Below are 134,796 nucleotides of genomic sequence, written 5' to 3' on the forward strand. Positions count from 1 at the left end.
GTTACAAATAATGAGAGGGGTTTCCAGCTTAGTGTCTGGTGGGGCAAGATGCTAAGTGCCTCCTGAAATAGGTGCAGCTACCTGTATTCTTGTTACTTGCAGACGTTGGATTTGATGGTCCAGAGTGCTGAGTGATTCTGAAAGGTCTCTCAATTCCCCTGACTTCAATGGGAGCTGAATATGCTCCACACCTCTTGCAAGCACACCACCTTGCAGAATTTGGCCCTTTATAATAATGTCTCCATGTTACCTCACTTAGTTACTGCCTGTATTTCCTGGACAAATTGCACAAGGATTTTATTTCATTTCCTCGTATGTTGTTGATGTGAGCTCACATTGTACAAGCCTCTAGATAAATAGGAAGTAAAAGGACCCTCTGGGATTTATTAAAACTAGTGGTGGTCACCATGACCTGGTAGCCCACTTAGCTTGTAACAATTTGTCAACTAAGCAGAGGAGCTATCCACCTGCTGGGAGTTCCCCAATAAGAATCTGTAGCTCATCTGTCAGAGGGCTCTGATATTCCAGAGGAGCAATGAACCATGCCCTAGCAGTTAGTCTTTAAAGACAGAAGATTGAGATCAGTCACCAGCAGTTTGGTAAAAGCCCTGGGACCAATTCAGTTTCCATGTTGTCCTCTCCAGAGGGTCACTGTGTGGGCCTGTCTCAGACAGCTCAAACCTGGAATATACTGGCTGAGCTAGGAGGAAATGTTCTTCCTTCTTCCTTTTATACGTTAGTGGCAAATCCTGCTGTTCTTTCTGCAGGCACCAACAATACTGGTACACTGCTGCTGCACTAGTGAGGTTAAATTGGCTTGTTTTTTGACCCCTCTGCAGGGAAGGCACAAACTGTATGCTGCAGAACCCGTTTGAGTTGTTGGGGAAGCTTGCGGGGAAAGGAAAGACACAGTGTACTGTCTGCCATGCACATTCACTGGCCTTTCTTACTATGCAACAGGAGTCCTAGCAAACTCATGTTAAGAGTTGCATATAAAATGCTACCATTTGCCAGAGATGGCCAATTTTTTTCCCCATCGCAACTGTTTCAAAAGAAAATTGCAGTTTAACCGCTAAAAATTGTTTTCCTGCAATGTCCAATTCCCACAATTTTTTTTGTCCAAAAAACCAAACTCCTGCAAACAAAAATATTTCGGTTTGAAACTGCTGCTGCAGAGATGCCTGGAAGTGGTATTGTGATTGCCTCCTATCCCCATTCTCTATGGGTTGGGTTCTCCAACTCGACTCTCTCTCCCATGATGTATCATGGCCAAGGACTCCCATAGTGCACTGCCTCCTCTCACAAGGAGGGCAGGCCACGGTGCACCATGTGAGATGTAGTCTGGCCATGATTTTCAGCCAAAATCTTTTGCTATTGAAATTTCTTGCAGAATATTTTGTGTGGAAACAGAGCTGATTTTTTTTCTTTCACTCTGAGAAATGCTGCCTGTTCCTGAGCACTATTTACATTGCTACAGACACAGAACTCTCCTAACTTTGGACTGTGGGAGTACCTTCACTGCCACAGTGTGTGCTCTTGAGGTAGGGGAGAGTTTCTTATTCTCTGCCCCCTTCCACTCTTTTCAGGCTGTGCGCTGGGGGCAAGATCTGCCCTGATTGTTTTCAGGGTAGCTATTAAGGTTTCAGACATGCCTGGAGCTAGCCTCCTGAATGAATACAATTGTATGCCCCATTTAGCATCACTGTCTTTATCCCTTCTTTGTTCCCTCTGCTCTTGCTTGGCCTACTTCCTTTTCTCCTCTACACCAATGACCGGCTGCATGTCCCCAGTGTGAAGCTCTAAGAGTGGCTGCTGTTCACGTTTGTTTTTTTCCCTTGGAGAGCCCTTTCAGACCAATCAGCCACCCGGCGCGCCAAGCTGAAAAGGGCCAGAACATGCTCCCTCATCTGTCTCCTTAAATGGAGCTCGGCAGAGCAATGGCTTGGCTTCAGTTCATTGGCAATGTCTGTCAGAAACAGCCTTTTGGCTCGTGCACCCTCTCATGAAGTGGACATCGCTCTACAGTTCAGGCAGGGCTCAAAGTGTTACAACAGCTGCTGCCTGCTGGATCCTTCCCAGATTTTAACATAGTATAATGCTCTGCACTCCTGAAGTACCTTCTGCCTGGGAGTCTTGAGCTGATTTACATTCACTGATTGTACTTCATGGCACCCCACGGAGCAAGTGTGCTTAACGACACTAGAGAGAGGTAAACTCTCTGGGGAAACATGCACCAGGGTACCAACATTAACATATTTCCATCCATACACACTTCTAACGTCATCACCCTACCTCAGTGCAGAACAAGACTGGTATGGAGCTTGGCTCCCCATAGATCCCTTACAGAATCAGCTTCATGAGTGCAAACCCCATTTTGCACTGGTGCATTGTATCTACATTAGAAGTAGGCACCCACCCATGTAACTATACTGTTAATACTACATTGATGTAAAGTTCCCAAATCACACAGCAAATCAATGACAGAGCTATCACTATAACTCAGGCTTCCAGCATTGGGCTATGCCTATGGCTGGGATTGTTTCTATTTGCATACAAAAATCTTGCTCTTTGCTAATTCAACAAGGAAGAGTCATGCATCTATTCTATGAAGGGAAAAGAAACACTGAGTCTTCCTGTTGCTACCACAAGAGAGCCCTGATCTCTGATGGGTGGGACCTCTAAACATTAACGTAATGCAGATAATCCTAAAGATCTTATGAAAACTTGCTTGCTTCCCTTTATGAAAGAGATGCTTACTGAAATCCTTACAGAAAACATGTTCTTCCGTGTTGTGGCAAGGGCTAGACACTGCAATCTACACTGATTGGGGCACTGATTGGTGCTCCTCCCTGAAGGTAAAGCGAAATCTATGCAGTGCTAGGTGTGACCAACTCCTTTTCGGATGGCTTGTCTGCATCAGCCTCTACCTATTTTAAAAGTGTGAGCTTTGTTTCGTAATGTTACCAGGGAGGAATGTTCTTAAGCATCATAAAGTGTTCTGGGTCTATTAAGGTGAAATTCTAACTGCCCGGAGTGCTTTTCTTGCTGATCAGTTTGTCTACGCTGGTGCTGTTTCTCATGCTATTTTTAAATCTTTGCAGCAGAGAGGGGAAAAACGCCTTAATTACTGCGGAGGAAATAAATCAGGTAACTCTCATTGCAAATGCAGGGAGGCGAAGCAGCCGTCTCTACAGCTCCCTGAGTCATCCTGCCTATAAGGGCTATTAATTTTAGCCTTAGAGGGAGCAAGTTGCATAATCAGAGGCACTAGTGACAGTTCTTAAAGGGATTATAGGCTTTCAAATATACAAAATGCTCGCTCCCATGCTGATGTGGTGGATGGGTTTAGAGAACTCAGATGATGTAATGGATGTGTGATTGTCAACCAGAGGCATCCCAGGGAGAGTTTCATAGGGTGGAAACTCCTGAACCAGTGATTTCTATAATAGGATTGATAGACATGAGTCAGCCTTATGCATGTAATCAGAATGTCTCTATTTATAAGCTGCATTTGTCTTCAAGAAATTTAACTGTATCAGTCCATGCCTCAGATCTAGGGTCAAATGGGACTCCTGCTGCTCAGAGTAGGAGGGCAGTCAACCAAGTTAGAGGCAGCTCGATCTAGTGGGTAGGCTCTGGCTTTAAAACCAGGAGACCTGGATATTCCTGGCTCTTTCATTTGGGTAAATCGCTTCTTCTGCTGTGCCTCTTTTATTTTTTGGCCCTCTCTCTTTGTGAAATCTGTGTAGACTCTCTGTGCAACCAGAGTCTAATCTAAATGTCTGTGTGAATCTGGCATTCCACCCGTCAGATAGGTAGAAAGACCCAGGCCTGATTTTTGCCTTTCATAATTTAAGTTTCTCCAGGACTAATTCCAGGTGACTCCATCTCAGCTATGTTCTCTTGGTGTAAAAGCTGCACGACATTAGTCAAGGCAGGAGGCTGCAAATCTGTCAGGATGAGCCCTAATTTTGTACATATCTGCAGATTAAAGCACAACAAGCAAACTTGGGTGGGGAAAACACAGATAGCAGGCAGACAGTTATACTTGCAAAGAACTATGTTGGTTGCTCTAGCAAGATTTAATCCTGCAAGGTACTCGGCGCTCTCACCTTCCAGTAAAGGCTGCAAAAGTTGAGGGGCCGAGCACCAGGCAGGAGACACTCAGCATCTTGCAGAATCAGGCCCTAAATTGCCTTTGGCTATATTACTTTACACTATTGATAGGCTGCCTTCCCTTCCACAGGCAGCAGTTTTCAGTGCATTCCTCTCTCTAGTTATCAATTTCCATCTTGCTTGCAGCTACTGATATTTTGAACTGAGCCTTAAGTGTGAAATCTCCCTAGATTTTTAATTCCTCTCACCATCACTCGCTCTTACAATTAACGGGAAGTTTCCCCACTTCCGTTCGTACCATGTTTTTGTGGGCAATTTGCTCACTGCATTTAGTGCTGTATCCGCACAGGAATTATTTGACCATTGCTATTTTTTTGGCCAAAGTGAGTTTTAGCTCCACATTAAAATGGTGAAAATTTCTCTCTCTCTCCCTTCCTCCCCTCCCCCTAGTCTTTCTTTTTCACAAACACTCCCCTCCCAAAGCTATGAGCAGCAGTGTCAGACAAAAATGAAGGCAGGTTTTGATTATTTATTTGGATTTAAAATAAATTTGGATACATAAGCGTCCTGATAACATCATAATGCCCCTCTAGGATTAAGTAATCAGTTTAACAGGATGAATATTACCCATCATTCTGGTAGCTCCCATCCTCCTCAATGGCAATTCCTTGCCCTTTCCGGTTATTATGCGGGCTGCAGAAGCAGTCGCTGGCTCATTCAGGCTAATTGTGCACCTCCTGCAGTTTCCCCTTTCTGCATTGGATCACAATGGAACTTAAGCAGCTCCAAATGTTGTCAGTGCTGCATCATTGGAAATTGTAAGGCTGTACTGCTGCTTTGAACTAGCTTTATGGTGGGTGAGGAAGAGGGAATATACTTTCACTATGAGGCATATAATCGTGGCTGCTCCTTTAATTAGATATCAATTGTTTACAAATGAAATACAATTCAATACACAGAAACACAAAGTGATGATAGGATTGAATTGGAAATCAAAGGCCACGTTATGTTAATCCATCAGTTGTGGTGGTGGTTAATAATTGATAACATTTTAGCAATTCTGCCAAGAGAGACTTCAGAGGGCTTTGAATCAGGCCCTGGGTCAGTAATTGGTATTGTCTCCTTATGTTATTTTGAAAATCAAACTCAAATTTGATTCTCTGTTGCCCTGCAATTTATGTTGTCCTTTTTACCTGTGCAGGTTGTGTGTAACACAACTGTTCTGATTGGTAATATTTTACATCCACTTTGATTAGACATAAATGATGGCCCAAGATTCAAGGCAGTGGAAAACCAGCCTGTCAAAGCAGATAGCATACTGTGGACCTGATCAGATGCCCATTGAAGTCAACAGGATTTGACATGGGTGAAAGCTGGATCAGACCCTATCAAAATATATTGGACTGATTCCTGATATCAGTGGTAGGAGTTGCTTAGCGCTTTGCAATATGGAGCCCATAACGACACCTGCAACTTCATTTTAAATTCTTTGAAAACCCCAGGTTTGATAGTTGGGTGCCTAATTCTCTTAGGCTCCTTTCAGGAACCAACTTCCATTGAATTTCAGTGGTATCTAGGCACCTAAGCAGGGGCGGCTCTAGGTATTTTGCCACCCCAAGCATGGCAGGCAGGCTGCGGTTGGCAGCATGCCCGTGGGAGGCGGCAGGCAGGTTGCCGGGACTGGGGACCCACAGATTCGGCGGCATGCCTGCGGGAGGTCCGCCGAAGCTGCGGGACCGGCAGACCCTCCGCAGGCATGCAGCTGAAGGCAACCTGCCTGCCGCCCTCGCGGCGACCAGCAGAGCGCCCCCTGTGGTTTGCCACCCCAGGCACGTGCTTGGTGTGCTGGAGCCTGGAGACGCCCCTGCACCGAACTCCCTTAGGGTCCTCTGAGAATCTCAATCTTTTTAATCTTATGCCAAGTGGGCAAGTTAGAATTCTGTTGCATACATTAGCCTTCCGATATAAGCAGATGAAAGTGTATGTTTGTATACCCCGTCCGCATGCTCTGCTGGATATCCTGTTTGCTAAATGCCATCATTTCAGTTCAAACCTTATAAAACACCTGTAAGGGAGTTGAAATGCTTTCTCTATAATTTAAAATATTTTTTACTTCATCTGTATAACACAGCACTACTTCAATTTACTTTCAACACACAAAGGCCCATTAGTTTTCTGGCTGGTCAACAGTGTGATTACATCTTTAAATCTCTGTTCTACAGTGTTGAAAGGATTTATTTTTTTATATTGAAAACCCCACCCATATCTCTGCAGTATCTGCACCATGAATTAGAAAGTCCACTGGGACATCTAGGTCAGCATGAGCAGATCTGACATCAGTCTGCAGAATATGCCTGCAATCAGCAGTGCTGTAGGATTTCCTCTCCCTTCTCTCCCCCACCCTTAAAGAGAATTCTTTTCACATGGCAATGAAAAATTAAAGTGCCTCTGCAGAATGTCACATCCAAAGGGCCACTCTCAGCATCAGAAAATCCTTGTCTCTGCACAGAGAATATATAAAATCCGATAATGTACATTTGCTAATTCAATATTGAAATGTCATAATGTACTTTGAAACAAAACAGGGATTTAAAAGTAAAGCAGATTAAATCAGAGAGAAGCATCTATTTTGTAAATATGCAAACAAAACTAAATCAGCTGATGATAAAGCTCTCAGCAGCAGAACCTAGGGCTAGATTCTGATCTCAGTGAAAGTGCTGCCTAACTGTAGTAAACCAATTTAACTTCAAAAGAATGACTCTGGATATGCATTAGTGTAAATAGCGGCAAGGTCTGGCCCTAATTTAACACAACTGCACCAAGATATCATTACTTGCTTCTGTCTCCTTAACTTCAGATGCTGCCTACTTGTGTTGCTTACAACATTTTTAAACCACCATAGAGTGGGGCTTTGTTCTGGTTTCCTTTGCTTTCACACACTGGGACTGACTCTGTCCTGTACACTTGCACTAGTTTTACACCACTGTAACCACACTGGAATTACTCCTGAGTTACATTAGGGTGAGATCAGGATCTCAGTTACTCTGGTTTTGTGCTGACGTAGACTTCAGTGGAGTTACACCTGCCTGACAAGATCATATCCAAGAACAGAATTTGACCCAAAGGTTGTGAATAAATCAACAGGGAAGGGGGCATGCCTCCCTCAGCATCTAATTTTTAAAGTAAGATGGAACCTTGTAACATTCCTTGTGCTAGTGAAATCCCTGCTTCACCACCAGAGAATGGGCATGTAAAAATTGAGTTTTGCTTAGTTCACCAAAGGTGTTTTAGCCAGCATTATGTATCTATCACCCTGTAACTGTGGCAGTGTGACCATTTCCAGCTAAGAAAATAGGCAACCATGGGCAGCGTCTGCATAATCTCAAAGAAAAATGGCCCACAATCTCTCTTCAAGTCTACTGCTGCTGGAGGCCTAGCCAGGGGAAATATGCAGAGTCAAAGGGATTTCACTCCAGCTGCGACAGAGAACCACATGTCAAAGGGGCGAATAAAAGATTGAATATTTCCATGTTCCACTGCCAAGTATGAAAAATTTGATGGAAGTCAGTCTATCTAGGTGGAGGGTGAGAGGATCAACTCCAATGTTTCCCAGAAAGGAGTGCTTTTAAAAGCATGGCCAGCTGTTTGTCCTAAATTAGCTGTCTGCTTATGAAAGACTAGAAATTCCAAGGTGCTGAAATTCACTGTGCATCTTCTACCAAATTGACTGGAACGGCCCAGTGCCTCTGAAAATCCAGCCATATCTGTGATATTCAGGGCATACAAACAGAAAAGTTAGAATATTGTGTTTTTATTGTTTTGGAAGGTTGCAGTGCAACACTCCTTTATTTCTTAAAACCTGGAACTCTCGTGCACTCGAAACAGAAACAGAGAAAAAACAGGCTGCTCCTTAAAGCAGAGAGGCTCAGTCTTTGCAGATTGACTGAAGAAAACCTACATCACGCACTGCTCTACAGAACCCTCTAGCCTGCAATCAGAAGAACCAGGAAACCCCTTACAAACTTAAAGTGATAGCTTGTAATTTTAATACAGTTCTCAAGATGTCACTGATATCTAAATCTGGGCACCAGAAAACGAAAGCACTCTAACTTAAGGCTACTTCTGGGGTGTCATAAACAGATAAGAAAAGTTAATAGCACAGAAGTACTTTATATCTCTTTGACTATAAAGGGTTAACAAGTTCAGTAGGCCTGGCTGTCACCTGACCGGAGAACCAATCAGGGGACAGGATACTTTCAAATCTTGAGGGAGGGAAGTTTCTGTGTGGCTGTTTAGAAATTTGGTGTTGTTCAACTCTGGGGCATTCAGAGGGCAGATGTTGCAACCAGGTTTCTCTCCAATCTCCCTAATACAGGTTTCTATAGATTCCAAATAGTAAGTTCTAGGTAGATAAAGCGAGCTAGGCTTATGTTGTTTTCTTTATTTGCAAATGTGCATTTGGCTGGAAAGATTCAAATTTGTATTTTGCTGAAACGATTTTAATTTGTACTTGAATACTTAGGCTGGGAGGATTCCAGTGCCTATAGCTGGAAAACCCTGTACCTATTCCATTTAAATTAACAAGATAATTTTTAACCTGTTTTTCCTCTTTAATTAAATTTCTTATATAAGAACCTGATTGATTTTATTATCTGGTGTGAGACCCCAGGGGACGGGGTCTGGATTCACCAGGGAATTGGTGGGGAGAAGAGGAGGGAAGGGGAGAGAGAGGCTAATTCTCCCTGTGTCAGGATTACTGTCTCCCTCAAGGAAGTCTGGGAGGGGGAAAGAGAAGGAGGGAGAAAGGTGAATTGTCCCTCTGTTTGATTTCAAGGAGTTTGAATCACAGTAATCTCCAGGGTAACCCAGAAGGGGAAAACTGGGAGAGGCAACGGTGGGAGAGGGTTTTCTTCCTTGTGTAAGATCCAGAGGGTCTGGGTCTTAGGGTTCCCCGGGCAAGGTTTTGGGGGGACCAGAGTGTACCAGGCACTGGAATTCCTGGTTGGTGGCAGCGCTACAGGTCCTAAGCTGGTAATCAGGCTTAGAGGAATTCATGCTGGTACCCCATCTCTTGGACACTAAGGTTCAGAGTGGGGAATTATACCATGACATGGGGCCTATTTACCTACCTGTGAAATAAGTATAATTTTGAGATCCAGAAACCCCTTAGAACATTTTCAGGGGACTTCTCAGTATTTTCTATTGAATTGTAGTTATTAGACTGATTTATGAAACCCTGAAGATACAAGACGAATAAATGATGTGTACTTCTAAAATAGTGGATGAGGCAACAGCTGGATTTACTGGAAGTTCTCATAGTAAAGTAGAACAAAAGAAACCAATCTGCAAACCCACTTGCCTCCGTGAAAGAGCTTTTAAATATGAACATTTTGTATTGTATACAGAATAATCTCTAGAAAGGTGGCCAGCCCATCTCTGTCCATTTGCCAATAAATGCTGGGTTAAGTATGCTACAGCCCAAATGATCAATTCTATCTTTTTCTAAACACTGTCTTACTCTAAGAACACAAAATATTTACTGGTGGTGTATTTAAAAACTCATTGTATCTGGCAGCTGGCTGGAAAGTAGTAGCAGAGTCAGAGTTAAGATTAAGAGAGTCAGGCAGTTGCCCAAGGTATAAGAACTAAACAGGAATCCTTAGTGAATATTTATCCCTGCTAGCCAGGTTCTGAGATGCAAAGGCTATTCCTGGATGGTACACTTCCATCACTTAAATTATGACACGCTTAGATAGGGGTCTGGTAGTTGCATCGTCGTGCCACTATAGAGCTCCATTGACTTCAGTGGGATTCCCTGGTGGGAAAGGGTCTGCCTTTGTGTATCAGATTACAAAGTCAAGACTTTATTTCTTATTAGTAGAGGCAACTGTAAGTATTTTCCTGTATTCTACTCTAACGTGAACATCTGCCAACACTTGAAGGCAGTAAAAATATCACTTGGCAAGTAAGAAAAGGTGACACAACTTTAAATTCCATTGATATACAGTGGAATAAGAAAGCTTTAGGACAAAGTAGAGAAAAAATGTTAAATATTCTTCTACAAACAGGAACTACGCCTCATAAATGGAGACAAGTGGCATGTGTGAACTTGTCAGTCTGAATGTGACACGCTAATGTTTTCTGTGCTTGTTTCTTTTTGAAATCCTACTAAGATCAACTAGCAGATGATGCCAATTCTTTATTCTAACCTCTTTATTCCCAATTACGGGGCTGGAAAAAAAATTCCTTAATATGGTAATTTATGTAGAATGTTATTAGCATACTACTTTTGTAATATAATAGCCATGCAAATAATGATCCCAGTTGAGGAAAGCGTCTCTTCAAGAAAATATTTACACATTTGTGTAAAACTAGGGAGGCACTTAAGTGCTGCCCTGAAAAAAAGGATGAACTTAAAATCCTGGTCATGGACCAAGATCCTAACATGTAAGGAAATGTACAAACACAGAACCAAAGGATAGACCTTACCCCAAGGAGCAGGGACCGAATTATCCACTGCTTTATGCCTTGTGCAGTCCTCTACATCTGTGCAAAATGGATGTGAGATGTTACCCCTGCTCTGCGCAGCATCATGTCTTTGGTAAATGAAACTAGACCACAGGCTCTCCTCTAACTCCCTGTCAAGTAAAATAAGTGAAATTCCAGTCATCTGGATTTGCTCTGGTAAATTGACTTAATGATAGATTTAAAGATGTGGGAGGCTGAAATATGCTGTGCTTTGCTTTTCTTAGTTCCTTGTTGTCACCTGACTTGCCTCTGGTATGTAAGGGACTTGGTGGCCGTCAATTTGCAGAGAAATTGCTTAATTTCAAGGTGAGATTAAAAGCTTTCCACCCACATAGAAGTCTTAAAATCAGTGCTCCGTTCTAGAAGAGATTTGCTTGCATAATATGTAGTCACGGTTTTAGGGATGTCATCAGTTGTCTGGATTCTTGCCCAATAGATGTACAAAAATATATTGGTTACTATTTTTAAATGTATTTAGTTGTAATTTTTAATCTTCCATTCTATTACAAGTTTTATGGAGGGCAGTGGGATTAAGTGGATAGGGCACTGGACTGGGAGTCGGGAGACCTAGCTTTTATTCCTGGCTCTGCCACTGACCTGCTGTGTGACCAAGTTATTCCCTCTCTCTGCTTTGGTTTTCCCTCCCACATTTTTGACTATCGTGTATATTTGGACTATAAGCTATTTACAGCAGGGATTTTCTCTCCCTAAATGTCTGTATAGTGCCTACCACAATGGAGCCCTGACCTCTGATGGATGGGACCTCTAAACATTAATGTAATACAGATAATCATAAAGATCTTCCTTGCTTCTGTTTATGAAAGAGAACAATCTTAAAAAAAAATCTGATTTTTTCTAAATGATTGAAAAATGAGTCAAATTCATGCCTGTGTAATTCCAAGGAAGCTGTACTGGAGGTGAGTTTGATCTAGCAGGCTTGGGTTTTCCTGTTGGTAATACTGGGATACAGTTACTACAGGAGGAGCTATTTTTGTCATTGAACTCAGAGTGGTGTAAGAATAAGACTCAATGTTTTAGACATTGCAATATAAGTACATTTGGGATCCAGGAGATGTGTTCTGATCCTATTTCTATACTGCCCTGCATCTTCTAGCCATTTACACCTATGGAGAGTAGTATTAAAATAATACCGTTCTGATATGCCAATGCATTACAACCACTTGAGACTGGTGTGAATCATGACACAAGGCTGAAGACAGTGGAGAAGAAGGCTCACACCCGAAAGGTCTTATAAACTTATGTCAGTTGGAACTGCCTGTGTGGCTCAAGACCTGATATAAGAGTTTAATTCCTATATTGAAAACCTTCTAACAGAAAGGCAGTATAAAATGTGAGGTGCTTATGGTCTCTGTACTTAATCACTATGTCTGGAAGACCACGGGTTTTGTATAGTCCTGTAAAATTTTGTCTGCTGTCAAAGCCTGTCAAGTCTTTCTAAATTCAAAAACAAAATCTTCCACTCAGAGATCTGCTCTCAGCTTTATAGTTGTAGAATGTCATCCTCCATACACAGACTGCTCACTGAGCAGTTTTGCCCAAAGGAGGTCCCTTTTTTCAACCCAAGGGACCATAGCTTCCTTTCTAACTAAAATCCCCAGTCTGTGAAGGTTCACACCTGCAAGATGCTGACCTCTCTGGCCTTGATTCAGTAAAGGACATGCTTTACTTTAAGCATGTGAAAAACACCCCCATGGAAATCATAGGACTATTCACATGCTTAACTTGAAGTGTGTGCACAATGACTTGCTGGTTCAGTACCACAGGGAGCATTGTAGTATCTTCTTCTTTAAAAAAGAGCTGCCATAGCGCAGCCAGTGTCAGAATTCCTGCAAAAGAAACACCAGCCATCTAATTTCAAGGTGAAATTCACACTTCTGCAAGGAGCTCGCACGCACTCTGTGTCCCATGTAAACCCTCAAAATGGGGCTTAAGTGAAATATAAGGGGTCTATAGCTCTTATGCTGGCATACGGATGAATATTGCCTGTAGTGAATGAGAAATGGCTTTACAACATCCATTTAATCTACTTATTTAGTATTTTATTATATTATATTGTGAGGCTTACTTAATCAAAGCTTGTAAACTATTTTGAGCTCAAAGGAGAAATGGTGAAGGGCAGATGGATTAAAGGCTCTAGATGGACTAATAACAGTCCATTTTATGCTACAAATATGCTACAGGGTGAAATTCAGCCTCTAAGGGTCCCTATGTTCTAGGTCAGAGGGTCATTTGTATCAGCCAGTCTCCTCTTAGTCGGTCAGTGCTTCTCTGCCAATAATGGAGTCTCACCCATGTGAACTGTATTTGGCAAACAAAGGGCGTGGCAGGGGATTAAAGATTAGAGTTCCAAGATTATTTGAAAACAAATCTTGCTGGCCTGCAGACACAGAGCAAGCACATGTGGCACATGAATCAACAATAATAAGCATTTATAAAGAACTATTCATCCGAGGATCTGATATCATTTTCGAAGTATTAATTAAGCCTCTCTATTAAGTAGGTGTGTGCCCAGTGAAGTGACTTGTCCAGGGTTCAATAGTGAATCAGGAGACAAGCCAGGAATAGAATCTAGGAGTCCTGACATTTAATTCCTTGCTGTCATTACTAAAGGAAGTTAGTTCCTAATGCTGGAAAGAGAATCCAGGAGTCCTCACTCCAGTGCCCTACTCAAACCACGAAACAATTCTGGGAATAGAAGCTGAGAGTCCTGGCTTCCAGCTCCCTGTTCTAACTGCTCTGCCTCAGCTGGATATGAACTGGAACAGTTAAATAAAGATGGACTGTATTTTCAGTCTTTTTGCAGCGCAGAAGTCATTGCAAGTGGCAAATGAAAGATTTGCTGAAAAATAAAACCTCCTATTAAAAAATTAGAAAGGCTGAAATGCCCTCTAATTAGTTGAAAGGGTGCCAAGATGCCTCAGACAATGAGCCTTGGCAAAGGAATTTGATCGGTGCCCAGAATAGCAACCCATAATGGAATGTGGTAATGTGACTGCCCCTCCCAAGTGATAGCCTGTCTGACTTTGCCTCTAACCGGCTACAGTTATGCGCTGCAGTGGCAGCAGGGAATTGAGACTCCCCAAAGCAATAATTTCCAGCTGCTGCTGCAGTCATTCGAAAGGAGAGGCTTTTGTTGCAACTTACTAATGTAGGCAGCAGGACTCTGGGTACAGGTTTTTCAGAGATGAAAATGAGTCAAATTACAAAAAAAAAAGCCTGTTAAGGACTAGATCATCCGATGGTGCAAATCAGAATAACTTCGTTTCACTTTAGTAAAGCTATGACCATTTATACCGGCCGAAGATGAGACCCTCAATACTTTATAGGCACAAAATATGATGCACAGTTGAATGTTTGCAGATGTAAGTGGAATTCTTTGTAAGGTAAAATGAATCTGCAAACTCTTCATTATATCAATATTATGGTGAAACCTAAAGGTCCCAAATGAGGTAAGGGTCCCTTTGGGCTAAGCAAAACATACAAGTAAAATACAAGTACCGAAATACAGTGTGCAGCATAGAGCTTGAATGATAACTAGATGAAGTGTGAAAGGAAAGAGAAGTCTAGAGAAATGAAGGTCGTACAGCAATTTAGCAGCAGAGCCAGGAACAGAACCCACATCTCCTGGCTCCCAGGTTAGTGCTGTACTCTCTGAATAACACTGCCTCTTTGATTGATGGGGAGGGATAACTCAGTGGTTTGAGCATTGGCCTGCTGAACCCAGGTTTGTGAGTTCGTTCAATCCTTGAGTGGGCCACTTAGGGATCTGGGGCAAAAATTGGTCCTGCTAGAGAAGGCAGGGGGCTGGACTCGATGACCTTTCAAGGTCCCTTCCAGTTCTAGGAGATTGGTATAGCTCCTATTATTATTATTATTCTGCTTTAAAAAAAATAATTAAAATCTATAGTTTATATTGTGTGTGTTCAGCACTGTGAGTGTTATAAGCATATTCCACTCTGATTTGCTGATCTATAAAGACTTGGTCGCAGCACTCTAGACGTCAAAGACACTTTAACATCTTTTTAAAATTGCACTGGAACTTGTTACTTTGGCCAGCATGTTGAAGGCAAGCTCTTGTGAGCTTCCTTCAACACCGTACTATTGCATGTCTTTACAGGTCTGCTCAAAAGCTTATTGAAGTGAGTGGGAATCTGGCTGTTAATGCCAGTGGAGTTTAGATCAGGCTCGAACAGAATAACTATCATCCAGAGTTCACTGATATTAACCTTTAAAATCAATGAAACAGTTAGGTGGTGCCTTTCAAACACAAGCCCTCTGAGTGGGTTACAGTAGCCAAATGCACACTTAGCATTTCCAGAAGTCCGCATTCTGGGAAGAGAGATTGTTAATTGATGGGCAGTTCCCCGGGAAGATCTGGAGACTCAAGATCAGAGCTATGGTAGAATCCATATATTTTCATGTGAATGAGATGGGGGAATGCAGTGATTCTGGGTCTCTCAGTAGTAGCTGGGTAATCAGCAATAAGGACAATGCCTGTGTAAAGCTGCATCAGTAAGATCAGAATCAGGCTCACTGTTTAAACAGCTCCTTTGAATGGGTGATGCATGCATTCAATAATGAAATCTCAGAACATCCTTCTGAGGTGGGTAGTTATTGTATCCATTTTACAGAGGCACAAAAAGCTGCCATTCAATGCATCTGCTACAGCCGATCCTCTTAGCAAATTCCAAAGAGCAGTGGTGGAAGCCCCGTTGTTTAGAATATGTCCATTAGACTGGATAAAACACTAATATCAGTGTGATGGGATATGGGCAGAGAAATGGATTATATAGAGTACTGGTCTCTTTAGTTTCTAGAAAGGGGCAGAGTAAAACACCTAAATCTTTGTGAATGCAGGCCTTAGACACTTGCACACTAAGCCCGGGCTCAGATTCAGGTTTCAGCCCAAGTCCCTTTTCCATCCTCTCACAAATCTGTCAGGCACTCTGGACCCAAGTCCTAGGACCCTGCTTAAGGAATGGGCACAAGCCCTGTTGTTTTTCAGTGTGGATGCAGAACTGTCTCAGGTCTGCACAGTGCAGTATGGATGTATTAGCATAGCTGTCAGACTCGGATTCAGCAATTGTAAGCCCAGGTTTACAAAGTAGTGTGGAAGCTCAAGGACCTGCTTGGAAAGCTCAACACACAGCCTGGAGGCCCACAGACCTGGCCTTGCAATTCAGAGTAGATATACTCTATGGATCCTTTGTCACTTTTGAAAAATGAGACTTTAGTTTCTAAGTTATTTTGGTGCTTTGGACTTGTGACTTGGCAAAGTTCACACAGCTTGACAGTGGCAGGGTTGAGACATCTTACTTTTTACTGGGAAGACAAGGGAAAAACCAAAGCTTTGTACCCATCTCAAGAACTGTTGATATTTTGGGGTGGCTCTTTGACATAGTAATTACAGTTAACAATGTCACTCGGTGACTGATATAATAACACACAAGCTTAATCTAAGATGACAAGAGATCAGCTGGGTATTTCTCCTTTCCTTTAGTCCCTCACACTGTCCCAGCCCCAGACATACTTCAGGCAAAAATATTTGTAAATGGATGGCATTTGTAGCCCGGAAGGTGAGCAGTCTTGGGGTGCAATCTTTGCTTCATCGACGTAAATGACAAAACTCCCATTGACTTTAATGGAGCCACAATTTCACCTATTGAGTAGAACATGCAATGGGAAAGGAGGCTGAAGGGATCAGTCACGGGGGAAACTGAACTTCACCCACTAAGTGTCACTTAAGCCCTCCACCAGACCTGAAGTGGTAGAGTGGCCTGTCCACGCAAGGCCAATCCACATATGGATGAAATTAATCCAAAGAAATTGGAAATGAGCCTTGCCATGAAAGGCTTTGGAGGGGAGCCAAAGTACTTCAAAATCCATCTGCATCTTTAGGGGAAGCTGGCCTCACAGAATAGGGGCCACGGGTGACTGAGCAGCCCCGTTTGACTCAGTAGCTGGATGCAAAATATAGTGATGCGCAAGTGCAGCAGCACCATGCAGGGCCAAGTCTTTTCAAAGTCCTTCCTTCCACCACCTGCCCCACCCCCAGCCCCAAGGGGAGGGTGAAAAACAATTCTGTTCCAGAGGTGTAGTTTAATATCCATTTCCCATGATGCACTTTACATCTTTCCATTTTGGCAATGGAAATAATTGTGTACATAAATGAATAAATAAGGTGACCACAAAGGGGTGGGGTGGGGGAGAAACCTTTCCCTGGCAGGATGAAATCGATTCTCTATTATTGGGGCCTGCTCTTGCTCAGAGTGAAGTTGATAGCAGAACTTCTTGGCAGTCGGATCAGACTCTGTAATTCTCCATGGCTGTTGACTGCATAGCTGAATTTATGGTCTTTACAAGTTTTGGTGATGCATACAGATGATTTAATATAAACATGGCCTGATTTAAAACAGTGAAATGGGGCTTAGAATCAGAGCCAGATCCCCAGCTGGTGTGTAAATCAGCACAGCTCCACTGGCCCTACACTGCAGAGTCACACTTAAGCAAGACCCGCCGTAACCCCATTTCATTTGTTGCCTTTTTGGGGACACAGAGGAATGAGCCTGACATTTAGTCCCTAGTTAAAAGGGCTTTTACTTGTAGAAAACTATGCACATAAAAATTTTAGTTGGATGGCACCTTATGCTCTTTGCAGACAAGAATTGCCTCATTAAGGAAACAGACAGTAAGGTTTTTTTTTGTTTTTTTTTAAACATCAAGCTTTTTTGTGTTCCAAATAAGTTTAGTCCAGATTTCTTTTTGTCTTGCAGGCTAAAACAGACATAAATATTTAACTGGCTTCCTAGGCATCTGCTGAATTTCTTTGCTTATTGGGCAGGTTTGTCCTTGGAGCTTTGTATTAATGTGACAAATGAACTTCCCTTTGGGTGATGGGGTTGTCTGATCAAGTGTGGCCCAGTGCTAGGTACAGTTCTATTTTATGTTTCCGGTGGGTTCTCCATTAGAACTTGGATCTCGGATAAAGCATAAGAATGGCCATACTGGGTCAGACCAAGGGTCCATTCAGCCCAGTATTATGTCTATCGACAGTGGCCAATGCCAGGTGCCCCAGAGAAAGTGAACCTAACAGGTAATGATGAAGTGATCTCTCTTCTGCCATCCATCTCCAGCCTCTGACAGAGGCTAGGGACACTGTTTGTTACCCATCCTGCTAATAGCCATTAATGGACTTAACCGCCATGAATTTATCTAGTTCTCTTTTAAACCCTGTTATAGTCCTAGCCTTCACAACCTCCTCAGGCCAGGAGTTCCACAGTTTTACTGTGCGCTGTGTGAAGAACTTCCTTTTATTTGTTTTAAATCTGCTGCCCATTAATTTCATTTGGTGGCCTCTAGTTCTTATATTATGGGAACAAGTAAATAACTTTTCCTTATTCACTTTCTCCACCCCACGCATGATTTTATATACCTCTATCATATTCCCCCTTAGTCTCCTCCTTTCCAAGTTGAAAAGTCCTAGCCTTTTTAATCTCTCTTCATATGGGACCCGTTCCAAACTCCTGATCATTTTAGTTGCCCTTTTCTGAACCTTTTCTAATGCCAGTATATCTTTTTTGAGATGAGTCCACATCTGTACATAGTATTCAAGATGTGGGCGTGCCATGGATTTATATAAGGGCAATAAGATATTCTCCATCTTATTCTCTATCCCTTTTCTAATGATTTCTAACATCCTGTTTGCTTTTTTGACTGCCGCAGCACACTGCGTGGATGTCTTCAGAGAACCATCCACGATGACTCCCAAGATCTTTTTCCTGATTTGTCATAGCTAAATTGGCCTCCATCATATTGTATGTATAGTTGGGGTTATTTTTTTCCAATGTGCATTATTTTACATTCATCCACGTTAAATTTCATTTGTTAATTTCAACGTCAATCAAAAGAACTGTCAGAGGGAGGAGGTTTAAGGTAATTGTAAAGCAAGGCTTCTAATAGATATTCTGTGAGGTCACTGGGTTGCTGCAGTTAACAAAGCTGCAGGTTGTGTTGCAGTTCAGGTAACGAGAAGGAGATGTTACTGCACATTTGCACAGGATTTTCAAATTAACTCTGGCATTTGCATTAAATATTGTGTCGGATCCTCAGCTGCAGCGGAGATACTCAGTGCAGCTGAGATTTGGCTCAGTCACTCTGACATTCCTTCATTCCTGGAGTTGATCCAGTCCCTTGCCATAACTTAGAGCAGCCTCGGAGGCTATCGCAGCACTTGGCATAGATGCAGCACATGCCAACAGAAGGAGGAGTTCTGCCAGTGTAGGAACATGACCTCCCTGAATGACATTAGCTATGGTGACAGAAACATATTGCTGGTATATTTACATCTTCACTGGGTTTTTTTGCTGATACAGTTTAAGTGTAGACCTGGCCATAGATTGCTGAAACAGTTCCTTGGAAATATTGGCAACAGTCCTGAATTGCCAGGGCTTTAGCCACAGCCTCTTTCTCCTGGTACCATTCCTTGGGCTGGGGGCTGGAAGGGATGGTAGTGTTGAGCCAGGAGGCTGGCTCTTTGTAACCCAAGGAGTGAGAGCTGGTTAAGCCACCATTCTTGGTGCTTTGCACCAAAGGAGAGGATGTGAAAGTCAAGCCATCAGCTCCTCTTGCTGTTTGGGCCCTATCATTTTTAGGTTTGAACCTGTTAAGTATTGAGACCCATTAGTCTCTGACTGCAATGAGGGCTAAGTGTCCTCAGTGTATCACAGGGGTCATTAAGTCTTCAACTCTGCAAGTTTAGTGTCAGGCCTACAAAGCAGTGCTTCAATTGGTGTTAAGAGGGAGAAGACAACCCCACCCCATAAAAGTGACTTTCTTCCTCTTTCTCTTCGAATTCACAGATCTCTCAGAGGACTTTATTTTCCTCCAAAAAATAAATTCTTGCCCCCAGGCTGAGATCCTTCATGCAAAGTCTCCTCCCTGAGTCCATTTTAACCAGAGTGCCATAACCTCACAGTGGTTTAGAATGAAAGCACTTGGAAATAGGTGCCACTATTTGATTATTGTGCAAGGAGTTGTGAACAAGGGTACCTGGCAAGCAATAGGACAGTAATTGAAGTGAATACATTCTAGACCTTGTCACAATTAATTATTCCCTGTTGCAGAGGATATGGGCCCTCCGAGCTGAGCTCTTATTCGACCAGCAGGCTTCAAGAAGTTTGTACGCTCTGCCTCATTGTTGATTGATGCTCTCCTCCTTTTAACAGCATTGGCTTGGAGGTCTAAGTGGCAATATTTAAGCCTGAGATGTTTTGGAATAAAATATTTAAGTGCTGAGCTGCTTTCACTCTTCCGCTCACCCCTGAGTGCCGAAAATAGTTTAAAGGCTGGAGAATCTAATAGAACTGGATACCAGAGCGGGCCTGATTGTGAGATTTTGTGTGCTCCACGCTCACTGATTTTAATGGCAAGCTGTCAGCATATTGCAGGATTGGGCCCCACAAGCAGTGGGGAAGGTAGCTAGATAGTATTCCTTTCTCTGGCACAGTACTCGGCTATTCTGCAACAACCTTTCCTTTCTCAGTTTTATCCAAGGCAACTCCAAGGTCAGGCTTTTGTGCAAGTGAAAGGTCCTGGCCCAGATCCTCAAAGGTTTCTGTGGGATCCCATTGGTTTCAGTGGGAGTCAAGTGCCTAAATACCTTTTGAAATATCTGGAGCCCAGCTCCTCATCCAGCACAAATCAGCAAAGCTCTCTTCTGCCAATTTAACCACAGATGAGGATCTGGCACCAAGAAAAGCTATTGTATCCCCATGGCTTGGAGACTCCAAATTCCCCGTCCCCCACCCCGAGTTGTAACAATTGTGCCTGTCTCACAAAAAGCTGTACTAGATAGTATCAGACCTGCCTGATACTAATATACCCTGCATTTCAAGGCCCCAATTCTGCAACACATGTAAGTGTAAGTGTTTAACTTCAATGGGACAATGGGAAGTCAGTGCCATTTACATATGTGCTTATGGTTAAGCAAGAGCATCAGTGCTTTGCTGAACTGGTGCCTAAATTCAGACTTAAAAAAGGGACCAAAGAAGCAAAATGAGGTCCTGAATGTCTTCTCGTTTACACTGATGTAAATCAGGAGCTCCTCCGCAAAAGTCAATGAGGTCTCAGAAATGTAAAACTAGTGTAAGAGGAGAATGGGCCTCTGATTGTGTAATCTAACAGTCTACCTTTCTGACCAGCATTCGCTCCACAGTTCATGGCAAGGTCCCATTGACTGTCAGCATTTCAGGGGCCATAGCTCCTATCCTCTGTGCACTCTAACCTCTGATTCCAGTGAGATGACTCCATGTAGGCATGGAGAGCCACCAATCTGGTGCTCATTGCAGGATCAGACCCTAACAATGCATCTTGCCATGGCAGGGAGGGCTACATTTCAAGCCACCCGTGTAGCCATTGTGAGGTGGATCTGAATCCAAACCTCTGATCCTAGTGTCCTCAAATTCTTAGAGGTTCAGAAACTGACACTGATCTGCACCTACACTGTGGGCCTTGTATAATGCCCGTTCAGATAAATAAACTTTCTATTGACTTCGGTGGAATCTGGACCATGGAAATGGCCTTAGCTGTACTGTCTGAATCAAAACCTCTGGGTCTGATTGCCATAAACACAAGAGGAGGTTTTGAAACCTAGATTTGAGTTTTGAAGCTTGAGTCCATCTCTGTAATGATCAGTCTGTTTCCACTTGTAGGCATCCTCTCCCCAGATCTTTGCTTCAGTGGGTACCATCTGCAACAGCGCAATGTGTCAGACACCAAGAAAAAATATTAAAAGCCATCCCCAGTGCCAATGCAACGTTGATTTAGCATGAGCACTCTGCTGCCCTCACACGTTCCTCCCAATTGACAGGGAGGGAATTTCCAAATGGGGTCACAGGAAGCCCCTGCAGCATGCTGACCCCAGCGCAAGCCCTTAGCTTGTTTGACAGAAAGCACATTTAAAAAAAAAAATACAGCATCAGGGAGTAGGCATGGTCTCGGATGCCACTGCAGAAGACAGACAATCAAAGGCCTCAGATGTCTGGATCTTAGATGCCAACGTGTGTGTCAGCTGCCAAAACAGTTGCTTTAGCTAATCGAGCAGGGGGTCCAATGGGATCTATGTATCACTAACAGGAGCATGCGCTGACAAGCCAGCTTTACAAGTCTTTACTAACGTACCTTTCAGCAGGGTGCGTTCTTATCTTCAGTGCACATGTAATCCACTGGTGTGTGTTTATAGGTCCCCCCTCTGAGACAATCCACAGAGGTATGAGTTGTTTAAGCCAGCAGTTGCACAGCCTTGGTGTTTTTATCTCCAGTTGTAGGGGTTTATGCTTCTAGCTCTGGAGGTCCCCTGTTCAGTCCCCCTTGCAGGTGTTTGGGGGAGGTGGTGACAAAAACCCTAAGAGAGCCAATGTTTTGTTTTTGTTTGTGGGGCAGGGAGAGGGGGACATTTCCCAGTCAGCTTCACCAGTGACCTATCCACTGGATGACATGGCCTTCCATTGCCTTTGGAGCACCTCGTGATAGAAATCAGTATATGTGAAAGAAGACTCAAACGGGACATTTGAATCCAAGAGGAAATATTGAGCTGTTGTAAATAGACAGCAAACGAAGAGATCCACTGAAGAACCATGCCTATTTACAACAGGTAAGGGTTTATCTGAAGAATATAATAGCTAATTTTTAGGGAAACCCTTTCATCTGCAGATCTCAAAGCACAGTGCAAAGGCAGTAAGTAGCATTATGCCCACATTCGACTGAAAAATAGTGTGATGTAACCTGGGTCGTAAGCTGCATCTCCAGTAAATCGCCCATTTCCTAGGTTAAAAGAATGGGGAACAATTTTAGAAGAATGCTGCTGCATGAAGAGCAAATTTCTGAGCATGTATATATGAGGTTATCAAGGTTTCAATGTCTATTCCTGTACATTCAGGGGTCTGTAGTAGAGACAGATTTATGAATTTCTTGTTTCTTAAGAATTGAGATGTTTATCTTTTCCCTAATGGGGGCTCTAAGCATAACTAGCAAGACCCATGTTGTTCTTGCTTGTCCTCGAATTAAAATGTATTGTTTATGAATTCCATTATGAACACTCATAATGAAATGAACAGCTGGAGTGAGCCGTGCTGGGTTACTGTCAGAAACGCAATGATTGGCTTGGAGTTATAACTAGGGTAGGACTGCAATGCAGAGAGAGAATATTCAGAAGAAAAAGTCTGAAGATTTATGATAAGCTCCTTAAAACTCATTTGCATTGAACTGTATTTCTCTACACTCATCAGATAGATTTTTAACTTTAATGCAGGGTTTTAGGGTTTGGGAGAGGGGCTTGAAGGGGAAGTTATGGTCACAATTTATTTCCTTAGGTCTGCTGCATTTTTCTGTAGTGAACAGCATCAGTCCTGTCAGGCTGGCTTCCAAAAGGTAATGTAATTCATATAGTCAGCATAAAGAAGCCCAGGCATTGTCAGACAACAGTTCCTTGCACTCTGCCTGTTTTTAGTTTCACAGATAGAGAGGAGGTAAATTGTGTAAAATGCAGATAATCGGAGGGTATGTAAAATAAGACAGTCAATGAACAAAATGAATCCATACCAAGATGCTTCATCAAGATTAGGGACGGGAAAGCTATTTGGGACACAAAAGTTCATCATAAAACTAAATGAACCTTTTCTGAGGTTGAGATGTGACCAGAAGCATCAGCAAACCATTCAGAAGGCCCTGGTCATGCAGAATCCCAAACCAGGTTGAGACAGGCATACAGAACAGGAAATCCTGACTGAGGCTCCATTGTGATTGAACCAGCATGGAACAACATGAAGTAAGAACATCCTTTCAGTCTGTGGGTGTTGGTGTGTCAGTATAGATGGAATAAATGAGCACACTGAGTAAGCAGAGTTAACATGACCCTGTAATTGTCCAACATTAAACTGATTTTAAACAATATTCAGGGTTTGCTATACCAAGACCTCCACCTGCTGACTATTGTGGCAAGCCCATCATTCCTTTTCCCTGTATCAAGGATTTTTAAACAGTTAAAGTATCAGAGGGGTAGCCATGTTAGTCTGAATCTGTAAAAGCAGCAGAGAATCCTGTGGCACCTTATAGACTAACAGACGTTTTGGTTCATGAGCTTTCGTGGGTGAATACCCACTTCGTCAGATGAATGTAGTGGAAATTATCCAGGGCAGTATAATATATGCTAGCAAGCAAGCTAGAGATAACGAGGTTAGTTCAATCAGGGAGGATGAAGCCGGTTCTAGCAGTGTGATGGTGAAAACCAAGGAGGAGAAACGTTCTAGTAGTGGCAAGCCATTCAGTCTGTCAACCCTGAGCTGATGGTGTCAAATTGCAGATGATTGAAGCTCAGCAGTTTCTCTTTGAAGTCTGGTCCTGAAGTTTTTTTTGCTGCAGGATGGCCCTTAACGTCTGCATAGTGTGGCAGGGAGGTTGAAGTGCTCTCCTACAGTTTTTGTATATGCCCATTACCTAATCTGATTTGTGTCCATTTATCCTTTTCCGTAAGATGTACGTCGCCAAACTGGACATAGAGAAGGATTGCTGGCATATGATGGGTATATTACATGTGGACGTGCAGGTAATGAACCGGTGATGTGTGCTATCTGTTAGGTCTGTGATGTGTCACCGTGTAATATGTGGAGAGAGTGGCATTGGGTTGTTGCATGATTGGTCCTGAGTAGAGCTACTATGGTGCGGCGTGCAGTTGCTGGTGAGAATACGTCAGGTTGTAGGTTGTCTGTGGCAAGGAATTGCCTGCACCCAAGGCGCTGTCCACCAGGTATGGGACTCAGTGTCCAGTAGGTTGTCAGATCCCTGATGGTATGCGTCGGAACGGAGGGCTTCTAGCTGGGCGGAGGCCAGTGGAGACCAAAAGTCGAACGCGAGTCCGCGGGGCGGTGGGACGGCGGCGCGGATGAGCTCAGACAGGACGGGCTTGCTATGAGCTGATGCCCGGCCCGACAAGCCCAGAAGTCGGGGCGGAGCTGTGGCCAAACTATGCAGGTGCGGAAGATCCTGTTGGTGATTCTTTCTGGGTTTTGATCTTGCGCGGGTCAGTAAGGGGCCTTGGGCCCGTCAGACCCAGGGATTAAGAAAATGCTTTCGAGCACAGGCGCTGGCGGGTTGGTGGAATAAATAACGATTAGTCTGGCCGTGGAAGCGGGATGGCCCGGAGCTTCGTGTAGATGTAGCAGCGAAATAGAGGGTAAGCAATTTGTACAAGGGGATTGAGAGATGACACGGGGTCTTTGAACTCATGTTGAGCTGTTTCTATTTCCTCGGCGGGTAATTGAGTTTGGAATGCATTGGTGGAGAATTTTGTAGGTGTCTCTGTCTAGGGTTAGAGCAGATGCGGTTGTACCTCAGGTGCTTGCTGTAGACAAAGATCGTGTGTATGTGCCGGGAAGTAGACGGAAGCTGGAGGCATAGGAAGGGTAGGCATAGCAGTCAGGTAAGTTTGGTCGAGTTTATAGGTGGTGTTAATGTCGTACCATCAGCTGGTCTTATGCGTTACGCGTGAGCTGGTACAGAAAGTGGAGCGCTAGACGACCAACGGGTGCAAATAATGGATTTCCATTAACACCACCCATATCGAAAACCTACCGACTGCTAGGTAGCCTACCATATACCTCCAGCATTCCATCGCGGCACATCTGACGACGCATCCTTTGTCGTGTAGCAAGGCCAAATTGACACTGAGAAAAGAGGCGTGCTAGACCGCTCATGAAGTCCTTGCCAAACCCCGTCGGACAGAGAGACCACACCCGACCAATCTCCAGCCAAGCATTGCTAAAAACTACAATACCCGCACGACGAATAAGGGAAACAATCACAGACCAGACGTGTACCAGAAGCCCCTGACTGCAAGACAAACAAGAAGAAACCAACAGACTTCCAGCTGGGACCATCACATACATGCCCCAGCTAAACCGTTCCGAACGCTTAATCAGCAGGGATCTACCACCCATCCGGATGATCCCATACTTGCAACATCGGGCCGTGGGTGGCAGGCCGAATCTGCCCAGACACCTACAACCTGAAACGTAATCTCACGCAAGCAACGGCACAGCCGCACCATAGTTAGCCTAGCTCAGAAACCCAACATGCAACAAGCCCACTGCCAATGTTCTCGGCACATGATCGTACACAACGGTGACATCCACACAGACCTAACCAGATCACGCACACCATCACCGGTTCATTCACACTTGGGACGTCCAACCACAATTAATATACGCCATTCGTATGCCAGCAATGCCCTTCTGCTATGCGTCCAGCTTTGGCGGCGACGACAGCTCTCTGATCAACGCTGGCTCTTTAACGGATAAAGATGGACACAAATCAATATGTAGGATGGCAATATACAAAAACTTTAGGAGAGCACTTCACTCCCTGGCACACTATGCCACGTTAAGGGTGCATCCGCTAGCGAAAAAAAACTTCAGGAGCCACTTCAAAGAGAAACTGCTGGTCTTCAATTCATCTGCAAAGTTTACACATCGCACAGGGTGAACAAAGACTGTGAATGGCTTGCCACGAACAGAACCAGTTTTCTCCCTCCCTTGGTTTTCACACCTCAACTGCTAGAACAGGGCTTCATCCTCCCTGATTGAACTAACCTCGTTATCTCTAGCTTGCTTGCTAGCATATATATACCTGCCCCTGGAAATTTCCACTACATTCATCTGACGAAGTGGGTATTCACCCACGAAAGCTCATGAACCAAAATGTCTGTTAGTCTATAAGCTGCCACAGGATTCTCTGCTGCTTAAACAGTTAAAGTATTTGACATGTAAAGCATTCAATAAAGAGACAAGGTGAGGGAGGCAATATCTTTTATTGGACCAGCTTCTGTGGTGAGAGAGAAGTTTTCGAGCTCATGCAGCGCTCTTCAGAAGCTGGTCCAACAAAAGATATTACCTCACCCACCTTGTGTCTCTAATATGCTGGTAGTGACATGAAATATATCTTCCATTTTAACATCATCCCTTGCTCCTTTTCTTTTTAGCTGAAGGGAAATCTTTAGAAGGAAACCCCCATGTGACTGTCTCTTAGTAGGTATAGATGGTAATAACTGTCCTGTCTGGGGAAAAGAGAAGTTATGTGAATAGGGTTGAAAGAATTGCTTCTGCTGTTGAAGTCCAATCCCATTTCCTAAAAGAGACCACAAGAGAGACATGCACAAAAGGAGAGAGAAAAGAACAGTAAAAATAGAATAAAATGCAGCTCCTGTCTCTGGTTTTGACTCTTACTTGTAACCTCATTGTTGGAAAAAGACTGGCACAGCTGTCTCAGCTACTCTAAGACCTGGCAAATTTGTACTAGCATTGGGATGTTTAGTGCATTGCATTCAGCTGCTTCTTTCTAGTCACATGTTCACAGGAGTGTTGCAAAATAGCCTGTCCTCACATTATTTTGTCCACCAGCTAGGCCTAATTTCCAACACACCGATTTTGGTTCATTGATTTCTGGTCCCACACTGTTCTTGTTTACCAGGCGTGATCTCAGCACAGTTTTGAATTATATCGGTAGGTCTTTATCTTGATCTTTCTGTCTCACTTTTTCCAGCCTTTACCCTTCAACATTTGTTGTAGATTGTTGTGACATTTTATGAACTTTCACTCACTTTTCCACAGTTGAGTTCACAATCCAGGTAAATTTTTAGGCCTGCTGAACTACCCTGCCTGTGGGTGCAGGTGTACAGGAATAAATGGGTACTCTGTGCCTGCTCCTAATTTTCTCATGCAAGCTGAGGGAGGGGCAGGAATCTTGGTTCCATCTCTCTTTATCCACCAGAAGTTACAGCTGAGCTAGTACAAAGGTTGTTGTCTTAGGCTGACCAGATGTCCTGATATTATATGGACAGTCTCGATATTTGGGATATGTCCACTCCCTGTCCCTATTTTTTGACACTTGCTAGTTGGTCCCCCTGTGTCTGCTACCAGAGTAAGGGGGAAGCAGGAAGGGAATTGTGCCGGAGGCATTCTGCCTCCTAAGGCTATTCCTGGGAGTGGTGCAGTTTACCCACCCACTCTTGCTCAGGGCTGTACCGGAAAGCAGAATCTAACCCTTCATTAGCAGAGACATTTTTAATGCATCTTAAGCCGTTACAGTAACACGTAGCACTTACCATGTACAGCCCAAACATTAATTAAGACTCACCCCCTCCATTTAAGTGAGGTAGGTGGTAAGTGATGTTAGCCCCATTTCATAGGCAAGGCAAATGTGATGCAGTGAAGGTAAGCAATTCATCTTGGGACACACGCACAGTCTGCTGTAGAGCCTCAGAAGTTCTTAATCTCTGCTTTATCTGCTATTTGCTATATCACGCTGCCAAGCTGAATAAATGTAGTCATTGTAGACAAGGCTGCCCAGGCTGCATTCTCCCCTCAGTGGCACTGCTAATGGGAGTTACGTGTACACTTTGAGGGGAAGGCAAGATTCCAATGTCTTATGAGATGCCACAATGCTGTTACAAGTGCTGAAGTGCAGTTTCAGGCAAGCGCTGCTGCACAGACTGCATTGATGATACATGTGACCTTTTAACCTTGGCTAACTTGAGAGCAGTTTTTGTATAAAGTGGTTGCCAATTAATGGCTACTTTATAAATAGAAAGATATGAAATCTGTATATTTGTCCTTCCTAATGTTGGTCATTTAATTAACTTGTTAAAAGCCTATTGTGGTAAACTCTACAATACCATTAAATATGGTAGTATTTGTCTGTTGGGCCAGGTAATTAAGGATTAAGAAATACTAACAGAAGAAGAAAAGAAAAGCTGGTGTAATTGCTACTGACATTGTTTTGAAAGGTAGCAAATTTAAAACTGGTAATAGGAAATACTTTTCCACACAAGTAGCCTGTGGAACCCGTTGTTAAAGATATCACTGAAGCCAAAAGTTCAGCAGGGTTTAAAAAATATTAAATATGTGTCTGTGTGACAGGAATATCCAATGCTCTTCTAGTAAGGATTTAAAAACAAGCCCAGAGTTTTGGAAAGAATATACTTTCTCATTTTTCAGGGCATAAGAAAAACTCTAATGGTGGTTAAGAGGAAAATTTCATTGTGAGCCAGCAGATTTGTTGCACCTTCCTCTGAAGCAGATGCCATTGGCTGCTTTCAGAGACAAGATACTGGGAGAGAGAGACCACTGGTCTGATCCAGTAAGACTGTCCTGTCCATCAGTTGGGCTATCTAAATGTATTTTATCTATCACTGTCAAATCTGGTACCTTCAGTTCCTTAAATTACATTATCCACATGACTATAAATATGATTCCACTGAATCCATCTATTATTGTTAACTGGGGGCCTGATCAACACATGAGTTTCTTGCTACTGTGTGTTAGGTTTTTCTGAATTGCTGGTCTTGGCAGCAAGACACCTCCTCACTATCCCAATGAAATCTACAACTCCCTTTGGGAATGTTTTGACAAAGGGTTCTGTGGAGTCATCCTCTCTGAAAACAAGGTGAATACTGAGACTAATGTAAAGAGGCTCTTCCTTCGAGGTTGTATTTAATTTTTTACCTCCACAGACCAAGGACAGAGCCCCTTTAAATCCTGTTTTCCCAGAGTATCCTGGTAAGAGCACTTGACTGGTGCTCTAGTATTAAACCAAACTGAAATAATGTTAAAGGGCAGTTTAGTTATTTGCATCCCTACTTTTTTGTTATCTTTGTTTACGTTGCCCACTGTATCTTGGAATCTCCTTTGTTTTGCACTGCAAACACAGTGTTGTATCACAACAAGGATATGCTCCTGCTATTTCTTCCTATTCCATTAGAAATCATTTATATTTCTTGTAGTGTTTGCATCTCTTTAAAAGTGGAACAATTCCTTTTAAAGGAATTGAACAATATGAACCTCCTAACCAGTCACAGTGCAAGAGACCCAGGCTCTAACACAATACACTTCAGAAAGGTAATCTGCTGTTTGGAAGCGTCTCTGATACATGCCAGGAGAGGACTATCATCAGTCATACCTATTAATAAAGATGTGTAAGATATTCAGCTTAAACTAGGGACATTTTCATCTTAGACTCAGAGCAGTCTTGGAATCACTTCCCCAGTCATCACAGCAGCTCTCTCATTATGGACACCTGTTCTTATGATGATTTATAGGGGGCACATTCAACCCACTTGAAAGGAGATGAATTCTTTCCCTTCCTCGCTGCGATTCTCCATACTCTAAATGAAATCCTGAGGATCAGCTCCAGTATATCTCCTTTATAACTCTGCACATCAAAGACACAAACGTCCAACCAAGGAGGGCTATACTAGGACTAGATGTTCGCCAAAACAGTTCCTAAATCACTTTCCTACTACTTAGCTTGAGGAACTCATTGCCACAAGCTGCCATTGAGATCAAGATCTTACTGGATTGGATACTTATATGGATAATGAGCAGATCTGCTCATTAATTGTTTTTTCAGTGCATTTTTGGGCAAATTTACTATCCATTGAAAAATTTTGCCCAGCTTTACTGAGAGCATGTAGCTTTAAAAAAAAACAAACCAAAAAAACCCCCACCACTTTTGTTTTATTTTTTAAATTCAAGAGTCTTTCAGAGGATACAAGTCCTCATGCTTGAAGGCATGTGCCAAGTTCTAACTACTGCAGGTTAGGAAGAAACTTCCTCTGGGGGCAGCTTACTCCCCAGTGCCCACTACAGACTTTCTTGCATCTTTTGCTGAAGAAACTGGCACTGTCCACTGCAAAAGGCAGGATACAGGACATGATGTTCTGATCCACTACGGCAATTCCTATGTTACGTCCCGTAGTGTCACTCAATGAAATGAATGGATGGGAAAGCTTAGATCAGATGAAAGCAACTATTGCCTTGCAGAGTATAGAGTTAACTTGTGGAATTCATTTCTGCATGAAGATAAGTACAATGCTGACTAATTTTATGATCCTTAGAAACTCTTCTTATGTATTCTAAGATAAGGATAAGCTCATTTCATGCTTCAGTTAACATCCTTATCACAAGCAAGGATCAGAAAGTGATCCCTCATCCCCTTCAGGAACAGCATTGCACAGATGGCCAGGTGCATTATTTTTTGTTACCTTCCTCTCAATTATTGTGTATTGGCTACTTTTGGCTGTAGCGTCCTGGACTTGAGGGACCAAACCTCTAATCTATGGCAAATCTGTTAAGGGTCATTTCCCTCCCTTCTGCGACTTACATGCTATTTCTGTAAAGCTCTAAACCTCTGCCAACCTAGAAACGAGAGCTTGACTGTGTGACCTCTGTGTTCAGGTCTCAACGAACAAAGTGCTTTTGCTTGACCAACCTACTCATTCTAAGTTTGTTCAGCCACCAATACTCCTTTTTATGATCTTGTCATCAATAAAGAGATGGGATGAAGTCATTAGAGCTAGTCAAAAATTTTCTGGTGGAACACTTTTTTTCCCGTTGCAGATGCTAATTCTACAGAATCAAAACGTTCAATAGGAATTTGCCAGTTCTGTCAAAATATTCATCAGAAACCAGGCATTTTACCCGGCTGCCTGACTCGTCAGGGGACTGGCTGCCTGTGGGGTCAGGCAGCTGCTTAAAGAGCCAGACAGTCAGGAGCAAGTCAAAAAATTGCATTTCAGATTTCCCTAAAATGGAATTTTTTGGAATTTTTCTTCTAGTGAAAAATTACGTTTTTTTTACTTTGTCTCAAATTATTTCCTCCAAAAGTATTGTAATTTTTCATGGGATGGAAATTCCATTTTCCAGCTGTTGGGATTCCTTCTGACCTCTTCCAGTCTTGTAATCCAGAACACTTTATCCAGTTCTGTGGAATACAAAAACTCTATTCAAATCTGACCTTGTCACTGAGGTTTCTTTATTGGCCTTCATAAAGCTACACCTGAGGCTCAGGTGGGGAGCGGGTTAAGGTGTGCCTCAACTCCAAAATACATAACTATAAAGCCAATTGTATACATATTGTAAAACAAACACATGTGCATTACATTCAGTGCCTGTATAGATCATGAGCTGTCCACGCACTAGTGTGCTAGTAAACAAAACTGTAGTTGCAAGCTTATCTCCTATAACTCGTTATCTATTAGCTACATATTTACAAGATGACTTATTAATTCATGCTTTATCCATTGCTCATGTCTTGTCTGTCTTCTGTTTTCTTGTTCATGCAAGGCCTACACCAACCTGCTCTAGAAGTAATCTCCAATCATGCTTTAATAGAATAATGTTGAACAACCTATGAAGCAGATTAATGGAACCCTTCCGAAGAAAGTGTCCTATTGTGCAAAATAGGATTGCTTGCCTGGTGCTGGAGCTGCTCATTAGAATCCAGGATGGCATGTAACTCAGGAGGAGTTTGTTTTTTGTCAAGCAAGGGCTGGTCTATACTAAAAGCTAAGTTGGCTTAACTGCATCACTCAGGCCTGTGAAAATTTAAGTTGATTTTAAGCCCTGGTGTAGACACTACTAGGCTGATGGAAGGATTCTTCCAAGGGTCTAGCTCCCGCCCCTTAGAGAGGTTGATTTACTACAGCGATAGAAGAACCTCTCCTGTTGCTGTAGCAAGTGTTTACGATACAGTGCTACAGCTGTAACATTTATACTATAGACATACCCTAACAAACAATGCAAACTGTACTGCATGTTAATCGAGAACTACCTCAGTATTAGGTTTATGCTTGTGAGCACTTACTTGGACGAAATGAATGGCTCTGTTTCTTAAAGCACTCGCCAATGTGAATACAGGTAGACAAGCTAGCACTACGTAAACAGTAATTTATGTTCATTCAGCAAAGCATTTATACACGTGCACAAGTGCATCCCTATATTGCTAAACACTTAAGCATGTGCTTAAACTCCACTGAAGTCAAAGTTGAGCAAATGCTTGACTGCTTTGCTGAATACACCTGGTTTGCTTGAAGAGGCCATTGGTAGATCTGATATTCTTAAATCCGTTCTAACCCCAAACAGGTAAGAAGAGTTTTTAGGTGCGTGTCTTCCAATAGAGTGTTGTACTGTTCTCTTAAAACTTGTCTCCACAGGGTATAAGGCAATAGTTTTATTCTTGTAATTCCATGTATGGATGCTTTGATTCAAAATGACTTCATTGAAAGGGCATGCAGCAGGATCAGACTTAGAGTGCATGTTCATTTGTTTGAAGGGGGACAGTATTTGAAATCAGGATCTCCAAAATCTCCTCCTTTAACTTGCAATATTTTCTGTGTGATTTGGAATTAGGAACTAAATTCAGAATGTACCAGTTCTATTTGCTACCCAGACTGTAACTAGATTATAAAAGACAAAGCTCTGTATTCAAATATAAAGCTGGCTCCAAAGTCCACTGAAGGAAATGGGAATCTTTCCATTCAATTCAAAGCCATTGGTAAGGCCCACGTAGAGGCGCACTTTTTTCTCCCCACTGTCAAGAAAACTCTGCTGACGTCTCGAAAACTAATGTCATCGAAAGAGCCCCATAATTGGTATCAGACAGCTTGGATATTTAATTACTGGTTTGAAAGCTCGTGCCAGTGCTATTCTGTAACTTAGCATTCCTTTTGACAGCTGACCTTTCTGAAAAAAGGCCTCTCGTCCTATGAACACTCTGCTGGTAAATGCACAACTCAGCATTTCTGCACTGCAAAGCCGGAAGATAATGCTGATAACTATAAACACTAGATAAACATAAGCAAAAAGCCAGAGCAATAGAAAAGTCCTCCAGTCTGGGGTTCAGCCCAGTTAATATGGCCCTGGGTGTGGAGATTTACCCCCAGACAGGAGTGCCTCGGTGTAGGAGTTGCCTGTGTAAGAGGAGAGGAAGCAGTACAGTCTGGCAGCATAAGCCACTTTAGTTTACGCAGTTTAGGGTGATATTCACCGCAAAGCAGAGAGCCGGCCTCTCTGGCCTACGCCTCTAATTGTTTGGGTTTAAGCAGTGTATGCTCCTTATGATGTGTGCACAGGACTTGGAAACATAAACACCTGGATTTTAATATTGGCTCTAAGACTGACTTCCTCTGTGATGTGAGGCAGGTCACATGGCATTGCTGTTTCCCCATCGGTAAAACCGCACCTGTAACTAACCTATGCTAGCTAGATTAAAGCTATCATGCTACAATCACGCTTTCATTTGCAATGTAGACATACCCTGAGAGGAGTGTGTATGTGTGTCCCAGCGAGCACTGATTGAAAGAGACTGCAAGTGAGTGACAATCCAAGGCTGCACAATAAATGTTTGTCCTGAGCTTGTGCAGAAAACATTAGAGACCGGCCAGGGACAGAATCCCAGATCTGAGTGCCCCTTGTAAGGGATCCAGGTGCTGCAGACAGGATGGACAAGTATACAAACCACAACATAGAGGGTAAGAACATAAGAACAGCCACACTGGGTCAGACCAAAGGTCTATCTAGCCTAGTATCCTGTCTTCCAACAGTGGCCAGTGTCAGGTGCCCCAGAGGGAATGAACAGAACAGTTAATCATAAAGTGATCCATCCCCTGTCACCCATTCCCAGCTTCCGGCAAACAGAAGCTAGGGACACCATCCCTGCCCATCCAGGCTAATAGTCATTGATGGAAATTCTCCATGAACTTACCTAGTTCTTTTTTTGAACTCTGTTATAATCTTGGTCTTCACAACATCCTCTGGCAAGGAGTTCCACAGGTTGACTGGGCGGTTGTAGGAAGAAATACTTCCTCTTGTTTTTAAACCTGCTGCCTATTAATTTCATTCAGGTAGAGTTCTTCCTTCTGCAGTGGCCAGTGCATTGTCTATGCACCACCAATCTCCCACTTAAACCCTCACCACAGGAACTAGGAGTCCTCTCCTTTAGCCTAGAAGCATAGTCCTCTACCAGGCTTTTAGCTACACTAACAGTGTGGCCTGTGATTAGAACTGCATGAAAATTTTCCACTGAAACTTTTTTCCTGCAGAAAACAACTTTTCAACCAAATGGAATTTTTCATGGGAAAATGTCAATTTTCATTGAAAAGTTGGGTTCCTCCACCCCCATGAAATCCAAAACAACCCAAATTTGTGAGGGTCTATTTGTTTTGGAGGGTTCAGTGGTGTGTCTTTTGTTTTTGTTTTTTGTGTGTGTTCCTCAGCAGCACCACCACAGTCGGATCTTTGGATTTCAGCTGTTCAGATGAAACCCTAAAAAATTTAAAAGAAAATTTGAGGAAAACAGACAAAAAATGATGTTGACGTGTTTTGTGGGGATAAAATGAGTTCTCTGACTCTCTCTGCCATGATCTGTTTGTAGGCCCAGCTGCAGGAAGGTAGAATTCGTCACTTATACATACATGATAAACTTGACTCTGCGGCTTTTCGGAGCTGGAACCAAACTTTGTCCCAGGCTCATCCCTTTGCAGATATTGTCCCAGACCTGAACAATATGCATAGCTCCTGCATGCTAGTTGTGTCGGGGAATGTAAAAAAGGTGGAAAAGGCCACCTGGGAATCTGCTGGCTTCTCTGGGCTAGGTAAGGCTGGCAGAGCACAGCTCCAGCTGAAGGGTTTGGGAGCTGCAAGGGCTCGGCAACTCTGAGAATCAGAATCACGGGTGCCTTAAGTTGGACACCCCAAAATGGAGGGTCCCAGAGCTAGTGGATGCTCTCAACATCCTTGTAAGGTAGGATAGTGTTATAAAGTCCTCACCTACCGACGAACAAGCTGAGGTACAGAGAGGTTAAGTGGGAAGTGTATCTTCGATACAGGAAAAGCTGCTGAGGGTCCTAGGACTGTGCATGAGAGAGAACTGCCTGATGTCTCTTTTTATTCATAACCAGGCCCTGAGCCTGAAAACTGAACCAGGCCGGTGGCCCCTGACACATGCCCAGAGTTTCATAAAAGTCAATGGGGGCTCTGCATGGGTTCAAGGAGTCTTGTGTGCGTATTAGCATACAGTATCTTGGCCTAAATTTGTCATATGCACCAATAGTCTTTCATTTTAGAACCAAACCTTTATTAGAAGTGGCTCATTTGCAGCCAGTATTTGCAAAGTAAATCTCCAAACTTGATTTGATCTCCCCCATTTTGCCTTCCCTAAATTGATTCTTCCTGAAGTGGGGCCTTTAAAACAAAAATCTCAAATCTTATGCACCCATTATGAATTTACTGTCTGTCTTTGCCAATTGCATAATGCAGCCTGGCATCATGGACTTCTTAATAAAGTGAATATTGGACAGACAGGGTTGATAAAAGACCTGCCACATTTAATTATGGTTAATGAAGGTGAAAGCTTTTGGTTTTGGTGTCCTGTCCATTCCTTAAGTTCAATCCATATGTATTCTCCATCAGTCAGGAAGTCCGGACCAGCTTGGTGATAAAATTAAGTTTTGGTGGTACAGCAGCAAAAAGAGAGAGAATGCAGGGCCAATGGTTTATAGGCAAAACAAACTGCATTTGTTAATTCGTTCCCTGCAAGAAAGATCTGGTCCAATGCCTGTTGAAATCAGTGCTACAATTGCCATTGACTTCAATAGATATAGGATTAGGCTTTATGTTTGAAAATTTCAGAAATGGGGCAAAGAGGTGTGTGGTTATGTGTGACATTGTGATGGAGTTACATTTTTCTAAAGTCATTTGCCTATTCCTGAGCGGCTGGTTCCAGAAAAATTGCAGCTTAGCAGTAGTGATGGAAACTTGTCAGTTCCACTTATTTATTATTTGTACTATGGCAGTGGTAACATAATTGGGGCCCCATTCTGCTAGGTGTTGTACATACACAAAATCAGGGACTGCCTGCCCCACAATGTACAATCTAAATACATAAAGGTAGGTTTACACTATGGCAGGGATCGATGCTCTGAGATCGATCCACCAGCGGTTGATTTAGTGGGTCTCATAAAGACCTGCCAAATAGACTGCAGATGGCTCTCCGGTCGACTCCTGTACTCTACCCTGACTAGAAAAGTAAAGTAAGTCGACAGACCCTGCGGTAATTCGACCTAAGGTACGTCAACTCAAGCTATGTTATGCTGAAGTTGCGTAGCTTAGGTCGACTTACCGCAGTAGTGTAGACGTAGCCTAAGATAGACAAAGGAAGTAATATCACCATTTACAAAAGGGGATCTGAGATAGCCCTCAGTTTATCAAAAAATTTAAGCACATGCTTAACTGTAATGAGACTTCAGCATATATTTAAAGAATATGCTTGAATCCTTTGCTGAATTAAGGCCTAAGCAATTAGCCCAAGATCAAACAAGGATTCTGTTGCAGATCTGGAAATAGAACCCAGATCGCCAGAGTCCCAGTCCTGTGCTTTAACCCCAAGAACATCTGTCTTGTCTGCGCTCCACTTCCTATTTTTCTATTTGTATGGGATAAAATTTAATTTCTAGAGCTGGCTGAAAAGTGCTTAAGTATGTTTCACAAAAAATTGAAAAATGTTCATTTTGAAAAGTTCTTAAATTTTGCAACTGAAAAAATGAAACCCCTGGTTGTGGGGAGATGGGGATTTGGGATGGGAGGGTGATTTTTCTCCCTTGTTGCTCCATTTCCACTTTTTCTTCCACTCTCCTTTTTTTCCATTGTCAAAACGGGGAAAAAATAAAGGGAAGAAAGGGGAGAAGTTGAAAGTAAAGGATGGGGAAGCACAAGTTGAAAAATGGATCAAGACATCTGATATTTGATCAAAAAGAAAACTTTGTAAAGATGAGCATTATACTTTTTAATAATGGATGATTTTTCATTGAAAAAATATTTAGAATGAAAAATCCCAACCAGTTCTAGTGATTACACAAGATTAGTTGATTCCCCTCCAGCAAAAAATGTGGATGACCAAAACATAAGAACCACCAAACAATCACCAAGAGGAAAGACTTGAATCGTGAATGGTTTCTGCTCCATGTATGAGAATTGTATCTCAGGGTAGCAGCTGCTGGGCAGGTTTATTGCTGGTTCCTGACTTTCCTCCACCCACTAAGAAATCAATACGAGATACTTTAAAATAACCTAATCATTAAAGACATCTTACTGAACAGAGCCAAGTATGAAGTGTGTATCAGGCCTCAGTGACAAAATTGCAGATGGTATGGGGGGGAAATAAATGGCTGTTTGAAGGGAAGTTAAGTGCACAATGGGAAGAAAATTGGCAGCATGTGACCTCCTGTCATAAACAGATACCTAAGGGTTAATGTCTCTTTCACCTGGAAAGGGTTAACAAACCAAACACCTTACCAGAGGACCAATCAGGAGACAAGATACTTTCAACTTTGGGTGGAGGGAAGTTTGGGTGTGGGTCCTTTGTTCTGTGTGTGTGTGCTGTCTAGGATCTGAGGGTCACCACATGTCTCTACAGGCTCTCTAATCTTCTGTTTCCAATCTGTTAAGTAACCAAGGTAGAAAGACAGGTAGTCTTTTATTTGGTTTTTCTTTTGCTGCAAATGTTAGTTTGCTGGAGAAATTTTAAGGAATGTATGTTTTTGCTGGATAAGGCTGTTTATCCATTTGATATAATAAATGACCTGATAAAATTTCATCTTAATTACGAGACAATTTTATGTTGGCTTCTTTTTTAAAGTTTTCCTTTTTTAGAACTCAATTGATCTTTGGCATCTGTTAAGACACCAGGAATTTGTAGCGAGAAGGAAAGCAGGGAGGGAAACCGTGTTCTGTTGGTTTCTCTCTCTCTCTCTCTAAGGAAGAAGAGGGGGGAAGGGAAGTGGGTTATTTCCCTTTGTTGTGAGACTCAAGGAACCTGAGTCTTGGGGTCCCCAGGGAAGGTTTTGGGGAGACTGGAGCTAATCAGGGGCTCCACCCAAAGTCCTGATTGGTGGCAGCACTACAGGGTCTAAGCTGGTAATTAAGCTTAGAGGATTCATGCTAGTTTCTCATTTTCTGAACGCTAAGGTTCAGATTTGGGAAAGAACACTATGACATCTCCAGAAGAAGAAAGAGAAGAACCCATGTTCACCAGTGCAGATAGAGGCAAGAAACTTTTCAGCAGCAAAGAGTCCTGTGGCACCTTATAGACTAACAGACATATTGGAGCATGAGCTTTCATGGGTGAATACACACTTCGTCGGATGCATGCACGAAAGCTCATGATCCAATACGTCTGTTAGTCTAAAAGGTGCCACAGGACTCTTTGCTGCTTTTACAAATCCAGACTAACATGGCTACCCCTCTGAAACTGTTTTCAGGCTCTCTGCACAGGTACTATGGTGGAGAATGGTTTGAAAGACTCCATCTGAGGGAAGGGATCAGAAGGATACCCCATTGACTGGAAGGCATAGGATGCATTGTTTTAGGGATGGGGGTTCCACAACCACCACTCTCAAGGGGAGCAGACGGGTGATGGCGGTCAGGGACTCCCTCCTAAGGGAGACAGTTATCCATCTGCCATCCAGACTGTGGAACTCTTAAGTGTGCGGCTTGCCTGGAGCTAGAATTCGGGATGTGACAGAGTGTCTGCTGAGACTGATCAAGCCCTTGGACCACTACCCCTTCCTACTTCTCCACATGGGCACCAATGATACTGCCAAGAATGACCTTGAGCTGGCCACCTTGAGCAGACTACATGGCTCAGAAAAGAAAAATAAAGGAGTTTGAGGTGCAAGCCTTTCTCCCTGTTGAAGGAAAAGGCCCAGATAGGGACCATCGAATTGTGGAGATAAATGTGTGGTTGCGCAGGTGGTGTCGGAGAGAAGGCTGTGGATTCTTCAACCATGGGATGTTCCAGGAAGAAGGATTGCTAGAAAGAGATGAGATCCATCTAACAAAGAGAGGGAAGAGCATCTTCGCAGGCAGGCTTGCTAACCTAGTGAGAAGGACTTTAAACTAGGTTTGCTGGGGGATGGAGACCAAGCCCTGAGGTAAGTGGGATACTGAAAGGAAACACAAGGAGGAGGGTGCAACGGGAAGGCCTCCTGATTCAGACTGAGAAAGTAGGGTAATCGGCTAGTTATCTTAGGTGCCTATACATGAACACAAGAAGGCTGGGAAAGAAGCAGGAGGAATTGGGCGTCCTGGCACTGTCAAGGAACTATGAATAACAGAGACTTGGTGGGATAACTCACATGACTGGATGGGTAGAAACTGTTCAGGGAGGACAGGCAGGGGAGAAAAGGTGGAAGAGTTGCACTGGATGTAAGATTAGTATCATTGCTCAGAGCTCCGGTATGAAACTGGAGAAAAGAGACTAGCAGGCTTTGGGTTAAGTTTAAAGGTGAGAGTAACAAGAGTGATGTCATGGTAGGTGTCTGCTATAGACCACCAGACCAGAAGGACCAGGTAGACGAGGCTTTCTTTGGACAACTAACTAAAGTTTCCAGATCACAGGCCCTGGTTCTCATGGGGGACTTGAATCACCCTGACATCCACTGGGAGAGCAATACAGTAGTGCACAGACAATCCAGGAAGTTTTTGGAGAGTGGTGGGGGCAACTTCCTGGTGCAAATGGCTGGAGGAACCAACTAAGGGCTGTAGTCCTCTTGACCAGCTGCTCACAAACAGGGAAGAATTGGTAGGGGAAGTAGAAGTGGGTGGCAACCTGGGCAGTAGTGACCATGAGATGGTTGAGTTCTTTCTTCCTTTTGTCAGGATCCCGGAGAGCAGCAGAATATGGACCCTGTACTTCAGAAAAGCAGACTGAGTCCTTCACAGAGCTGATGGTCAGGATCCCCTGGGAGGTTAATATGAAGGGGAAAGGAGTCCATGAGAGCTGGCTGTATTTTAAAGAAGCCTTATTGAGGGTGCAGGAACAAACCATCCCGATGTGCAGAAAGAATAGCAAATATGGCAGGTGACCAGCTTGGCTTAACAGAAAAATCTTCGATGAGCTTAAACTCAAAAAGGAAGTCTACAAGAAGTGGATGGTTGGACAAGTGACTAGGCAAGAGTGTAAAAATATTGCTCAGGAAGGCCAAAGCACAATTGGAGTTGCACCTAGCAACGGATGTGAAGGGTAACAAGAAGGGTTTCTACAGATATACTAGCAACAAGAAGGTGGTCGGGGAAAGTGTGGGACCCTTACTGAATGGGGGAGGCTACCTATTGACAGATGATGTGGAAAAAGCTGAAGTATTCAATGTTTTTTTTCCTTGGTCTTCACAGACGAGGTCCGCTCCCAGACTGCTGCACTGGGCAGCACAGTATGGGAAGGAGCTGAGAAGCCCTCAGTGGTGAAAGAACAGGTTAGGGACTGTTCAGAAAATCTGGACATGCACAAGTCCATGGGGGCATCTGAGGGCGCTGAGGGAGTTGGCTGGTGTGATTGTAAAGCCATTGGCCATTATCTCTGAAAACTCGTGGCAATCAGGGGAGGTCCTGGATAATTTTAAAAAAGGCTAATTTGGTGTCCATCTTTTAAAAAGGGAAGGAGGAGAATCTGGGAACTACAGACTGGTCAGCCTCACCTCAGTCCCTGGAAAAATCATGAAGCAGGTCCTCAAGGAATCCTGATCACCTTCCTCTCCTCCAAGTGCTTTAACATGGAACAGTCAACATTGATTCACCAACGGAAGTCATGCCTGACCAACCTCATTGCCTTCTATTTTGAGATAACTGGCTCTGTGGATATGGGGAAAGCTTTGGAAGTGATATACCTTGACTTTACCAAAGCTTTTGATACAGTAGCCCACAGTATTCTTGAAAGAAAATTAAAGTACTGTGGATTGGGTGAATGGACTATAAGGTGGATAGAAAGCTGACTAGATTGTCGGGCTCAATGGATAGTGATCAATGACTCTGTCTAGTTGGCAGTCGGTATCAAGCGGAGTGCCCCAGGGATCGGTCCAGGGACCGGTTTTGTTCATTAATGATCTGGATCATGGGATGGATTGCACCCTCAGCAAGTTCACAGGTGGCACAAAGCTGGAGGGAGAGGTAGATATGCTGGATGGTAGGGATAGGGTCCAGGGTGACCTAGACAAATTGGAGGATTGGCCAAAAGAAATCTAATGAGCGGTTCAACAAGGACAAGTGCAGAATCCTGCGCTTAGGATGGAAGAATCCCATGCACTTCTACAGGCTGGGGACCAACTGGCAAAGCAGCAATTCTGCAGAAAAGGACCTGGGGATTACAGTGGATGAAAAGCTGAATGAGTCATCTCTGTGCCCTTTATGCTATTAGCCTGCTTTGCAACTTGGGCTGCACTAGTAGGAGCATTGCCAGCAGATCAAGGGAAGTGATTATTCCCTTCTACTCGGCACTAGTGAGGCCACAACTGAGTATTGCATCCAGTTTTGAGCCCCCCGCTACGGAAAGGATGCAGACAAATTGGAGAGATTCCAGCAGAGGGCAACAAAAATGATTAGGGGACTGGGGCATGTGACTTGTGAGGATAAGCTGAGGGAACTGGGCTTAGTTAATCTGCAGAAGAGAAGAGTCGGGGGGGTGGGGGTGGGATTGGATAGCAGCCTTCAACTCCCTGAAGGGGAGTTCTGGAGAGGGTGGAGCTCGGCTGTTCAGTGGTGGCAGATGGCAGAACAAGGACAAATGGTCTCTAGTTGCAGTGGAGAAGGTCTAGGATGGTGTAGCGAGGGGGGTCCCCTCCCTCCCGCTCCTGAGACTGGCCATAGGCTAAGGACCCTACAGCCCCGGGCAGAGGCCCGGCCGCCTATCCCCGCCCCTAGGAAGCCAAGGGGCGGGACCGGAAGTGCAAGGCCCCCTCGGCCTGTTCCCGCCCACAGGAAGTCAGGGGGCGGGACAGGAAGTATAAAACCCCGGTCCCAGCCCTCAGTTAGAGGGAGGCCGCTAGAGAAGGCAGACTTGGGTGCCCGAGCTCCCGCTGGGCCCGGCTTACCCCTTGCTCGGTATCCAGAGGGGTCCTGGCCTGACCTCCCCTGGGGCCAGCACCCAGACGGCGGGCCACGCCGTCGAGACACGTCGACCTGCGGAAGGACTGGATTTGGACGCCCGGACCCCGGATTACCCGCAGACTGGACGGCGGGCTGCCTGGACCTCCCGGTATCCGAGGACGGGACCGAGCCCGCCCAAACCCGGACACCTGAGGATTGGATCGACCGCCTGGACCCCGTACCCCGAGGACTGGACTGGAAACCCTCCTGCTGCCGGCCAGCTGAGGAAAGCGATGGTCTGGGAATCCTTGGAACGACCCACAGCGAATGGGCAAGTACCCAGGGAGGGGGAGGTTGAAGCAGCGCCGGGGCGCGCTGACTAACAGTCAGGCCGCAGAAGGCCCCGAGCGCGATGGTCGTAGTGCGTCGGCCCAGGTCCCCACTGACCCTCCGGTCTGTGGTTTCGGTGGGACCCTGCTTGCTCACCGCTGCGTCAGTGTTTTCGGACGAGGATCCCCATGAGCCTTATGCGGCGACCGCCGCTACTAGGGCCCCCGGACTGGAACGCGTGGAAGTGGGAGGGCCTTGCGTTCCCGCCTGCCACCCCTCTTAAGGGTGCAGACTCCCCCTTCCTTTTGCGAACTTGATCGCCTCCAATTGTGTGTAGCTTCTGCCTGACCCAAAGGCCGGAGCCCCCTAGACTGTGGGTAGCCCTGCCCTGCCCCGAAGGCCGGAGCCCTAGACTGTGGGTAGCCCTGCCCTGCCCCGGAAGGGCCGGAGCCCCCTAGACTGTGGGTAGCCCTGCCCTGCCCGAAGGCCGGAGCCTCTAGACTGCGTATTGCTCTGCCCTGCTTCACAGGGCCAGAGCCCCTAACCTGTTGTTCGTTGCCCCGTCTTACCTAAGGGCTTGGACTACAGACTCCATTCGCTTAGCCCCTGCGACCCGGGGCTGAGCCGCGGCGAAGGCCGTTACAGATGGATATTAGGAAACACTATTTCTTTAGGAGGGTGGTGAAGCACTGGAATGGGTTACCTAGGAAGGTGGTGGAATCTCCATCCTTAGAGGTTTTTAAGGCTCGGCTTGACAAAGTGCTAGCTAGGATGATTTAGTTGGGGTTGGTCCTGCTTTTGAGCAGGAGTTTGACTAGATGACCTCCTGAGGTCTCTTCCAACCCCAATCTTCTATGATTCTATGAAATTAAATGAATGAGTGTAATAAAAACGAAGGGAAGAAAATAATGACCCAAAGTATAATCAAACAAAAATAAAGATTATTGGGTTATGTTGTACATCATCTTCCTTACATGTATGCAGTATTCTCTGTATCTGCTGTGTATATTTACGTATGCAGTATTCCATATATTGTATAGATATATACAGTACATATAGGAATCATTAACTATCTGAGATTTATGAAACCTGAAGTTTGTGTTCAATGGCCCTTGATTTTTGTCTCAAGTTCATAAAAATGACTATTTTTTAAAATGTGGCATCGGTGGTATCTTCATGTCTCAATAGAATATAGTCTACAATCTTGAATGGCATGGAGGCCTGTCTACTTGAGAAATGGCCTCTCTCCCGTGCCATACCACCACAACCAGCAGACTCTACAATGTCCCATCTCTGCTGTATGCCTGATACACATCCCAACTAAACCAGCAGAAAGATTTCCATTGACTTCAACGGGCTTTCCATTATGCTCTGTAAGAAGGTCTGATCCTGCACCCACTGAAATCAATGGCAAAGTTCCAAATGACTTAAGTGATGCAGAATTAGATCCAGAGAGGTGACTGGAGGTAGTAGGTTCCTGGGGAAAGCCCCTTGGCTCTGAAGTAACCTGAACTGACTGACCTTTATGACATATTGGAGAAATGATCTATCTGGGAGGAGGGCTTCTGGGGAGAGCTGATGGGCTGGGGATAGAATTTGCTGCTTTATTTGCTAGCTCACATTTGCTGTGTCATGATGTGGATGACATTTTGATGTGGTTTGCAAGTGTAACTGTTAGGGTGCTTACTGCTTGTGTATAGAAGAATCTGACTCTGAGTCTTTTAAATGTGAAAAGAACTCTCAAAGTTATAATAATGCTGTTTTTTTTTATTCCACCAGTACAGACAGCAGCAGTTCTTTTCAGTCGGGGGGACATTTGCTGTGTTTGCATTTATACTGCATTTGTACTAGCTACTTGGAACCACATGCTGATGTGCAGTTTCCTGACTCCATCCAGTGGCAAAGAGAAGAAAATGCAAGTAGGTTCTTTGGCAGCTTTTAGGAACTAAAGACACCCAGCTTCATTCCATGTGCAGCTCATGGGACCAGCATAGAGTATGTACGTGTCTTTTGTCTGTCTCTGTGATTTTGTTTGTGCTCTACAGTAGAACACGGGATTTATCACATTGGTTCATTAAGCCTGATATCCTTCCCCCTGCCAGTAGTCCAATACTTCATTCTTTAGAGCAGGAGTAGGCAACCTATGGCACACGTGCCAAAGGTGGCAAGCAATCTGATTTTTCAGTGGCACTCCCACTGCCTGGATCTTGGCCATCATTCCAGGGAGCTCGGCATTTTAATTTAATTTTAAGTGAAGCTTCTTAAACATTTTAAAAACCTTCTTTACTTTACATACAACAATAGTTTAGTTATATATTATAGACGTATAGAAAGAGACCTTCTAAAAACATTAAACATGTATTACTGGTATGTGAAACCTTAAATTAGCGACCGAAGGAAGACTCGGCACATCACTTCCGAAAGCTTGTTGACCCCTGCTTTAGAGGCAGGTGGTGGTGGTTTGATTGTAGATAGGCAGCACGTTCTTTCTTCACCCTTAGGGAGGTTTGAAACCCAAACGCAGATCCTAGCCCACTCCTTGCACCTTGAGCCCATCCCCAGTGAGATCCATTTATCCTTGGCTTGGCAGGTCTGAGTCTACTATGATTCCACAAGCACAGAATATGCTACAGAACCCATGCCGCAGAGTCAGACTCGTGCTCCAGAATCTTTCACTACTTAAAAACAAGAGCAAGATCCTCAGCTAGTGTTGCCTGGCCTTAGCAACCCTCACCTGCCTCTCACTTAAAGGGCTTTTAAAATTCCTCCAGATTTGTTGTCCTTGTCTACCTCTGGCCCTGCTGAGGTATGTGCTAGCTCCTTGCATTATGTAGGACTACTTCTGATGAATGCCTCGTGCTAAGTACGAGAAGGCAGGCTTGTAGCATGGCTGAAGGATAAGCAGACTCTCCCTTGTCACAGTAACACAAGTGTGAAAACATAAATGGGGATAAGGCTAGCTGTTAATACTGGTTGACTCAACTTGGAAGGATTTTTGTTGGTAAATGTCAATAAACTACAGTCTACGGTGCTTAGTGGCTTACTCATGAGTAGCACCTTCCTCCAGGAATAGCCTTGTTAGAATGAAGGAGACCACTGTTCCTTAACTTTTAAAAAGCCAGCATTCTCTCCATATTGCTCTGACATGGTTCAGGCTATTTTGCAGATATTTGAATGGTGCATATGAGTGTGACCCTTTCCTTTGGGGATCTTTTGGCCAACAGATGGACTATTCTTCTCAAAAATCCATGCTGGTTTGCATTTTTTAAATAATGAGCAGTCAATATTTCCCTGATTGCCATATTCCCAAGAAGCGGGACAATTGGATAAAACACACTAACCTTCTAAGATAGGAAACTGGCAAGGTAAATGAAGAGTAAGAGTAAAATACATAAGTACAAAAAGCTGAGAGGCAGAAGAAATTCAGGATGATACCAATTAAAGCTCGCATTCATTTCTAGGTAATGATATATGGGACTGACCCAAAGTCCACTGAAGACAATGGAAAGACTCCCATTGGCTTCAAAGGGTTTTGGATCAGGCCCTATTTAAGGGCGGTGAGTGGGGGGGGGGAGTTATCTGCCAGTTTGGGCTAAGCAACTGGAAAGCTATATTGGGTGCACCAATAGTCTATGCAAAAGCATCCTTGCGTTGTTTCCTCTTCCCTCTTGTTGGTTGTTTTAATCCACCTCATTTCATGCCATTAGCCAAGATTGTAAGGATGAGACTGTCTTGTTACTAAATATTAGGGCTGGCCAGAAAACAAATCTGTTTTTCAAAAATATAGAAGTTTTCAGATTTGTTTGCGTTCTGATGTGGAATGAAGGCTAGACCTCTTTAAAAATTGTCATGGAAAACCAGAGAGAGACCTCCCAGAATAGCAGTGGTTTAGTCCGGAGTTCTCAAACTTCTAACAACAAAAATTACTACCTGACCCTTGGAGTGGGGAGTGAAACCTGAGCCCAAGGGCTTCAGCCCCAGGCAGTGGGCTTTGGCCTGTGCAGCAGGAGCGGCGCCAGGATTTCTGGCACTCTAGGCAGAATTCGAGGGGCGAGGAATTTTGTGCGCTCCCCATGGGGCGCACGGGAGCTTCCAGTTCTGCTCCCATCGTGCCACCGAAGAAGGACGCTCTGCTGAAATGCCGAAGGCGACAGCAGCAGTCATTGAGCTGCTCGATTGCCTGCCGCTGTTTTCTGCGACATTTCGGCAGAGGGTCCTTCTTCAGACGGCGCAACGGAAGCAGAACCGGAAGCTCTCGTGCGGAGCGCACAAAATGCCACCCCCCCAGATCCTGGCGCCATAGGCGACCGCCTAGCGTCGCCTAATGAAAGTGCCAGCCCTGCTGGGCAGTGGGGCTTGTGCTTCAGCTCGGCCCTGGGCTTCGGCCTTAGCTCTGGCCCCCAGAAAGTCTAAGCCAGCTCTGGAAACCCCATTAAAATTGGGTCATGATCCACATTTTGAGAACTACTGGTTTACAGCATTCACCTGAGGTGTGAGAGACTCAGCTTCAAGTCCTTGCTCTGCCGGATTCATGCTATAGAGACTGTCTGTGCCTCCCTCTCTCTTGCAAAATGAATAAGAACATGTGTGGCCATGCTAGGTCAGACCATTGGTCCATCCAGCCCAGTATCGTGTCTTCTGATAGTGGCCAGTGCCAGGTACTTCAGAGACAGTGAACAGAAAGAGCTTGGCTTGTTTAGCCTAACCAAAAGAAGGCTGAGGGGGGATATGCTTGCTCTTTATAAATATATCAGAGGGATTAATATTAGGGAGGGAGAAGAATTATTTAAGCTTAGCACCAATGTAGACACAAGAACAAATGGTATAAACTGGACACTAGGAAGTTTAGACTTGAAATTCGATGAAGGTTTCTAACCATTAGAGGAATTAAAGTTGGAACAGCCTTCCAAGGGGAGTAATGGGGGCAAAAGACATATCTGGCTTTAAGACTAAGCTTGATAAGTTTATGAAGGGATGGTATGATGGGATAGCTTATTTTGGCAATTGATCTTTGATTATCAGCAGGTAAGTATGCCCAGTGGTCTGTGATGGATGTTAGATGGATGGGATCTGAGTTACTGCAGAGAATTCTTTCCTGATGCTGGCTGGTGAGTCTTGCCATATGCTCGGGTTTAGCTGATCGCCATTTTGGGGTTGGGAAGGAATTTTCCTCCAGGGCAGATTGCAGAGCCCTGGAGTTTTTTCGCCTTCCTCTGCAGCATGGAGCATGGGTCACTTGGTGGTGGATTCTCTGCAGCTTGAGGTCTTCAAACCACAATTTGAGACTTCAATAACTCAGACCTAGGTTAGGAGTTTGTTATAGAAGTGGATGGGTAGGATTCTGTGGCCTGCTTTGTGCAGGAGGTCAGACTAGATGATCATATTGGTCCCTTCTGACCTTAAAGTCTATGAGTCTATGAGAATCTTAGAGTGATCTGTCCTTTCTTGTCCAGTTCCAGCTTCTGGAAGTTACTTGTTTAGGGGCATCCAGAGAATGGGGTTGTGTCCCTGACCATCTTGGATAATAGCCATTGATGGACCTGTCCTCTATGAACTTATCTAATTCTTTTTTTAAACCCCATTATGCTTTTGGCCTTCACAACGTGCCCTGGCAACAAGGTCCACGGGTTGACTATGCATTGTGTGAAGAAGTACCAGCTTTTGTTTGTTTTAAACCTGCTGCTTGTTAATGTCATTGGGTCACCCTGGGTTCTCCTGTTACGTGAAGGGGTAAATAACACTTCCCTATTCCTTCCTCCACACCACTCATGATTTTATAGACCTCTATCCTAACCCCACTTTGTATAGGTAATTATTGATACAAAGTGGAAGAGCTCCAACAGGAGGGACTGAGAGACTGATTCCATAGCTCAGTGGTTAAGATAGTTCCCTGGGATGTCAGGCAGAGCAGCGAAGTAAACTGAGGTCTTCCACTCCCAGGTAAATGCCCTAACCAGCGAGCTATAGAGTTAGTCTCAAGCTATCCTGTTGGAGAGTCTGTCTCCCCTTCTGGGCCAATTAATATTTAACTATTTTTATACTAGTGGAACAGCTCCAAAAGGTGAGGCTAAGCAGGAGAAAGGGGAACTATATAGCTGAGTTTTGAGACATTCATCAGGGATGTAGGTGATCCAGATTTAAGTCCTCACAGGGACTTGACTGTCTCTCATACATCCCAGGTGAGCGTCTTAATCATTGGGCTATAGACTATTCTTGGTCTTTCTCTCACTCTCCATGACCAGAAATTCTATCATGGATCTGAGACCCTTTCAATGAATGGACATTTTCCAACAAACGTTTAGTCAAGAAATGCTCCACTAAATGTGTGTACAGCTCCTAGCACAATTGGGTCAGACCTGGCTGGGTAATACTTGTGACAATGGTTTTGGCTCAGATGGATTCATACCCCCAGTGCAGAGATGGATAAAAGCTGTAAAATGTATGGATTATGAACATCCTACAATCCTGGCACCAGGGTCTGTCTTTGTTAGGAATGCTTCAATCCTCGGTCATGGTGCAAATCAGGGGAGAAAGGTGGGATCCTATCTCTTGTAACAAGCACAGCTTGGCTGGACTCAGGGATCTGACCCTTTATATGCGCTAATAGGGCCTGATCATCAAATATATTTTAATTTTTAGGGGCATCCAACTTGACACCTCCTAGAGACCAGTGTGCTTCGATAGGAGCAGTGGGTGCTCAGCACCTCTGCAAACCACGCTATAAGGACCAGGTATGTGAGTTGCAACTAGAGTTGCCAACCCTCCTGGATTGTCCTGGAATCTCCAGCAATTAAAGATGAATCTTTAATTAAATATTGTCATGGGGTGAAACCTCCAGGAATACATCCAACCAAAATTCGCAACCCTAGTTGCAACCAGTTGTTTAGCTGCCTTTGGACAAAAAGGGGACAGTTTCTCCCAATGTCTGTATATTCCTTGTCCTTAGTTATCTCCTTTCTCTGTATTCTGCCTGCCCTCTGATAGATGTCATTAATATTTCAGGTTTGTTTTCCATTCTGATCCATGCCCGCAGTGCACAGCTGACTCTGGTATAGAAAATTCACAGCGAATTACAGCTATCTGGAGATCTGGTGATCGTCAGATGGTTCAGACATGTGGGTCCTGCTGCACTACACTTCCCTTTTTAGGACAATCTCCTGCTCTGTGCTGTACCTAGTGGAGCGTAAGTTTATTTGCTTACCATTTCAAGATTTCGCTGTTCTCAAATAGTTACAGCGCAAAGATCAGTTTAGGTGGATGTTGCTTTTGATATCTAACACGGTAGACCTCTCCATTTCAATGTTTTGGATGTACTGTTGCAACATTATTATTTGCATTAATTACTGTGATGCGTAGAGGCCGCAGCCAACAGCAAGTGCCCTATGTGCTGTACAAGCAGAATAAGGGATGGTTCCTACCCCTTAGGTCTTGCAGTTTTAACAGCCAGGACAGACATGTGAAAGAAAGGGAGCATTACAGATGAGGAGCTGAAGCATAGCGAGCAAGTGCTTAGCATCCACAGTTGAGGGCAGATTTTCCAGAGACATCAGCACACTACATGCACATCTTGGTGCTCAGCTCTTCTGAGAATCCAGACCCTGAGGATGCTGAGCTCTAGAAAATCAGGGCCCAAGTGACTTGCGGAAGGTCACACAGAGTCTGTGGTGGACCCAAGAACTGAATCCAGATCTCCTGAGTCCCATCCCTCTAGACCAGGGGTTCTCAAACAAGGGGTCGGGACCCCTCAGGGGGACATGGGGTTATTGCATGGGGGGGCGCGAGCTGTCAGCCTCCAGCCCAAACCTCACTTTTCCGCTAGCATTTATAATGGTGTTAAATTTAAAAACACATTTTTATATATTTATCAGGGAGGTCGCACTCAGAGGCTTGCTATATGAAATGGGTCACCAGTACAAAAGTTTGAGAACCACTGCCCTAGACTATCCCTCCTCTTTGTTCTTCTTCCTGTGCAAGTCTCAGGTCTTACTGCTACAAAGCCTCATCTTCTGGAAACTGTCTTGTATGTCAGGGATTCTCTGAATCAGCTGATGTGTATATAATGTTTAGCAAATCCGTACAGTACTAGAACATAAAATGCCAGTAAACTGGTATTAGGAACACTTTCCCCTGTAATATTTTTAAAGAGTAAGATGGAAAATGCATCGTGCTGGTGCATTTTAGGACAGAACAAAAGGGGTCCAGCATGCTGAAAAGGGAGTTATTTTCCACCTGCATTTAGTAAAAGATCCAAAGATAAAACCTTTCCCCCACCTGCAGTATACGTTAAATCCAAATAAACCCTATGTGGACAGGGCCCATTGATTAAGAACACTTTTAAGTCCTTGGCTGGGGCTTCTGGGCTGTTGAAGTGCAGATGCCCTCCCTGAAGTCTTCTGATGCTATGTTGCTCTCTACTGGAGTGAGCACTGCATCCATTTACCTACCTATCTACCATATAATGCATCCATTGTTATGTTGTCTGATAGTCTTGGAGCAGTTGGCTTTCCTTTAGTTCTTTATCTGGTAACACTGAAGTGTTTCAGAAGAAAGGGGACCTGGATCCAAACTACCCCTGCTTCGTAAATTTAAAATCTCCCCTTTATCAAAGTCGTGACCGTGAGAAATTGGAATTAAGGTACATTTCTTCTGCCTTCTTCTAATTGTGTGTTTTAGTTTTTACTCAGTGGGGCAGTGCTTTAGGTAATGCCAATGGGGAGACCACCACTGTACTTAGCTAAATAGTTGCAATGTCAATCAAGGAGTCCAATTTAGATGTATAAAGCAGAGTTAATAGTTTGGATCCATGTCTCATTTCAGCTGAAACACCAAAGGTTTTTCTTGGACAGTGGGAAGGTTGGATACGTGGCTCTGGTTCATGTTTGGCTGGAGTGAAGCAAATCTCTCCACTGTACACTAAGTCACTTGTCCTGATGGGCTTTGATTTCTCCTGTTTGAAATAGATAATCCAGGTTCCTTCTCTTTCTTTGTAAAGAGACATTGACAAATCCCAGGGAAACCACTTCCACTCTTTTGATAGCTGCTATAGACACATCTATCAATACTCCAGCCTCCATTTTTTTCCTCTAGACCCTTTGAAGGCTGATGTCATGTACTGTGCAGAATTATTTATAGATCTAATACCAATTATAGCATGCTGATAGCCATGCCACTCTTCCGACGTTTGATCTAAAGTAACCTGGTGGCCATGGCAGTTGCTGGCAGCTCTACAGATAGCACTGTGCCTCACTGGGGCCTTCAGTGTCACAATTGCCTAGAGGAAGATTAAAGGCATCCAATTATGCAACACTTGGGAAGCTTTCAAGAAGCCAATGATGGAAGATAGTCATTCCTCTCTCAGTAATAAGTAGGTAGTTGCTGAGGCTCACGGATGGAAATGTTCCAGTATACAGCAAACTACCCTGCTGCAAGAGCTGTTTCCGTCCCATAGAAAATGTGAGCCATTAGGCCCAGTTGGATATTGGGTAGTGGACAGTAGCTTTTAGGGTCTGGATCTGCAGCTGCTGTCAGCTGGACTATCTCCATTGATTTCAATGGATGGTGGCACCAGTGCTGAGTAGAATTTTTCAGGCACATAGTTTAGTCACAAATTTGACACACACATTTCTGGCCATTGACAAAATGGCAAGAGCTGCTGGTGCTGCCGCCCCCCATTCTCCCCTCAACCCTTTATAAGCTTTTGCCTGGTGATTAGGGCACTCACATGCAATGGGGGAGACCCGGGTTTGAATCCTAGCTCTGGAACAGACCTGCAATAGACTCTTCCAGTTCACTGAAAAAATTCAGATTCTTGTTTGTCCCAATCTGTTTGTTTTTTTTCTTTCTAAAATCAGTTATTTGCTCAGCTCTAATTCACATCAGCTACGATTCTGACTTTCAGTCCTTCATTTGCCTTGAGATAAGTGTGGATGCAATGTTGTAAGGCACCCAAGTTCATTGGCTAGGTTGAGTCAGCTGAAGAGTTTATATGCTTAAAAAAAAAAAAAAGGCTTAATCTCAAGCTAAAAGAAGTGATACATCATTTAGCCATCTGATTTGGTGCTGAATAAGTGTAAGCCTTAGTTTAGCTTTATGGTCAATAGGGCTTCCTCCAAACCTGAATATCCTTGAGCATATACTTTCCATGGTATTCCATTTGGAGAGTGAGTTTAGCCTATTGATTAGTTGGCTGGTGCCTGTTTGAGGTCTCATGCTGCCTTTACCTTCCTGCTCTGTCACTGTTAATTTATTTCAATCTATAACTGAAGGCCAAGAGACATGCAGCTCACTGAAATTCATATTTAATTTGAAATGATGGCTACCAAGCAAGCTCTGACTGGATATTTAAAGAGCTTTTTCTCACAGTACAATGGATTGTCTGAGCTGGATTCATCCTATATCCCCCACCTCCCCAAATAGTCTATGTTCTATATGCCAGAGGGGTTGAATGATCAAAAGAGCCTGCCTGCAGAAGGTAGAAGATGTTAGTGGATCCAGGCTGCAGTGGTAATTTTGCAGTATGCACTGACCTTCCCTTGACACCAGGAAGTTGCTCTGCAAGGACTTTGTGGGTATGCAGGGGAAAGGGAGTGGCCACTTTTTGCAGCAAAATTTCTTGGGGACTTGGGAGGGTGAGCGCAGGGTTTTAAAGTCAATGGAAACAGTAGGAGGTGCTCTCACAACACCAGCCCTGGAGGGGAGACAACTGTGGGGGGAGCATTTATCCAAGCCAGGGAGGGGATTAGAAGTTCTCCCTTTTTGTTAGCAGTAGTGGAAGGAGTGATGCATTTCTCCCACAATTCCCCCTTACTTGAATCCCTCCATCCGTGAAAGCTGACCGTGTCCCTGTTAACTACAGCGGGGAGGGAAGCTGTTTTCCTGGGCCTGGAACAACTTTGGGAGAGTGAAAAAAATGTTCCAAGTTGGGACAAAAAATAAAAATTTCAAACTTTTACAAACTGGAAATTGGAATTGTAACATTTACTTTAGAGTTCAAATTTTAGTCAATTTTTTCAATTTCAACCTTGTTTTTTAACCTCATGTTTCAAAATGAAAAGTCATTTCAACTCAGAAAAACAAAACTTTCCAGTTCAAAAATGTTGAAATGGGACATTTCTGACAATTTTGGAACTTTTTTCACCACTGTTTTTTTTGGAGTCGGGATACATTGGAACTGTACCTGTTTCAGAAACTGTTTTGGTTGCAACTAATATTTGCCCCCCACCCCAATTCACTGAAATTCCCAACCAGCCTGAGTATTTACTCACTGATCCCACCAGGCCAAGATCTTTTACACCCATAACAGTAAAATGTTGCACAGTGGTCATGATGCCAGAAGCTGGTAATGGGCAACAGAGGATGGATCACTTGATGATGACCTGTTCTGTTCATTCCCTCTGGGGCACCTGGCATTGGCCACTGTCAGAAGACAGGACACTGAGCTGGATGGATCTTTGGTCTGACCCAGTATGGTCTTTATGATGCTGTCCAGTGTATGTGTGGAATGGACCAGGCACACAGGGTGGCTTGGACCTATGCACGCTGAGCACATGGCTGGGGTGCTCCCTAGTAGTAGGATTGAAACCACAGATGGGAGCAAAATAGCATGATGAGGGTCTCACCTAAGAGATAAGAGTATGTCTACACTGCAATCATAGGGTGTGTCAAGGACCCACAGTGGAATGCACTTCCGGCTCACTGCACTCAGTTGATTCAAGTTAATGAACCTGACCTCCTGACAGGCTCTAGTAGTCAAATTCTTAAGCCCTACAGTCTCTCAGGTTGCTGGCTGCTCTGTAGTGTTCCTTACACACAGCTGTGTTTCTGGTTCCGCATCCTGTTCCTGTTTTTCAGCTCCCTCCTCATACCTGGCACTTGCTCCTGCCTCTGTCCCCAGTCCCCACACCTGGTTTCTAGCTCCTAGTTCTTGGTTCCTGCTTCAGCTCATACTCTGGTTCCGACTTCTGGCTCTCAGCTCCATCTCACTCCCAGGACTTGGTATTGGTGTCTGACTCTGGCTCTGACCTGGACTTGATATTCAGCTCCTAATCTCAGCCTGGTTCCTCCCCCACCCCAGTTCTGGCTTGCTCTCTGGACTTTGTAACTTTCTCCTGAGTTGGGTTCTGGCCGCTATGCCCGATTACCCAGTTCCAACCATTAGGTAAGGCTGTGCACAGACCATTCCTTAACAGGATACAATTACAGCTTGAGCTGACTGTGATGCAGCAGGAGAGTGAGAGATGAGAGCCTCAGGATGATCAGAGTCTTGTTCCCTGTGGACTAAGGAGAGGTTAAGTAGAGTACGTGGAGCCAATTAAGGCCAGGCCAGAGACCTAATAACCCCCTGCTTCAGTCAGACAGGAGGTGGGAAGGAGAGCTGACTGTAGTCTGGAGAGGTACAGTTATTGACCAGAGAACCAGAGTACCAGGGGAAGGGAAACCCTGTCCAAGCAGAGGGACTACCCCCAGCACAGAAGATCAAGAGAAACCCTGTCCAAGGGCAAAGAGGGTAAGAAGTCCACTAAACTGAAGGGGATGGAACCCATATTAGGGGGCAGACCCTGGTCCCTTCTCCCACTCTACTTCTCTCCCCGACCAGGCAGGGCCGGCTCTAGCCATTTCACTGCCCCAAGCACGGCGGCACACCATGGGGGGCGGTCTGCCACTTGGCGGTCCCACGGCTGTGGTGGACCTCCCACAGGCATCCCTGCGGAGGGTCCGCTGGTCCTGCGGCTCCGGTGGAGCATCCGCAGGTCCACTGGAGCTGCGGGACCAGCGGACCCTCCGCAGGCACGCCTGCGGGAGGTCCACCGGAGCCGCCTGCCGCCCTCCGGGCAACCGGCAGAGCGCCCCCTGTGGCAAGCTGCCCCAAGCACGTGCTTGGCGCGCTGGGGACTGGAGCCGGCTCTGTGACCAGGGCATTAGCAGAGCCATTAATGCCCAAGAATAGGGGCAGGGGCAGTGCCCTGACCCACTACACTAAGAAAAAGCATGGGACCCCCCACTATAGTGTTGGCCATTTGCCATATGATGTAGCTGAGCTAGTTTTAATCAAGCTAGGCCAGGTCCCAGAACTTCAGTGTGACCTAGCCACGTGAGTAACTACCCAGGGTTCCAGACAGGTTTATAAAAGCCTCACTGAAGCTTGTACTGCTGTCTTCATTGATCTGGGTCCTGAGCTTAAACCTAGCTATCTCAAGTACCTCAGCTCAAACTTCAGTTGCACCCTGTGACTGCAGTATAGACGTACCTACGTTTCCAAAGACACACCTGTTCTCTGGCCATGCCCCCTTTTCAGCCTGAACTCTGGTGAGAACACAAGGGTTTGAGACTTGTCAAACGCTCAGGCCTACCAGCCCTGCAGCATAGCCTTCATTTGCAACTGCGCATTATGTAATCTGTTGCCAGATCAAAGATAACAAATATTTGGGAGCAGAGCCTCAGATGGCGTAAATCAGTGCAACTCTATTGGCTTTTAATGGAGCTTTGCTGGCTTACACCAGCTGCGGGGAGCAGATCAGGCCCTGGAAGTTTTGACATCTGAAAATGTCCTAAGTATTCTTCCATCTTGTATATTATTGGCTCAGATTTGGGCTGCTTTCTGCCTGCAGTTGAGGCTCTCTAACAGCAGATGTCATGTTTGTATAACAGAACAATGGGGATGTACAAATATACTCTGGAGTTTATATGCTATGGCTGGCGGGAGTCTATGCTAGAGTGAAGATAGATAGCAATATGTTGCTGCATACATGCGCTATTGTCTGGAAGACTGGTCCAGTTGAGAAGTAACTCTTGAGCATTGGGCGTTTGAAATGAGTAAAGCAAAGTGCTCAGATACTTGTGATGATTGTGGTCACATAATTATCTATATAGCCACCAGCTAGATAAATTAGCTGGATAGACAAATTGAAAGAAGGTGGATTTTTACATCAAATATTTAGGGCTTTTGTGCTCTGTTTTAGAGCAATTGGGCCATTTCTTCAGCTAATATAAACTGAATTTAGTGGAACTATGCCAACTTACATCAGCTGAAGATGTATCCCATTGCATTATACAAAACTTTGCTGGGCACTTGGAGCAAAATTTGAAGTCCCGTGGATTTTATAGGATTATAAAGTATCCCACTCCTCTTTCATACGTATATGCAATGGATAATCTACAAAAAAAATACTGTTAGAACATTTTAATACAGAAATCTTTGTAAAAACATTATTTATAGGTAATAAAAATAACATTTTAAAATCTCCATACACCATGTTTAAACTTGCTTATATTAAATACATCTCTGAATACAAATAGAGAAGAAATGATCCCACAGTGAGAGACACAAATGTTCTCACAATAAAGTTGAATCTAAAAAAAAATGTACACCCAAAAGTGACAGCTTACAAGGCAAGTAACAGAATATCATTATTTCATAGCATTGTTCTTTATTTTATAGGGCTTGATTGATAGCCCAAAGGAAATCAGAGCATAAAAGAAGGAATGGATATTTTTCACGTTTTTGTTTCAGAGAAACAGTGCGCAGGTCAATACTTCTACTTTTTTTTTAAATGTAGCTGTTGACTGTGAAAATAAGACTTTGTAAGCCAGAATTTCAACTGGTGCAAATTGGCACAACTTTGTTAACATCTATGCAGCTTAGATTTACACTCGCTGAGGATATGGCTCATTTGAAAGAGCAGGCCAAATAGGAAATGCTCAGGACCTGATACAGGTTTGAGTTAGGATGCGATTCCAAATTTCACGTGGAGGCTAATTCCAGGCAATGACTTCACTTCGGTGGTTCTGCAGCAGGGAGAAGATCTCCCTTAGTGACACTTGTGTGCTCAGGTGATGGAAATCTGCCCTCCTGAGCCACGTCCTAACCAGTTCTGAAAATGAAAGGACCATTCTGCTTTTGAATCTGACCTAGAACCAAACCTGGTTCAAACTGGAACCTCTATACAATTTTGGGTGCTTTGGATACAAGGTTCATTGTCTTATTTTTTCTTGACACATACTCCCATTTGCTTTAACCTAAATATATTGATGCTAGCAACATCAATCATATCAATGCCACGAGTATCAATAACAGCAGTGCCAACAGCCCAGAACTAATGAACAATCCTCTAGTAACATACTAGTGTGCAAAGCCCCATACCCAGGAGCAGTCTTATAATAATAAATCAATGTGCCCAGCCTAGTACTCATTAGCAAACTTGCAATAATACAGCAGAGTGCAAAGAGTAGTCCTACAATTAAGAAAATACCAGTGTGGGTCTGCTGGAATGGGGTGAGCGAAGTAGGTATTTCTGGAACTAAGTGGTGAATAAAAGAAATTTAAGGGATTTTTTTTCATTGTCCTTGGAGTTCAATTATGACACCTGAAGTTTCATGTCAGGTTGGCAAAGCATGCTTTCCAGGACACCTGTGATCCAAGCAACTAGCTGGTTGACTCTCATACAGTCTCTGATCATGTCTCCAATCTTCCCAGCTCGAAATAGCTCTCTGTGGGGCCTTTAAAGCAATTGAGATCTGAGAAGTATTTTGGTTCGGAAAAGATCCTTTGGGATTATAGTACCCCTTTAATCTCAAGTGTTGCTGGTCAGTGCAAGAGCTAATGAACTGACCAAAAGGAAGGTAATCCAGCTTCATGCTTCAATGATACAAGCTGACTTCCTCCAAGAGTCAGGAAGGAATTTTGTTCTACCATGGACAGCTTTGCACATCCTTTTGAAGCATCAGGAATTGTTCACTACAAAAGGCAATGTTGGGTCATTGATCCAGCCACTCTGATGGTTCTTAACCTTACATGTGCAGTAGTTTGCAATTTACAGACAGAATCCAGTGCACCAGACTTTCCCAAATCTTAAACTATAGCCTCCTAGGACTGGAAGGGACCTGGAGAGGGCATTTAGTCCAGTCCCCTGCACTTATGGTAGGATTTATTATAATAATATAAGGTATTATCTAGACCATCCCTGGTGTTTGTCTAACTTGCTCTTAATCTCCAATGATGGAGATTCTACAACCTCCCTAGGCAAATTATTCCAGGGCTTAATCACCCTGACAGGATGTTTGTTTTTTGGTGTTTTTTTAATGTCCAACCAAAAACACATACTGAGCTGGTTTTAAAAACTCATATAGGGTCTATCCCTCAGGGCAGTTTGCTATTCCCCTGGCTTTTCCTCAGGAAAGCCAGGAATGGCAGGCTGATGTCACTATCCAAGGACTACAACATTATGTGAAAAAACACATTTTCTTTCAAGGAAATTGCCAGTCCATTTACAAAAAAAATAAAGTTATTGGGACTGTTATTTCCTTGGCAAAGGCAGGAACCACAAGGTGAACAGAGAGGGAAACAGTCCCTCAGAATTTCAGGAATCTCGATCAATAATTCTTCAGTAGCTTCATACTCTGGGTTTGACTGGTGGTTTTAAAGCCTAAGTGAAAACAAACAAATGAACAAATCAAGGGACTGGCACAAGATTTTCCACAAATTCTATTCAGCATTGCACAATGTGGTGAGATGCACTGTGGGGTTTTCATATCACTGTAGCCTCAGAGAATAGCTATTGCTGCAGATTCCAGACTTGATGGACAAATGGTTTGATCCTATATTCCAGCAACCCTATTAAGAGCCAGATCTGATACCCTTATTCATTCTGAATGACACCTTACTCTGAGAATGGTCCCGCTGAATCACATGTTGTATGAAATGCTACTCAACATGAGTAAAGGTCATTGAAATCTGGCCGACAGTTGTTCTGCAGAATAACTTTTGTATTGCAGTAGTACATAGAGGCCCCATTACGTTAGGCAAAGCAATATGATCATCCCTGAATGAAAGAGGTCTCATTCAAAGGCACTGACTCTGCAAAGACCTGTGCCATGCTGAGACTAGTCAAATGCTTAAAGTTAAGCATACTCTGCAGGGCTAGAGTCTAGATCGCTGCTGAGATTCTGTATTTTTATCACAGGATTCAAACCCTGCACTGTAATGCAAACGGGCAGAAAATTAGAAAGTGAAAGCATTTTAAATACCAACTACTGGACTGTGCTACTAACAGTATTGACAGCTCTGTGTGTCCAAAAATCTTGGCTCTGCACTGCTCCCCCATTTCTCCCCCCAAAGTAACCAGACTGGATTCTCTTTGTCTTAAAATTTTGAGCCTTTAAGGAGTCATGTTTTTTATCTTTTCTCCACAGCCATGAGTGCTAAAAACTTACTGGTTTTGAGTTTGTTGTAACATGACTCCAGGAGGTAGCGCCTTGTGGGGGAAAAAACCCCAAGAATCCTGCAGCTCACAGCGAAATCCTGAATTGGCGGCATCTTGATCTCTATCTTGTGTATAGTGCACTTGACTTACCTGTGGTGGGGGTGCAGGTTTGCCCTTAGGGACTGGTGAAGGAGTGGACTTTGTCTGTGCTACCTGTGACAAAAATATAGTTGTTTTCCTTTTAAAGTGAATACAGAGCTGAGCTGCTATTGGGGTTCTCTCTCATATTTACCAAGACATTTCCAGAGACAAAAAGTAGCATTGTGATCCTAAATATCTTTTCCTCTACACACACAACAAATGTAAACAGAAATACAGGTTTTGATTCTGGTAAGCACTTAAGTATATGCTTAACTTTACTCATGGGATATAAATTCATCTCTATCAGTAAAGGGTGTTCAATAGGGCTGCTCAGCCGCTTAAAGCCAGGCATGTATTTGAGGCAATGACCGAAGAAAGCATCTTTATTCTGGATAGCACTTAAGCACGTGCTGAATTTTAAGCATGTGCTTAAGTCCCATTTGAAGCCAATGGGACTTGCACTTAACTTTAAAGACATGCTTGTGCTTTGCTGAATCAAAACCTTAATGAAAAATCCTTGCTCATGCAAGCAGTAGCATTGACTGACTGATGTGAGTTCTACTCCTGCTAGTAATCCCTAGTCTAAGTAAGGACTGGAGGCTCAATCCCTGTGACAGCAAGAGTTTGCGTGGTGGTTTGGTTGGGTATTTTGTTTTTTAGGCAAACTTTCTGGCCTTTTTTCTCATTTACACCAGTGGTGCTTTCTATTGCTCTGTTAGTGCGATGTGGCCTTAGTGTAAATGCAGACCAGGCCCTCTGTGTTTTAAAATTATTTTCCTCTCAATTTTATTAAATTATCAATGACCTACTCTCCTGGTACAGCCCTTTAAGTACATCTGAGGCCATTTTAGTGACTACTCAACCCGTATACATAGGAACGCTGCAAAAATAGGACATACAAAATCCATTAATTATTTGTATCACTAGCTGTCTCAGTCACGGATCAGGACCCCACTGTGCTAGGTGCTTTACAAACACAGAACAGAACAAAAAGATGGTCCTGTCCCCAAAGAGTTTACAATCAAATTAGCTTCCATCAGTTTTAACCATAAAACCAGAAACTGAAACTACTAGCTAGTGTATACTACCTCATGATTATCTCATATGTGTCATTTGGTTAGATAAGATAATGAGAAAAGAATGGACCGTAATTATGGAAGTCTACTTACAGAATTACCCATGACAGGAGAAAAGGCTGGTTTGGTGGTAGGAACTGGAGGTGGTGGATTGGTTGGCTTTACGATAGGCTGAAAAAGAAGACAGTAAAACGTTTATTCTGAGAGCTTGTGCATGAGAGAAAGAAAAAACATAAAGGCCTCTGTCCCTAATTCAAAATTGTCCCAACCTTACAAGTCTAGAGATGAAATCCTGGCCTCATTGAAGTCGAGGGGAGTTTGGCCATTGATTTCAGTGGGACCAATATTTCACTTATGGGATTCTTACCATTTTTGTATTTTGGTGGATGGCTGGCCTGCCATTGGATCTCTCCTCTGGGATATTCTAGGGAGCAACAGTAAGTTACAATATGTTAGTGTTACAGAACAAAAAGGCAGCTTACAGTTTTATGGCAGATAAGATGCTGACCTATTAACATCAAACAGCTGAATACAGCACAGATTATAGTATCTGATATCTAGGACACTACTGATAAAAACCTATCCGTTCCCCAGACTTTTATCAGAGGGGATGTGGTTGCAAATTGAAGTTGGAGTTTTTGTCCTGGTCTTCTCTTTAATCCTTTGGAGATGACATTGTATCAGTTTAACTATTTGTGGTTTTAATTGCTTTAACGATCTTTTACTCTGAGGCCTAATCTTCCATGATATGCACATGCAAGTGCCCTGTTAGCATTAATGGGAGTTGGACACCCATCATCAAGGAGGAAAGAGATATCCAAAAATTATTGAAGTATGTTAGAGCTAAGCAAAACTGGTAGCAATTTTTGCACAAGGTATATTTGTGTTTGTTTCTGGTGACTTCACAGCCATTACATTTTTCTTTCCAGCAGAATGTGAAGAAATTACTATCTTTGCATCAAAAGCTTAAGATTTCCATGTTAGACTTTTTGAATTTTGAAAGGGTCCGTTTTCCTGTGAAAACTTTGAAACCTGACAAACTTTTCTGTGAAATGGGCTCCGTTCTTCAGCAAAATGAGTGGGACACTAAAAGGTTGAGAGCATTTTCACCTTTTCTTGTGTATATATCACCTACTTCTGATGTACATCCACTGCTGCTAGCAATTAAAGGCCTAATAGGAGCTCACAAGCTTACGCTGTTGGGCAGCTATTCAATTATTTTCTCAGTTGCAAGTTCTTTATGTTCCTGACTGAGCAAATCCCTTAGGTGTATGCTTAACTTTAATTCTATGAATTCTCATTGAATAAGCAGATAGTGAACAGATTGGCCAAGCAGGTACTTGAGTGCTTTGCTAGACTGGGATCTATAATCCTTGGATGAGTTGCCAGTGCCCATTTTGTAAGGAATATGTTTGGATATTATTCCCTCTTTCTAGCCATCTATGTTAGCCCTGAAAGAACATGGAGAGGCCTGATCCAATGTCCACTTCTATCAATGGAAGTCATTCCCCTTTCCATGGACTTGGGATCTGGCCCCCACTGTGGCTGACCATTACATCCCTTTGAATGCTGTGTGCAGCCTTATCAAAAAATAAAATCGGTTTTTAAAAAGAAAACAGTCTCCAGCTGTGCTTACAACAGAGACTTGTGGGTTGTTTGCCTGGCGTGGAGGAGTGGGAAGGAGGAATCTTGTGTCATGGACCTGAAGAAAGAAAAAGAGAAGAAACTTGACATGTCTTACTTTAAAATCTTTATCGTGCTTATTGATTTTGCTCGCAGACCCCCGCTCCAGACTGACAAAGCACAGAAATCAGACTCTAAGCCAACTGGTCTACCCACTGAGCTGTGCTCCCACCCTACCAAAGCTAGGAATGGAACCCAGGAGTCCTGATTCCAAGCATTCTGCTCTAATCACTAAATTAATCTTTAGACTCGGCCCTTATTAATCATAAAAGATTAGTGTTGGAAGAGACCTCAGGAGGTCATCTAGTTCAATCCCCTGCTCAAAGCAGAACCAACACCAACTAAATCATCTCAGCCAGGGCTTTGTCAAACTGGGCCTTAAAAACCTCTAAGGATGTAGATTGCATCATCTCCCTAGGTAACCTATTATTCAGTAACTGCAGGTAAGTTTTGAAATTTAAGCCACTCTGTTACAGTGGAAGAATATATGTGGTGCATCAAGCAGTCTGTGACTCAGCCATACATCCAGATTCTCACCTCCTGGATGGGTGCAACGTTCGGTCTTCTCTTCTGTTCTTGCCCTGAGAAGCCTGGATTTGTCTCTCCAGATACACCTCTGCTCTGGCCACTACAAAGACATTCCATGTGACTTATAATTTGCACTTCAGTTTGTATGTGTTCTCAATTGTCTTAAAAAAAGAGGCATTATACCATGGAAAGCTTTCCACATGTTGAGTTTAAATAGCTGACTTACTACTGTTTACTTAGCACTTATATAGCAGTTTACTTTTTTAAAGAGCAATGTATGGACACTAATTCGTCCTGAGAGGTCAGGGTAAGACCATGGCACTTTCAGGTCCCAGGGTGACATCTCACATCCACCCTGCACAGTTCAGAGAAGCCTGTGGGAGCCAGGAGCCCATCTCCTACTGAAGAGCTCCAGCCTAAATTCCTTCAAGATTTTTTTTTTATTCCAAAAGGATAAACATTGTACCTCTGAGCTTGCTTCTTCTTAGTATTTCGGTAGCGGATGATTAAAACAGCGACTATCACAATGACAGCAAGGGCAGCTAGCACACCGGCAATGATGGCGAAATCTGCAGGGATGATACATTGCAACATGTGACTATTTCTCAACACTGAGAGGTAGCAGAGGCATGTAGATATGGCCTCTTCATTTTCCTGTGCTAAGGGCTTTCTTAAGTTTAAAATGTGTTCCTGTCACAAGCAGCCACATGAGGGAGACAGATTCCATTCCATTCTTCTGTATGACTATATAGTGCTGTGTCTAGCTGGATCCTGGGTCTGAGCATGTAAAGGGAGAACAAGAATTGCACGTCTGCTCGATATTCACTCATCACCTCACAGGGGAGATGGGCAGAAGGTTAGGGAGTAGATCAGGACATTGTGTCAGCCAGAGGGCTTCCAGGGGGAGGAGGATGTGTCACAGAAAAGGCTGACGCTGCATATTTCTCTACCCGATGAAAGATGGAAGTCCAGAAAAATGGTGATTCAGAGTGGTGTCTCTGAGACACAATTTCCCATCTCCCCAGTACCTCTCCTGAGGATGTGTAATGTCAGATTGTTGGTACTCAGAGCTCAGCCTTCAAGCTCAATCTCTCACATAATGATCTTAAGTTTTCTATTCAATAACACAAGTTGGGGCGAGGGCAGGTGAGGACTTAATAAAATTCAGTATGTTTTGGGTGCTTTCTGTCTTCAAAGCACTTCGCATGTACTCACGAATCCTCATAGTGCCTCTGGGGGACTCTGGACCAAATTCAGAATTGGTGTAGGCGGCTTTCCTCTAACCAACTACAATGGGTTTGCAGCTGGGTACACCAGTTCTGCATATGACCCCCTCTCACTGCAATTTAGCTTTTTATTTTGTTGTAGATACTTGAAAGCAGGAATGGGTCTGGGGCTTCATCTTCACTGCTTAAAACGTTGTTTCTACCATGGGGTAACATATTAGCTATCCTGCTGTAAAGTTCTCGTGGAGAAAATGTACTGTAGTTTGACCACAAGGCAAAATTTATGAGAAGTCAACCATGGGCAAGCGGTTTAGCGTTGTCCTCACTCTGTGTTAAAAACTACAGGAAGATGGTCTCTACCAGGATTTTACAGGTGTAAACACATTTTAAAGCAGTGAAGACTGAACTCCCCTTCTTCCCTGCTCCCCCAAGATGTGCCAATTCTTTAGGACTATCAGAAGTAACAGCTTTTTTTAGTCACTCAAATAAGCAGCTATGACAGACATGCAGAGAGCAGATACGTGGAGACAAAGGGTGCTGTATCCTGGTCTACACTAGGAGCTTAGATTGGTATAATCGTCTTACTTAGGGCTATGAAGAATCCACACCCCGAGCAACATAGTTAAACCGACCTAACTCCTGGTGTAGATAGCACTAGGTCCATGGGAGAATTCTCCTATCAACCTAGCTACTGTCTCTCTGGAGGTGGACTACCTACCCTGATGGGAAAACCCCTCCCATTGGCATAGGTAGCGTCTTCACTGAAGCGCTGCTGCAGTGTTTTAAGGGTAGACAAGCCCTTATGGTCATAGCTTCAGCTGAGGCAAATCCCTTTTGTTGTCTCACTAAAGTCAGTGGAGCTGTGTGGCTCACACCAGCTCTGTTTGGCCCACAGTTTATAGTCTGATCAATATCTCACTATATCACAGCCTACTCACATTGAACTGTTGTGGAGCTATCGCAGTTGGGCGGTGCCCATCCTTCTTCACACTGACATACCAGTTCGTGGTCACACACCTAAGAAAACAGAGGTCTGATATTAGTCTTTAAATCGGGGTCAAGAGAGTGAAGAAGCTGGCTTAATGCCAGTGGCTAGTGTTAATCCACATTTATGCCAGTGTAAGAGCAGAAGTTGGCCCATTATATGTAAGTATGTCAGGCTTGATTGAAAGCTCAATGAAGTCAATGGGGATCTTTCCACTGCCTTCAGTGGGCTTTGGATCAGGCTTCCAATGATGGTGGCACTGCAGAGAAGTGTAAAATTCCTATTCAGATGGATGAGAAGTTAGCTTACGTAATCATAATACTGACTTCTTACAATGCATGTTCACAGGACTGATTCTCCATTCTCTTGCACCTCGTACAGTCCCGTACTCCTGTGCAAAGCCAATGTAGAGTGCGCTGTCTGTCTTGGTGGAATTTTACACCAATGTAAATTACTACACAAGATGTGTGGCAGCAGAGAATCAGGTCCCACATGTCTAGACCTCTGAGCACTTTATAAAGGAGGGTAAGGCCTGGTCTACACTTAAAATTTAGATCGCTCTAACTTCATTGCTTAGAGGTGTGAATTTTTCCCAGGGATAGAGCCCAGGTCTCCTGCCTTCCAGTCCAGTTTGCTACTCAAGGACTATGTTCCCTCCTAAAAATCATTTATGCTATCAGTGTATGTGATCTCCTAAGCAAAGGTACTGATATATTATTGGGTTACACGTGCTCCTGTGAATCTAGAGGAAGTTTTGGACTCAGTTCATTTGGATTCTTTCATTTGATCACACATTCCCAACCCCCTGGACTTTAAAAAACAAAACAAAAAAATCCTATAGCTGTTACTATAACATCATAACTGGACTTTAGTTCACACATGAGCCTTTCTTAGTGTCATTAGCAATAAGACTCCAATCTTACAGCATGCCCATTGCACTTGGCGGAACAGTTGGTTGATTTGTAGGCTCGTTCGATATCAACACATTGTCCCTTGCTGCACACCTGAAATGCAAAGCACATGTGTGATCAACAAGAAGGGACTTTCAGGTTTCATAAATTGCATCACAATATAGTAATTGTCTCAACTGTAATGTGGTGAGCAGTGTAAAGGGGCATTAAAGTGTTTGTACAAATGTATTTTATATAGGTATAAAGGGTCCTTAATAGAACTAAGAATCAGACACTGTATAAAGAAAAACAGTGTGATTCTCAGTTACAACAAGACCACCGTACACTGCTACAGCAGTTTAAAAGGGTGTTAAAGTGGGCGTCAATTATATTAACTCCACATTTCAAGCTATAGCAGCATACAGGGGAGTTCATGTAAATGAAAATTGGGGCCCAAAGCATTATTTCATTGTACCTAGGGTTGGTAAAAATCTTAGAAACTTGGAAATGTTATGTCATTTTTCATTGAAACTTTGAATTTTGAATAGGTTACTAAAAAGGAAAAATATGTGTTTATACCAATATCCCCCTTCCCTGTTTTCCAAACCAGCTTTGACTGTACCAAATGCAGCTAAGAGGTGTTACTAAATCTTTGATATATCATGTTCTGTGTTTATACACAATGGGGTTCTGGTCTATGACTAGGGCACTGAGAAACTACCACAATACAACATTCTCCTGTTTATCTGAATAGCCTGGGCGGGGGGGCCACAGATTTTTATTTGGATAATCAGGTGTTGGGATAATTAAGAGGGCAGCCTTTCATCCCAGTCCCCTTAGTGCTCTCTCTTGCAGTCAGAACCAGCTGGACAGGGTATAGACTTCACTGTAATCACACAGTAACAGGAAGGCAGCAGATTCCCTAACGCCTGGGCTTCTCTTGCAGCCGCTCGGCTCAGTGCATGAGTTCCTCAACACTGGCTCCCGCAGGCCACCTGAGGAACAGGGTGGAGTCTGCGCTGAAGAGGGAGCATCTCAGTGCTTCAGCAGCCAGAGCTACAATATTGGCTAAGGGAAGAACATCTTCACGCTACAGGTGCGGGGAGGAGACAGGAGAGGCAATGTGCATGCAGGCAGCAGGTTCTCCATTAGTAACTTTATCCTAGTGCAGACTGTAAAATGCAACCAGATTAGAAGGTAGCACCTTACACTCACTTTGTACAGAAATAAATGATGGCACAAAGAGTGAGGTAGTAGAAAATCAGACTTTATGCAGTTGAGTCACCTTGAATATGACTTTTAAAAGTCCTTTTTGTCTTGTAAGAGTGTCTGTGATTATAAACCAGAAACAACTAACAAAATGAATGGAAAAGAAATGACGGGGGCATAAAAACTTCTTTCACTAACCATTCCATTGCCACATTTAGTTCCAGCAGCGACCATGCCTGTGTCTTCATTATTGTCATTAGGAAAACTGCCTTTGCATGAGTCAAAAGATAGTAGGTTTCCAGCTGTAGGCATTCGTGAACCACCAGTACAAAATAACTTCCCACACTGTATATCTCTGGGAAGAAAACAATTGCTTATTTTCTAGAATAATGTCAGAGCACAGCAAACCTATTGAATTTTGTCTCTTCACCAGATGCCATATCTCTGAGTCCACATGTAGACTAGAACTGAAGTAACTAAAGATTTAAATTATAAACCATGTTATTTCAGCTCCAGTTTGTGTGTAGACAAGTCCTAGTGCTCAATTCTCACTGACTTCCATGGGGAATTGAGGATACTCACAGTACTTGGCAGGACAGAATGTTTAATTTAACTGAACCCAGCGTCTGATTTTCTTCAGGTTCATTCTTCCATACTCAAAAGCTGTTCTCTCTGACTAATCTCACTCTAGTTTATTATGCTCTCTTTACCTGAATCAGAATTGTATTTAGAAACTGTACTTCTCTCTCTCCATCAGAAACTTCCCTGCTTTACTGCAACGTCCAGGTTAAAATGAGAAAAACAAACCAGCCCCAATATGAAAGGAAGAGCTGCTAGAAGAGAGTTCTCCTAGCTTCTAGCCTCTTCATCTGGACATGAATTACCTCTGTTTCCTAGAACCCACAGACTTCAAGGAGGTAAGTGCTTTTTTACTTACTTTTTTGCACAGGGGATGAACGTGCCGTTTGCCTTTTTGCAGTGTCCATAATAAACTCCGTTCTGGTTAGTCTTATAACAAGAGTCTACAGCAACTGTAGCACCTGGGAAGGAGGTAAAGAAGACAGACAAGCGGTGAAGAGCATGGAAAACAGTATGCCATAGGCCAGATCCTCCGCTGATGGAAAAGTGGTGGAACTCCATTGACAGTGCCAACTGAGGAAATGATCTATTCTGTTGATATCTCACATACATCTAATCGGATTTGCAGTGGCACATCACTCAAATGAATTCTGCACTATAGCAGCACCCATGATCTAAGTGCTAGCATATTTCTGTAAGAAATAGATGAGGGATAAAGTACATTCAGATCAGTGAGTGTGTGTATGGCCAGAGGGCATGGCTGGGAGATGCCAATTCCCAGCTTTTCATTTTGACTCCTTGAGGCCCATGGTGTAATTTCAGGTGGCTCTAGATTACGCTGGAGGACCAGGCTAGTTGACCAAGTTTAGGGGAGGGCAAAGGTGAGCTTTATGCAAACCTTTACCCTTTTGTTCTCTGCCTCACCCCCAACCTGCACTGTCTGTTCCTTGCACATAGCTGAGGCTCCAGTCCCATGTAAACCTATATAAACCCAGGGGTGCCTGGCTATAAATGAAGGCAACATTTGCAGATGATCCTTTAGTGCCAGAAACTGTGAGGTGTGCATGGTCCAGTGAATAGGGCAGTGGAATGTAAGACAAGAACCCTTACGTCTATTCCCAGCTTGCCACTGACCTGCTGTGTGGCCTTGGTCATATCCCTACCACGCTCTGTACCTCTGCTGCCCCTGAGTTTGCATTGCCTATGTTGACTATAAGCTCAGTTCACCCAGGGCCTTGTACATTGGAGTTGCTAGGTGTGATGAAACTAATAATACCCAATGAAGAGCAGCTGACGCTTCTGATGGCTAAGTGTTAAGACAAGTGCAATATGCTTATTATCTAAAGATTAATTTGAGTTCTTTGTCTTCTAAAACATCATCAGTAATGAAGACTCTGCAGTTGGCACCTAGTTTAAAATTTGTTGATAACAAGAAAGGGAGAGTAGCATCTTGTTTGCTCTCCCTGCCCTGTAGTGTCCCAAAAACAAATTTTTGATTATTAAGTAAAAAGAAAGCATGATCATCATCATCACATCAGTGTGAAAACAGAGAGAGTTCCTCAATTTATCATGTAAATAATTCCCCACTCAGTCCCTGGCTACTTTTTTTCTAACATTGTGCAAAAGAGGAATTGCTTTCCTGCTTCCTCTTTTCCCCAGAAATGCATATTAAAAAGTGTCTGAAATAAGGCACTGAGCTTATGAAATTGGTAGGGATCGTCTGATACAGTGGCAGTGTAAAAATACTATTTTAAGCACACACGACACAACATTCAAAACCCCCCCAACAGAATGAAATCTTTAAAGTTTTCTTCCTCCTTTTTGGGGGGAGGAGGGGAGATGTGTGATAGACCAGCTGCAAATACTGAGGGTTCCTCTACAAAGGAAAGTTAGTGGGGAGTGAGCTAGGGTGTGAATTTAAAGCCCAGTAGCTACTCTGCACTAACTCCCTGTGTGGACACACTTACTCCGCATTAAGGGTGCCTTTGGTACTTATTTACAAGGCCCTGCAGTTTGGACTACAATGCTGTGCTATTGCTCTCCTGTGTGGACACTGTTGACGCAAACTAGTTTGGGATCCTGGACCTTTTAGTTCGCGCTGGAAGTGTCCGGGGCAGTTACGATACAGCACACTAGCCCATGCTAATACACGCTGCAATTCACACTCCGGGATGCTGAAGCCCAGCCACCATCAACCATTTGATTTACCAAGAAAAACTATGTGGCTTGTACACACAAGCGCTCAAGGAACCTCGGTACTAGCAAATCTGCGCTGAGGCATTAAGACAGAAAAGGGAAGTTAGTTTCACTACCCACTCACTCCCTTTTTTAAAGGAAGTATTAACAGATTTTCAAAACTCTTCTATGGGCTTTGTTTTCTAAATGAATGTGACTATGAGAAAAAGAGATTAACCAGGTTTTCCAATGGAAGAAAGGCTTAAAACTATGCACCCGCTCCATGCCTTATACACATGTTTTGCCATGCTGAGAAAGTGGTAATTGAATACTTGCGAAAACCAGTTAATCCTGATGATAAACTGGGCGGACAAAGTAAATACAATGCTGTAAATACAGCCCCCTCCACAACAGGTGGAATGTTATGACTGTAGGACTACACCTGCATAACTTCATAGCACAATTATATTGATGTATTGGCTCCCATTCTCAAAATGTACTTGACGAATTGTCTCCAATCTGTCCTAAACTCTCCCCCTCACCTTAAACAATCTGATTCATTTAAAGGTAGTATCCACTCACCTGATCCCCAAAGAGCAATGCATTGGCTCAGCAGGGTGGGGCATTTCCCCATGTAACAGTAACCCTGGCCATCTCTGCAAGGGTAGCCGTTGACTCTGAATCGATCCACTGGGCATTGGTGGGACTGGCCAGTACATAGCTCGGGCAGGTCACAGTCATGCTTTATAGGTCGGCAAAGAGTCCCTGCTCTTTTAAGCTGTAGCAGAGAGAGAGCGCGCAGTGGTCTTAGGCATGCCATTCCGCCAAGTCATTTAAAATACCCAGCAATGGACTTACCCCAGGGTTGAACAGGACTTAAAAGTCTCTAATGGTCTGAACACCCGTGTTACCCATTAAGGGAAAAGGTTGAGTTTGGTGTATCTGAAAACCAGGCCACCTGGAACCAATTGTGTAGTCCTTTCATGCATGCCTCCCTCATTGAAACTAGTAGAACTTCCAATTCCCAGAGAAATCAGTGGGACTTGTGCATATATAATGACTGCATCATTGGGCCCTTTCATTGCGCCTGCTAAGCAATGACGTTAGCAGGCATCCTATAAACTCAGTGGTGCTAGCTATAAAATGCTTCTAGCAAGTGCTCTTTCAGTGTCATGTGCCATTGCTCTGAAACACCTAATATAATTTCCAGGGAAAGGATTATTTTAGCTTTGGTGCAGTTCAGTTATTTGCTGGCTACTGTTATTTCCAATGAGATTCAGAGAGATCCCTGGTTAAGCAGCAACTGCTGTTTTAAAGAAGACTGGAAAAAATAAGCTACATCATACTCTGAGAATCGGAGATGTGGCAAACCCAGCACAATGGGTGTTAATAATAATGCAAATAAAATACTTCGCAGTTTATAGCAAAAGGTACTCGGCATATCCCACAGGGACAGCCATGGGGCTTGCTGGAGTGGCAATGATGCCTTGTGTACCTCCTATGCTCTCCCCTGCACACTTTTTCTAAGCACTCCTGGCTGTGTTATGGCTAAGTTAGACTGCAAGCTCTTTGGAGAAGAGCCCTGCGATTATTTAGTTGTCCTTAACATACCATTGCCACCCATGACTTAGCAGGAAGGATATAAGGGAAATGGATGATCTTGTGGCTAAGAGACAAGCATGAGAGTCAGATGTGGATCATATTCCCTTCTCTTCCACAGCCACACTGCATGAATCACACAAACTTTCTGGGCCAAAGCCTCAGCGGGTGTAAAGTAGGGTGGTCCCACTGACTTCAATGGAGGTATGTCAGTTTACACCAGCTCAGAATCTGGTGCTCCATGCATCAGTTAACCTATCTGGAGAGGCGAGGCAAACAGGAATGCTGGGAGGTTAAGTTAATTAACATCAGGTTGGATTAATCAATATCAGTGGAGCACTTTGAGGTACTCCTGTGGAAGGTGCTTGAGAAGTGCAAAGTATGATTGTTGTTACAATGCTGCATCAATGATAAATAATGGCCATTGTTCCAATTTAAAGGGGTCCTCTGGCTTTGCCCCAAAACACCACCAAAATGTGAAGAAATAGCTGAGAACAAATGGGGTCTCACCTGGCAGTTTTCACAGCACTCTCCAAATGCACATTTAGCATTCGGCTTCAGCTTGCACGTTGCAGCGTCACAGCAGCTATTTGTGCATTCCTGTGGAACAATAACAGAGAAAGTTACGGGCACGGTACAGTGCTCTGTATTTTGTTTTTTTGTTCCCCCCCCAGTAACACATTTCTGATAGGACAGCCTGTACTTCGCTTAAAGAGAGAGAGAGAGAGACACACATTTGTACACCACGTATCTAAAATGGCTTTACGGCAAAGCAAACTGATACTAATCATTCTTTAGGAGGATTGTGCGTGACAACAAAGTGTGCTTGATTATAAAACTGCAGAATCAAGTGGTTCAGGGAACGGCTGATTTTTTTTTTCTTCTTCTTAGGCACAGATCACATACAGCTCTTCCTTATTGTAACTGAATCAGCTTACAATTCAGTTCTGCCTCCCCACTCAGCTTTCCGCTGTCCCCCAACACACACATTCTGCCTTGACAATCAGCTGTAAACGCGATGTTCCTAGAAATAAGTTTCCACACTAGCTTCAACACTGTTTTTGTGGCCCTAATGACTGTACTGTGTGTCTCGTGGCATTTGAATGGATATTCCATGGAAAAATGCTACTGAAGCATATTCTGGCAGAAGTTCATTCTGGCAGTGAGCAAGAAAATTCTTTCATTTGGGCTAATGTACATTTGAGTTGGCCTTGATTCTTCCAGCTATACTTCAGAAGCATGTAAAACTCAACAAGCCATAACACTGGCTTAATTGAAGATTAGGGTTAATTTAAGATGCGGTCTGAGCTCTCTAAGGCGGCACTGACTGAAGCTCCCCATTTGCAAGACTGGTAACCTTCCCTCCTGCAGAGTTCCTCTGCTTCTCAGGGTTGAAGACAAAGGGCCTCATTTTCAATTACACTAAGGTTCCTTTGCACAACCCAGGCAGGGGCCTTAATGTAGGGGTAGTTGCGAACTGGATGGAAAATGCTACCAAATCAGCACACCTCCCAACATTCCCAGTGGCTAAAGTGGACAGGTCCTGCCCCCAGAGGTGGGATACTGGGGAGGGGTAGCACGGGGGAGCTGCAAGTTAGCTCTGCACTCACTCAGCACTGGCAGCACCTGCAGTTCCTGTCCTGCAGAGCTGGCTGGGCTTGGCTCCAGTGGCCTGAGCGCATGCCCTGGTTTACAGAAGGGAGGGGGTGTGAAGGGACAAAGCTGGGAGTGGGGAGAGTAGGGAGGGGAGAGGCTGCCAGGAAGGAGAAGGGGGATGGGGAGTAGGTCATAATGTTTGCATCCCAGAATGGGAAGCCAAGTCCAGAGTCGCTTTAACTGGGAACAAGGACATTTGTGAGTTAAAGTGGAACAGCCCCATGAAACCTGGACAGTGGGGAAGGTATGAATCAGAGTAGTAGCATTTCGTAACCTTGTTGCACTGGGCTAAATGGCTACCCAAAGAGCAGAGCAATAGAGAATCTGGCACCTTCTCTGCAACTAGGAGTTTTCTGCACCCTCAAGTAGCAGAAGGTTTCAGCTGTCTCCCAAGACCTCTGGACAATCAGGCGTTACTTGTAGAAGAGTGAGGTGGACTTACAAAACAAGACTACGTTCAAAGAGCCAGAAGCTGATCTAGGGTTTCTGCCTCTCGATTAATATTATTTTTTCACAACTATTCAGAGGTACCTCTGGAGTTCCACAGTCACATTCTTCTCCTGTCTCTACAAAGTTGTTCCCACAAACAGGGGGTGCTACTATGTCTTTCAGGGCAGGCATATTGGTGATGCATACTGGTGTTCGGTCCAAAATATATTTCTGAAAATCCTGGAGGCTGCATGCAGTAAAATCCTTGGGGATGTTGTAGCTGCATAGATGAATCAACATAATTTCAGTGACAATTAATTACACAACACCACACAACAGTGTATAGGATATGAATTAAATGAATACCCTCGTCCCAATTAATCAAATACCGTAGTTTCCCCAAATACTCTTTAAAAACCTAAAATGTTTAGTTTAATTTCTGGGCATTTACATATATTTTTGTTGGGGTGAAAAAGTAAAAAAAACAAAAACAAAGTTTTTTTGGAGATACTGACAACATGGAGAGATCATCTTCTTAGATCATAAATTCCTAGCTGGATAAGACTAATGTGATACAGTGGTTACTTCTGGCATCTGAAGTACCCAGTTTCCCCTACTATGGTCCTGTGGCAGCAAGGTTAATCAGTAATCTCTATGTCTCAACCACCAACATCATAAAGTCTCAAATCAGTGTTGAATAGTTTGTCCTCAGGAAGTTCTCCTCCTCTCTTACTGGAGTTTCAGCACATGGACTAAAGTGGCAGGATTTTTATTTTCTTAACCAAAAATATATTACCTCAATCGCTTCAGACGTGAAAAAGGAGGAGAAAAATAGCATAACAAAAGGGAAGAGAATAAAGGATGTGTGGTTGTAAGAGAAACACTGGTGAAACAATTGAAGAGAGAGAGGGGGAGGTTTACACAGAATGAAAAGCCACCTTTCTAGAGGAGTCAAGCTTGTTCTACACAAATTTTAATCAGTTGGGATCTGATTCAAAGCCCATCTACATCAATGGAAGTCTTTATACCGACGTCAGTGGGCCCTGGATGAGTTGAGTATAAATGGGATCACTGGCAGAAGTGTAGCAAACCCACATTAACAAAATGCTGAGAAAAGAGCAATTCTGCAGCTAAACACAAACAAAAGGAAGTGAACCATCATGAGTATAAAGGGAAGTTAATCTTAAGCAAGCCTCTGTGGGAACTGTGAATACTGATGTCTAGGAGAGGTGGGTGTTTATCTAAAGGTTACATAAAATTGTACTGGAAACCTCAGGGATGCTTTCAACTGGCTGCTTATTGGAGAGGCAAGTCTCCCTGTAAGAGAAATCCACTTAAATTACAAGCAAGATTTTCAGAATATGAAACAGGATATGCAAAGACTGGGTAAATTCTGTCTCACCACAATCGCATGAAGAGTCATGCTTTCTGGGCGCATCGTTTCACATGGTATAGTTATTGTAAGTGTTTGTGGCGTAGTTGACAGATCCATTTCAACAGTACACTCTGAGCCTTATCCAAAATGAAGCGAATGGGAAGACTCCCCATTGACATCAATGGGCCTTCGATTGGGCCCACCTGTATTTTAAAGCACGCATGGGCTTTGTACACCTCTACCCCGATATAACGCTGTCCTCGGGAGCCAGAAAATCTTACCATGTTATAGGTGAAACCGCGTTATATTGAACTTGCTTTGATCTGCTGGAGCACGCAACCCCGCCTCCCCCCCCCCCCCGAGTTCTGCTTTACCGTGTTATAACCAAATTTGTGTATTATCGGATTGCGTTATATCGGGGTAGAGGTGTAGTTCCCTTTTTGCAGATGCAAACGCCTCACCTGAGTTGTGCTGCCATGATACAAGATCCAGAATTGCATTGACAGAAGCTAGTGTCATGATTCATACCAAAATTATGCCCCATCTCGTGTGCCATGGTGGCCCCAATTGAAATTGGATTGGAATTATGGTCCTGCGGTGATGGGAACAATAGAACTCAGTTATTCCTATAAGCCTGCAAGCAGGTTTGGAACAGCATAAGAGCACAGCATAAGAGAAATGACATAGCTAAGAAATAGAAATCCCAAAATAAATATCCCCAAATGCAGAAGAACTGGCTTTTTTACTTTGTGTAAACCCGGAAAGGGATTTTTTAAAAATGTTTAATTAATTGCATCTTAATTAGAAAGCAACAAAATTATTTAGCTCAAAATTCTCTCTCCATCTATCTCTCTAGACTGGAATTTTCAAAAGAGTCTTAAGACTAGAAACTATACCAGTACAGTTAAAGCAGTAAAACTCTTTGCCTCCTTTCAGTGTGGATGCAGTTAAACTGGTATACAAGTGCTTATGCGAGGATAGCTTATTCTGGATCAGGAAGTGGAGCAAACTATAGCAAAACATGGCATCTTTATACCTGTATTCAGACTAGGGTTTACACTGGAATACCTATATTGGGGGAGAGGGGGGGAATGACACCCCCAACTGACCTAAGTATATTGGTATAACTTCTTAGTGTATACCAGGCCTAAGAGAGAGGCAGATTTTTTTTACTGAATTGTAATAGGAATTAGGCACTTAAATCCCTTAAACGTCTTCGAAAATCCCAGCCTCTCTCCCTCTGTCTATCACATCTAACACTGTAATATGTTTACATGTTGTTAAATGATGTGTGGTAGGGAGAAGTGTTAAGGGGTAAAGAGAACGACTCTTGCTAGGGACTATTCATGTTTTTTATATCTCTTGTGGTTGTGTGCTTTTAAATATATGCCAAGGGGTCCCGGAACTCTGGCTGGCTATCTCTTTGGTAAGAAGTTGCTTTTGGGTGGAAATCTAAATAAATAAGCAGTGTCTGATAATAGAATGACATAAAAGTCAAGGTGTGCTGCATTATTCCATAATCCCCATCAGCCACTGCAGTACATTCTGCTACCTCTTGGCCCCTGTGTGTTCTAAAGTATGTTCTGTCTGGCTTCACATCCAAATCTCAACTGCTTTAAAAATCAGGGGGTATTTGGTTTTAGAGATTTGGCTCGGTCCTTTAAAGCATTTGGCTCAGTCAGTGAACTTTGGGTCCAGACGTGAACTTCCCCTGCTTTCAGGGAGAGGTTTTGCATCTAATGTTCTGGTTTAGGCCCATATCTAGTAGGGTTTTTTTTGTTTTTTCCAAACCAGTTCATCCGTCTCTAATTAAAGTTGCTCACTGTTGTGATTTGGGGCATCCTGGTCAAAAGTGATTCCATCGTTTATCCCTTTCTTTTAAATCGCGGTATATGGTTCTTCTCTCCCTTATATGAGTTCATAAATAAACAGCTCTGTATGCTCTTCAGCCTGATGCAGCAATGAAATGTACCCCAAATAATGCCACACAGCGAATAGATGTGTTAAAAATTCTAGTGACGGTTGCCTGCTGGTTAAATGTTATCCAAAAAACAACCAGACCTGAACAATGCCTGAGGAATGAGTAGAACTGCACATGGTTCCCACAAAGGCCAGTCCTACTGTTGGCCCATCAAAGTCAATCGCTCTGAAAGGAAGCAAAAACATACAGGGTGAGGCCCAGCGATCTGTCACAAGGATGCAAACCTGATGACGTTGCTGGTGGTTTTGTTGGTTGAACTGGAGGTTCCCTTAGGCATGGTCCCCTTAGTCAGAACCAGTGTGACAGGGGAGAGATTTTCAAGGGCACAAATACTTAGGAGCCTGACTCTCATTGGCCTTCAGTGGGATTTAGGCACTTATCTGTCATTTGTGCCCTTGGCTCTCTCCCTGAGGGTCACAAATACGACACTGCAGCTGAATAATCCTGAATTTTGGATTTGAATCCCAACTTTGTAGCTCAGATATATATTTATATTGGCTCCAGTTCAGTAAAGCACTTAAGCACAGGTTCAGTTTTAATTGTGTGAGTGCTTTCATCCCTTTTCTGCAAAACTAGATTTATCAAAGCATTTAAATATTTGATTAAATTTATCCTGATTCAGCAAACCACTCAAGTACATTTTTAATGCCTGGTATGTGCTTAAGTTCCACTGATATCAATGGGACATTAGCACATGCTTAAATGTAAAACACGTGCTTTGATAAACCAGGCCCAGTGGACTCATGCCAGAATACTGAATTGGGCACCTCTCCAAAGTTTGGATTCAGATCAGAATCTGGGTCTGAGCTCTGTATTTCAGGCCCAGATAGCTAGATAGCCAGCTGCAAAATTCATATCCAGCTCCTCATTTGGATATTAAACTTCCCCCCTCCAAAATGCATGGGTGCTTGAGTCCATCTCCATTCATTTTATTTGCATTTATACCAACACTTTGCATTGTACCACATTTTATAGTGTTCCTGTTTTGCCGGAGCTCAGACTAGATGAACATAACAATCTCTTTTGCCCTTAAAAACCTATAGGTGAAATGCTAGCCCCGTTGAAGTCAATGGCAAAACTCCTGTTGACTTCAACGGGGCCAGGGCTTCACCCTATCGATCTGTGAATATTACAACCCGCTGTTTGAAATGACAAAACTAGGACCCTTATAAATTGCACCTCTGGTTATCTTTTGTAAACAAATTTCTGGGTACAAATTCTTCTAGCATATTTGGAAATACAAGTGGAAAAGGACATGATACGTACGTGAGTAACTGAGCATTGTCATTATTCTTCCGTTTCAGCAGGTCCGTTTGACGCCATGTTGAGAATTTGTCCAACGTGGTACCGGCTGAAGAATTCACAGTGAATGGATCCCCAGCTGACCAGATTTCTAGACCAATCAAAGCCACGTGAATGTTTATGGCTTTATAAACCTGTCATAAGGAGAGATTATGGACAGAAGAATTAAGAAGAAGTAAGTGAATAATGTAGCTGAAGTTGACGTACTTAGTTCAGCTTACCGTGGTGTCTTCACCATGGTGAGTTGACTGCTGCCACTCCCCCGTCGACTCTGCTTGCTCCTCTTGCGGCACTGGAGTACAGGAGTCGAGGGGAGAGGGCTTGGGGATTGATTTATCGCATCTAAACTAAGCACGATAAATTGATCTCCACTGGATCGATTTGCTGCTGGCTGATCCGGCGTGTAGTGTAGACATATCCTAAGTAACTTATAATTTTTTTTGGACAGCAGGGACTTATTCTGATAACATTTGATCATTTCTAAAACTAAATGAACTTTTCTGAATTCTGAAATTCCAATGAAGTTTTGAAACTTTAAAAAAAAAAAAAAAAGCAAAAAATATGATTTTTCTTAATTCCGCCTCTTTCTCCTTCCCTGCCCCCAATTTTTGGACCATCTAAAGAAACTGTCAAAATAAGTCCCATTTTGAAATTGTAGCAGGATATTTAAAGAAATTACAAACTTAAGAGAGGAAAAAATGTGGAAATTTTTTACACCTTTTTAATGAACTCTAATCAGTTCTTTGTAACAATTGCAAAGACACTGATGTTGTAAACCCTTCCTTAAAATATTTGATTTAGTTATGTAATTATTTCTCCCTCACTTCTGAACATATAGCATGGGATATTATGGACATGTGGCATACAGTCGGGACTAGATCTCTAGCTGCTGTGCTAGTAAGGCTCCTTTACCCTCTAAGGGTATGTCTAGACTACTCACTGGATCGGCGGGTAGCAATCAATCTATCGGGAATCGATATATCACGTCTCATCTAGACGCAATATACAGATCCCCGAACGCACTCCTGTCGACTTTGGAACTCTATGCTATTCCCGTAGCTGAAGTTGCATATGTTACATCGAGACCACCTCCTCCCCCCCACAGTGTAGACCAGGCCTTAGACCAGTATAATATATGGGGCATTAATGTAAATGAGAATCAGGCACATGGAGTTGAATTGGATTGATTTATCATATGTTTAAAGTTAAGCACATGCATAAGCATTTGGAGGATTGGAGCCTAACTGTACAAAAATGCAATCTATAAGAATCTTGGCATAGAGTTTCCTCTTAAGGAAGAATTTTCTTTGAAAATTTGATGGAAATTGTAAGGTTTTGTGAAGAGCTGGTCTTTTAATTTAAAAAAAAAAAAGACCTTTGTAGTGTTTATTATAATTTTGCCTTTTACATGAGCATGGATTGCCACTGACTTGACCTTGTGTAGTAAGTTGCTTGAGTGCAAAGATGGTGTAAACCACTATGTTGATTTGGCAGCTTTTCAGACCCACTTTTCACTGCTGTGAATAAAATGTGCAAGGCATGGGGCAGTAAAGAATCAGATCTAGTGTCGACAGTTGATTTCAGCCAAACCATTGTGGACTGAGAGAGAAAAATTCATTAGTTTGATATCATGGTTCTGCTGCTTTTATAGATGTGAAGGCACAGATTCTCCTTTCATTTTTTCCATCTGATCCTTTATTTCTGCTTTATTCACTTTCATAAATGCCAGCAGATCCAATTTTCTTCGTTCTTTTCTAGGTGTAATTATAGAAACCTCCCAAGACTGCAAAACTTAATCAATTATGTAGCATTTTTACTTAATAATAACAGGGCTTACCATGTTGATGTAATTGATTATTTCAAAAACCCGTGTTCTTATACTCGTCATGTTGCGGTTGTACTTCCTATACTGCAAAAATAAATATGAAAGCATCAGTAACAAGATAAGGGAAAAAAATAAAACGACGATTGGGGAAAAAAGACCTGAAACATTTCAAATAAAAATGCGCAACAAATGAGTGGTCTTTGTTAAAGTGAAATGAAGGTATTAGTATAGCAACTGATCTCAGTTTACTATTTATCTCCTGTTCATATCATATTGTATATTTCAAATCCCTCACATTGTATGATATTCAGCCCTTGCGCAGAGAGAGCACAAGGCCTACTGAAGTCCCCCACTTTATGCTCTATTTTATGCATCTAAGTGAGACTTCAGTGGTGCACGGGGCCAGTGCAAGGATGTTTCGCGCCCTAGGCGAAACTTCCACCTTGCACCCTCCCCCGCCCANAATTTCTCATTCTTTTCCAAAACATAGGGGCTACAACCAAGGCCGGTGCAAGGATGTTTCGTGCCCTAGGAGAAACTTCCCCCTTGCGCCCCCCCCCCCCCCGAGGCACCCCCCTTGCGGCAGCTCCACACCCTCCACTCTAAAGCACCCCCCCCGCCCCAGCTCACTCCTGCTCTGAGCACGAGCACCCCGAGCATGCCGTGGCTGCTTCACTTCTTCCACCTCCCAGGCTTGCAGCGTCAATCAGTTTAGGCGCCACAAGCCTGGGAGGCGGGAGAAGTGAAGCAGCCACGGAGTGCTCAGGGAGGAGGAGGAGCAGGGGTGAGCTGGGGTGGGGAGTTCCCCTGTGTGCCGCCCCCCACCTTACTTGCTGCAGGCGGCCCTCCCCGTGCTCCTCTGCCCCAGCTCCTTCCGCCTAAATGCCAGCGGCGACCGGGGCGGCCAAAGATCCGGCCGCGCAGTCACTGCCGAAGAAAATGGCGCCCCCCCAAATCCTAGTGCCCTGGGCGACTGCCTAGGTTGCCTAAATGGTTGCACTGGCCCTGGTGGTGCACAGACCTTGTATTGCCTGTCTGCACAGTAGTGAATTTCACCCCTTAGTCATTGAGAAGTGAATAGCTATTTGAGAGCAGATGGTGATGTTAAGAACATAAGAGCTGTCATACTGAGTCAGTCCATGGTTCATCTTGTCCAGGTAGGGTAACCAGATGTCCCAATTTTATAGGGACAGTCTTGATTTTTGGGTCTTTTTCTGATATAGTCTCCTATTACCCCCTCCATCCCAATTTTTCACACTTGCTATCTGGTCACCCTATGTCCAGGACCCTGTCTCCAACAGTGGCCTGTAGCAGAGCTTCAGTGGGAGTGTACAAAACAGGGCAATTATGAAGTGATCCACTTGTGTCTTCAACTCCCAGCTTCTGGCAGTCAGAGGTTTATCGTCGCTCTGAGCCTGGGGTTATATCTCTGACCATCTTGACTAATAACCATTGATGGACCCATCTGCCAGGAACTTATCCAGTTCTTTGTTGAATCCAGTTACACTTTTGGCCATCACAACATCCCATGGCAGCGAGTTCCACAGGGTAAATGTTCATTTTGTGGAAAAAATACTTCCTCTCAGTTTTATTAAACCTGCTGCCTATTCATTTAATCAGGTTACCCCTAGTATTTGTGTCATGTGAAAGAGTAAACAGCACTTTTCCATTCACTTTTTTCGCACCACTCATGATTTTTTAGACCTCAATCATATTCCCCCTTATTTGTCTCTTTTCTACATACAGCTACACACTGCACTATAGGTACTGCAGCCCGCAACACCTACTGGACTGCAATCACAATAGTGTAGGTTGAGAATTTAAGGCTCAGGGACTACGCCCCAAATCCTGTCCCCCTATTCTTGTTTTTCTTTGTCAAATGACAACCGTTCTAGATATTAAGCCAGGTCTTCAGCTGATGTAAATCTGCATAGTGCCATTGAAATCAATGCTGAGTTACACCAGCTATGGATCTGACCTATTATTTTTAATGCATAGTGCCTAGAGACTAGGATGACCAGCACCTGTAAATATCTAATGTTACGTCAACACTGAAGCTGGGAGTGAGTCTCCCAGCCGAGGCAGACAGAATAGTGCTAGTGGAGTTTGAGCTAAATATCGGTGTGGACTTTGTGGTTTGGACTGCAGTTTAGGCTCTCAAGCCTTGGTGGCCTGGTGGGCTTACCCTAAGGGGCCTGCAAACACTTACTATCAGGTGTAGCATTACCATAAGTGTTTATTAATATGAAATCATTGGCACTAGTTCTCATAATAAACACGAACGGCTTGATTCAAAGCCCATTAAAGTCAGTGGAAAGACTTGCCTTGATTTCAATAGGTTTTGGATTGGGCTTTACATCTGGTAGTGTTTTTGTGTGCTAAAACAGAAGGTACACAACCCAGGCCTGATTCTGATCACAACCAAAATCCACTTTTCACCACTGATTTCAGTTGATTTAATCCTGATTGACACAAGTGCAAGTGAGGAAGAATCGGATTTGTAGAGTGTCAGAGGATGCTGTACAAAGTTGACAAAGTAGCCTAAACTCATACAGATCTGAGTTTCTTCCTGTCCTTTTAGGGTCTGGTTTATGTTAAAGCCCCTTTACACTGTTCTGACAGAATAAGGAGCCTTAGAATAGGTGTAAAGTAAAGTTCCACTCACTCTAAGGCCCCTTTTCACTGTGGTGTAAAGAGGCTGTAGTACAAATGAGGCCCTTAGAATCTAAAAAAAAAAAAAAAAAGGTAATAGCAGATTTTATGAAAATTAGTTTAAAAGAAATTGCTCCTGGGCTGATGTCAAGTTTCTGCCTTTGGCTAATATTTAAGGCTGAGTAAACTTCCCCCTGAAAACTGGGACATATGATGGAAGTGTCATACTTTCACAACACCAAATATAGTAATGTTCTTAGAAAATATGCTGATAGGGAAAAAAAAAAAGAAGAAACAACGACGACAATTTGGAAAAAAAATTGTTCTAGTTTTTGTTCATTATTTTTCATGCCAAGATGATTCACCTTTCCTGGTACTGTGCTGTTTTAGTTAATGGAAACACATTCATTTGTGATGTAACTTCCGACGGTTGTGTCCAGTGGATGGAGAGGAGCATGAATCAGTAAGCATGAAAGTGTCTATCAGAAATATGATCAGCTGTGGACGTGATCCTGCAAACACGGGTTGCTTAACTTTAAGACTATTGGTTACAATTGAGACTACTCTTGTGCTTGAAGTTTAGCATGTATTTGTTTGCAGGATCAGGACCTTTTTATAATATCCATATTTTACCTACACAGCAGGTTGTGTAACTGATCAGCTACGATAGCTCAGTGATTTGAGCACTGGCCTGCTAAACCCAGGGTTGTGAGCTCAATCCTTGAGGGGGCCACTTAGGGACCTGGGGCAAAATCAGTGCTTGGTCCTGCTAGTGAAGGCAGGGGGCTGGACTCGATGACCCAGGGTCCCTTCCAGTTCTAGGAGATAGGTATATCTCCATTAATTTTATTTATTTATTTACGATTCTCTTGTATTCAAAATCTCCATCTTTATTTGCAAACCTCTCCTGGCTCATAAATACTTTTGGTGACCATAACTCTCTCTGCTCCTCTCCATATTCCCTCTGGTCAGGTGGGCCCCAAATCCTTGAAATGCTGCTGAAAATACTTGTTAAAGGTATTGGGGACGAGATGGTGGTCAAGATCACACAGGCCAATGAGCTGATCCTACACACTATTCTGCACATGTGGACCCCTGCGCTTCTGCAGAGTCCCATTGAGGTAGTTGGGGGTTCCACCTGGGCACAGTGATTCGCTTGTGTTGAGCAGCTTGTGGGATCAGGGTCAAAGTGTGTCATGTGGCTAGTCCACATTGAGGGTGACAGTTAGCTCATATGATATCCTGTCCTGAGCCTCTTAAAGGCACAGCACAGAACCTGCAGCCCAGGGGGACAGAGAAGACTATGGTGGCTAAGTCACCTTTGGGTCCTGCCCGCTCCAGGATGCCTGATATAATGTAGATAGCCCTGGGGATCTGTCTCAGTTATGGCAACCTTGTCTGGGATTCTGCAGCCCTGCCCCAGCATGCCCCATAAGCCAGGGCTTAAGAAGGATCTTCAGAGAACAGCTTTACAGCTGTCTTTCTCAGTGCCTGCTCTAAGGGAATCCTCCCATAGCTAGAACTGGGGATTTTAGGTTTCCTTCACTCCATTATAGCTCTCTTATGTGGTGCAACTGGGGAAGGCATGTGGGATAGGCTCTCACACTAGTTGCAGGGCAACAGAGAACCAGGCCATACACGTATATTGTCATACAAAAAATGTCAGTGTGTCGACGAACATTTTTCAAGCAGTCTTACTTGAGATCTGTATTTGGCTGTCCGCTGTGAATTTCAAATCTTCATAGGGCAGGATCTTCCTTGCTGAAAGTTGGCTTAATACTTCCCGCCGCTGAAGTCAAGGATAATACTCCCATTTATCTCAATAGGAGCACAGTTAGACCAGTGCTGAGTGCTTTGAAAAATCAAATCCATAGTTGTAAAGGTAAACTGAAAAATGTTTGTCTGAATACTCACCGCAGCATTGTCTACAACTATGTAGATTTCAACATACTTCTTTGCTTTCAGATATTCCTGTTTCTAAGAAAAACATTTTGCAAAAGATTGTTAGGAGCTGGTCTGATCTGCCCCGTTTAGATTCAAAAAGAATATTTTATAATCATATAATCTCTCTCTCTAAATTACTGAGAGTGGAAATGCTGTCATCCCCATTTTACACTTGATAAGCTCAGGGTCAGATTTTTGAAGGTATTTAGGTGCCTAAAGATGCAGACAGGCACCTAGTAGAATTTACAGAAGCACCCAAGACAGTTAGGTGCATAACTTCCATTGATATTGTTTGGCATCTAAGTCACATTGACTAAGCCTAAATACCTTTGTAAATCCAGCCTATAGTTCTTTTTTTTAATTTAAATTAATTAAATTTTGGCCTTAGATTAATGTGCAACACGTATTGACCAATAATATTCAAAACTGTAGTGGGTGAACTCAATCCATTGATTCCCCATTGGCAATTGCATGCTTCTATCTGCAGGCAGAATTTGCCTTTATTTGTGTTTAAAGCTGCCTGCTACTATGTTAATTAACATTGCCCAATACTAATGGAAGATAAATTGCGTTCCCTTCAGCTGTATACAGGATTCAACAGCTTGAGTCACATTTCAGATCTGTGAGTTCATATTAAAAATGTATACCTGTCAAGGCCACATTTTCAAAATGCCTCCAAAAATGTGTGTGCAAACTGTGCCATTTCCATGTGCAAAATGTGCATTTGCAGATGCAATATTTGCACATTAAATTTGGGCCATTTCAGGTGTAATTTGGACGGATGTGCGCATTTTTCATGCACAGGGACTGATTCTGATGTAAAGGAGCTGTAACTGAGGATCAGGCCCATGGTTACAGAAGCTGACTTTAGGATTGTATCTGTACTGATTTAAAACTAAATTATCTGAAAACAGATAATATTTTCCTCCCTTTCTAAGCTGTGGTTCCCAATTAAAACAACAAGTTATACAGTGTAGCAGCCTGCATGGAACTAGGAGGGAGAAGCACAGGTTGCAGGAGAGAAGCATTCAGAGCAGGCACCAGGAGTCAGTCTGTGTACACATGGATAGAATGCTAGTCACAATTGCAGAATCTCTATAAATAGGTGCTTTAATGAAGAACCCATTTAGTTTTACAAGCATGTAATTCTCTCATGGCGTTACCCAGCACATACAACATGAAACACGGATTGCCTCTATTCCAGCAATAGCATGGTGAATCCCTCACTACACCTAAGATCTTGTCTCACATTGCCCTTCTGGGTAGGAATAATTGATTGATTATTTTCAAAATATGGAGTAATTCACCCCTTTATGCCTGAATCACAAAAACTAATTCTCAGAAATGTTCTTAATGATTTAGTTTATCTTCAGGTTGGTACTCACTTCCAGACTGGTGCTGGATCTAGAGGACTTTTTGATAGGATCTTCTGATTCCCAGGTAGTGTTGGTTACGCCACAAGTTTTTGGGCCTTCAACATCTTCCAGGTTTTCATATTTAAAGACTGCATGTTCCTCACTGTCTATGAGCTTCAGGGGTTGGATAAGGTATCGCTGACCATGGGTCTTGAAATATCCTCTGTGAAACATTTTTTTAAACTCCTCAGATCAGAATGAAGGTGCGATCTTTGAGAATCCATAGGATTTTATCAGAATAATGACAACTCACATTTGTGGAGTACTTTTCTCCCCTAGTATAAGGATCACACTACACACTGGTATAATGGTACATAGTAGAATTTTAACAGCCCTCAAATACAGTACATAACAGGAAATAAAAAATGCCATGAGAAACTGAAATTCTCGGGGAAATTAGGTTAGAAAAGTAAAACTACTCAAACTGGAATTAAGCCAGTGGAACAGAATTCTGTTCATGACTTTTATACAGATGAGCTCTGACCAGAAAGTGGAATTTTGATTCCGTGGGAAATTTGATATTTTGGCGTTTGTGTTCATCCTAATTCAAGAAGAAAAGATTAAAATTGTGCAGAACTTTTCATTTCAATGTTTTAACTGGAAATGTCAAAATGTTTTGTTTTGACATTTGTGATCAAAACAAAATGTTTTCACATTCTGAAATCAGAAGGTTTCATTTCTGTGTGTTAACCTGAAACAAAACATTCTGACAGAGAATTTTGCTGAAATCAATCTTTTCCCCCAGAAGATTTCTGCGTGGATGAAACCCCATTTTCTGATGGAACAATATTCCTTTTAAAATTGTTTGACTAATGTTCCCAGCCCTTCAAATTGAATGGAATCTTTAATGGTTACAAAAGGACAGATTTTTGAATTGATTGTCTCATGCAGAAGACTGGATCTCATCAACACAGCTCCACCTAACACCATATTCAAGCATATTCAAGCACTGGTTTATCATGTCCTGCTGAATTATCAACATAACTTCCTACAGCACATCGGTGTACCTTTAGTTTCCTATCTGGTATTAGAACCAGAGTGAAAATACGCAGTTGCACCCCCTCCAAACAATTGCTGATACCCTCTGGCTTTTTCTTTCTTTTTCTCTTTTCTTCATAAACAGTTCTCTTTGGGAGATCTGTAGGATAACTACTCAGACCCATTCTCATAGTGATTTCACCCTTATAAAGCTAAACTTTTGAGATCTTACTGATTCATAGCACTGGCTGCAACTGTGACTGTAAATAAAGAGCAAGTGAACAAAAAGTCTTGTAGATTAAAAAGTACATTCATGTATCATTTCACCATGAAGACTATTAGCTACAATCTTACTTCAAACCACTGCAGGCACTGATGCTTGCTTCTGAGTCATTATCATTTTGGATGTGACCGTCGTAAAAACAGTGGTCCTGTCAGGAAGCAATGATAAATTGTCATATTGGGCCAGATCTTCAGCTGGTGTGAACTGGCTTAGCTCCAATTACAGCTGTAGCATTATGTCATATTACATTACTGGTGGATATGTCCCATTTGGAGATGATTTTTCTCTGAATATTGTAGTTTTTGTTTTCTATCAAATCTGAGTTACGGTGTTCTAGTCAGAAAGGAGACTGGTACCCTCTCCACCATTTACTTTAATTGCCTATGCTTTCAAAAGGAAATTATGACCTGTGGTACCTCCTGCTTGAAATGAAAATGGAGGGTGACAATTCCCAGGTCAGTTACAGCAGCTCTGTTGTTGGTCTGTTGGCACAAAGCTGACCTAACTTTGGCAAGTCTAACCAGCACAGGCTTTCCCCTCCATAGAAGAATCTTCCAGTGGATTACAGCTGCCAAGTTTGTTTGCCTTCTGTTGCCCTGATTCAGCAAAGCACTTTTTCATGTACTTAACTTTAAACGTGTGTTTCTCATGTTCTCAAAGTTAAGCATGTGCTTAAATGTGGAATAGGGTAGGATTACCCCTATATTTAAAGTTAAGCACATGCTTAAGTGCTTTGCAGAACCAGGGGTTATGTTCTTTCATTATGATGCCAATGCAGGAAACCTCTTAATTGTGTGCTTAACTTTAACATGATTAAGTCCTGTCAAGTCCCATTGAAGCTAAGAATATGCTTAAAAGTGAACATGTGTTTGAGGATAAAATTTTCAGATGTCCAGGTGATTTAAGAACCTAAATTCCAATAGAGCCAAGTGGGTTCAATGGGATGTCTAAGTCACTTGGGTGCTTTTGAAAATGTTACTCTAACTACTTTCTTGAATACAAGCTTGTGAAATGGCATTTAAACCCACATACAAATGTACTTTATATTGCTCATGGATGCTGGGTTTCACATTACGGTTTAGCAGCCATTCATCTCGATATGTCAGCTTCTTTACAATGAAAGAGTCATTGACGAAAGGAACATTATTAGAGAAAATAACAAACAATTGCTGTACACTTCATGCTGATGCAAGGTAAGCTGAAAAATGTTTAACCACAGAGCAGTATGAGCAAAGCTGGAATTCCTCAGTCATACAGCGTATCAGATGTCTGTGTAGCATGCCTTGTTTGGAATAATCTTTAACCAAATGCAAACTTCCATTTGGTGAGAGAAATAGATAGAACAATGAGGCATGGCCTCTGTAATATTAAGAAGAGGAATCCTGAAGTCCTTACACAGATTTTACCCGTCCAAATTTCTATTGTTACTCTTGCCTTCTCCAGGACAAAGAATATTTATTTCTGCATTTCAAATTGTAATTGTTAAAAAAATACAGTGAACAATGGCTTAAAATAGGGGAGTTTTGTAGTTCAGTGGGTTAAGACCCACAGACATACAGTTAATTAAAAAAAAAAACTTGTACAGTGACTGCCTTTGTGCTTATAACTGAGTAACTGATTGGTCATGGTCCAAGGAAGCCATCTGGTATAACCTGTAATACATTTTAATGCATCTGCTGTGTGGGTGGGAGGCAGGGTAAGTGTGTGAGTGAAGGTGTGTTTATCTGAGTTCATGATCTCACTGAGATTAGGCTCGTTAAATGAATAACTTTGCTCCTTTTGTGAAACTAAGTTATGCATACAGAGCCATAGAATGTTTAGTCTCAATGGGCCCCATTCCCTTTCCTCTGGGAATTCTAACAGGTTGGGAGATGTGTTCAAAAGCTGTAGACATGAAAAACGTTTTCTTTGTTATAAAGAAAGCTATGGTTCGGATTCTCAAGTGGTGTAAATCAGTGCAGTTCCATTGAGGTCAAGAAACACAACCTCATTCACTCATTCATGAAGGCGAGTGAAGCTATGTCAGTTTATATGAGCTTAGGATCTGGACCTATATGTTTCATTAAAGAGTGGATTGTGCTGTTGCTAATGTGCCGGTGAATCCCCCATGGAACACCATGTGATTACAGATATGTAGAAGAGCCTTCGTATGTTACCTTGATCTGAGGACTTGTTGTCACTTCTTGACCCTCATGTGAGTAATGAGTTTCAGAGTAGTCCTTGGCAAATAGATCCCTGGAAAGAATACAATGGGCCTGTTATTCCAGCTAATAATGATGCTGGAGTAATCAAGGGAAGAAGTAATTACATAATGAGCTTCAAACCATTTTTTAAACACTAGTATGCATAGTGTTGTTATTTTTAACATCAAAAGACTAGAGAATTAAGACCGCTGAACAGTTAGGCCTCTTCACAACCCTTATCCAAACAAAGAGAGACTTCTAAAGTCAAACCAAAGCCTATTCATTGTATTAATATAAAATAACTTCCTGAGAGTACAAGACTATATCATTTTTAAATACATACATGGGCCTGATTCTTTCTTGAGCTACTACACCTTGGGTAGTCATTTGTGCCAGTTCGAAGTGAGTGTGAAACGCTACTATTCTGATGTGTTAGTGCTTTCTACCCACTTTGACTAACATGCAGAGCAATGGAAGATCTGGCTCATCTATGTACAACACATACACACATATATAGAGATTGATCAATACTTTCCATTATTACCCTCTGTTTCCAGTTATTTATAACTTTGTCAAACTTTCCCCCGTGGGGATGAAATTGTCCATACTTGGTTCGTAGTTGAGGCTGATTTTTTTTTTCACTGTAAGTCTATCTACATTTAGAAAGACACATATATAAGTGTAGATACAGAAATAGTAAAACACTAAATATGTGGACATGATATCCCTGGAATACGTTCTTTTAATTCAGCAACCACTAAATACACTGCATTCATTTTGCATTCTGACTTGCTTGCATGCACACTGATTATCAGTGGCTCAATTCTGAGCACGCTGGTACCAATCCACAAAAGCACTGAAACAGATGCTTAATTTAAAGCAACCAGAGCAGTCCCACAGAAGTCAGTCATGAATTGGGGCCCAATTCACTTCAGCTAGTACTAATGTTCGAAACCGCTATGAGCAATTCGATGGATCATCATCTTTTTAAAGAAAGGAAGCTAACACCAAAAGGCTTCCCAATTCCTCTTCGTCTGCTCCCTTCAAATAGTTTGATTAGATTAAAACAGAGACTAACATTTATTTGTTTCTATTTCTATTTCTGTTTCTATTTCTGATACATTTAATATAAACCGATTGCCACTTTAAGGAATAGTTACACAATCTTTAAAAACACGCCACTTAAAACGTACCTAAAATGACACAACATCAAACATAAAGAATTCAAAAGACACACCCAGCCAATGCAAAATAACAATTACACGTTATTTCATGTTTGCTCTGTATGGTCCGATAGTGTTCTGATATTCTCTGTTTTGTATTATAGCCTCTTCTCTATGTACCTTGCATATACTATATGTGTAGACTAAGCTTCTTAGGCCAGGATGTGTTTCTTATTTTGCAATATTAATTCAGAACCCAGTAAGATTTAGAAGTCTGATCACTTGTAAAATGTCAGGATGACTTCTTCTTATTACTATTATAATATTTTCCAGTGTGAGAGCGCCTACACACTCACAAACAGGAATCAAAGCGCCACTGCATTAGGAAACGAACAAACATAACACAAAGACAACCCCTGACACACAAATTTTATAATCTAGGATTTAGACAATAAACAACAGGTTAATTTAGACTAATAAGTAGGAGTGAGAGAGCAAAGTTAACAGTAAAGGCAGGTATGATTTCATAAATGGGCAGTAATTGTCTGTCTGTCTAACAATTGCATTTTTATAATTTATTCCTTATGAGGATCTCAGGATTCTTTATAAATGTGAATACACAATATCCCTGAAAGTCAGTCAGTATTATTATTGCCTATTTACATATAGGGAAACTGAGGCATGGACAGGTCATCACAAGTCATGTTTGCTGCAGCCAAGGTTTTCAAATCCAACAGAAAGCAGCAGGAGCTGCAGGAATGTCATTACAATCACAGCAAATGTCATATATCTGTTTTGGAGTTGTGGCATGCTAGCCAGGCTCTGCTATAGTGCCACTGATTCTATTCTATTCTGTTAAGGCTCTTATTTTGCTGCCATCACTATGATATCTAAGAGTTAAAATTTCAAATACACCCATCTCTTAGGACCCTCAGTCCCATTTGCTTTTAGAAACTGTATCCTGAATGCTTTATAGTACCTTTTTCCGGTGACCTGAGTGATAGTGATAATGTTATAAGAAAAGAAATTGAACTTACTTATTTTTTTCTAGATGAAGTATCACTTTCTCGCCGTTGACTTTAATTTCATATTGCATCCTGTCATCATATCTTGCCTGCAAATATTTAAGTGTTATAATGTTGATAGCAATAAGCACCAGCCTCACTGTGAATTTACTGGTCTTGAGATGCTAACACCAACTCCCCCACGACAATAAACTTGCTGGCAGTTCTAGACTAAGCATCAGTTTTTAAATGACGTTAATAAATTGAACTCTAAAATCTAAAGTCTGCTCTCAAAGGTACATGTACAGCTCTGCTGACTTCCATAGGAGACTCTACTTCGCTTAAGACCCAGTTCTGGAAAGCACTTGAGCACATGCTTAACTTGAAGCATGTGAATAATCCTGTCCCTATTCATCCAAGCACCTAAGCATGATCTTAACTTCAAGCATTTGAATTGTTTTAGCTGAATTCAGTGGTATGTTATATCCCTTTCCCCTACCCTTTGTCTGTCTTTTCTATTTAGATTGCAAACTTTGCAGGGCAGGGACCATCTACTACTCAGTTTATTCAGTGCCTAACACAATAGGCACTTGGTGGATCACTAGGCACTATCTCAATAATAGTAATAATTATTAAAGTGCTTAAAGTTAAGCATGTGCTTATGCTCTCCTGTGTTGGGGCCTTTATCCATAGATCTCAGGACAGCAAGTCTTGCTGCCCCATTTGACAGATGGAGAAAGAGAGGCCAAGAGAAGTGACTTACTCAACATCCCCCAGCAGGCTGGTGGCAGAGCTAGGAGTAGAAGAACTCTGTCCTGAACCCTACCCACTGATTTGTTCCACCGCCACCCAAAGGTAGATTGGAGGATGTGGCTCTGCTGCATATTTTGGATCTAAAAAACTCAACACCCCAGAATGCTAGGTGCTTCTGCTCTACTGTTTTCCACTATCCACTGAGCTCTACTTTTGAGCAAAAAGTGCCACTAATGCAACTAATGAGTTGGTTTACACTGTGAATAAACGTATCGTCATGAACTAGGAGGAGACTCACCAATCACATTTAGACTTTGCCACCTACTTTTACTGTGTGACTATCATGCCCTCCCCTTGCAGGGGAATGGATTCAGTAGTCTAGTTATTCTGTTCCATTAGTATGATCTGATGTCTGGATCTAACTTGTCCTGAAGGTTAAGTACACTCTGACCCAAGACAAAACTATCCATTCCCATGCTAACAAATAAAAAATGCCTCCTTTATTACCCCGTTGTTGGGATTTTGATTTCCTGCTACATCTCTTTTATGTAACATGTGTAGTTTGTGTGGATATACCACTTCGTAGTCCTTCACCCCAGGTAATTCCCTTCGCGCAGTCCCTAAGGGAAACAAAAAGATTTGTCAAAACAAATGTATTTATTTTTTTAAATTCCACAGTTTCTAAATGCTGTATCATTTTATTTAATTTTCATGCATTTCATAGAATCGTATTCTAGCACTGCACAATTTTTATACCAACACGTTGGGCCAGATTTTCAAGATGTCACCTTTACTTTTGCATTCGCTGTTTTGCAACTGATGCAGGTGAGGTCAGGTGGTTCTCTAGAGTTAATGATCGCCAGACTCTATTACAGAAAGTCATGTAAATTAACAAAGAATTCCTCCTGTATGGTAGGTAAGTAAGTTTACAGTATTCATGGGTAGTTGGGACTGGGAGCAATCTCAGATTAATTCTTTAGAGATATTTTCAACTAGTCTTTTCACAGAAATAGTTCCAGTTAATCCTCCTCCTGTAGCATGTTTCACCTATTATATCTTACTGGGTGTGATTATCTGCATGTGATAGTTGAAAATTTTTTCTCTTTTCTGCTTTTTATTGTCTTCTTTTTCTCTCCTTTTGTTCAGTCCTCTCCTGCTCCCTGCTCCCGCTTTTTATTTGGGGTTTTATATAGGAGTATGGAATATGTTTAGTTCCTTATGAGAACACTCCATACCAGCTGTTTTGTGATCAATATAGTTGTGTACAAGGACGTTTGTAGGAGAAAGAGTGGTTCATAGATTTTAAAGCCAGAAGGGACCTTTACAATCAGCTAATCTGGCTTCCTGCATAATACAGTCCAAGTGGTGCTGGCCACAGGAAGGAACTGTAAGAGATGGCAGGAGTGATATCAGACCCTTAGACTGAGGGTGTGCCCATCATGGTTGATTGGATTCATAGTCTGTGGTTAGCCCCTCAGCTGCTGCTGGAATATCCAGGGACAGCAACAGCCATATTGGCTTTTTTCTCATCTTCAGCCGGCCAAGAGGATACAGCTATCTCTTCTGGAAGCAGAATTGGTGACCACCATGTTTCCTTAGAACTGAGCTTCTATATTGCATTCCTCATGCAGAAACTATACCCAGTCCATAGCACAAGCAGTTGGACGCCACATGGTGCTGAATCCAAACGCAACACTGGATTGTGCGGCCAAAATTTTCAAAAGTGACTAGTGATTTTTTTGGTGCCTTGGATTCTGGGTGTCCAATCTGCAACAACTTTAGAGGGCTTGGTTTTCATTAAGGGCTAAGCAGACGTGCTCTGAAAATCAGGCCCTGCTAAAACATCTGTCTCAAGTTGGGCATTGGAAAAATTGGAGACTAGTCTCTTTTGAAAATTTAGCCAGAACTCATTAATAGCCTGGGCTGAGCCTGGGCTGAGATTGCGCCTTTCATGTGTGAGACAGGTATTTTTATTAGCCCTATTTTATAGGCATAGAAAGGGTAAGTAAGTTGCATAGCGAGTCAGTGGCGGAGCTGAGAATAAACCCCAAGAGGCTAGATGGCTAGGCATGTGATCTAACCATTTTTCTCTGCCCCTCCTCACTTGAGTAAGTTGGAAAATTTCCATCAAAATGTCCTTTTTTCCTATGGAAATTGGCTTGTCAATGAAACATAATTTTTTGCCAAAAAAGTTCTGGTTTTGTCCAAAAAAAGAGGGTTTTCACTGAAAACCTGAAAATCTGAATCTTTGTATGCCAAAATCAGAAAAATTTGAGAGGGAACTATCATAGGGAAAAAATACATTTCACAGACTACATACAGGTGCTTGCATACTAGAAGTATCAGATGGTAGAATATGGATATTTTATCCAGCAAAGTGTATGTATTAGTATGGCCATCGGATTGGACAAATCTCATTAATTAACTCCTCTTGAGGCTATTTAAATGGATTAACACAAAAGCACAGTAGATATCCAAGACCAGAGTGAGTTCAATGCCAAAAGGCCCTGAGGCTATGAAACTTTGATAATGACTGACTGACAGCACACTTCACTGTGAACAGATGTGCACAGCACTAATCATCATGCCAGAATACAAGAAAACCAGTTAGGTAACCAGGGAGCCTCATGGTTAGTCAGTACATCAGCATGTGCACGTTTTGCAGTACCCGGTAGTTGTCTCCTGTTCCATTATTGCATGGGAGAGCTGCAGTCTGTATTAAGGGTCAGATTGTACTTTGATAGGCACCTGCCCACACTGGGGGCATTTCAGAGCTGCATCAACTCAGTGTTAGCTTGAAGGTGGATAGTTCTTTGGGGCAGGTGCATCTGGCTATCACAGGGGCTGGTGAGTAGGTGTGGGTGGGGATTGTGTTAAGGAAGGTGCAGCAAGCTACCCTTCTCCCATCCCGCTTTCCCCTCACACAGTGCATCTGGCCATCTTCACTGGTGGGTGTGCAGATGGGAGCAGGACCATAGCTCTTTTTGGGTGGATTACAACCAGATGGATGATAGCAAGGAGTTGACCATGAGCTGAGGAGGGCCTGGGGGGTTTTAATTGTACCTTCTCTGTGCAGAGCCAACCCCTCATTCCTTCTCTTGCTCCCCTTGTGCTCTCATGATCTGGCCGTAGTCATGTTGCCAGTGCTCTTTTGCCAGTGTGTCTCTTCTGTCCTACCTAAAGAGCAAAATTCTCCTCTCAGGGCTCTCAGATCTCTATTGGGTATAGTGCTGAGCTTAGGGTAGGAGAGCGAATTGCATTTCAGATGGGCATTGTAGATTTGGCTGTGGGACCTCAGCCCTTCTTAAATTATTAGCTAAGCCTGTAGCTCTGGCTAGATGTGATTTTGCTTCTAGATCCCTCTGTTACACTTGACAAACTCAGACCTCAGAGCAGTGCACAGAAGAAAGACTGGGACAGAGCGTCTGTTTCAAGGCACATGAATGGTTTTTGAAAAAATCTGACCTATTTCATGTTAACAGGATAATTTGTGATTGTTTCCGAGTGGGAGGAATATAAATAGAATTTCTGCTCAGGCTGCAGAGGATATGTGGCACCTGTGTGTCTTTTATATACTAGTGCCAGCTAATGTCTATTTACTCTAAATATTATTCCATCATGCTGTACACCGGCCTCTGCTGAGTAACCCCATGATCTTAACCATGGGCGCACTCCTCCAACCTTCTGTACAACCCCTTTATTGCATTACATCTGAGGCCCCAATGCAAGAAAGCACTTAGGCCCATACTTCACTGTAAGTCCAATGGGACTTAAGCACATGTGCTTAAGTGTTGTCCTAAATAGAAATGCTTTCTTGAATCCGGGTCTAACTTACTTTTTAATCTCTTTGCAGCAGAGAACTTGTATATATTGGGTAGCATCTAGCATACCATTAGGTACGATTAGCATATTACCTAATAGCTGTAACAGACCAGCTGCACAGGGGTCTTCTGAGATAGTTCCTTCAGGAAGAACTTGATTTTTCTGGATTGCTACTGATTCCTCTGTGATGTTGATCATTACTAGACATATATGTGGGTATATACATGAGTCCATCTATCTTCCTATCCCAGGTGGCTGCTGTGCATCTGTTACTCCTGTATTATTTCCATCTACCATGATCTCCCCTTCAACAAGCTTTGAGATAGCAGAAACCATATGACTTATGCACTGGACCAGTGGTTCTCAAATTGTGGGTAGGGACCCCAGACTGGGTCGAGACCCCATTTTAATGGGGTCGCCAAGGCTGGTATTAGACTTGCTGGAGCCAGGGCCAAAGTCTGAGCCCAACCACGCAGGGCCGAAGCCTGAGTGCTTCAGCCCTGGGTGGCGGGGCTCAGGTTACAGGCCCCCTGTGGTGGCTGAAGCTTTGGGCTTTGCCCACCTCAGGGTGCCAGGGCTCAGGCTTTGGACCCCTTTCCTGGGGTCCGGTTGTAATTTTTGTTGTCAGAAGGGGGTTACAGTGCAATAAAGTTTGAGAACCCCTGGTCTAAACTATTCCAGAGAAGATCTAGCTTTGTGTCCTCTGGACACTATTCTGTATCCGCAGAACAAACAGCTCAGCTAAAACTGCTGACATTTATTCATGTTATGAGTCAAACAGAAATAGTCGCACAATGGGAGGGAAGGCCCTTTTATCATTCCCAGCAGAAAGAGGATGCACCTGGCCCCAGAGTGTTCTGGGCCAATGGGCAATATGTCTCGTAGTTTTTGCATTGCTGCTGCTAGAAGCAGCTGCCAGGCTGAGAAAATATTTGGTAGCCAAGAATGTTCTCTTGTGCTGCCTTCTGAGCAGTATTAGCCATTGCGTTGCAAAGTGATCTGAATGTAAATGGCTGTACAGTGCCCGCTACATCAGGTATGGAACAATGACTAGAACTGGTACCACTGAGGTTCAGCGTATCCTAGCTGCTGGATCTCGATCAGAGTATTATGGTTACTCTGCACCTGTTAGATCTCCATATCCCTATAGCTTCTTTATCACTAATCCAGAACTGAGTCATTAAATATGCTCTAATATCTGTGGTAACAGCTGCTCTTGTTTTCCAAGCTGCTCTTGTTCCCTCATTCTCTAATCCAGCGGTTCTCAAACTGTAGGTCAGGACCCCAAAGTGGATCACGGCCCCATTTTAATAGGGTCATCAGGTTTGGAGTTAGACTGTCTGGGGCCCGGGACTGAAGCCCAAGCCCGAATCCCACTGCCTGGGGTCAGACTTCGGCTTCAGCTGTGGGAGGCAGGGCTCAGGTTACAAGCCCCAAGCCTGGGTATGAAGCGCTGGGGTCTCAGCTTTGGCCCCCCGCTTGGATGGGCTCATGCTTCAGTCCCTGCTCCTGGGGTCATGTAGTAATTTTTGTTGTCAGAATGGGGTTAAAGTGCAATGAAGTTTGAGAACCCCTGCATTGGACTACAGCCACTCTCCTGTTTTGAACAGATCACACCCATTGTGGATCATACACTAGTACCAGTGTGATGTGATGTGCAAGCTCTTGATATCCCTGTCTGGAGCATGGAGCCATGTCCAGAATCCATTACCATCACTAGAGTGAGAGGGCAGAAGTAGAAATATGTGCAGAAGTAGAATCTGAGGCTGGGACTCCTGGGTCCAAATTGGAATGAAAACCAAAAAAAATTCAAAGTTTCCCCCAAAATAATTGGGGGGAGTGGGGGGGGAGGACAGACATTGTTTTGGGCCATTCAAAGCATTTCATTGTGTTAAAGTTGCAATGTTTTCTTCTGATTTTTGACTTTTTAAAATGTTATGCTGTATCATAATTTATAATATAAACTAAAATATATTTTGTAATGAAAAGTCATTTCAATGCATACCTTCAAAATGCTTTGTTCTGAAAAGGTCAAAACACTTCATTTCAACTTTTGTTTTTAAAAAATGGAAACTTCGTTAAAATTGACACATTCCCATGGAAAGTTTCTATTTTAATGACATTTTTGACCTGCTGTGGCTGGTGGCATTTGAAATGGACTGGGCAAAGCACTGGAAAATGTGCCGGAGGTAGGGGACACACATGTACCTGATGGAGGTGGCAGGGGAGACATTTTAGATGACCCAAATGGCCTTTTTCCATCTCCCCTTGTGCACGTGGATATGTTGTATGTCTGTCTGTATAGTAGTGAAGTATGTGCTAGAGGTATTGTAGTGAAGAGCTTACTAAGGGTAAGAAGAGTTTTTCAACTTCTGCACATGAAGAACATCAGTGTATCACGACCTGATTTTCAGAGGTGCTCGCACATGTGACTTCCCTTGAAGGTGTTCAGAGTCCCTGAAAATCAGATTCTGTCCTATGAGACATCACAAGGGCTATGTACCACATAAGCCCCCTTTAATCCTGTTGCATGGGGGTGAATTTCACCCTAAGGGACAAATTTTCATGGGTTCAGCACCTACATTTGTGACCAGAATTTCAAAAATAGGTCAGCTCCTATTTTAATCACATAAATAAATGCCAGGTTTTCCTAAGCGCTCAGGACCCAGCATCTCCCATTGTGACACTTGTAGATAGATTTTCAAAAGAGCCCAGCACCCAACGAATGTTACTTTCTATGGGTCTGATTTTGAAGCTACTCCATTTGAGAAGTAGTTCCTTATGTAAATAGTTTCAGTGAAATCAATGGGTCTCTTCAGTGAATAATGTGAGTGAGCACTAATCAGAGAGTATGAGTTCCTGAAACAGCCCCTAGCTTGGCTTTGACTAGAATAGGAAAAGTGATTGACTGTTATTACTAAAATCAACCTAACCAAAATTTCCTATTGCAGATCCAGGGTAACGCCTTTAGCTTGATTTTTAGGAAGTCAAATTACAGCCTTGGTTGCTCAAGTTAGGTTGGGTTTAGCTAGGTAACCTGACCTAAACCTGACCTTTTCTCTAATCAAGACAAGCCTTATAGTTTAATACCTTTGGTATGTATTTCATATGAGGATTTTTAGCTACAAGATTCTGGGTGTGTTAAGTAGGCAGTTATATTTTGTTCTGTTTCTAATAGTTTTCCTAGAGTCAGTTCTTCAGAGTGAATGTACGGTCATCTTGTTTTGCTTCAGGCATGATTTTAACTCAGTTTTTTCTGAGCAAGAAATGGATTCTGGATCTGTTACAACAGGTAAAAAATTGGCGATAAGGCATAAATAAATACCTCAATTTCCCAACCATCTTAAATCAGGAATTAACACCACTAGTTAGTGTGGATCTACATATAAAAATTAAATCTCTTTGACCAAGATATATAAAGTCTCAAGGGAAAGATTTTCAGAACTCTTCACAAGAAAATGTGTTTAATTCTGTACATAATATGTGTGTGAACTGCAGACAATTACATGTCCAAGTGACCATGAATTGCATGTGCAAATGTGTGTATATTTGTGCATGTCGTGGTCTGAAAATCTGCTCCTGATTCAAATAGCAAGCAAGCAAGAATACACTCAAAAACTAACGTATGGCACCTCATATAGAATACAGTTAAATAATTATACGGACTTAATTTGGGAAGGACTTAATGTTTAATTATTTAATCATATTCTGGGAGATCTCAAGATATTATCCTGGTGCTGCATAAATATATGTTTATCATTCTATTTCAATTGTAAGTAGATGACTATTCATTTAATTCCAACAAAAAAATTATAATTCAAATGTTGTAAAAGAAACAAATTAGCCAAGTTGAATAAATTCTCTCACAATTGTCAAAAAATGGCTTTCTCACTTCTTCAGAATAAACTTGTTCCAAGGCTTGACTCAGTCGGGTAAATATTTCTTTACTAATCTGTCTTTCTTGAGAATTTTAGTGATTACTTTTTAACTTTGGTAGTGAAACAAAAACCTCTATATTCAGCAATGCCATTGTCTTCAAGTGACTTCATTTGGTGTGAGTACAACAAATGCAATCATGGTTCTTCAGTATCAGCCACCTGTTGTTAATTAAAAGCTCACAAAAGCTATAGAAACTTATCAGTACACGGTACTTAGCAGCGATTTGATAAAAGGAGAAAAAACTTACCTCGGTGTTGAGAAAGGAGCAATACTGTAGAAATCAGAAGTACTTTAATCATGTCAGCTAAGCCTGGAAAGCGGTCTCCTTGCTTTGAGAAAGACTGGCCCCTAGCTTCTTCCTACTTTAACCTGCCCTGCCTTCTGCAGTGAAGGAGGGAGACTGGGTCCTTCGGCTTTATTCTTGTTCCTACATGAGGAAGTATTTACTAAAGGTGTTGCACAATTTTCAAGTTACAGCAATGCCACTGCATGCGGAAGTTGCTGCCAGTTAGTTGGTGTCAAGTGAATTGTGATCTATTGATTGCTTCTTTCAAATGATTTCACAGAGCTGCTGCCTATTGCCAAAGGGACTGGAATTGTCCGAAGGCTCTTTTTGTTTAGCCTGGCTGGTAGAAAACAGACATGGCTGCTTACAATGCAGGGAGCTTTTCTTTCTATGCCATTAGAGTTGGGATTATATGTATGTTCATGCCTTTTACTTGTAAATACAGGGTTAGGGAAGAGAGGATCAGAGACTGTGGAATGTTGAGCACCTTATACTTCCATGGAGATTTAAAGATATGCAATGGATTTCAGCACCACAAAGGTTTCAGGTCCTGACTTATCACCATTAAATCAATGTGAATTTCAGTTTGTGCTGATTAACATTTAACTTGTAAGGTAGGGTAGGGCTCTGCGCAATAAGTAAGGGGAAAGTAATGGCCAGTCCCTGAATCATTTCTATTTTTAAACACTACACTCATGTCCCCTCCCCCGTGATGCCTTCATTAGTGATGTTCACTTTGGGCTGATGATGTAGATTCATAATTACAGAGAAGTGAAAATGGAATTCATGAAATCAATAATGAGAACAACCCAGAAATCAAAAATCTAGAGGAGAAGAAACAGAGTAAGTTTCTACAACTTAGACCTTGTCTACACTACAAAGTTGTACTTCTTTAACTATACTAGTGTAACTAAAGCAGTACAAACCCGCTAGAGTGGAAGCAGTTAGGTGAATAAAGGGGCTTTATGCCAGTTTAGCGCTGAGAAGGTTAATATCTGTGTTGGTATAAGCCATCTTGATAGGATATAACCCTGTCCACACTCGATTTTTCCCCCCCTGCTATACTATATCAGCAAAAATTCCATTTCCTAACAGAAGTAGTTATACCAGAACAACTTTCAAGTGAAGAACAGGCCTTACTTAGGTGTTTAAACATAGTTTTAGGTGTCTATTTCAAAGCATCCCCATTTGGAAATATTGGTATTAACCTTCATGTTTTTCAGTTTTAACCCTTGGTTAAAACAATTTGATAACATGTATTTAATCTACAGGGTGCAGTGAGAGTTAAGGGTCTGTCTGTCTGTCAGTCAGTCAATACTGTAAGTCTCAATACGTTGAGCTTTCATGAATAGTTTAGATTCACAAGGATTAGTAAGACAAGTCCAAGGCTGATTGCAATATGTGAATCTATCAGTAGAGGTAGCAATTTAATAAAAACTGATTCCAAGATAAGGGCCCAATCCTCTATTGCCTGATTCTTTTTGTAGTCATTATATACTAAACTAAAGCTATTGCAAAGTGGGTGTAAAACTCCACCAAATTAGAATGGTAGCATTTTGAAATCACTTTGCATTTACTTTGCACTAGTATAAATGACTACGTAGAGTGCAGGGCAGTGGAGAATCTAGCCCAAGCTTTGGCACAGTGACAGCGTTTTTTTTTACAAAGCGTCACGAATGTAAAATTCTTCCTCACAGGAGATCATGTGGGCCAAACACCCTATCTGGGACCTGGTCCTGCTTTGGGATCTACTAGTGCAGACCCTGTGGCTTATGAAGAGACCCACTGGCTTCAAGTGAAGTCTGTGCCAATAGAACCTGCCACAGAATTGAGGCTTAAAAGAGTTGAACTGCACATATTTGTACCCAATATCTTTGTTCCCTTTTCATAGAGGTTTAAAAAACATTATTTAATTAAGCCTCCCAACACCCTATGCAGTGTGTTCATTTCCCAGATGGGTAACAAGGAGGCATTTAATTGAGGGAAATTAAGTGAGTTGCCCAAGGCCACACAGTGGCAGAACGTGGAAGAAAACATGTGGAACAGGCCTGATCTCCAGTACTGGTGACTAGGTCTTTGCCCCTCCTATATTCAAAGAATGGAACCCAGGCATTTTGACAAGCCACAACTGTATTCTTAGGTTATTATTGATGCCAATGATAATCTCTAATTCTGTTTGTTTCTGCTGATGTGACCTGTCTTAATTTCAGGCTGTATTTTGCCCACGCAAAGAACACTACGATGGACGGTTCCCTCCCATCTCCATTGACTTCAGACCTCTTGTGACAGGAGCTAAACCTCATTGAGACAAAGTTGTAATGCAACACCCCTGGGACAGAAAGGATCTTTGGAGGTAAGTACTTTGGGGCACTCCAGCTTGGTGACACAGAATGTTTACTTTCTGCAAGACAGCTGCCTCCAATTAAAGCAAGAGGTGTAACCAGTCATGGTTGCTCCACACAGGGCAAGAGCCATCAACACTAGTACCTCAAGAGGCCTCATTGCGAAGGGTGTGTGCACACACAATGTAAGTATATTTTAATAACAGCAAACCTCGCAGAGGGGTTGCATGGTTTAATTTGTGTTTGCAAGGTGTCTAGCTGATGTAAGATATTTGAGAGGTCTTATGCAAGTGAGAAAATATGTATCACTATAAATAAAGACAGTGTTGCCTACTGCATAGACCATTCAGTTGGGACTCAGGAGACCTGGAATGTATTGCCACTGGCCTGCTGGATGCCTGTTGCAAGCCACTCTGCCCCTCTGTGCCTTTATTTCCCCATCTGTAAAATGGGGATAATGATACTGACCTCCTTGAAAACATTTTGAAATCTATGGATGAAGAATGGTAAGATGAGCTAGGTATTTACTTGTTTGTTTGTTTGCTTGTTTATTGTAAATGTACATAGAAATCTGGGAACATTTTTGTTTAAAACAATACTAATAAAGTAAATCTACTGGGCCATATCCTCAGTTAGTATAAATATGGCTGCACTCGATTGCTAAAAAAATTACCTGCATCTGAACAATTTTGCTTACAATTGTATGGCTTGTTCCCAAGCATTCCTCCCAAGGCATGAACTCAATACAATGCCTTTGAACATCATCTGTGTCCATAGTGATCTCATAAATTAATTGTTGTTTTAAAACAAACTACACTTTCAAAATCTAAATGAATACAAATTAATGCTGAAGACAGTTACGGCATGCCAAGAAGCTGACAATATTAGCACTAGACCATGTGATGGTGCACAAAGTCCCTGGATGGAGTAGAAAGGGCCTTGGATGTAACTTTAAATGTTTATCCTCTTGTTTCAGGGATTTCCTAATGGCCTAATACTTTCTAGTGTCTCTTTAGTAGGGGATCAGAAATATATCCATACAGTATGATCTGATTGGCAGGTGAGCTATCATTTGCTTTTTTGGTGTCATTCATCCTCGCTGTAATGGCCAGGCAAGTAGATTTTTGTTCCTGGGCTAGTAAAATTTTATTACGGTTTTTGCAAGTTTGTTTCATTCCACCTTTAATTTCAATAACTAACATCTTTGCATCTCACTGCTAGTTAGTTTACCTTAAATATGCAACCCATGCTTTGTTTAATGAAAGGAGGAAAAAACCAGATGTGTTATCAAAATCCCACAGTAATCTATAATCTCTAAGGGTGAAATTCAGCCTTGTGCAGAGGCCCAACACAGCCTTATGCTCCATTTTCATCCTTAGAATAGGAATTAAATGGGGATTAAATTCAGAAGTATGGTCCATCGGTTAGGATGCTAGGCTGGGACTCAGGAAAACAGGGTGCCATTCTCCGCTCTGCTACTGACTCCCTGTATGACCTAGGGCAAGTCAATTAGGAATCGATTATCGAAGGTTTTGAGATGCCTAAAGATCCAGATGAAGCACCTAACTCCCATTAATTTCAATAGAAGTTGGGTCTCCAGCATTTTACTCGTGGGGAACTGAGGCCTGATTATGGCACTTCTCTATCTCACAGGAAGGAGTTCTGTGAGGTTCATGACATTAGCAGCTGTGAAGTGCTCAGGTACTTTGGTAACGAGGGCCATGTAACTACCATAGCAGAGACTTCATGCTGGCCCCCTGCACAATTTCAGTTTAAGTGAGTGGTTCAACTTCTAGTTCTCAGCAAATGGGGACTGTTAATAAGTTAGTCCCCACTGGTACGTTTTCAGTGAGCATGTGACCTCAGAGACCCAATTGCCATTCCAGAACATTCCTTCGGTGATGGGCAAACTGATTTGGACGAAATAATAATGCCCATCTTCCCTGCCTTCTCTGCATTTCCTTTTGCAGAACTCAAACCCAAGCCACATCCAAAAAAAAATATTTTCTGTGATACAAACAGAACAATTAAGCTTTTGCATGGTCTCTGAGCATCAGGGTTCAAGGCCGACTGTCCTCCCTGTTTACTTCTTTTCTCTGTTCTCAGCTACTTTCTAACCTTCCCCCAACATATTGCTGCTTCTTGCAAGCCTAGCATCTACTCCCTCCTCTACAGCTAATCTGTAGCCCAGTTAAGTCAGTGCAAGTCTTGCTATTCTCTTCAAGGGACTTTGGCTCTGTCCCTCAAATCCCTCCTTAAAACCTACTTCTTCCATGAAGCCTTCCCCTCTCTTGGTCTCCCTGCATTTCCCTAGATGACCCTGTTTGGTCTTACTTGTAATAAGGTCCAATCTCACAAGGTGCAGAGTCCCTCCAGTGTGATACTGAATCCCCTCACTTCTCACTCAGGTCCATTTAGAATCTAAGGAAGGGCCTTAGATCACAAAATCTTTGTGGCTGGGCCCATGTCACACTTTCTGTCTTGTGCAACAGCATATGCATAATATAAATAGATGATAATGAAAACTCTGTCCTAGGTCCCTCCTCTATTCCTTCCTTCCCCTTTTATTTTAAAGGAATTCATTTATTATTACAGCTTCCTGCCCGATTCCGCTACGTCTACTGTGTTTTGCTTACCTCATCCTTCCACCGCATCAGTACTTACAAGGAATAAGACTGGCACAGCACATGTTGCAGGAGGAAGCATGGCAGAAGAGGGAGTAACTCAAGAAACACTATAAAAGCGGCAAAAAGTTCTGTGGCACCTTATAGACTAACAAACGTATTGGAGCATGAGCTTTCGTGGGTGCATACCCACTTCGTCGGTGTCGGTATTCTACCGACTAAGTGGGTATTCACCCACGAAAGCTCATGCTGCAATATGTTTGTTAGTCTATAAGGTGCCACAGAACTCTTTGCCGCTTTTACAGATCCAGACTAACATGGCTACCGCTCTGATACTCAAGAAACACTAACTTCTCTTAACAATTTGTCTTAATAGGGGCCTGATTCCCCATTGCCCTGCATCCCAAGCCATCATTCACACCGGTGCAAAGTGTGCAGTGTAAATGATGAGGCAAAGCAATAGAGGATCAGGCCCTTTTATCATCAAACTCTTCTTTTAGAAGACATTCCTTTCTCCTTTAAAATCAAATCAAGGTGTGGCTTTGCAAAGGGGCAGCAAGTCATTATGCTGGCTTCAGAGAAGAGAAGGAAGCAAGTCTGTGACTCGGGGCTTGTCTACACTACCAAGTTTTGTTGACAAAACTTAGGTCGCCACCCAAAAGTCGACAGAACAAAAATCACCAAAAGGGTGTTCACGCTTGCTCCCTCTGTCAACAGATCATGTCCACACTGGGGACACCATCATCGACAGGGTGAGCAATGCACCATGCAGTGTTGTGGGATGGAAGAGCTGATCGCTGCACATCTTGGGATTCTCTCCGAGTTCTTCCACAGCCCCCTCAGCTGCTGAGAGCAGCATCGTGAGCAGCTCTGTGAGCTCTCTGTGCTGAGGAATTGCAAAGCAGCTCAGCAGTCTGTCCCCCTCCCCCCTGCAGTAGCAATCTGCCTCTGGTGTGTTCCTAGTGCCGGGCAGAACAGGAGCATTCCAATGATTTGCCCTTTGTTGGTTCCCCAAAGGGAGCAGCACACTTCCTGGAGCTTTGAAAGGGGAGGGAAGCAGAGCAATCAGGGCAGGCAGTGTGGGATACTGGTGGAAGCCAGTTCTGTCGACAAAACAATCAGCAGCATCTACACTGGCTCTTTGTTGGCAATGAAGGGAGGGGAAAAGACAAAAGTCTCTCACAGGGGTGGAAGATTTTTGTCGCCAAAACTGGGCGTTCTTCACGATAGAAGTCCCATTGTAGTGTATACACTCTTGCTGTTCTGCCACAAAAGGCAGTTTTTGGCGACAAAACTTGGTAATGTAGACAAGGCCTCAGTCTCACAACCTATATGCTGGTCTTCCCATGCTCCACCGAGGAAACACCCTACTCCAGGATTATATCTAGGGCAGCATACTCGCCTCTCTGGCCCAGCATATCAGTGCAGCCATTCTAGCCAGTGCATTGGAGGAATGGAGCAAAGGCTAACTCCACTCCATCCCACCTGTGGAGTCTGCTGTCCATGCTTCGAACGCTGGTGTAGTTAGCCAGTGCAAACGAGTTAAAGGGCCGGTTACACCTTTTTGGTCCTATGTGTTGTCCTGCAAGCTGGGTCACGGTTTGGTCCTTAATTTTAATTTGGAGATTTACGTCACTGGGAAAAGTTCAGAAGAGAATCAGGCACGTCCCTTTTGTCTGTATTTATTTATTTGTAAAGGGCGAAGCAGAGATAGTTGTACCTGGATGATGCTTCTGCAATGGATTCTGATTGCTTGTCACATACAGCACATACCAAATATTTTACCTGATCTATCCTATTGGTCTAATCTTCCTACCACTGAAGTTGATGGGAGTTTGCCTTCCAGCTTTTGGGCCCTGATTCAACAAGAATGTAAAAGTTCTTCAACCAGGAATGCACCCATTTTGCATTAGGGTGACCAAATATCCCGATTTTATAGGGACAGTCCCGATATGTGGGGCTCTGTCTTATAAAGGCACCTGTTAATTCCCACCCCATCCTGATTTTTCACATTTGCTATCTGGTCACCCTACTTTGCATACATGTAAATCCCTACAAAAGATACAAAGCAGTGAAGAATCAAGCCTGTTAATGACTTCAGCAGAGTCACTCTGTATTTACCCCCTGTGGAACTGAGATGAGAATTTGGCCCTTTTGTTTTCTGTGAATACAACTTCCTGCTTCTGACTCTTACCACAACTGAGTCACAGCTGATAGAAAATACAACAGCTCTTTTGTATGATACACCCCCACTGACGTGTGGAGGTTACAGCAAGGTATTATCTGGTAAGTGATTGACTTCTTACCCACAGGGGACAGGAAAGAATTCCCCACACCTCCACAATACTACATTCTATAATTAACCAGGGACATTTTGCCTTTAGCTTCTATCTGAAGCATCAGGTTTTGGCCACTGCTGGAAACAGGACTCCAGACCTGATTGACTAGAAGAAAACAGCCTCCATTTCTAGTGGTTTGGTCCAGTAAGCTGAGTGCTCTGAACCTGGTTTTGCACTTCTTTATATCTGTGTGCAAAGTGAATGTAAGAGTGGATTAAAACTCTACAAAATTTTACACCTGCTTTGCCCTGGTATAACAACTATGCAGGGGTCAAATTCTCTGTTATGCCAGTTTAATTCAGAGTGGGCTTGATTTTTGTTTACGCTAAGCACCCTTTACAGTGCTCTGAGAGTGTAAAGTGAATGTGAATGTAACTGAAACACACTTTAAGGTCCTTTTACACTGCCTTATTATGAATGAGAAGCTGACCCAATGAATCTAATAAGAATAATATCTAGCTGTTATATAGCACTTTTCATCAGTTGATCCTAAAGTACTTTACAAAGGAGGTCAGTATTATTGTCCCCATTTCACAGATGGGAAAACTGAGGCACAAAGAGGGGAAATGACTTTTTCCCAAGGTCATCCAGCAGGCTAATAGCAAATCCAGGAACTAAAACCAAGGTTTCATGAGTCTCAATCTGGTGTTTTAGACCCAAGACAGTAGAATTATCTCACATTTACTCTGATTTTCCTGAGACTAAAATATGGCCCACAAGTATCCCTCCTGCTGTATTCTGACCTCTATACTATACTATTCATAAGCTCCGTGCATCTCTGATATGATAATAGGTTTTGGTGCTAGAAGCATGAGGCCTCTGGAATGCCCCTGCCAGCCACGCATGTACAAGCACTTGATCTGTGACTCTAACACTTCCCGTCCATCCATATGGGCTCTGTTGGAGAAGTAGGTTTGGTAACATTATGATAGATTTAGAAAACACAAGGAAACATTAATATTAAAGCTGGTTAAAACTTATATTGCCAAAAATCTTCCCATAGGAAAATATAGTTCTGTCAAGATTGAAATTTTCCATGGGAAAAATGTCTATTTTCATTTCTCTCTTTTTTTTTTTTTTTTTTTTTGGTCAATGTTCCTACAGGGAGAACTGAAGTGAAAAATGTTGGTTTTGAAATGTTGAATCATTTTGTTTTGATTGAAAATGTCAACATCCAATTTGAAATGTTTGGAATTTTTTGTTTGGTGAAAATTTTTCAATATTTTGACTTTTTGTTCCAACTCACAACGGAGAATAACTTTAACAGAGTGAAATTTCCCACAAAAGGAAAATTCTATATTTCTAATTAATATTATTTTCCAGATAAGTGTATGGAACTCTTTGAGCCTATGATAAAATGCACACTAGTGCACAGGGCCAGTACCAAGGTCTATGTACCACTTAAGCCCTATTTTGAGGTCTGTGGTGGGAGATACCTTATACTGGCCCTCTGTGACTTTTTTACCCCACTGCAGACAGAGCTGCAGTTACTAATTCAGGCATGAGGAATATGAACTCATCATTCCTGGAATATGATGTCAAGGATCCCGAATGCTGCACATTAAAGCTGCCTTGGGTGGAACATTCTTCCGTTAGTTTCTTAGAAATCAGAACCAGATCTGGGCAACAGACCTAACAAAACAGTTATGAAACAATTACCAGTCTCCCTAACTCACAAAGTAAATTATTTCTTTTCTAGCTATGCAATGGAAGCCTAGCAGAAAGGTAGATATTATATTCCAGTTTTGAAATCAAACTTCCATTAGTGGTTATTGCTTCTTTTAAAGCTACCTCTGTAGGAACACAGGAGGACCTTCTTGCAGAGGAATCTATGGGTATGTCTATACTACAGCCTTACACTGATTAGACCTGTCTCAATATAAGCTAACATGAGGTAAAGCTTCACCCTTGGAACGTACACTCAAGTGTTGGCCATCTTCTCCTGTTGTTTCAGCAAATCACAAGTAGCTCCCCTGAGATTAATGGAGTTACACAAATGCAAATCCAATCTAAATGTAAAGAAACTGTCCCCATCGTGGTCATGGTACTTAAGTACAACAGCATTTATTTTTGCAGAAAATTTGCATTCCTAGTAGAGTTTTGCTATAACTGGAGTTGCGTATTGCATCCTATCATGCACTGTAGTACAAACAAAGAGTCACTGGTCCTGATTCACCGTAGATCAATTCCTGCAATCCTTATTTGGGCTAAACTCCCCTCAAATTCAATAAGAGATGGAAGCAGGATTTGGCTCTGCTTTATAAGTGGGCACTAGTTTATATTAAGTGAGAATCTATTATGATAAAGCAAATTTTCCAAGGAGTCTGACCCTGGCTTCTATGACTGCACATTTTACAAGTATGTATTTGAATGTATATTTCTGCACACACTAGTACGCTGCAGATATAAATAACAAAATCTGCATATGCAAATGATGTGGGTAAAATTTCAAAAATACCCTAAATCACCAAGGAGCCTAAATATCATTTTCTAATGCACCTGAAGTCCCACTGAAAGTCATCGAGGCTAAGGGCTTGTCTATACAGGGACGCTCAGGACTTATATTTTAAAGTGGATTAGTTAACTTGCATTAAACCCCTGTATAGGTGCTCTTATTGAGAATGTAGGTGACCTTAAGTAAATTAAGGTAAACCAAACTAAGGCCACTTTAATTCTGAATAAAAGCATTCACACAGGGTTTAATGAGGTTTAACTAATCCACTTGAAAGTCACACCTTTATTTAATTTGGATTCGTTTTCCTGAGTTGTCCTTGTGTAGACAAGCTCTGAGCCTCCTAAATGGCAGATGTGCTTTTGGAAATTTTACCCTGCAATTAGGTATAGAATTTGCACGTGTTTACAAAGGCAATCTTTTGGTGCATAAGGGGGAGTGCATGCAAAAATGTGTATGAAAAATTAATGGCCTAGTTTGGAAAACTTGATTTAATTGACACAACAGTAGCAAAATATGCTGAAGAAAAATTCTGCTGGTGGTAAGTCATTTTTTATTTTTATATTGGTTTGCTCTCAAAGGGGTTTAAAAATATTCTGCAAATAAATATATGGTAAGAGAAATTATCTTCAGAATGGTTAGTATATAAATCAAGCTATCATCCCTTTAGAGAGAAAGCAGTGTATTTTCATGTTCTTGGAAATTCTCATTTCCAGAAAGCCGCACCTTTTATGTCTCTGGACAAACTGTAAGATACCAGAATTTACAAAGACATCACATTCTGTGAACAGCTAACTAGAAGCAAATTATCAAAGAAAATAATCCTTACAAGTTCAAAGGCTGCATAATCCATTGTAGCATTCTCATGTCATCTTTCTTTTCACCTGATAATGACTTGGCATTAGCGTGTTTGAATAATAATAATAACTTTCCTACCATAGCATTCTTTTTAATATCATGTAACATGTGACGTCTGCATGTTGTATAAAGGATGGGATTGCAGTTATGGCACTGGGTTAGGACCATGGAGATCTAAATTCTATTCCTATCTCTGCCGCAGACTCCTTATGAGACCTTAGTACAGCCTGAAACACTCTGACCTAGCTATAGGCAGTGTGTAATGGAGGCTGGGTGAGGCTAAGCCTCCCAAACCTCTGCTAATTCTCCCTGCCGCAGGCCTGAGGCTGGGCTGCGGCAGGGCTCAGAGCTCCTCTGGGCAGCCTGGGCTCAGCCCCTGCTGGCCAGGGCCCCTCCAGATTGAACAGGCAGGGCAGGAGGCTAGCCTTCCTGAATGGGGGGTGCATGCGTCACTCATGGACATAGATCCTCAAAGGTCTTTAGGTGCCTAACCCTCATTTGGAGTCAGATGCCTAAATATCTTTGAGGATTTGGGCCTCTGGGCCCCAGTTTCCCATTTTACAAATTTCCCATTGGCAGTGGAAGGGATTATAATCTTCCTGAGCTGTGAGTGGGGCTGTGAGGATAAATTCATTCATGTTTGTGAGTTGCTCAGCTCTCAGTGATAGGGACCATGTAAGGACATAGACAGACAGAACTTCCGCTTATCTGCAATGCTAACATTACCTTGTTCATTGTGGGCTAGGTTTTGTTTCACTCAGCCGAATGTAAATCTGGAATAACTCCACTGCGGCCATAATACTTCGCATTTACACGGAGGTAACTGAAAACAGACTTTGGCTATGTAAAATTGATACAATTCTACACCTGAACTGAAAATACTCTCTTCAGTACCATAGAATTACTTGCATGGAAAACAGAAGGCTTTGGGTTTTTTGTTCTTTTTTCAATGGGACTGGCACATTCCATAACATTCCAGAGGTTTTTAAGGCTCGACTTGACAAAGCCCTGGCTGGGATGATTTAGTTGGTGTTGGTCCTGCTTTGAGCAGGGGGTTGGACTAGATGACCTCCTGAGGTCTCTTCCAATCCTAATCTTCTGTGATTCTGTGATAACATTAAAGAGCTTCTGTATAGTTTTGCTAAAGGCTTTTAGTGTAAGTGAAACTGTGACCCATTCCTAGCAGTTAGACTCGTAGTGTACAGATATGTCACCAGAGTCAGTCATCTAAAACCAGCATGATTTAGTGGAACCTGGAGTCAGGAGTTCTAGGTTCTATCCCTCAGTGCGGTTACTGACTCATTGAGTGAATTTGCGTGAATCATTTCCTCCTCTTTGTGCTTCAGTTTCACCGGCTATAAAATGCGGATGATCATCTGTCTGCCAGCAGGGTGTCTTAAGGCTAAAATCATTAATGTTTGTGAAACACTGTGAAAACTACTCGATAAACACAAAGGCCTGGGTTCTCCACTCTAGTCCATCAGCTCTAGAAGGGGAAGGGGCACTGGGAGCCAGCTCTGGCCTCTGGATTGAAAACTATCTGGCCCCTGCGCATGTGAGGGCTGTAGGGAGGCAGCCCTAATTTACACCAATAAAGGACTGGGTAGAGTGGAGCCATGCCTGGCCCACCCATGGAATGTCCCTGAGCTAGCCTCTCCTCCTGCCTGTGCTCAGCCTTGAGAGTGCATCTCTCATGAATTCCACTAGTGGAGAGTTCCCTGCAGAAGGTGAATGCTCCATTGGCCTCCTTCAGTTGTTGTAAAGGTGCTTTGTGCCCCCTCTGTGTTGTACAGTGGACCAGAAAATCTGACCCAAAAACTCTTATTTATTTTAGTATCATGGAATGATTAAAATTGTTTTCCCCATTATATTTTTGTTAGCTCTGCAATCATTTTAAATCAAAGCAAAACTGTCCACAAATATTGCTGCTAAGTACTTTTTTTTCATCATTATGGTTGCAACATCCTGCTGCCATACTGTGGAATGCTTTCAGACATGACTCATCCAAAAAAATAGAAGGAGAGGTCGCAGCTCTGGAGACAAACACCTGTGTTCACTCCACATAACCATGTCACAGAAGAGACAACAGATGCACAGAAACCATTGTGCCAGCCTGTCCACCCTCACTGTGTAAATGTTAGCTAACCTTAAATTGTGCAGACCTGCATTCATTTTTTGTTTAGCCCTGGAACCTAGCCAACTTTTAATTGGTGTCATCGAGATGAAACTGATTTACCATCATCCTGACTTCATTCTGAATGTTGGACACTTCATGTATTTTCATTGGGAGAAAAGCAAAAGAGGCTTTAAAATTACATTTGTATGGGAGAAGTTTTTGACCATCCTGTTTAAATAGTACACTTGCTGTATGCCAACGCAAACATACGCAGGCCCTTTAAATAGAACAAGATCCTTTAAAATTATTACCTGCAAAGGGTACAATTCTATGAAAGAAAATCAAGCAAAAATAAACTTCCGAATATACCTAATGGTGAAATGTAATTGGAAGTTAGCCTGTTTTAATAAACACAGTGGATTTATTAATTGACTATATTTTGGAAGGTTGCTTCACATTTTCCTGTTGTTGTTGTTGCTTTCAGCCTCATAAAACTTTTTTTTTTTTAAAGCACAGATCTTGCCAAAGAATTCATGAGAGTCAGGAGAAAATGTGATGCATGTAACAGATGACCCACACTGTACATGTAAAGAACTATACATATAAAATGATGGGGTCTAAATTAGCTGTTACCACTCAAGTGAGAGATTGTGTCGTCATTCTGGATAGTTCTCTGAAAACATCCGCTCAATGTGCAGCGGCAGTCAAAAAAGCTAACAATGTTGGGAGTCATTAAGGAAGGGGTAGATAATACTGTGTCACCCCATCTCAACTGGAATTGGAAAAGGTTCGGAAAAGGGCAACAAAAATGATTAGGGTATGGAACAGCTTCCGTATGAGGAGAGATTAATAAGACTGGGATTTTTCAGCTTGAAAAAAGACAACTAAGGGGGATATGATAGAGGTCTATAAAATCATGACTGGTGTGGAGAAAGTAAATAAGGAAGTGTTATTTACTCCTTCTCGTAACACAAGACTAGGAGTCACCAAATAAATTAATAGGCAGCAGGTTTGAAACAAACAAAATGAAGTATTTCTTCACACAACACACAGTCAACCTGTGGAACTCTTTGCCAAAGGATGTTGTCAAGGCCAGGACTATAACAGCATTCAAAAAGGAACTAGATAAGTTCATGGAGGACAGGTCTATCAATGGGTATTAGCTAGGATGTGCAGGGATGGTGTCCCTAGCCTCTGTTTGCCAGAAGCTGGGAGTGGGCAATGGGGGATGGATCACTTGATGATTACCTGCTTTGTTCATTGCCTCTGGGGCACCTAGCATTGGCCACTGCCAGAAGATAGGTTGCTGGGCTGGATGGATCTTTGGTCTGACCCAGTAGGGCCGTTCTTATGTTCTTATGTTATGTACACAACAATTGTCAATGCTGACCAACAGTGACCATACAGTGATTCTGGCTTATGACAGCATTACTTTGTAGTATGTCATCTTCTAGTTTGGCAAATGTTGACTTTCTAAAAGCAACCACTCTGCATAGTGTCTTTCACCTGAGGATCTTAGCACATAAGTGAAGACTCACAAGACCCTATTGACAGGCTGATATGTTATTTCTCATTATGCAGATAGGTTTGTGTAGTGGCATGTGAAGGAAGAGACTTTCCAATACTATGCAACCACTCAGTGGTAAACCATGAACAGAGCCCATGAGACTCCTGTTCTACTAGGCTAACTGCACCTGAGATCTTCTAAATTTGTGTCAGTGTCATGGAAACCAGCTGCTAGTCCTTTACCAGCAACCTATGTATTATGTATGTCTGCGTGTATCTTCAGGAGAGGAATTGTGTCTTCTAGTATCTCTTACAACACTAAGTGGAATGGATCCCCAATCTTGGGTGGGGCCACTGTGCTATTGAAATATAAATTAATAACAATAAAAAATAAGACACAGACAGTGTGTTCCTATATCTTGGCATGGAACTAACCTACTGGCAGTGAACAGTTAATGCCAATACTAATAATAACCTCATCCTACAGTCCATAAGTCTGAAGTCAATAGGGCTTTAGCCTGTGTTAGGACAGTAAATTTGCTCCTTGATACTTTTTCACCTCTTTCATCAGATTAGTGGTCTTGCCTGGTCCATCCTTAGGGTGATATAGCAGGGACAGCTTGCTACTCTCTGACAGAACAAGCAAAATTACACTCCTGATTTGACAAGCGATGTGTGAGCATATCCATCCATTGGTGCACATATCAGCTATTCCCTCATGAAAAACCACTGGAATATGTTTCTAAGCTTGTCATTTGCTGGTTAAGTCTGAGCTCAGACTCACACTTCAAATGTTATTCCTGTTTGTGGGGGTTTTGGGGGGAGGAGTGTGGAGGGTAAGATTTTAAATGAACTCAGGGCAAGTTTTTCAGGGCTCAGCACCCACAAATGGCTAGATTTTCAAAGCTCAGCCCCTATTCTGGCCCTTAAATGAGGGTCAGTTTTTCCAAAGTTTTCACCATCCAGTGGCTCCCATTCTGACAGTTAGGGCCAGAATTTTGGAAGAGTTCAGCACCCACCATGCTGAGCCCTTTTCTTAAAATAAGTCTGGTGGATATTTTTAAGCTCTGATCTGATTCGTAGGAAAATTAACATAAAATATATATTTTTAAAACCATAAAAATGTGGGAAGGGCACACCAGCCCTGGAACCTTCTCTGGGACCTTAATCCAAAGCCAAACTTCTTTTTGATGTTCATAAAACTTCAGGAAAAGGGTTTTTTTAAAAAAAAAAAAATTTTCATGCTATTCTGAACATCCTGCTTTTAGCCAGTTCTGGGCACAGAAGAGCCAGCACACTGCACAAATGTTGTTTTTGCAGTATTTCCAGATCAACAAATGCCATCGAGTAGTAGTGAAAAAAAAGCTTGATGAGAAAGAAATCTTACATAATTTCTAGAATAAAAAGGTTTCGGATATGTTTGGATAAGTGACCTACAGAACTAAATCCTTTTGACGGACTTCTGTTGCTAACAGAACAAAACACGGATCTAATTTAAAACAACTATGCTGAGGTAAAGGCCCCTTATTTTCAAAAGTTTCTAGGGTGGGCACAATGGGCATGTCAGTGAAACTTTAACGCCAATCATATATTAATGAAGTGCAATGGATAACTATGTGCACTCCCTTAAATAAATGACTTTTATTGCCCTATTTAATCAATATAATGTTTATTTTAGTCATTGCTTAGCAATGCAGCAAACACATTAGCTGGTTTACTCAATCTTTTTTACTGTACATGATAAAACATGTAAGGAAAAGTTGTTTTCACTACCTGGATTTAGTCAGGTGCCCCTAGCAATCCATGAAAGTTTGTGATCAAGAGTGTGAAAGCACTTGGCTTAATACCTGAGAGGTTATGAGCACCCACAATTCCTATTTTCTCTTCTGTTCAGGTTCTCATATCATGCCCATCACCATGGTATCTTAGCACCTTCTGCTCATTTACTACACAATTCAGAAACTCACACAGTTTATATTTAAATGGGTACTTAATTCCCAGGGTCTTCAAGTTCACCTAATTTACCTTAGTTGTATATATTACATTGCATAATATGTTTGATCAAATATATTGCAAATATGCCTTATTCACCCATGTCTCTCTATTATTTACAATTCACGGATACACCTATCCCAAGCTCTATGCACTGCGCAGTGCATGGTTGAAAGCTGAGGTTTTCAAAACTACCTCAGAGATTTTGATGTCTGGCTCTCATTGGTTTTAATGAGAATTATGCATGCAATTCCCAGAGATAACTTTGAGAATCTCAACCTAAACACACAAATCATTTTCATGCAGCAAATCTTAAAATCATAAAGAAAAACTCATAATTATTGTGCCGGGGGTTGACTGAATGTTCACCCTTGCTTTTGCTTTTACTAGTTATATAATGGGGTGTACAGGTCTATTAGCACCCTCTGGAGGGAACCCCCAGACCCTGCTCATTCTGCCCACAAGCCCCAGTAAATGCTCAGGAGTTGCTACCAAGCCAGACAAGGGGCTGAGGTTTCTGCGATATTTCCCAGCCAGGATTCAGAGGTAGCATAGGGCAGCATTCCTACCTGGGAGTGAATTTATATACAACTGCACCAAATTTGCCTTAACACCTTCAAGGAAGGGACACTTAGAGGAGGCAGGAAGGCATTGTGGTGACCAGAAGGCAGGGCAGGGAGCTCTGGGAAACATAGGAGTTATCCCGGTACCATTTATGGCTGGTATTTTCAAAGGAATCTAAGAAAGTTTGTTGCCCAACTCCCACTGACTTTCTATAGGAGTTGGGCACCTAATTCACTTTGCCTCCTTTGAAAATCTCAGCCTCTATTGTGGGGTGTATTTGAATTACTGCTTATAGAACCTGATGGAAGGAATGGGCCACTGGAGACGTTAATCATAGCCATGTCAATCTGGATTAAACCAAAACCCCTATAGAAAGTTTATACCCAGAGAAGTTGATTTCACGTTCAAACCTAAGCCTTCAGTAAACTTTTTTTCTTATTCCAAGGCTCATAGACTTTAAGGCCAGAAGGAACAATCATGATAATCTAGTCTGACCTCCTGCACATTGCGGGCCACAGAACCTCACCCACCCACCCACTCCTCCAGTAGGCCTGTAACCTCTAGCAGAGTTACTGACGTCCTCAAATCTTTATTTAAAGACTCTGAGTTACAGAAAATCCACCATTTACTGTAGCTCAAACCAGCAAGTGACCCGTGCTGCAGAGGAAAGCGACCCCTCCTACCCCAAGGTCTCTGCCAATCTGACCTGGGGGAAAATTCTTTCCCAACCCCAGTTAGACCCTGAGCATGTGGGTGAGACCCATCAGCCAGACATCTGGAAAAGAATTCTCTCTCATAACTCAGAGCTCTCTCCATCTAGTGTCCTATCTCCGGCTGTTGAAAAGCTATTTGCTAATGGCAGTTGAGATAGGCCATATGACTTTGTAGGCAACCTCATTGTTCCAATCCTGTCCATGCAATATTTTCAATTTATTCTCAGAAACTTGCTCAGGCCCACTCTTCATTGTTGTACCTGTAGCCTTATATAACTTAACTTTTATCTATTGTCATTGACTAGTTTTGTCTAATCCCCTGCACTGGCAAAGCCACCAGTGCCACTAAAGGGACAGCCCTAATCCTAAAAGAATGGGCACCATAATATACCATGTCAAATCCTACCTGTGTCTAATATCTCTAACTAATAACCATTCAATGTGACATTTAAACAAAGGCTTTCCCATGGAATGTACTGGGAAATAACCCCTGTCCTGTGGTTATATTTGGGCAGAAACTGGATGGTGGCCTGTAGCAGAGAGAAATTGGATATCTATCATCTCTGAAGTTAGGTCCTCAATTCCTTGCTATTTTTATTTCGGCTTAGAATGGAAAAATCACCTGATGCTATTGTATTCCATGGACAAACACTCTGGGCCCAACAAACAGCCTTTGATGGCAGGAAGAAGTCAACAGTCAGTGCATTAAGAAAACTGCCAAGCTAAAATCTAATTCAACATGTCTATTTATTCTGCAATTTAGTCAACTAATTGGCCAGTCAGAATGAAACTTGATGGAAAACCAGATATGAGACAATCTGTATGATATTCGTGCACACAAAGGCAACATATCAAAGCTAAGATTTTGTCATGGATATTTTTAGTAAAAGTCAGAGACAGGTCACAGGCTTCCATTAATTTTTCTTTATTGACCGTGACCTGTCCCTGACTTTTACTAAAAGTATCCATGATAAAATGGGAAGGGACTGGGCAGCTGTCAGGAAGCTGGGAGCTCTGGGGTCCCCACCACCGGTGCGAGCTCAGGGCTCCAGGGTCCCCCTGCCACCAGTGGTGGAGGTAAGCTGCAGGGTCCCCCTGCTCCCTCCCTAGGGGCGGGGAGCTGGAAATCCCCCTGCCACCGCCGCAGTGGGGAACTGTGGGGGTCTGCCTGCCCCAAGTGGCAGGCTGGGGCTGCAGGGGTCACCCTGCTCCGCTGTGGTGGTGGAGAGCTGCAGGGATCCCCTTGTCTCCTGTAGCAGCTGGAGCTGCGAGGTGCACCGCCTCACTCCCGGTCTGCAGCAGCACCTGGGAGCTGCAGCGTACCCCACTGCCCATGGCGGCTGAGAGGTTGGGGGCCAGGTGCTCCCTTGCTGGTACCTCATAGCTCCCTACCGCTGCAGGAGGCGGCAGGACCCTGAAGCTCCCAGCTGCCAGGGCTGAAGTCACAGAGGTCTTTCGAAGTCACGGATTCCGTGACTTCTGCAACCTCTGTGACAAAATTGTAGTATCCTTACTTATTTCTAAAATAAGAGCAAAAGCAGTTTAGAAAATCAATAATCTCTAATTTGAAATCTGCCTTGCAGATGGCAGAATATTATTTATGCTGTTGAATGCCCAAAAAGTCAACTTCCATAACATTGGAATTAGACATATAGGCTTTATGGAAAAGTTGTGTAGTATTTAATAGAGAATGAGATCCTTCTATATTTTTTTTTCCAACCTTCCTTTTAGATCTTAAGAGGGAATGATATTACTGAATTAGAATTCATTTGGATTATTCTATAGATAAATACTAATTAGATCGAGAGTAATTTATATAAAAGCCTGTTATGGCCCTACACCAGCAAAGCACATAAGCACCTACTTAACTTTAAGTGCATTGAATAGTCCCATTAGGTCCAGTGGGTCTGAGCACGTGCTTAAAGTTATGGAAATACTTGAGTGGTTTGCCTACATGGCATATGTGAGGACCAGATTCAGATTAAGAGTAACAGTAGAGTAAGAACTCATGCAATCTGTGCAGTGAAGACAGACTCCACCACTGTGGAAACCTAATGGTAACATCTCTATTAAATTTACCTACGACTTTTCCATAAGTAAGCAAAATGAGATGTTTAAGGACTTGCCAAAGGTCACATTGTCAATCAGTGGCTGAGCCAGGATAAGAACCCAGGCATCCCAAACAGCTATTTTGCCTTCTAAGGTACTTTGTTCCTAAGCTTTTTTTTTTAAAAAAACAAGTATAGATTGCTATAGGCAAAGCATGCATATGCATACACACACAGGCCCACATATTTGGGGAACATTAGACCATTTATAAAGATATGGGTAGGTTGAGGCAGGGAGAACTGGATAACAATTTTCAAGTCTGGGGCTGTTTGGATCTAGGGTTTTGTGAGGGACTCTTCTCTAGCTGCAATCTTCCTCACCCATAGGAATAGCATTTTTAAAAGCATACCTGCTGACTTTGTATTTGTTTCTTAATTCAAAAGCTTTAGGAAACAAGGAGGAAACAGGTTTCATGAGGGACATAATACAAATCTTCTGCTTTACCTCCTATCTTTATAGCCTGCTTTAATAGGCTGAGTCACACTGCTGTCCTGGTGATAATTTGAAGTGAAGAGGTCTGAATTGTATGTTTTTATCCTATAGTCACAACACTACCCAGAGAAAGAGCTTTGCATTTCAAAAATCCACTTCTAGCTGGGATTCTGTTTACCCTGGCCTGAATACGTGTGTGTGTGTCCATCCAGAGAGAGAGAGAGAATGTTCTTCATTTGTGAGTTAAGAAAGCTCTACATTCTTCTGTAAAATGACTAATAGGGTAATTTTTTTTCTTTTATTTATAAAGAGCTGAAAGAGAGTTATTACCATGACATCTAACAGGGGTGGCCCAAACTGTGGCTTGCGAGCTATATGTGGTTCTGTTACCTTTAAAGTGTGGCTCACTGAGCACCTACACTACCCCCCATTCTCCACCTACTAGAGAGCGTGGGGCAGGGGAGTTTGGGACCTCTCCCTTGCAGCAGGATGGTGGGGTAGGTAGGGGCTCCTTCCCAATGTGTGTGTGTGGGCGGGGGCGGGGATCTCAGGGCTTCAGCCCCATAGGATGCACCTGCCGAAGCTCAGGGCTTCAACAAGAATAGGGCTGAAACCCCAAATCCTGGCAAGCATACTCCTCACTCTCAGACTTCTGAAGATTGTCATAGGTGGCTCAGAGGGTCAGTAAGTTTGGCCACCTCTGACATATAGTGAAACCTTACAGTCATACAGCTGTTCTGTAAGCTCTTTAGAACTGATTGATGAGATCAGAGCCTCAGCTGGTGTCATAGGGGAGGACCTACCTCAATATTTTAATTGTAACAATGTCTCCACTTCTCTGTCCTCAGTCTCTGTTACCACTTTTAAAAACATGCTCTCCTTTATTTATTTGGTTTCTTTTCTCTCTTTGATATTTACTGATGAAAAGCACTATATCATTCTTCTTATCATTATTTTACTATGAGTATGCCCAAGCTGAGCTCCCTGAGACAATGGTGCAGTAAATACACATCTGAGACCAACCAGCTGAGGGTTTCAAAGCACTTTACAAAGGTGAAGTGTGATGGGGTATACAGAACCCACGCTGACAAAGAAAGGGTTAATGAGAGCTGGTGGGCCCAATCAGCCCCACCCTGTTACACCTGTGTGACTTATCAAGCCTTAGTCTGGAGGGGTCAGTTAAAAGAGGAAAATCCTACCTCATCCCTAGTTGCTGGAGAGAGACTCAGGTTTTTGAATTAGTTCTGTGCTAGAAAGCTTGGCTGTGGCCTAGCTAGAGGTTTTTTAGGGCAGTTAGCTCTGGTGTGGGATCTTTTGCTCTGTATTACTCATTTAGGGGGCCCTATTTTGGGAGCTGCAGAGATGTCAGCCCAAGAAGAGCCTGTGAGAAAGGCCTTGTTATGGGCCCTGGTAGGAAACAGCCCAGGGGCATACCAAGGGGACTGAACAAACTGACTTTAACTACTTGGTACAGCGTCCCTGTGCTGGCACCCAGAGGGAAGACTGGGCGTGAGTTTCCCTTACTGACCCACCTAGGATGGTGGTGTGAAGACCCCCAGAGTCAAAGGCTGCAGGGCCCCCAAAGCCAGAAAGGTGGGCTGAAGCTCTGGCATGATGCTGTCATGGTATTGGTGTGTGTTGGACTCCATTTAACCTGAATGAAGAAGGACTAACAGTGAGCTGAACAGAAAGTTAAGTTGCAAAAAGAAGCAGCCTATGGCAGGAAAGGACTGAGGGTTGGCAGGGCCTACCAAAGGAGAAATTGCTGCTGTGCCATGCCCAGCCATGAGGGGATGTCTGTGGTGAGTAGACTTTCACAGGGCAAACATTATTTTATTTTTATTATTCCAATGTTACAAGATGGAAACCTGAGGCAGAGTGAAGTGACTTGCCCCAGGTTGTACCAAGAACAAGGGTCAGGAATAGAATCTGGTCTCTTGTCTCCTTATCACCTGACCACAGCTTTCAGGCTAGATGTTTACAAAGGTGTGTGGGAAGCTGGGGCACAACTGCCATTGAATTGCAATGGGATTTGGATAACTGAGGGTTCTTTTGAAAATGACAGATGTAATGACCAAGTTTTCATAAGTGACTTAGGAGCTGGTCTCATTTTCAGCAGTAACTTAAAGGTCAGTGAGACTCTGGCTCCTCAGTCACTTGGGTGTTTAAGAAAATTTTACTCTTTAGCCTGTCTCATTGAGACTTAAGCTTTTCAGTGCCTAAATCACTTGAGACTAAGAATTTAGGTTGTAAGTCACTTAAAGCTCTTGGAAAAATGTATCCCAGACTACAACTGTTCTGGGGGGGGGGGGGGGCGGATCTTTGATAAGGGATGTTTTAAGTCTCGTGTAACAGTTATAAAAGCAGTGGTGAAAAGAGAGTTGAACTATGGCTCCATTGTCTAGGTAAACTTCTTGAAAAAATACTTACAATAAGAATGTAAACTTGCAAGGTCTCTGGGCACTGTACTTTCCTTCCGACAGCTCTTGCATCACTGATTAATACCACACAGCTATCGCTAGGCAAATGATTCTGCACTTGCATCATCCAAACTCCCAGTCTAAGGAAGTGCTACTCACTGCAATGCAACAAAGCTGAGTGGGGGGGGGAAAGACTGAGAAATGTCCTTTGATGATGATAAAAGAGAGGGTGTGCAGGAGGTAGTCTGTTAGCTGTTCCCAAGGTTTTTGGGAACTATGCCTTCTAAACAAGCTGAGCAAATTAAAAAGCTTAGTAGCCCAGAGACATTTCCTGTCCCTATTTAAATCAATAGCACCCCTCCCTTTTACCTCAGTGAGAGCCATTTTGGGCTCTGAGTGGAATTTGTGCCATGGCTTTTAGAGGCAAGAGAACCAGTTCTAATAAAGCTAGAAGTAACTTGAACGGTCACCCCAAAACTCCACACTAAGTGACTTGAGGTTTGAAACCGTTCAGCTGCTGTGGGAAACCACCATTTTCAGCTTCCTGCCATGGTTCTGGGTTTCACATGGGAGACGAAGGAGCAAAATACTTCAGCATTCAGTTCCCCTAAAGATCTCCAACCCCAGTGGAGAGATGGATTTTTGTTGCATATCACTTTATGCACTTTGGCCCTGATCCAGCAGAGCACTTGAGAAGGTGCTTAACATCAAAGGCATGAGCCGTCCCACTGACCCTGCTAAGGATCACCCAAGTGCACAAAGTTGAGCCTATGCTTAAAAGTGCCCTACTGGATCAGGGCTAAGAAGCCACATTTTCACTCCATTATGCAGTCTGCACAGTTATGAGTACTGGAGAGAGGCACACAGGGAGTGAGGAGAGGGCACCCTTATCCAAACCCACAAAGTGACTACATAGCTGCTCCAATGGCTAATACAGAGCTGCTATGAGGAGGGGGAAGACTAGGGAAGGTCAAAGCAACTGTGACTCTTCCACACACATCCCTGTTCCAGGATGGCCCAGTGGTTATGGCACTAGTCTAGAACTTGGGAGCACATGTTCAATTCCCTGCTCTGGACTTCCTGTGTGATCGTGGGCAAGTCATGTGTGTCTCATTTTCCCCTTCTGTAAATACGGGATGGTAATAGTTCACTGCTTCTGGGGTGTTCCAGGATTGCTTTAAAAGATTGTGACGTGCTTTGAGATCTACCGATGAAAAGCACCATTCAGAAATAGGCTTTTTCTTGTTAGCCATGCCCCTGAACCCTCCCAAATCTGACTGTGCATCTGTGTTCCTCCACATATTCCATTGCCAGGGTGCCAAAAGAGCAAGATTTTTTTTTTCCTTTTAAAGTGGACTGTAAGTGTATTAAAGTTATCATGGTATCTTGCAACAATTAAAGGGGCTGATTCTGCACTCAAGCCAAAATTCACATGGACTCCAGTTCAGCATTGATATGTAAGGTGGGTCCCTTAACACTAACTTGCTAGCTAACAGAGTGACTAACACAGACTCCTCTACTGCTGTCTCAGAGTCTAATTTGGTGTAAACACTGACAAATGGGAATTTAGTCTGAGTTTCTGTATGATCAGGTTGGAGATAAAGGCCAGTTTTGTCCTCAATAAAAGGAGCATGCTTGTTGTCAGTTGTATGTTTTAGAGTTGGAAATCCATGATTTTAACTGACATAAGTGTCCCAAAGGTCTGACTCATAAGAATAGAGTCCATTTGCAAATATGGGTTCTGATTTTGAACAGCTGGACAGACGAGCATTGTCTGGATTTGGGTTATCACTGATGGCTTGCTGATGACTCAAATTGAGGAAGTAGCAAATAATGAAGAGGGCAGGTCACTGATTCAGAGTCTACTTGCTACAAGCAAACTATGCATTTTGATATGGCTAAATGGGGAAAGAAGAATGTAGACCATACTTAGTCTGGGAGTCCCTAGCCTGGGAAGCAGTGACTCTGGGAAAAGATCTGGGGTTAGTAGTGAATAAACAGCTGCAAATAATCTCCCAGTGAGATTCTGTGAATCTAGTCGTCGTCATATACATTTGTTAATTATATGAAAATGATTTCGAAACAACAAGTAAGCCAAGTCTGATTATGTTGTATGGGCCTTAGAAATGTTTTGCATGTTTCTGCATGCCCTAGTTTGGGATGGGACTGGAAGCAGAAGTAGTGAAATACCGCGAAGAGGCTGATTTTAGTGGTATTTCCTTTGAAAGTGTAAACAGGAAGTTGTGAAAACTTCAGTGACCAACTTTAAGACTTTGAAACCAGTTTTCAAAACAGACCTTCTAATCAGTATCTGGCCACTGGTAGGTGTAACTATGCTATTGAGGATATCTTGTCACCTTCTAGTGGCCAAACCTCCATTAAGGGTCTGAGCCAGCTCACTGATTCTAGTTCATAGCATTACTCATTTGATAACCCATAGTGGGAGGTTATTTTGCAAACAAACCTACATTTGAGGTCCAACTATCACTAGAAATTACACTGCAAATACATTGGCCATCCCAAAATTACTTGGCAATAGAATGACTGACTTAATAAAATTCATTCAGTGAAAACAAAGGAACATCCCCTGTATAGAACTCTGAAATGACTGAGGATGCTTCACGCTGAACTGAATCCATGTTAAGGAAACCCCCTTGGAGTAAATGGAATTACACCAGCTGAGGTTCTGACACTACATGTGGAGTTAGTGCTGAGTGGGTACCCCTACATGGTGGAAAAATCACCCCATGCGTCAGGTCTGCATATCCTGAGCTCTATTTTTGAGTGACGCTTAAATGGTGTATATGCTGAACCTCTGTACTGCATGAATTCACCTTAAATTGACAGTCATGCTCCTGATCATTTCTCAGTGCTTTGATTCAAGCAGCTCCCTGGTGGCCTGATATAACAGAGTTTATCCTCACTGGAGAGCTTATTAATTCATGTACCTGTTTCGTACTATCGTGTCTGTGACCAGTGCTAGCTAGAAAGTTGGAGATAACAGATTACTCAGTGTTATGCAAGGCTTAAAACTTATATGCCTGAGAATGTAACTATAAAATAACTTACTCTTGAAATCCCACCCATTTGTTCTACCGCCTTTGACGCTTAAAATTGTACTGAGCTGCGCAAGCTGTATTTACCTTTTTTAAAAAAAATTAAGTGCTGTTCTGTGTTCTGGTTTGCTCTGGCACCTTGGCACAGCTATGACTCCGATTGACTCCAGTAGGCTTTGGATCAGGGCCCATCCTCCTTGTACAGTACACACTGCATCAAAACCACTCCACTTGAGTGAAGTTTAAAAGAGCTTGAAGTAAAAATCTCTGCAATCAACATGTCTGTTTGCAGTTCTTGAACATGACAAGTGGTGGACGTGCAGGCATGTAATTTGAAGTCTTATTTCTGCACATTAGCATTTAGTATGACTGTGGGTTAATCAAACAGTTGTAAAACCACGTTTGAAAAGAGGCAGCTGAATGGACTCTTAAAGATCATTTATTACTCACATTTGGCTCAGCAGCTCTGGGAAAAGGAGGGTAACAAACGAGGCTGTCTCTTCTGTTCACTTAGATACACAGTTATATTGCAATCACTGTAAACTCTTAAATAGTAGTTTTGTCTGTAAGTGTAGCACATCCTTTGTGTTCCACCTCTTGTTTTGTTCATGTCAGTATGGCAAAATACTTTGGCTTTAGCATAAACTCAAAACACTAAACTTGTCAAAACCAGTAGGCTATGTGTTTTACTTGACTATCAAACTATTTTTTATTATTAGTTACAGCAGCATATAGTTCTCCTTAGCCTGGTCTATACAGTTTTTGTATAAGTATAACTGCTGGCTAGATGAGTAACTCTCTTAACAATACTGTTATACCAGTCCCACGATTATTGTCTTATACCAGTATGGCTTATTTCCCTTCCCATATGGAAATATCTGTACTGCTATAAAAGTTTTATAGCCGTATAAGTAGGGGAGGGAGGTTATGCTGCTTTAATTATGCTGGTATAGTTAGAGGTACAACTGTCTAGTCCAGACAAGGCCTCTTATACTCAATAGTCCTGAATGACCATTGCCTTGTGCCACCCCTTACCCCAGTGAAACAGGTGTACAAAGTAGGTGTAAAACTACCAGATCAGACCCATAACCATTTATGTGCACATTGCACCGGTATAAAAGACTGCACAAGATGCAGAGCCCTCAGTGAATTATACCTCAGGTAAGCCCTATAATAGCTTTTAGGAAGAGGAAATTAATTCCTAGCCTAAGCAGCACAACACCCATGACCTTCACTTCTGTTACTTCTTGTCTTTTGGATTGTAAGATCTTTGGGCTGGTGACTGTCATTTATTTTTGTACAGTGCCTAGAATAATTGAGCCAAAACTGGTTGAATACTACTACCTGGCAGTGTAACCCATATGCTTGTACAGCGTTTGATTTGTATTTAAGTTCAATGAGATGTTCGTTTTAAGGCCCGAAGGGACTTTTAAGATCATTTAGCGTGACCTCCGGTCCGTAGTCAGAGTCCACGTTTTAGAACAAATAAGTCACCGGGCCAGATAACATTCACCCAAGAGTTCTGCTATTTCATGTTTGAGTTCCTTCAGAATTACTATCATTAAATTGACTCCAGTATCAGATGACCAGAGAACAGCTAATGTGACTCCTGTTTATTTTTTTAAGGCTCAGAGGTGATCCTGGCAATTACAGGCCAGTAAGCCTAACTTCAGTACCAGCCAAGTTGGTTGAAACTATAGTGAATAGAATCATCAGACAGATCAACATGATTTGTTGGAGAAAAGTCAACATGGCTTTTGTAAAAGGAAATCATGCCTCACCAATTTATTAGAATTCTGAGAGTCAACAAACATGTGGACAACAATAATTCAGTGGATATAATGTACTTGGACTTTCAGAGAGCCTTTGGCGAGGTCCCTTGCCAAAGACTCTTAAGCAAACTAACCAGTCATGGGATAAGAGGGAAGGTCCTCTTCATGGATCTGGTTAAAAGATGGAAAACAAAAGTTGGGAATAAATGGTCCATTTTCAGAATGGAGAGGTAAAGAGTGGTGTCTCCCAGGGATCTGTACTGGGACCAATGCTGTTCAACGTTCATAAATGATCTGGAAAAGGGGTAAACTGAGGTGGCAAGTTTGAGGACAATATAAAGTTACTCAAGATAGGCAAGTCCAAATCTGACTGCAAAGAGTTAAAGGGATTTCTCTAAACTGGGTCATTGGGCAACAAAACGACATGAAATTCAGTGTTGATAAATGCGAAGTAATGCACATTGGAAACTTAGCTCCCATCATTTTGTGTGTATGGGCGGGATTGTATTAGCTGTTACATTCAAGAAAGATCTTGGAATCATTGTGGAGAGTTCTCTTTAAAACATCTGCTCAATGTGCAGAGCAGTCAAAAAAGCTAACACAATGTTAGAACCATAAGGAAAAGGATAGGTAATAAGATGGAAAATACCATAATGCCACCATATAAATCCATGATATGCCCATATCTTAAATACTGTATGCAGTCCTGGTCACCCCATCTCAGAAAAGATATTAGAATTGAGGGGGAGGGGGAAGGACAGAAGAGTCCAAGAAATTATTAGGGTATGGAGCAACTTCTGTATGAAGTGAGATCAAAAAGACTGGGACTTTTCAGCTTGGTAAAAAGAATATGGGGGATATGATATAGGTTCATAACACCGTAAATGGTGTGAAGAGAGTGAATAAGGAAGTGGGTGTTTAGTTCTTGTGTTATGAGGAGGAGTAGAGGTCACCCAGAGAAACTAATAGGCAGCAGGCTTTAAAAAAAACAAAAGTACTTCTCACACAAAGCACAGTCAACTTGTAGAACTCATTGCCAGGGGATATTGTGAAGGCCAAAACTAAAGGGGTTCAAAAAATGAATTAGGTCCATCAATGGCTATTAGCAAGAAGGGTCAGGGATGCAATCCCATGCTCTGGGTGTCCCTGGCCTCTGATTGCCAGACACATGAATTAAACTGCCTGGTGGTGGTGGTAGTAGTAAACTATTAGTGTAGCACCTGAAATATCCATCCAGTTTTGGCCCAATTGTTCTAGGCACTGTACAAACATAACAAATGACAGCAGGTATTAAAGTTTAAGCTGATTGGTACCAGAGTCCTTTCTGTTCCCCTTTTCAAAGATAGTGTGATGGGGCAAGGCCAGATGGCTACAGTAAAGTACTGAGAAACAGGTATGTTAGCCCCAGGCTAAACAAATCCCTAGTACCCTGGTAACCAAATGGCAGTTGCTCCAGGTTAATCAAGGCACCTGGAGCCAATTAAGATCTTTCTAGAAGGCAGTAGAGATAGCTACTTTAATTAGAACACCTGCAGCCAATCAAGGCAGGCTAATCAGGGCACCTGGGTTTAAAAAGGAGCTCACTCCAGTCAGGCAGGGAGGAGCCAGAGGAGAAGGAGTGTGAGTGAGTAGCTGGGAGCAAGAAGGCAAGGAGCTGAGAGTGAGAGAGTGTACTGCTGGAGGATTGAGGAGGACAAGCGTTATCAGACACCAGGAGGAAGGTCCTGTGGTGAGGATAAAGAAGGTGTTTGGAGGAGGCCATGGGGAAGTAGCCCAGGGAGTTGTAGCTGTCATGCAGTTGTTACAGGAGGCACTATAGACAGCTGCGATCCACAGGGTCCTGGGCTGGAACCCAGAGTAGAGGGCGGGCCCAGGTTCCCCCCCAAACCTCCCAACTCCTGATCAGACACAGGAGGAGCTGACCCAGACTGTGGGTTCCACAAAAGGGGAAGATCACTGAAGTGAACAAATCTGCCAATAAGCGCAGGACCCACCAAGGTAGAGGAGGAACTTTGTCACAATAGGTATTACATTTTGCCCTTCATCAGCCCTCTGGGACTTCACCCATCCTGGATGAATTCAGAAAGATAATTGCTAATGATTTTGAGATTACTTAAGGAACTAGCTGAAGCACCCTATGATGAATTTCATTAAGTCCTGCCAAGTCAATTATATTTAACTTACTATTCTTTAACCTGTTCTTTCCCTATTTTGGTTTGTGTTCCTTCCCCCTTTTTGTTAATAATTGTATTGTGCATCTGGTCACCATAGTGAGGACTGAAGCAAAAGCGGCATTAAACACTGCACCTTCTTGATGTCATCAGTTATTTGCTCTCCTTCCCTGCTAAGTAGAGGTCCTGTACTTCCCTTCATATTTCTCTTGCTCCTAATGTATTTTAAGAACCTCTTCTTATTGCCTTATGTCCCTTGCTACGTGTAATTCATTTTTATGCCTTCACCTGTCTTATTTTTGTCCCTACATGCTTGTGCTATTTATTTTTTCTCCTCCTTAGCAATTTGTCTTCATTTCCACTTTTTGTAAGTTTCCTCTTATCTTTCCTTTGCATCAGGATAGTTTGTAGTTGTGCCTTTTTAATATTGACTTCTTGGAAACCTACCAGCTTTCCTGAACTCCTTTTTCCATTAGGTCCCATGAGAAGAAAAACTTACTTTTTCTGAGTTTAATGTCTGCTCTTTTGAGGACCATGTTCTTATTCTGCTGCTCACTCCTTCCTTTCCTTAGAATTATTAAATCATCATTTCGTGATCATCCCAATTGCCATCCACCTTGAGATTTTCTACCACTTCCTCCCTGTTGGTCAGAAGCAAGTCTAAAATGTTCTAGAAAAAAGTTGTCCTTTGAATGTATTTGGATTTTTATTGGAAAATTTGAGATTTTTTGCTTTATTCAAGCAGACTTCTATTGGAAAAGGGACTTGTCTTGTTCTAGAAATGTCTCATTTACCTCCTTCCTGATTTGATCTATAATAAACACTGCCCCCATGACCTCTTCCCTATCTTACAACCTTTTCATCTTTACCAAGATTTTCAACTGATCTGCTTCTCTTCTTCTCCTGGACCTCAGAACAAGTGCATTATACATCAAGAATGTATACAACACGTCCCTTTTTTTTTTTTTTTCCCCTTGCCTTTCCTTCCTGAAAAAGCTATATCCTTCTAGACCAATATTCCAGTCATGAGATCTATCCAACCAGGTTTCCGTGATGCCACAGATTCTGATCTTACCTTTTAATTAGACGAGGTGATATAAAACGCTTTTTACACAAATATACAATAATCCAATGCTCCAAGGCCACCGGCCTCACCTAGGCTGAAGTTCAAGGACACTAGTAAGAGGGACTTGAAAATGACTCAAGCTGGGAAGATGCAGCTAGCTAGGGCTGACCTGCACCAGGGAGTCAGGTGGCTGAGCGAGGAGAACACAGAACGAAGTGCAGCAGGCCTCAAGCACTAGTAGTGCACTGTCTTCATCTTCTGGCCCTGCAACTTATGCCTGCCCTATGTGGGTGGGTAAGGACTGTTGCTCAAGAGTTAGATGTCTTTGCCATTTGCGATGTCGTAGGCAGAACACATAGTAACTCAACAGCCTTGGCAGTTACACCATTGTCTTTTGAGACACAGTTGCCATTCACAATCCAATACAGCATAATGGGTCAGATACTGCTTCAAAACAAGCCAGGAGACCGGACAGCTCAGGGGATTGATAGTACAGTTTAGGGATTCTTCCACTGTGGTGCTAATGCAGCCCATGCCAACAGGTAGCATCTAAAAATGGTTACCATAGCAGCTGCTTGAGGGCCTGTGTGAAATTATTTTGGTGGGCCTCAGTCAGTTCCCAGTGGCTAGTGTCCATATCATAACCACCACTAATTGCACCCACTGGTGACTCTCTCAGAGAGGCCAGGGACCCAACTTAAACTCCACTAGAGAGAGCCTCCAGAGGGCAGATGGAGAGCATTTGTGGGGTGGTATTTAGGAGAAGCTTGCCCTACTGCCACACTCACTGTATCTGTTCTCTCAACAAACAGAGGAGTAGACTTTTCAGGAACTCAGTCCAGTACTGAATCCACAATAAAAACAAATTCAGTGCCAATAAAACAATACCAAAGCGCTTTTTTAGGGGGTAGGGCACTACCTATTCAGATACAGGTATTAACAATTAGATCTCATTCCAGAGAGAACACCTTTACCCATTGGTAATTTCAACTTACTTCTGTTTTTTGGCTTTGGTTCATTATTTGCCTGCAGGTTATTAGCCAAGTCTAAGTTTGAGAGAGGAACTGTGAAGAAAACACAAGCAATAAGACTTCATCCCAGGGTCAGATCAAACCATGATTCATACTACCCCATGAGTAATGGACCTACTGGTCCAGGTCCTCAGCTGCTGTAAATCAGTGTAGTTCCACTGAATCCAGTGGAGCTATCCCAGGTAGAGATCTGGCCCAATGATATTTACTAATATCTAGCTAAATAGAGGATTCTCCAATTGGAGCCAAGCTAACTTACACAGTGACATAAATAGATCTACAGCAAATGAAGATTGAGCCTAACTAATTCACATTTGTTACTAGAAAATACTTGACACTGTGTATTAGTGTACAGAACTGCTCATCTTAAGGTGCTTGTTTCACAAGAATCATAGGTCACAGGGAATCCAGACTTCCAGCTTTTATTCCTGGCTGTTTCCCAGACTAACCAGGTGACCTTCAGCAACTCGTACAAACTTCTTGTGCCAGAATCTGTATGGCCACGCACCCAGCCTAGTCACTGAGACCTATGCAAAGTGGATGTAAAAGACTACTAGCTGCATTCATTACTGCCCTGCATCATATGTGGCCCCAAGGGTGCATGGTGAGAGCCAACCTCTGCTAAAGAAAAATGTCATTTTACGTCACCCGAGGCAGGAAAGAGCTAGGTCCTTCATACAATTTGGATTTTTGTTATGAATTACAAATATTAATGGGGGAACATGACACGGTGATGGGCATGGATCCTAAGCTGCTGTAAATCTACACTGCTCCACTCATGTCAAGCGCAGGTTTTGCCCCCCATGGTGTCAAGGGAGCTGCACCAATTTACACCCCTGAGGCTCTAACCCAACTTAGTGTTTTGCTGCCATCCAGTGATCAGTATTGTGAGGTACATGCAAAGAATGCGCTCTGCTTGTTAAAGCTGGAAGACAAATATCAGCATAAATCCAGAAGCTAGTCCAAAACCACTGTAATTCCCACTTTAAGAATTGAAAGCTGTTATGCTAGTGATCTAGGGCCAGTCTCTAACTCTATATCCCAATGAAATGGAGGTAAATCGAATTACAGTGGGTTAAATGAGAAGAGAATCTGGCCTTCTGTCTTTACAAGCTTTTGTAGGAAGTACATTCCCAGAGTCAAAATGATTAGAAGGAGAGCATAGAAATGTTACATTTAAATGCTTTAATAGGCTCAGACAGAGTACAGAGACCTGAGTGTGCACTTTCACCAGGAGTGAAACCAAAGTAAATGCACTGACTGTAGGAGTTGCATTGGTGTACACCCAGTGTTATTGTGAGAACACTACCACATCCCTCCTCCTCCCTCATGCATATAAGCTGGAAAGGTCATCCGAACTAGCCTTCAATGCTGAGCCAGCAAAACGGGCTGTTAAACTCCAGCTGGGAGAAGTACAATGCAAATCCTGCCTGAGGTGATCCTCTGCCACTGGCTCTTTTGAGCAGAGATGCTAAAACAGAAGATGTGAAGTAATCCACTATAGAGCATGACATAGTGGGAGCCTCATCTCATGGGCTCTGATGTAACAGAGTGGGGTTTGTAGAGGTTTTTGGTAATGGAACAATAATTAGTAACGTTTTGCATTCTCTAGCCCATTCTATTAGATTAGCCTCACAGTGCCACTGTAAGGAAGATATTTTTCCCCCATTTTACAGAAGGAGAGACTGAGGCACAGAAGTGCAATGATGCGCATGAGGCCACATGGTGGCAGAAGCAGGAACATATCCCAAGTCACTGGGGTCTTATTTTTCAGAAGCACTAAGTGCACATGGGTTTTACTGACTTAAGGGGAGCTGCAGGTGTTCAGCTTCTCTGAACAATCATGCCCCAGCTGATGTTTAGTTTCTTGGAACTACCTATCAGCCCCCTCTAGTTCCCCCTCCCCCCCCCCCGCCCCCCCCAAAGAAATATCAGTTGGCTAATGCAGTGGAGTCAGTTTAGACTCCAATTCAGATACATGGGGTTTCACTGTATGTGCGGCCGTGCCCCCACCCCCCTTAATTGCTAGTCTGTGAAGAAGCCTGGCTTCCCTTCCATACCTGTGGGGCAGTGTCATAAATAGATAGCTACGGGTTAATGTTTCTTTCACCTGTAAAGGGTTAACACAGGGAACCAAACACCTGACCAGAGGACCAATCAGGAAACTGGATTTTTTTTTTTAAAACTCAGGGAGGGAATGTTGGGTCTGTGTCTTTTGTC

General features: G+C 42.8%; 1 protein-coding gene across 2 annotated transcripts; it reads right to left on the bottom strand.

Moving 5' to 3' along the window:
* Positions 1-56,898: 56,898 nt before the first annotated feature.
* LOC116826023 (zinc metalloproteinase-disintegrin-like NaMP) lies at positions 56,899-101,115 on the bottom strand. 2 transcript variants are annotated; one of them, XM_032782502.2, is made up of 25 exons: positions 100,975-101,115; positions 93,474-93,586; positions 92,247-92,323; positions 90,020-90,098; positions 87,935-88,011; positions 86,573-86,765; positions 85,158-85,220; positions 80,604-80,675; positions 78,731-78,900; positions 77,545-77,629; positions 75,945-76,075; positions 74,211-74,388; positions 72,534-72,623; positions 71,007-71,202; positions 68,608-68,710; positions 67,869-68,025; positions 66,495-66,575; positions 65,525-65,603; positions 63,827-63,929; positions 63,370-63,460; positions 62,786-62,851; positions 61,517-61,573; positions 61,243-61,320; positions 60,083-60,145; positions 56,899-59,155 (listed from the first exon to the last, which is right to left on the bottom strand). In XM_032782502.2, exons 1-25 carry the CDS (start codon positions 101,024-101,026, stop codon positions 59,123-59,125), a joined length of 2,487 nt encoding a protein of 828 aa, XP_032638393.1. In that variant the 5' UTR covers positions 101,027-101,115; the 3' UTR covers positions 56,899-59,122. The 2 variants fall into 2 exon arrangements, with proteins under 2 accessions (XP_032638393.1, XP_032638394.1); XM_032782503.2 differs by lacking the exon at positions 85,158-85,220 and having other exon boundaries at positions 57,231-59,155; positions 100,975-101,108.
* Positions 101,116-134,796: the final 33,681 nt, after the last annotated feature.

Source organism: Chelonoidis abingdonii, chromosome 2 (assembly GCF_003597395.2).
Source record: "Chelonoidis abingdonii isolate Lonesome George chromosome 2, CheloAbing_2.0, whole genome shotgun sequence".
Lineage (NCBI taxonomy): Eukaryota > Metazoa > Chordata > Testudines > Testudinidae > Chelonoidis > Chelonoidis abingdonii.

Coding starts and splice junctions, on each gene's coding strand:
- LOC116826023 (XM_032782502.2), bottom strand. CDS start 101,026: ATGATTAAAGTACTTCTGATTTCTACAGTATTGCTCCTTTCTCAACAC. Junction 61,321..61,516: donor TCCACCAAAATACAAAAATG/GTAAGAATCCCA, acceptor CTTCTTTTTCAG/CCTATCGTAAAGCCAACCAA. Junction 60,146..61,242: donor CTCCTGTCATGGGTAATTCT/GTAAGTAGACTT, acceptor TTTTTGTCACAG/GTAGCACAGACAAAGTCCAC.